General features: G+C 37.8%; 2 long non-coding RNA genes across 2 annotated transcripts; both read right to left on the bottom strand.

The window, feature by feature from the left end:
- Positions 1-45,945: 45,945 nt before the first annotated feature.
- LOC115835910 lies at positions 45,946-63,324 on the bottom strand. The gene is made up of 5 exons (XR_004030867.1): positions 63,237-63,324; positions 62,658-62,752; positions 61,016-61,090; positions 49,308-49,459; positions 45,946-46,412 (listed from the first exon to the last, which is right to left on the bottom strand). It is a non-coding gene; the product is annotated as an uncharacterized LOC115835910 (long non-coding RNA).
- Positions 63,325-64,968: 1,644 nt separating this feature from the next.
- On the bottom strand, positions 64,969-129,192 carry LOC101176567. The gene is made up of 4 exons (XR_001116093.2): positions 129,139-129,192; positions 77,262-77,355; positions 71,023-71,157; positions 64,969-65,019 (listed from the first exon to the last, which is right to left on the bottom strand). It is a non-coding gene; the product is annotated as an uncharacterized LOC101176567 (long non-coding RNA).
- Between the last annotated feature and the right edge of the window lie 10,009 nt (positions 129,193-139,201).

Raw genomic sequence — 139,201 nt, 5'->3', positions numbered from 1 at the left:
AAGGGACAAGGAAAGAATTTATAACTGCCAGTTTTCTAAAGTAAATGCAGTAAGAAAAGTGAGTTTAGAGGCCTAAAGGCAAGAAGCATGTCTAAAGTTTAGTCAAGCTGAGGGGAACTTTAAGGCCCTCTTGATGACAAGCAACCCAACAAAAGAAAATAATTGGCCCCCAAAACAAAAACAGAAAGACAAGAGGGCAAAAAGCATTCACTACTTTTAAAATTTTTAAACCAATTTTTGCAGATGCATTAAAAATTGTATCTCTAAGATAAGAACTAAAAAGTCAGCATACAATAATTGTCTCTTCTCCAAAATAATAATTATAATAATTTAAAAATTTATGAAGTCACAGAAATTTCCCAGAAAAGGGGGGGAAATGAGAAACAATATGATGGAAAATATAAATGTATTATTTCCTTCAAATCCCCAAAAGTTGTGAACATAAAGTGTGCTGAAAAGCAATACACAAAACCAAATTCCATTACTAAGAAAAACTCGGGCAGCAAAAACTTTCCGTTTGTATTATATTACCTGGCTTTTCACAGTATTTTCTACCAAAAAATAATGCAACTCATTTTTCTATGTTGAGTCAAGGAATAAGGTGGAAAGAATAGATTTTACAGACATTTGGGATAAATTTATTTTTTAAGAGGTGGGAACCACAGAGAAAAGCTTGAGCTTTATGTTAGGCATTTATATACTTCTGAATGAATTCATACTTCTGAATGAATTATTAAATAAGCACTCGGTATTTTTTGTTATACTTCACCTGTGACTTAGCCTCTAAAATAATTAGCACAATGTGGTCTGGTGAAATGAAAAAGCTAAAATTAGGCTTTAAAAAGTCATTTTTAATTAAAATGCTTTGATTACACTTTAATATATCTTTTGTGTCATGTTGCTTCACTGTTAATAGTACTTTTACTTTTGATCTCTTGATTTGGAACAAAGAAATGTAATGAAAAAATTAATTACGCTGGGCTAAAAGGTAATTACAAAATTATCAGGAATTTCTAATAAAAAATTTATGATAACTTTGCTGCTATTAGAAATCTATTCCCTTTATGTTATGTAGGTAGAAGCCAGAGATTATAACTACTTTACAATGTAAACGTGTCACCTCAGCATTGAAAATGCTATCAACAAAAATGCCAGAGTTGACAGTTATCAGAAAACTTGTCTCCCTGATAGGTCAGCCTTGGGTTCTCCAGTACTATGAATCCAGTTAGTAAGGTGGGTGTTTTTGGGGAGGGGAGCCCTTGCAGGTATTAAGAGTCTGGATAAGATGGTCAATAATACAGAGAAAAACATGAATGATGCGAGTTCATTTGGGTAGTGGAATCCAGAAGGCATCTGGACCATGAATCTAGTTAACGAGGTTGGGAATGGGGTGGTAGGGTGAGGAATTCTTACAGATATCCAAAGCCCATAAGAACCGAAGGGAAAGAAAGAATGATGATGGGTTTCCAATTAGTTTCAGGGTTCTGGGACCCACATGAACCATGGCATGGGGTTCTGCCACTAGGGACCAGGTAGCAGCACCCAGGACACCTGAAAAAAGGAATCGAGGCATAAAAACAGCACTTTCTTCCGTAAGGCAAATGCTCTTTATTCCCTGCCCAGTGCAACATGAGGTTCAAATTCTGGGCAGACTGAATTCATAAGCAGGAACAAGTAAGTCTACCAGACAAAAGTCAGTAAGTATAAGTAAGTATGCAGTAGCAGAAGCGAGAAAATTCTGTCAGGCATATTTCTCATGTGGTAGATAAAGCATTCACTCCACATGAAAATCAGGATAAAATTGTATATTCTACAAATTCACATATCTATTAGTGGAGGTTAAAACAATGTGAGCATTTTAACATATCAGGAAAACAAATAACTTGAGATAACACAATATTGAGGACAGAAAGGCAAAATCAAACATACCTTATTCAAGTGCTTTTGTGGATTAGATGTGCTGAGCTCTAAAACCGCAGGAATGATGCATCTTAATACTCTTACCAAGAAATGTAGCTTTGCTTCCTTCAGCCAAACTTGAGCAACTCTTGAGCAACTCCAGAGAGGATGGTCCTGTTAATTCTCTAGCAGATGTTTTAAGCAAGATTTAGCTTAAGTTAAAGCAATGACCAATAGACTTTATATATTTTTTAAATTAATCCTCACCTAGAAAATTGATAGAAGTTCATACCAGCCTCTGGCTTGCTAAAATTTTTACTTACTGTATCTACTTAGGTTAATAACTATTAAGTTCAAATAATATGATTTTTGTTATCTTATGTTCGATGGATTATATTTGCTACTGCTCTACTTGTACAATTTGCTAACAAGCTCCTTCCAAGGCACAGACTACACGTGGGAATCAGAAAACGCATCCACTGCAGCTCTCTTCATAATTGCTGAAATGATGACACAGAGAGGAGGAAAAAGTGGACAGTATTTCCTATCTGTCATCAATTTGAGGGAATCAAAGGCATTAATTAATCTGTAGTTTTACCCTGACTGCATGCTGGAATCGCATGCCTCATCTAAAATAAATTCATAATTTCCGGGTATGTTACCCAGACCTGGAAATTTTCCTAAAGTGTCTTGGGCAATTCTCCTGTACAGCCAGGATTGAAACCACCAGGTTAAAAGGCCATTCTTAAGATTCAGTCTTGGATTCAAATCCATGTTAATTCTCTAGTGCAGTAGTCCCCAGCCTTTTTGGCACCAGGGACTGGTTTTGTGGAAGACAATTTTTCCATGGACAGGGGCAGGAAGGGATGGTTTGGGGATTATTCAAGTGCATTACATCTAGCATGCACTTTATTATTAATACTTTGTAATATATATAATGAAACAATTATACAACTCACCATAATGTAGAATCAGTGGGAGTTCCAAGCTTGTTTTCCTGCAACTAGATGGTCCCATCTGTGGGTGATGGTAGATAGTGACAGATCATCAGGCATTAGATTCTCATAAGCAGCACGCAACCTAGTTCCTTTGCATGCACAGTTCACAATACGGTTCATACTCCTATGAAAATATAATGCCACCGCTGATCTGATAGGAGGCGGAGCTCAGGAGGTAATGTGAGTGATGGGGAGCAGCTGTAAATACAGATGAAGCTTCACTTGCTTGCCGGCTACTCACCTCCTGCTGTGCAGCCTGATTCCCAACAGGCTGTGTACCAGTCCATGGCCTGGGGCCTGGGGACCTCCTACTCTAGTGGGCAAAGGACACAATCAGAAATTTTTCAAAAGAAGACATACAAGCAGCAAAAACATATGAAAAAATGCTCAACATCACTCATCACTCATCAGAGAAACACAAATTAAAACCACAGTGAAACACCAACTTAAACCACTCAGAATGGCTACTATTAAAAAGTCAAAAAACAACAGATATTGGTGAGGTTGAGGAGAAAAGGGAATGCTTATACACTGTCAGTGAGAATGTAAATTAGTTAACCCCTACAGAAAACAGTGTGGAGATTTCTCAAAGAACTAAAAATAGACTTTCTTACAGAATTGGAAAAAACTACTTTAAAGTTCATATGGAACCAAAAAAGAGCCCGCATCGCCAAGTCAATCCTAAGCCAAAAGAACAAAGCTGGAGGCATCATGCTACCTGACTTCAAACTATACTACAAGGCTACAGTAACCAAAACAGCATGGTACTGGTACCACAACAGAGACATAGATCAATGGAACAGAAAAGAGCCCTCAGAAATGATGCCGCATATCTACAACTATCTGATCTTTGACAAACCTGACAAAAACAAGAAATGGGGAAAGGATTCCCTATTTAATAAATGGTGCTGGGAAAACTGGCTAGCCATATGTAGAAAGCTGAAACTGGATCCCTTCCTTACACCTTATACAAAAATTAATTCAAGATGGATTAAAGACTTAAATGTCAGACCTAAAACCATTAAAATCCTACAAGAAAACCTAGGCAATACCATTCAGGACATAGGCGTGGGCAAGGACTTCATGTCTAAAACACCAAAAGCAATGGCAACCAAAGCCAAAATTGACAAATGGGATCTAATTAAACTAAAGAGCTTCTGCACAGCAAAAGAAACTACCATCAGAGTGAACAGGCAACCTACAGAACGGGAGAAAATTTTTGCAACCTACTCATCTGACAAAGGTCTAATATCCAGAATCTACAATGAACTCAAACAAATTTACAAGAAAAAAACAAACAACCCCATCAAAAAGTGGGCAAAGGACATGAACAGACACTTCTCAAAAGAAGACATTTATGCAGCCAAAAAACACATGAAGAAATGCTCATCATCACTGGCCATCAGAGAAATGCAAATCAAAACCACAGTGAGATACCATCTCACACCAGTTAGAATGGCCATCATTAAAAAAGCAGGAAACAACAGGTGCTGAAGAGGATGTGGAGAAATAGGAACACTTTTACACTGTTGGTGGGACTGTAAACTAGTTCAACCATTGTGGAAGTCAGTGTGGCAATTCCTCAGGGATCCAGAACTAGAAATACCATTTGACCCAGCCATCCCATTACTGGGTATATACCCGAAGGACTATAAATCATGCTGCTATAAAGACACATGCACACGTATGTTTATTGCGGCACTATTCACAATAGCAAAGAGTTGGAACCAACCCAAATGTCCAACAACCATAGACTGGATTAAGAAAATGTGGCACATATACACCATGGAATACTATGCAGCCATAAAAAATGATGAGTTTGTGTCCTTTGTAGGGACATGGATGAAACTGGAAAACATCATTCCCAGTAAACTATCGCAAGGACAAAAAACCAAACACCGCATGTTCTCACTCATAGGTGGGAATTGAACAATGAGAACTCATGGACACAGGAAGGGGAACATCACACTCTGGGGACTGTTGTGGGGTGGGGGGAGAGGGGAGGGACAGCATTAGGAGATATACCTAATGCTAAATGACAAGTTAATGGGTACAGGAAATCAACATGGCACATGGATACCTATGTAACAAACCTGCACATTGTGCACATGTACCCTAAAACCTAAATTATAATTTAAAAATAAATAAATAAATAAATAAAAAGAACTAAAAATAGAATTACCATGTGATCCAGCAATCCCACTATGGGTGTCTACCCAAAGGAAACTAAATCATTATATTAAAAAGACCCCTGGCCAGGCACTGTGGCTCACAGCTGTAATCCCAGCACTTTGGGAAGCCAAGGCGGGTGGATCACAAGGTCAAGAGATCAACACCATTCTGGCATAGCGAAACCCCATCTCTACTAAAAATACAAAAATTAACTGGGTGTGGTGGCACATGCCTGTAGTCCCAGCTACTCAGGAGGCTTAGGCAGGAGAATCACTTGAACCTGGGAGGTGGAGGTTGCAGTGAGCTGAGATCACACCACTGCACTCCAGCCTGGCAACAGAGCAAGATTCCATCTCAATTAAAAAAAAAAAAAATAAGACCCCTGCACATGTATGTTTATTGCAGTGGTATTTATAATAGCAAAGTCACGGACTCAATCTAAGTGTCTATCAATGGATGCTGGATAAAGAAAATGTGGTACATACACTCAGTGGAATACTACTCAGCCATAAAAAGAAATCGCATCTTTTGCAGCAACATGGATGGAATTGGAGGCCATTACCTTAAGTGGAATAATTCACAAAGAGAAAGTCAAATACTGCACGTTCTCCCTTATAAGTGGGAACTAAACAATGTGTACACACATGGACATACAAGTGGAATAATACACATTGGAAACTACAAAAGGTGGGAGGGTGGGGGTGTGAGGGATGAGAAATTACCTATTGGATGTGGTGTAAACTATTCAGGTGATGGGTACACCAAAAGCCAAGACTTCACCACTACACAATATATCCATGTAGCAAAAATGCATTTGTTCCCCTAAATCTATTTTTAAAATTGTAATAATTTTTTTAATGTATTTGACCTTAAGTGAGTCACTTCACCTGCATAATTCTGTTTCTTTACCTGTAAATAATACCTACCTTTTAGGGTTGATATATGGGTTAAATGAGATTATCTATTTAGGTTCTAGAGCCTGGCACACTGTAAACTCTCAATAAATGACAGGTTTTGTTTTTAGGTGGAATCTAAAGCTCCATATTAACTATGGTATTATTAATTCACTTTTTGATGATCCTAAAGCAGTAGTATATAGTAGCAACTATTATGAAAGCAACATTGACATACATCCCCATAAATAAGTTAATGTTCTCATCTCAATTGATCTTTTTGGTGGAAATAGTTTTAGATGCTAAAGAAGTGGGCAAGAGCTTCCTGAAAAGAGGCATATTACAATATATACTTTATATATAGCAGAATTTCACTATTTAACAAAAATGAAGCAAAAGAAAACAAACTAAAAAGACCTAAAAGAATTCAGTGCTAATGCTTGCCTCCAAAAAAAGAATATTTATCACACCAGATAGCATGTTTTCAATTCTCTTTCTTAATGAGACTTTATCATCCATCTAGTTATAATGGATACAATTGCATATCTTAGAATCTACACTTTTAGATAGTTTTGACAAAATCATTAATAAATAAGAAGAAAAGGACTTTTAGACATCAATTGGCATATCAGAAGGCAAAGTAAAACTTTACATAGCTATAAGAGGCAGCAGATTCCCTTGTGCAGTAATGACAATTCAGACTATTATTTCTTTTAGCTAGATAGAGAAAATAGTGTTAGAAACAAATTTTCAGTGCCAAAAAATAAATAGCAGTCGAACATAAATTTGATTTTCTCAGCAAGGCAATTTTTACTTCTATAGAAGAGTGCGACTCGTGAATGGAGTAATGGTGAGAGCACACCTGAACAAGGGAGGGGAAGGGGTTCTTATCCCTGACACAGGTAGCCCCTACTGCTGTGTCATTCCCCTATTGGCTAGGGTTGGACCACACAGTCTAAGCTAATTCTGATTGGCTATTTTAAAGAGAGCAGAGGTACAAACTGGAGTGGCGGGGTGAGCAGTTTGGTGGAAAGGACGGTTACAGAACAGGTGACTCAGGATGACTCAGGTCAGAGCAGGTGACTGGGGTGACTCAGAATGGAGCAGGTGATAGAGGCTAGGAGGGGGTTGTTTGCTGAAACTAGGGGCAAGGAGACAAAGTGAATGAGGAAGTTAAACTTTAAAATTAAGAACAAAGAACAGGGGAGCTGAACATACTGATACATTGGTTCTTTGGAGATGATCTCAGAACTCATTGTACTTAACAATTCACAGGCTAAAACCTTTGAAGAGGAATTTATTATAGCCTATAATAATACTGTAACTCACTGGGTTGGAAGAGAAAAGTGAGCTATCAATGAATTAATGTTCAGCTCCCTTAAGAGGAATCTGCAGTTTGTCTCATATATGTTGACAGGACACAACAAAGAAACATCCTCTCTGAAATCTGTGTGTGGACAAAAGTTGTCAAATGTCTACTGGACCCCAGTCCCAGCCGATAAAACACATCATTGTACATAGGACTTTCTATCTTGCACGTTAATCTCCATTGCATTGTCTCAATCCCAAAACAAGACTGCCATATAAGAAGAGAAGGTGTTACCCATTGTATCCAGCTGACAGTGGTGACATTGTGTCAAGCTAATAATGCTTAAACTTGGAATTCTCATGAATTTCGTTTAACACTTTTGCCAAGAGAAACACCATAACATCTGTCACTGAGGAGTTAATAATCTAGGAACAATCCCAGATTTACGTTCAGAACAAATCACCCACCACCAACGTAACCCTATTTCAACCTTAAAAGGACCTACCTTCCTGTGAAACACACAGCTGTTTTCCTGTGAACTGTTGAAGTAGTCCCTTCGTATTCCACATGAGAATATTATGAAAAGATTTTGAAAACTAGCAGCCAAAGCCTTCACAGTAACTCCTTGAACCTATTTTTTAATTGATGAGTTATATTTTATATATTTTATGAGGTACAATGTGATGTTTTGATATAGGTTTACATAAGAATAATTAAATCAAGTTAATTAACATATCTATCACCTCACATACTGTTTTTTGCAGTAAGAACATTTAAAATCTACATTTTAAAACAATTTTGAAATAAACAATGCATTATTAATTACAGTCACCATGCTGTGCAATAAATCTCTAAAACATATCCCTCCTGTTTAACTGAAACTTTGTACCCTTTGAACATCTCCCCATTCCACCTACCTCCCTCCAGCCTCTGGTAAGCACCATTGTACTCTCTGCTTCTATGAATTCAACTTTTTTGGATTCCACATATAAGTGAGATCATGCAGTACTTATCTTTCTTTTTCTTTCTTTTTTTCTTTCTTCCTTTCTTCTTTTTTTCTTTTTTTTTTTTTTTGACAGAGTTTTGCTCTTGTTGCCTAGGCTAGAGTGCAGTGGTACGAGCTCAGCTCACTGCACTGCAACCACCACCTTCCAGTTTCAAGTGATCCTCCTGCCTCAGCCTCCTGCGTAGCTGGGATTACAGGCACCAGCCACCATGCCCAGTTTTTAGTAGAGACGGGGTTTCATTATGTTGGCCAGGCTGGTCTCGAACTCCTGACCTCGTGATCCGCCCACCTCAGCCTCCCAAACTGCTGGGATTACAGGCGTGAGCCACCACGCCCAGCCAGTATTTGTCTTTCTATGCCTGGCTTATTTCACTTAACCTAATGTCCTTCAGGTTCATCCATGTTGTCACAAATGCCAGAATTTTCTTCTTTTTTAAGACTGAATAGTATTAACACTGTGTATATATACCGTATTTTCTTTATCCTTTCATCCATTGGTGGATGCTTCTAATTTTGACTCCAATTCAAAGGAATACATTCTATTTCAAAGGTTTTTTTTTCATGCTATTCCATGGCTCTGGAAACGTCTGAACCAAAACACTTATCATCAATGTATTCTTCTTACTTGTCATTGTAAAAGTCCTCTTAGCATACATGGGCAAAGCTAATAGTAAGTTAATTTTAAAAGTCTGTTAAAAGAAAAAATCAAAAACATATACGTTTTAATTTTTTATTTTATCTAAAAATGTATACATTTGCCAATGTGCTTATATATAACAAAGGCTTTTTTTAATTAAAGAATGAATCTACTGGTTGAAGTCCTAAAACATCTTGTTTGCAGTAATCCATAGGCTTTAGTATTTTATTTAAATACAATGGAAATCTAAAGATTCTTACAATAATCAGAGTAGATTTTCTCTAATCTTTTGTAGTCATCTTGCCCACACATTATTTAATGATTATTTGTATTACCTTTATTATAACCTTTCCAAAGACTTGAACTTAGTCTTCATAGAAATAAGACACTCTTTTATTCACAATGTCATTAGTTTCTATAATATTTGCTTGTAATATATTATTATAGAAATATATACAACTGTCATAAATAGGTTTGGGAACCAACAACTAATTCTTGGCAAGCAGGTGCCTCATTGCAGACTTAGTAAAAAATAAGCTTCAGTTTCCTATTTTCAAAGTTATTTTACATCCCTGTTTTTAAACTACAAATAATGCTATGTTTAAATATGCTTTCAAATGTATGTAATAATAAGCTCGGACTGTAACTAAAATCAGATTGAATCAGATGTAGGTTTGTAAATGATCTGGAAACCTTTTAGGACCATTGCTAGGGGAACATTAAGCCAGCAGAACAGTGTTTAATGAGTAAGTCATATCTTTATTTTTAAATTAGCAATAATACACTAATAAGGTAAAAGAAAAGTGAAATGAAACTGCAGGGAAGCTGGTGATTGTGGTGATAAAAATCATAAGAGGATTCACACAGAACAATCTACATAACTGTTTCTTCCTCTTTCTATGTAGCAAAGGAAAAAGGGGATAAAATGAATTTTCAGGAACATAGCAGAGACCTTCCAATACAACAAATGCTAAAATACCTGAGAAAGCTCTGCCCCTGCTAGCTAACACCTAGAAGAGTGAGTGAGCTACTTGTGTCTAGAAGTGGAAAGCAGCTCCTGGCTATGGGTCCTGGAAAGACAGAAGCTAAAATCAAGACAGTTTGAGAATGAGTTTGCTCTGATCTAGATAGAAGTAGCATGACATAAATGAGAAACAGAGATGACTGGCAGAATTAGATGTTTTCTCACTAATTTTCAACCAGTGCTCACATTTCTTTAAATCTTGTATTTTAATTGCATCTCAAATTTTTTAAAGTTTATCAGGACGATGCTGGCCTCATAAAAGGTGTTTGGGAGGATTCCTTCTTTTTCAATCGATTGGAATAGTTTCAGAAGGAATGGTACCAGTTCCTCCTTGTACCTTGGGTAGAATTCGGCTGTGAATCCATCAGGTCCTGGACTCTTTTTGGTTGGTAAGCTATTGATTATTGCCACAATTTCAGATCCTGTTATTGGTCTATTCACAGATTCAACTTCTTCCTGGTTTAGACTTGGGAGGGTGTATTTGTCGAGGAATTTATCTATTTCTTCTAGATTTTCTAGTTTATTTGCGTAGAGGTGTTTGTAGTATTCTCTGATGGTAGATTGCATTTCTGTGGGATCGGTGGTGATATCCCCTTTTTCATTTTTTATTGCATCTATTTGATTCTTCTCTCTTTTCTTCTTTACTAGTCTTGCTAGCGGTCTATCAATTTTGTTGATCTTTTCAAAAAACCAGATCCTGGATTCATTAATTTTTTGAAGGGTTTTTTATTTCCTTCAGTTCTGCTCTGATTTTAGTTATTTCTAGCCTTCTGATAGCTTTTGAATATGTTTGCTCTTGCTTTTCTAGTTCTTTTAATTGTGATGTTAGGGTGTCAATTTTAGATCTTTCCTGCTTTCTCTTGTGGGCATTTAGTGCTATAAATCATCCTGATACCAAAGCCTGGCAGAGACATAACCAAAAAAGAGAATTTCAGACCAATATTCTTGATGAACATTGATGCAAAAATCCTCAATAAAATACTGGCAAACCGAATCCAGCAGCACATCAAAAAACTTATCCACCATGATCAAGTGGGCTTCATCCCTGGGATGCAAGGCTGGTTCAACATATGCAAATCAATAAATGTAATCCAGCATATAAACAGAACCAAAGACAGAAACCACATGATTATCTCAATAGATGCAGAAAAGGCCTTTGACAAAATTCAACAACCATTCATGCTAAAAACTCTCAATAAATTAGGTATTGATGGGACATATCTCAAAATAATAAGAGCTATCTATGACAAACCCACAGCCAATATCATACTGAATGGGCAAAAACCAGAAGCATTCCCTTTGAAAACTGGCACAAGACAGGTATGCCCTCTCTCACCACTCCTATTCAACATAGTGCTGGAAGTTCTGGCCAGGACAATCAGGCAGGAGAAGGAAATAAAGGGTATTCAATTAGGAAAAGAGGAAGTCAAATTGTCCCTGTTTGCAGATGACATGATTGTATATCTAGAAAACCCCATTGTCTCAGCCCAAAATCTCCTTAAGCTGATTAGCAACTTCAGCAAAGTCTCAGGATACAAAATCAATGTACAAAAATCACAAGCATTCTTGTACACCAATCACAGACAAACAGAGAGCCAAATCATGAGTGAACTCCCATTCACAATTGCTTCAAAGAGAATAAAATACCTAGGAATCCAACTTACAAGGGATGTGAAAGACCTCTTCAAGGAGAACTACAAACCATTGCTCAATGAAATAAAAGAGCATACAAACAAATGGAAGAACATTCCATGCTCATGGGTTGGAAGAATCAATATCATGAAAATGGCCATACTGCCGAAGGTAATTTATAGATTCAATGCCATCCCCATCAAGCTACCAATGACTTTCTTCACAGAATTGGAAAAAACTACTTTAAAGTTCATATGGAACCAAAAAAGAGCCCGCATCGCCAAGTCAATCCTAAGCCAAAAGAACAAAGCTGGAGGCATCACGCTACCTGACTTCAAACTATACTACAAGGCTACAGTAACCAAAACAGCATGGTACTGGTACCACAACAGAGACATAGATTAATGGAACAGAACAGAGCCCTCAGAAATAATGCCGCATATCTACAACTATCTAATCTTTGACAAACCTGAGAAAAACAAGAAATGGGGAAAGGATTCCCGATTTAATAAATGGTGCTGGGAAAACTGGCTAGCCATATGTAGAAAGCTGAAACTGGATCCCTTCCTAACACCTTATACAAAAATTAATTCCACATGGATTAAAGACTTACATGTTAGACCTAAAACCATAAAAACCCTAGAAGAAAGCCTAGGCAATACCATTCAGGACATAGGCGTGGGCAAGGACTTCATGTCTAAAACACCAAAAGCAACGGCAACAAAAGCCAAAATTGGCAAATGGGATCTAATTAAACTAAAGAGCTTCTGCACAGCAAAAGAAACTACCATCAGAGTGAACAGGCAACCTACAGAATGGGAGAAAATTTTTGCAACCTACTCATCTGACAAAGGGCTAATATCCAGAATCTACAATGAACTCAAACAAATTTACAAGAAAAAAACAAACAACCCCATCAAAAAGTGGGCGAAGGACATGAACAGACATTTCTCAAAAGAAGACATTAGTGCAGCCAAAAAACACATGAAAAAATGCTCATCATCACTGGCCATCAGAGAAATGCAAATCAAAACCACAATGAGATACCATCTCACACCAGTTAGAATGGCCATCATTAAAAAGTCAGGAAACAACAGGTGCTGGAGAGGATGTGGAGAAATAGGAACACTTTTACACTGTTGGTGGGACTGCAAACTAGTTCAACCATTGTGGAAGTCAGTGTGGTGATTCCTCAGGGATCTAGAACTAGAAATACCATTTGACCCAGCCATCCCATGACTGGGTATATACCCAAAGGACTATAAATCACGCTGCTATAAAGACACATGCATACGTATGTTTATTGCAGCGCTATTCCCAACAGCAAAGACTTGGAACCAACCCAAATGTCCAACAACGATAGACTGGATTAAGAAAATGTGGCACATTAACACCATGGAATACTATGCAGCCATAAAAATGATGAGTTCGTGTCCTTTGTAGAGACATGGATGAAACTGGAAAACATCATTCTCAGTAAACTATCGCAAGGACAAAAAACCAAACACCACATGTTCTCACTCATATGTGGGAATTGAACGATGAGAACTCATGGACACAGGAAGGGGAACATCACACTCCGGGGACTGTTGTGGGGTTGGGGGAGGAGGGAGGGACAGCATTAGGAGATATACCTAATGCTAAATGATGAGTTCATGGGTGCAGCAAAACAACATGGCACATGGATACATATGTAACAAACCTGCATGTTGTGCACATGTACCCTAAAACCTAAAGTATAATAATAAAATAAAAAATAAAAAAAATTTTAAAAATTTTTTTAAGTTTATATCAGCATGAATTAATTTTTAACAGCTTTATCGAGGTATAATTAATATACAGAAAAACCCTACTGCAAGTTTGATCAGTTTGGACCAGTTCATGCACTGGAGATACCATCACCAAAATCAAGTTATTAAATATATCCATCACCTCCCAAAATGTCCTTGTATTCTTTTATGTTTTGTTCTTGTCATTGTCTTTTGTTGTTTTTTTTGTGATAAGAATAGTCAACTTGAGATTTATCCTCTTAACAAATTACTAAGTGTCTAATACCATATTGTTACCTATGGTCACTGTGTTGTACAGAAGATTTCTAGAACTTATTCATCTTGTATAATTGAAATTTTATACCTGTTAAGCAACAATTCCCCATTCTTCCCCTCCTGACAACCCCTAGCAACCATCATCCTATTTTCAGCTTCTATGCGTTTAAGTATCTTAGATACATCATACAGGTGAAATAGATGGACCTAGAGAGAGTTATGCTAAGTGAAATAAGCCAGTCACAAAAGGACAGATATTGCATGATTCAACTTATATGAGGTATCAATTAATTATTATTTTAGATAAGAATTCTATTTTTGTAGCAAAAATCTGAGTAGAAATGTGGGCTCTTCTCTATATCACAATTGAGATTTGGGGCCTGACTCTTCAAAGCCAAATTGAGTGTTGACCATTATCCAGGCAAAAGATCATCCAGATTTCAGACAAAATCATGAAGGTGAGCAGCTTCTGGAGTTGCAAGTCAAGACAAAAACATGAAAGAACCATCAAATGGATCTTTTAGTGACTCATTAAAACTTTTACTTTCTATCCACATATTTGGAATTATCTTACAAGTCATATGATAGCAATAACAATTGTAGTGACAGAGGTTAAAATGAGGCTATTAAAGAAAAGACAAATGGAACTCGTAATTAAATACTACCAATAAAAATCATATGATCATTTAAGCGACTTTAACATAAGACATGCAGTCAGCACTTCCAGTAATAGAAGAAACATTCTTATTTTTTGAGATGGAGGGTCACGCTGTTGCCCAGGCTAGAATGTGGAGTGCAGTGAGGCAATCTCGGCTCACTGCAAGCTCCGCTTCCTGGGTTCACGCCATTCTCCTGCCTCAGCCTCCCAAGTAGCTGGGACTACAGGTGCCCGCCACCAAGCCCAGCTAATTTTTTGCATTTTTAGTAGAAACGAGGTTTCACCATGTAAGCCAGGATGGTCTCGATCTCCTGACCTCATGATCCACCCGCCTCAGCCTCCCAAAGTGCTGGGATTACAGGAGTGAGCCACCGCGCCCCGGTCCGAAACATTCTTAAACAAGCTCTTGCCATGAACTTTCTTACAGAAGTGCAAAGAAACATCTAAGAAAAGAGGTTATGAAAGTTTACTAAAAGAATTTACTAAAAAAGTAACTTTACTAAAAAAGAGATTGTGAAAGTTTGCTAAAAGAACATCAACTCTAGCTGGAAATGTAAACAGGAATCATTTGGAGATATATGCTCACATCTCCAGCATAAGGAACTGTGTTCTACCCTAAATCAACTAGGAAATTTCTTAAAGATTTGTGGGGGTTTTTTTGTTTGTTTGTTTTGTTTTGTTTTTTTGAGATGGAGTATCGTTCTGTCACCCAGGCCGCAGTGCAGTGGCGCCATCTCGGCTCACTGCAACCTCCACTTCCCAGATTCAGGCAATTCTCCTGTCTCAGCCTCCCCAGTAGCTGGGACTACAGGCACGACTAATTGTCATATTTTTAGTAGAGATGGCGTTTCACCATATTGGTTAGGCTGATCCACCCACCTCGGCCTCCCAAAGTGCTGAGATTACAGGAGTTAGCCACCATGCCCAGCCTTAAGATTTTATTAGACAAAAGAATGTCCCCATTTAGAGTAGGTTCTTTGATTCTGTTTTTTTGTCATTGTCGTTGTTTTTCAGATAGGGTCTCACTCTGTTGCCCGGGCTGGAGTGCAGTGGCGTGATCACAGCTCACTACAGCCTCAACCTCCTGAGCACAAACAATCCTGCCACTTCAGCCTCCTGAGTCACTGGGACTACAGGCATGTACCACCATGTCTGGCTCATTCTTTTTTCCTTTAGAGATGGGGGCCTCACTATGTTACCCAGCCTGATCTCACCTTCAGCGATCATCCTGCTTCCGTGTCCCAAAGTGCTGAGATTACAAGTGTGAGCCACTCCACCCAGCCCTATGCACTCTTTAATTCTAATTCTCCTAATTCTATTTGTTGGATCTAAATCGGATGCAAGTGACCATCCTTTGATATGTAGCTCTTCCAATATACCCATTTCATGCTTCTAACCACACAGACACACACAGGCACATTCATTTCATCAAATTAAATAGCTCCAGTGCTTCCTAAAGTTCTATAGCACGGCATCTTCTTCCCCAGACCCTTCCATTAACTGTCCTCAATTTGTGCATTTTTCCCTTAAACTGTGGCACTTAGGAATAAAAGCAATCAGCAAAGTGTTGCCTGACACACAGAAAAGAGAAGGATAACACCTCCCTCATTCTCTAAAGTACATTTCTATTAATTTAGCCAAAGTTGCACTAGCCTCTATAGCGATCATATCTGATTGATGATTCATATTAAATGTATTTTCAGTTAAAATCTCATTCCATTTTCAATGCTTTGTGCCATGTCTGTCCCTACTCTCATGGGATTTGAGTTCACCAGTGTAGGATTTTACTTTCATCCTTAATAAAAGTAATATTATTAGGCATAACACAATTTCCCAGTCTGATAACTTTTTCAGTGGCTCCTGATGCCACTGCTCACTTTCCTTCTAGGCTGCACATCATACAAAAAAAAAAGTGTATTTTTCGTATGTTAATTTTCTTTCTTTTTTTTTTTTTTAAACATGGTCCCACTCTGTCACCCAGGCTGGAGTGCAGTGGCTTGATCTCTGCTCATTGCAGCTTTTACCTCATAGACTCAGGTGATTCTCTGACCACAGCCTCCCAAGTAGCTGGGACTACAGGCACATGCCACCATGCTCAGCTAATCTTCTGTATTTTTTTGTAGAGACGGGGTTTCACCACATTGCCCAGGCTGGTCTCAAATTCCTGAGCTTGAGTGATCTGCCCACCTCAGCATCCCAAAGTGCTGGGATTACAGGCATGAGCCACCACACCCTGCCCATATGTGTTCATTTAAGAACATAGTAAAGAGACAAGGGACTCAGCTACCCCTTACACCAATCAAACTTTTTTCTTCTTGTTGACAGCAGTTCATTAGTAGTCATTCTATGAATGTAGAGATTTGATTATTAATCTATCTACAGCATCTAGCTTATATTTCTATAGCTAACCCACAATATATTGGAGATAACTTGCAAAGTGACTTGATGAACTCAAGATGCTACATGGACACATTTTGTTCTATTAGTGTAGCTGTCATATCAAAGAAAATAATGAGGTAAATGTATCAGTTGGTATTCATGAACCTGAAGGTAATTACCATTTTCTCTCCAGAGGAGATCAGATTACAATTAGCAGGACACTGAATACCTGAAATGAAAGAGAGAGATGGTGCTTAGGAGTTAGCGGAAAAAAAAGTAAACAGGAGCAACAGAAAGTAACCTTACCTCCTTTGCCATTCCACCACATTTTGCCCCATTTATCTGCCCACTTCCATGTAGACAGAATTCCATCCATGAAGAATGTTCTGTCCTGAGATGCTAATCAAATCCACATTTTACTTAAAAAAATTAAAATTTCTCATCAATCACCAATTTGTATGAATTGTGAAGATAAATTTCAGCAAGAATAATGTCAATATAAAAGTTTCAACTTGGCTGCTACACAAACACACACACACACGCACACACATACACTCAAGTATTTTCTTTATCTCTAAATAGAAATAATAAAAAAGTTGAGATTACTCTTTTCAGAACTTTAATCAAATAACAAGATATCTTTTTGGTAATAGAGCAACATTTATATAGTAAAAGTAATAAAGCCTTCAGTTGAGGAGTTTATCTTTCCCTTTTTAAAACTACAGCCAATAAAAATTAAATAATAAAGAAACAAACTTTAAACGGCCTATAGATAATGACACCCCTGCTAAGATGCCAGTTTAGTTTCCTGCAGTTTAAACAGCTGCCATTTGTCAGATAATTACTTATGTTATTTCCCATCTTTGCATTAAAGCAGAATGCTATATTTGCATTTTTGACCCACTTTGTTTTTGCAAGCAAAGTTGTCATATAAGAATCATTGAATAACCTATCCAATTATCTTCACTAGTTGGAAGGCATAAAAAAGTTCAAAGAAACTTACCATCATAAAAAGAGATTTGTTGCACATATGACTTAATTTTCCATCTTACCTCTGGAAAAAAAAATCACAACAACTTAACTCCTTGAACGTGGAGCGGAATAATTATCTCCATCATTCAGTCCCATCCCAGTATTCTATATTTACTTTCAGTTCACACAGCTAATCATTCTGCCCTCGGTAGTTCTCATTTTCACACCTTTTAAAAAATCTTTTGGCCTAGACTTTGGCCCAGTGGAACATCCCTCAAAGATTCACCTTGTGCACATAGAACTCGAAGAGAGACACTACGTTCATTACCTAGGATTTTAAAATCTCCAGTCACCTAACACGAACACATGCTACTATGGCCAATTTCACCTTATACTGAATCCTCTTTTGGCTATAGATTTATGTGGCCATCTTTTAGTGTGATTCTAGGCATACCGTATGTCAAAGAAAAGTTGCAATGGACAAGTTAAACAGGTGAGGAAGATTTATTCCACACCTATTGCGTTAGGGGCCAAGATTACGGCAATAAGGGAAAGAGACTGAACTCAATTCTGCAGAAACCAAAGTTGGAAGAGCTCTTAAATGCCGAGGTGAGAAAGTGGAAAAGTACAGGAGGCATTTGTGGGGAATTGGTCAATGCAATTAGGCCATCTGTGTTTGCTAATTTTTGCTTATCTAAGTTAGGCTCCTATCCCCACACAGAGCCAGAAAGATGGGGGCTCTTAGATGATTGCATTTCAAAAGGAGGACTATGCTCCTTCCCCCACCTCCTCCCACCCCCCCATCCCCCCACCCCGCCCGCCATGGCCGGGCACAGTGGCTCACGCCTGTAATCCCAGCACTTTGGGAGGCTGAGGCGGGCGGATCACGAGGTCAGGAGATGGAGACCATCCTGGCTAACACAGTGAAACCCCGTCTCTACTGAAAATACAAAAAATTAGCTGGGCGTGGTGGCGGGCGCCTGTAGTCCCAGCTACTTGGGAGGCTGAGGCAGGAGAATGGTGTGAACCGAGATGGCGCCACTGCACTCCAGCCTGGGCGACAGAGCAAGATTCTGTCTCAAAAAAAAAGAGGACCCTCAGCTCCTTCAGAAAAACAATTCTGGATTACAAAACTGGCAAGAGGCTTTTTTAAAGATTTACATTTCAAAGGAGCACAGAAACAGTTACAATTGTAAGTTTTCTAAAATGAATGAATGCTCTAAGAGAGATCTGGGGCTGCCGTCAGAAAGAAGGCTAAATTTTAGTCAGGCTAAGGTAAACTTAAAAGCCATCCAGGTCACTTGTCTCAATTAGATGTGCACAGGTGATCTTCCCTGGAGTAAATCTGAAAGGGATATCCCAATTGCCTTGACTTCATCAATACACATTGTGTACGTGTATAAATTATTACACTTACCCCAAAAATATGTACGACCATAATGTATCAATTATAAATTAAATAAATAAACAAAAATAAAAGTAAAGGGAATAGTGAGCAACAGGCAAGAAGCCAACCACGCACAGAAGGCTACCATCCATCTCAACAATCCTCCCTAAAAACACCCGGCCACCTTTACGGAATCACAGCTAACATGCCTCTTCGTGGAAATAAAGAATTGATTCCTTATTACTTTTTATTATTGCATATAATCATCAATATATCATGAAAAATAACAACATATAATCAAGTATATCATATCTTTCATCTCTTCTAAAATCACATTCTCCCCATGGGCAGAAAAATATGACTAATCAAAGTTCCATTTCCCCAGAATTTTCTGCAATTTTATAAAATTCATGCAAAAAAAGCAACAGGCCAACATCTGGCTTTTCCAGCAGGACACAGGCAGTGCTATTTGAGGCTGCCACCTGGGTGTCTGATGCTGGTCAAAAGACACTCCACGACTCATAAAGCCACACACTAGAGAAAGCTTTATATAAAAAAAGTAATATTCAGAAGATTAGTTCTGTCTGCCCTTCAACCCACTCTTATATCAGGCTTACCTCTAACCGTCCTATTTCAACCCTAGCTTTATGCCCTCCCCTTCCAGCCAGCAACTCATTTTATTGAGCTCCCAGCTGTCCATTCACCTGCTTCACTCTCCATTTCATGACTGGTCCAGCACTTTCTTGGGGCATCAGTTACCTGGCAGTATCAGACTGTTTGATACCTCTGAATTATTCTACTGCTGGAATCCTTTCATTCCTCTTCATGTAGCGCACATGAATTCACTCTTCCAAATTTGGAGCTCGAATCTCACATTTTCCATGAAGCCTTCCTGACTTTCCTTTCTGAATACATGCCCCTCCTCTCTGATCCGCAGCAATTTGATGTGCTTCTATTATTGTGTCTGTCTTAACATACTGTAATTTTAGGTTCACCTATCTTTCTCCCACTGACTGTGACTCTTAGAGAAAAAATAACATAGTGTGTTTACCATTCTATCCTTGATCCCTTAAAGGCACACAAACACCTTTTAAATTAATTGAAAATGTATTTCAAACACCCCCATATGCATTACTTAGTGAACCACCCTAACAAGGTACAAGTCAACACCGTGGGACCTATCTCCTTCTGTCTCTGGACAGTTAGACCTGTTTTTAGATCTTACTATTTTTTCTTTTCTGTATGATAATTAGTTACTTAATAAGTATAAAAAATAGTGCAATGGTTAATATGTTCTACGGAAATAATAAGCCCTGCATCACTTAAACTCATCTTTTAGAACATATATATATATATGGACCTATTAAAACTTATAATTGTAATAACCATTATAGCTAATAAGATGGTAGAAAATCAGCAATATATCAAATATAACATTTTAAATTTTATAAAAGATTGACCTGGATATTTTCCTTTCTCCATCTGATTTAGGGATTTGAACCTAGCATTTATTCTGTTTGAAGCATTATAGATTTTAGCTACTTATGAAATGTGTCATAATACTCTCTGTTATTCATTCTAAGATAGGATTTTATCAATTCTATTTGGTTTGTTACGAGAAAATGAAAGAATTAAGAAATAGAGAGGTGTTTTCCCATGTCCTTTGTGGGATAGTACATTCTATAGAATCTAAAAGTTAGAAGAAATTTCATCGAATGTCTTCTCAACGTCTTGGCCATCCAACACCCAGAGAGGTGGTCACCCAGGCCCTGTTTGAACATTTCCAGTAATGAGTGTGCCTTCCTTCATGAGGTCCTTCTGCCTGGTGCTGCACAGCTCTGATGCTTTGAAAGTTATCAATATTGAAATGAAGCCAGCCTGTGCTGACGTCCAATTTGTGCCTACTTTGTGAAGTTATCAATCATATTCCACTTCAGTCCTCTTTTTCCAGCCCAAGTTTCTACACAACATGAATTCTAGATGCCTTCCCATTTTTGTCAGTCTCTTTCTCTATGTCTTTCTGTACATTCTCTTTTTGTTTTTTGTTGTTTGGATTGGGTGGTTTAAATTTGTTTTTAATATGATTCAAGAACCACAATTTTCTTACACAATTATAAATTAAACCAAAAGCTTGTAAAACTGGCTTATAAAATTACAGGAGGATTTTAGAATAAAATTAATAGTGCATTCTAGTTCAATTCAGGGATTAAACTTGAAAAATGGATAAACTCAAGCCACATGTGATTCGTACTTTAGGATATAATTCTTTGCCTTTTCTCTGCTATAACTTCTTGCAGCCTATTCTTAATTTTTAAAAATTAAAATAGTTCTCATTTTTACACCTTTTAAAAGATATTTTAGTCTAGACTTTGGCCTGGTGGAATGTCCCTCAAAGATTCATTTGATACATGTAGAACTCAAAGGGAGAAAATATGCTTACTGCCTATGTTTCATTGCCTATGTCCTAATTTAAGAATGAAATTACCATTGGTCAATAGTAAGCTACTTATTTTTCTGTGTCAGGCACACAAGAATTTGCACCATGACCTGCTTTTAGAGATTTGTCAACCCTGCTCAACTAAATTGTCTTTTTTTCCTTTCCTTTCCTTTCCCTTTCCCTTTCTTCTTTATTTCTTTTTTCTCTTCTTTGTTAGTACTCTTAAATAATTAAAATAATTAATAGGCATTGAGAATGTCTACTACTGCTAGACAGTTTCTGATTATTAGCAAGCAAGTATAACAGTTTCCCCTCTGAAGGTCAATAGCCCCAACTGACAACTTTTTCACTCATCAAACACCTATTGACTATGTGCTGAGGACAAGCAAACCAACCTTTGTGATATTTTTGTTTATAAACTGTAGTGCTAGGGGTTTGAACTACAGAAATGTAGAGCTGGGTTAGCCAGGCAATCCAAAAAACTTTCTGGAGAAGGTGAATACCAATAGACATGTTCAAGAAAGAATTGAGACAGATAAGGACTTAGGAAAGGGGTGTTCCAGGCTGGGCAAAGCTCTTTTATGGTCCCTTGATCTTCTTGAAAAAGGAGTTTGATTTTTAGTGTAATTCAAGTCCCCTCCTGTGTGGTTCTTAGATTTCCAAAGAAATCTTTACCTACAGTCTATCAAAAAGTTAAAGGATATCAGCCCTTCTTCCCTATAGCAGACGATTTTTGACATTAATCAGAGAAATTAACCTCAATATCCACAACATTGGAAAATAACTTCTAAGTCAACTGACATTTTAAAAATAGATAATAATGAATATGTTTACTATTTATTATCTTGGATATCACAGTATCTATGCCTTATAATGTTAAATCAACAGAAAGAAATATACCCAGACTTTAATACCTTACCTTCCTGCAGCATGATGTCAAATGAGTTAAGATTTAACGGTATGTTCTTACTTTTATAGAGGATCAAATAAGGACAATGTAAATTTGAGCAATATGTCTTTAAAACGTGATCATTGAAGACTCACCTACTATACAATTTATTGGCTCACACAGAACACGTAGTCCAAAAAGGTAAACTGCCACACACAAATTTAGTTATTTTATATCTCCAGGTAAAAGGAAGTATTATGTTTCTCCCCCATAGCTATAATAAGCTAACTGCAGTAACCAACTGCAATACAGCCCAGGATGAAATTTAATTATTTGCTCTTTTTAATACATTTGGAGCTCTCTTTAATTTTTTATTTACATATGAACTTTTAATTAAAATATACTAGATATAAAGAAAAGCATACAAACTATTCATGTAGAGCTTGATGAATTATACGTAATGATTACAAAGTAAGCAAAATAAGGACCTCATAAATCAAGAGATGAAATTTGACCAGCAACTCAGCAGTCCTCCATAAGTTTCATCCCATTTACAACCACTAACATCTACCACAGTAATGTTAACCACAATAAAAAGAATTAAACATAGTATCTTCTTCCTTTCTCTTCCCCCACTTCACAATGATTATTCACTGTAATAAAAATCTGTGATATTTTAATGCATAGGATGACTTCAAATAAAAATTTCAACCCTTTGAGGAAGTGAGTTAAGATCTCTCTTGAATTCTTCAAATCCGTTGTACAATTTACTCTTTAACCTTAAATGTTGTGTCTGGGTTTCTTTTCCTCATTTTTTTTTTTTGTATTTATTTTGTTTTTTCTGGGAGGATACACAGAGAATTTGAAAAACCAAAGCAACATAAAAGGAAGGGTGAGGTTAAAGACAGGAAGACAAATACACTTTTAAGTGTGAAATATACTTCATGTCCTTCAACAATGGGAAGTTTTCTTGAAACAGGTTAATTGCATATCCTGCGGTGTTGGGTGTTACTGTTCACAAGAACAGCTTTGTCCTTAAAAGGATATGACTTGTTTCCTTGATATTTTCTTTCTGCCTTCATCATGCATTTCTGTGTAGCTTGCCAACAATAAATATTGTCTTTGTTGTAACAAAAATGTCTACACATATACGTCAGTGGATGAACCAACGTAGTTATATTTAGCTCTTTCTTTGCGCAACAAATATGATAGATTTAAATCTTAAAGAATAAAGTGATAAAGTGATACATATATTATCAAAATATATTTTAGTACAAGAACAAAATAGTTGATATATTTTTCAATAAAGTGCTGTGTTTGATTAACTTTTTCGTATGCTCTATTTTGTTTTGCATCCTTTCTTTTCTTTTGTTCTGCATTCTTTTCTTTCCTTTTGTTCAATAAATACTGAATACTTAAACTAGGTATGGTGCACTGATCTGAGTACTTTATAAGCATTATTTTATTTCTTACAACAACCTTAGGAGATATAAACTATTATCAAACATGATCACTACCACAAAATCCAGCAATCCCACCACTGGGTATATATCCAAAGGAAATGAAATCAATACGTTGAAGAATTATTGGCACCCCCGTGTTTGCCGCAGCACTGTTCACAACAGCCAAGATATGGAATCAAGCTAAGTGCCCAAAATAGGTGAACAAATAAAGAAACTGTGGTATAAATACACAATGGGATACTAGTCAGCCTTTAAAAAGAAAGAAATCCTGTCATTTTCAATAACAATGATAAGCCTGGAGGACATCATGCTACGTGAAATAAGTCAGACACAGAAAAACACAGAAAGTGCATGATCTCACTTATTTGTGTAGCCTAAAAAGTCGAAGTCACAGTAGCAGAGAGTAGAATCGTACTTACCAGGGACTGGGGTAGGCTGATTGTATCCTTTGATGTTGATCAGAGTATTCAAAATTTCAGTTAGGAGGAATAAGTTCAAGAGATATATCATACAACATTGTAACCATAGTTAATAGCAATGTATTATATACTTGGAAATTGCTAATATAATAGATTTTAAGTGTTCTTGCCACAAAAAATAAGTATGTGGAGTAATGCATATATTATGTAGCCTGACTTAGCCATTCTACAGTGTATGTATACATATTTTAAAGCACCGTGTTGTATACCATAAATATATAAAATGTTTATTTATCAATTTAAATAAATATGATCACTGAAGACTCACCTAATGTACAATTCAGTGTCTGACATAAGAACTTTTAATGTCCCCCAAATAAAAACTTCCACACACAATCTGAATATATTATTTTGCAGATAATAAGTATACAACTCATTATGTTTCTCCCCTATAGCTATCATAAACTTGCTGCGGTACCCAACTGTAGGAAAGTCCAGATTTTACAGAGACAGAGAGAGGTCCAATAACTCACCCAAGCTTATACTAGGAAGTAGTATAACTAAGATTTAACTGAAATACAGAGCCTGTGATCTTAACCACTGAGCTGTAATGTCTTTTGGGAGGTTTTACTAATAATCACATCCCCCCAATAATTTCTTCAAACAGTTTCTCATGTTTGTATATATATTTTATAGCATAATATATACATTAAACATACCAATAGTTTTGCCGATATATATTTTTGACCCAGGTTTTAATTCTGAAGTTTCAGAAATGCAAATTGTTTAATAGGAGGAGTAGTGGAAAAGCCTCAGGATATCTCCCAGAAATCTGCCACACCGCATGAAAGTTTGTTGTTGAAGACTGATTCCTATAGATGAGTAAGAAACTTTTTAAACATACAAATACCTCAAGAAGGCTTAATATGTTGATATGGTTTGGCTAGGCATCTCCACCCAAATCTCACCTTGAATCATAATAATCCCCACACGTCAAGGGTGGGACCAGGTGGAGATAACTAAATCATGGGGGCAGGTTCCCCATGATGTTCTCAAGATAGTGAGTGAGTTCTCACAAGATCTGATGGTTTTATAAGGGGCTTCCTCCCTTTGCTCAGCACTTCTCCTCCCTGCTGACATGTGAAGACGGACGTGTTTGCTTCCCATTCCACTATGATTGTAAGTTTCTTGAGGCCTTCCCAGTCCTGTGGAATGTGAATCAATTAAACCTCTTTCCTTTATCAATTACCCAGTCTCAGGCAGCTCTTTATAGCACCATAAGAACAGAATAACATATATGTTATCCATTCATTCAACAAATATTTATTGTCTGCTATTTACTAGATACCCAAAGTACTTGGGATACATCAACAAAAAATCCATCCTCTTATAGCTATAGCTTTCTGATAGAAGGAGGAAATAAGAAAAATATGGTAAATAATAAAGAAGTTACGTAAAATTTGAAAAGATGATATGTGCATTCAGAAAACGGTACAGCGGGATAAGGAGGATTTGGAGTAGTGGGGTGGGGATAGCCCACAATCTTAAATGTCAGGTTCAAGGTATTCCTATTGAGAGGACAAAGATTCGAGAAAAGAGGTAAGAAAGCTAGCCAAGGGATTTAGGGGGAAGGAGGAGTGGGTAAGGGGTTCCAGACTGAGGTAGCAGACACAGTGAAGAACTTGAGGACAGAGGATGCTTCACAGCTTTATGTGTTATAGAAGAAGCAAGAAAGCAGGCACTCAGCTGGAAAATGTTAGGGAGATCAGATCAGGTAGGAATAGAGGTCAAGATTTTGATCATATAGAGCCTTACAGAGCACGGTCAGAATATTGGTTTTTACCCTCAGTGAAGCAGGGAGCCCCTACAGGGTTTTGAGTTATGTGAACCAACATTTTGAAAAGATCTTCCTGACATCTATCTTGAAAGCAGTAACAGATGGAAGAAAGCTGAATCAGGGGATGTGACTGGGATGTTTATTGCCTAATCTAGGCAAAAAATGAAAAAATTTACGAGATGATAGTTGTTAGAAGTAGCAATAAAGAATCAGATTTGAAATATATTTTAAAGTTTCAGACAATAAGATTTCCTGATAATTGGAAGTAGGGTGGGAGAGAAAGAAGTGTCAACGAGGTACTCCAAAGTTTTTACGTAGTAATCAGAAGAGCAGAGTTGCTGTCTAAGAGATATTAACTGGGTACTTGTAATATGGGTTTGGATGGGGAAGGAGGATCAGAAGTTCAGTCTGGACATGTTAAGTTTGAGGAAATTACCATATATTCAAATGAAGATCTCCAGCCTGGAGATACACATTGGTTCTTAAGTACTGATCATTCCTACACATGTAAAGGCAAAATAATTAGGACAGATAATTTTTTTCCAACAGCTGTTGAGTAGGGTTGGCAATTTCTTTTTTTTATTATTATTATAAGTTCTAGGGTACATGTGCACAACGTGCAGGTTTGTTACATAGGTATACATGGGCCATGTTGGTTTGCTGCACCCATTAACTCATCATTTACATTAGGTATTTCTCCTAATGCTATCCCTCCCTGAGCCCCCAACCCCAAGACAGGCCCCAATGTGTGATGTTCCCTGCCCTGTGTCTAAGTGTTCTCATTGTTCAATTCCCACCTATGAGTGAGAACACGTCGTGTTTGGTTTTCTGTCCTTGTGATAGTTTGCTGAGAATGATGGCTTCCAGCTTCATCCATGTCCCTGTAAAGAACATGAACTCATCCTTTTTATGGCTGCATAGTATTCCATGGTGTATATGTGCCACATTTTCTTAATCCAGTCTATCATTGATGGACATCTGGGTTGGTTTCAAGTCTTCGAGGTTGTGACTAGTGCCGCAATAAACATGTATGTGCATGTGTCTTTATAGTAGTATGATTTAGAATCATGTGGGTATGTACCCAGTAATGGGATGGCTGGGTCAAATGGTATTTCTAGTTCTAGATCCTTGAGGAATCGCCACACTGTCTTCCACAATGGTCGAACTAGTTTACACTCCCACCAACAGTGTAAAAATGTTCCTATTTCTCCACATCCTCTCCAGCATCTGTTGTTTCCTGACTTTTCAATGATCACCATTCTAACTGGTGTGAGATGGTATCTCACGGTGGTTTTGATTTGCATTTCTCTGATGGCCAGTGATGATGAGCATTTTTTCATGTGTCTGTCCGCTGAATAAATGTCTTCTTTTGAGAAGTGTCTGTTCATAACCTTTGTACACTTTCTGATGCAGTTGTTTGTTTTTTCTTGTAAATTTGTTTGAGTTCTTTGTAGATTCTGGATATTAGCCTTTTGTCAGACGGGTAGATTGCAAAAATGTTCTCCCATTCTGTGGGTTGCCTGATGGTAGTTTCTTTTGCTGTGAAGAAGCTCTTCAGTTTAATTAGATCCCATCTGTCAATTTTGGCTTTTGTTGCCATTGCTTTTTGGTGTTTTAGTAATGAAGTCCTTGCCCATGCGTATGTCCTGAATGGTATTGCCTAGGTTTTCTTCTAGGGTTTTTATAGTTTTAGGTCTAATATTTAAGTCTTTAATCCATCTTGAATTAACTTTTGTATAAGGTGTAAGGAAGGGATCCAGTTTCAGCTTTCTACGTATGGCTAGCCAGTTTTCCCAGCACCATCTATTAAATAGGGAATCCTTTCCCCATTTCTTGTTTTTGTCAGGTTTGTCAAAGATCAGGTGGTTGTAGATGTGTGGTGTTATTTCTGAGGGCTCTGTTCTGTTCCATTGGTCTATATCTGTTTTAGTACCAGTACCATACTGTTTTGGTTACTGTAGCCTTGTAGTATAGTTTGAAGTCAGGTAGCATGATGCCTCCAGCTTTGTTCTTTTTGCTTAGGATTGTCTTGGCAATGTAGGCTCTTTTTTGGTTCCATATGAACTTTAAAGTAGTTTTTTCCAATTCTGTGAAGAAAGTCATTGGTAGCTTGATGGGGATGGCATTGAATCTATAAATTACTTTGGGAAGTATGTCCATTTTCATGATATTGATTCTTCCTATCCATGAGTATGGAATGTTCTTCCATTTGTTTGTGTCTTTTATTTTGTTGAGCAGTGGTTTGTAGTTCTTTTTGAAGAGGTCCTTCATATCCCTTGTAAGTTGGATTCCTAGGTATTTTATTCTCTTTGAAGCAATTGTGAATGAGAGTTCACTTATGATTTGGCTCTCTGTTTGTTTATTATTGGTGTATAGGAATGCTTGTGATTTTTGCACATTGATTTTGTATCCTGAGACTTTGCTGAAGTTGCTAATCAGCTTAAGGAGATTTTGGGCTGAGATGATGGGGTTTTCTAAATATACAATCATGTCATCTGCAAACAGGGACAATTTGACTTCCTCTTTTCCTAATTGAATACCCTTTATTTCTTTCTCCTGCCTGATTGTCCTGGCCAGAACTTCCAACACTATGTTGAATAGGAGTGGTGAGAGAGGGCATCCTTGTCTTGTGCCAGTTTTCGAATGCTTCCAGTTTTTGCCCATTCAGTATGATATGGGCTGTGAGTTTATCATATATAGCTCTTAGCATTTTGAGATACGTCTCATCAAAACCCAGTTTATTGAGAGCTTTTAGCATGAAGGGCTGCTGAAATTTGTAGAAGGCCTTTCCAGCATCTATTGAGGTAATCATGTGGTTTGTGGTTTTTGTATATGTGATGGATTACATTTATTGATTTGCGTATGTAGGACCAGCCTTGCATCCCAGGGATGAACCCGACTTGATCTTGTTGGATAAGCTTTTTGACATGCTGCTGGATTCAGTTTTCCAGTATTTTATTGACGATTTTCGCATTGATGTTCATCAGGGATACTGGTCTAAAATTCTTTTTTTTTTGTTGTGTCTCTGCCAGGATTTGGAATCAGGATGATGCTGGCCTCATTAAATGAGTTAAGGAGGATTTCTTCTTTTTCTATTGATTGGAATAGTTTCAGAAGGAATGGTACCAGCTCCTTTTTGTACCTCTGGTAGAATTTGGCTGTGAATCTGTCTGGTCCTGGACTTTTTTTGGTTGGCAGGATATTAATTTTTGCCTCAATTTCAGAGTCTGTTATTGTTCTATTCAGAGATTGAACTTCTTCCTGGTTTAGTCTTGGGAGGGTGTATGTGTCCAGGAATTTATCCATTTCTTCTAGATTTTCTAGTTTATTTGTGTACAGGTGTTTATAGTATTCTCTGATGGTAGTTTGTATCTCTGTGGGATTGGTGGTGATATCCCCTTTATCATTTTTATTGCATCTATTTGATGCTTCTGTCTTTTCTTATTAGTTTTGCTAGCAGTCTATCAATTTTGTTGATCCTTTCAAAAAACCAGCTCCTGGTTTCATTGATTTTTTGAAGGGTTTTTTTGCGTCTCTATCTCCTTCAGTTCTGCTCTGATCTTAGTTATTTCTTGCCTTCTGCTAGCTTTTGAATGTGTTTGCTCTTGCTTCTCTAGTTCTTTTAATTCTGATGGTAGGGTGTCAATTTTGGATCTTTCCTGATTTCTCCTCTGGGCATTTAATGCTATAAATTTCCCTCTACACACTGCTTTAAATGTGTCCCAGAGATTCTGGTACATTATGTCTTTGTTCTCATTGGTTTCCAAGAACATCTTTATTTCTGCCTTCATTTCATTATCTACCCAGTAGTCATTCAGGAGCAGGTTGTTCAGTTTCCATGTAGTTGAGCGGTTTTGAGTGAGTTTATTAATCCTGAGTTCTAGTTTGATTGCACTGTGGTCTGAGAGACAATTTGTTATAATTTCTGTTCTTTTCCAATTGCTGAGGAGTGCTTTACTTCCAACTATGTGGTCAGTTTTGGAATAAGTGCAATGTGGTGCAGAGAAGAATGCATATTCTGTTGATTTGGGGTGGAGAGTTCTGTAGATATCTATTAGGTCTGCTTGGTGCAGAGCTGAGTTCAATTCCTGGAAATCTTTGTTAACTTTCTGTCTCGTTGATCTGTCTAATGGTGACAGTGGGGTGTTAAAGTCTCCCATTATTATTGTGTGGGAGTCTAAGTCTCTTTGTAGGTCTCTAAGGACTTGCTTTATGAATCTCTGGGTGCTCCTGTATTGGGTGCATATATATTTAGGATAGTTAGCTCTTCCTGTTGAGTTGATCCCTTTACCATTATGTAATAGCCTTCTTTGTCTCTTTTTGATCTTTGTTGGTTTAAAGTCTGTTTTATCAGAGACTAGGATTGCAACCCCTGCTCTTTTTTTTGCTTTCCATTTGCTTGGTGGATCTTCCTCCATTGCTTTATTTTGAGCCTATGTGTGTCTCTGCATGTGAGATGGGTCTACTTAATACAGCACACTGATGAGTCTTGACTCTGTATCCAATTTGCCAGTCTGTGTCTTTTACTTGGGGCATTTAGCCCATTTATATTTAAGGTTAATATTGTTATGTGTGAATTTGATCCTGTCATTGTGATGTTAGTTGGTTATTTTACCCATTAGTTGATGCAGTTTCTTCCTAGCATCGATGATCTTTACAATTTGGCATGTTTTTGCAGTGCCTGGTACCAGTTGTTCTTTTCCATGATTAGTGCTTCTTTCAGGAGCTCTTGTAAGGCAGACCTGGTGCTGATAAAATCTCTCAGCCTTTGCTCGTCTGTAAAGGATTTTATTTCTCCTTCACTTATGAAGCTTAGTTTGGCTGGATATGAAATTCTGGTTTGAAAATTCTTTTCTTTAAGAATGTTGAATATTGGTCCCCACTCTCTTCAGGCTTGTAGAGTTTCTGCCGAGAGATCCGCTGTTAGTCTCATAGGCTTCCCTTTGTGGGTAGCCCGACCTTTCTCTCTGGCTGCCCTTAACATTTTTTCCTTCATTTCAACTTTGGTGAATCTGACAATTATGTGTCTTGGAGTTGCTCTTCTCGAGGAGTATCTTTGTGGTGTCCTCTGCATTTCCAATTTGAATGTTGGCCTGCCTTGCTAGGTTGGGGAAGTTCTCCTGGATAATATCCTGAAGAGTGTTTTCCAATTTGGTTCCATTCTTCCCGTCACTTTCAGGTACACCAATCAGACATAGATTTGGTCTTTTCACATAGTCCCACATTTATTGGAGGCTTTGTTCCTTTCTTTTTACTCTTTTTTTTTCTCTAAACTTCTCTTCTTGCTTCATTTCATTCATTTGATCTTCAATCCCTGATACCCTTTCTTCCACTTGATCGAATCAGCTACTGATGCTTATGCATGCATCAAGTAGTTCTTGTGCCATTGTTTTCAACTGCATCAGGTCATTTAAGGTCTTCTCTACATTGTTTATTCTAGTTAGCCATTCATCTAATCTTTTTTCAGGATTTTTAGCTTCCTTGCGATGGGTTCAAACATCCTCCTTTAGCTCAGAGAAGTTTGTTATTACCAACTTTCGGAAGACTACTTCTGTCAACTCGTCAAAGTCATTCTCTGTCCAGCTTTGTTCCATTGCTGGCGAGGAGCTGCGATCCTCTGGAGGTGAAGAGGCACTCTGGTTTTCAGAATTTTCAGCTTTTCTGCTCTGGTTTCTCCCCATCTTTGTGGTTTTATCTACCTTTGGTCTTTGATGATGCTGACCTACAGATGGGGTATTGGTGTGGATGTCCTTTTTGTTGATGTTTATGCTATTGCTTTCTGTTTGTTTTCTTTTAACAGTGAGGTCCCTCAGCCGCAGGTCTTTTGGAGTTTGCTGGAGGTCGACTCTAGACCCTGTTTGCCTAGGTTATCACCAGCGGAGGCTGCAGAACAGCAAATATTGCTGGCTGATCCTTCCTCTGGAAGCTTCATTCCAGAGGGGCCCCTGCCTGTATGAGGTGTCAGTTGGCCCCTACTGGGAGGTGTCTCCCAGTTAGGCTACACGAGGTTCAGAGATCTACTTGAGGAGGCAGTTTGTCTGTTCTCAGAGCTCAAACACCATGCTGGGAGAACCACTGCTCTTTTCAGTTCTGTCAGACAGGGATGTTTAAGTCTACAGAAGTTTCTGTTGCCTTTTGTTCAGCTACGCCCTGAACAGAGGTGGAGTCTACAGAGGCAGCAGGCCTTGTTGAGCTGCCATGGGCTCCATCCGGTTTGAGCTTCCTGGCCACTTCATTTACCTACTCAAGCCTCAGCAATGACAGATGCCCCTCCCCCTAACAGGCTGCCACCTGGCAGTTTGATCTCCAACTGCTGGGCTAGCAGTGAGCAAGGCTCTGTGGGCATGGTATCCACCAGGCCAGCTGTGGGATATAATCTCCTGGTGTCCTGTTTGCTAAGACCATTGGAAAAGCGCAGTATTTGGGCGGCGGTGTCCCGATTTTCCAAGTACCGTCTGTCATGGCTTCCCTTGGCTAAGGAAGGGAAATCCCCCAACCCCTTGCACTCCCTCAGTGAGGCAATGCCCCACCCTGCTTTGGCTCACTCTCCGTGGGCTGCATCCACTGTCCAACCAATCCCAACGAGATGAACCAGGTAGCTCAGCTGGAAATGCAGAAATCACCTGTCTTCTGCCTTGATCACTCTGGGAGCTGCAGACCAGAGCTGTTCCTGTTCGGCCATCTTGGAATGGACTGGGTTGGCAATTTCAATATAGTTTTGGTTGTGGGCAGAAAGGAAGTTAGGAAAGGAGGTATAATTTTAACCTGTTTATGGACCCTACGGCCCATCTGAGGGAAAAATGACTTTGTGTACATTTAACTCCGTCCTAAAAGGCGGAGTTATTACCACCATTATATGGTGAAAATCAAGGAGGCTCAAAGAGTAAAAAAGATATGGCAAAGTTTGTACAGTAAGAGATTTAGACAGGACTTGCAACCCTTGGCTCTGTTTCCCCAGTATGACTCCTTGCCTCCATTCAAGCACCACCAGGAAGCTGAAAGGCAAGGTGCAAGGGTTCTAAAAGAGACACACAAATGGGGAGATGAAACAATGTGTTGGGAAAATGTGCATATCTCATTAACTTGCCTAGCATCAACCTCTGAACACTGGGATAGGTGATGGACTGTAAGGTTACCTTTCTCAGTGGAGTTATATGAAAGTTATCTGTCTAAATCAGTTTAGAACATTCCTAAGTAAAGGTGGGAAAAATATCTAGATAATTTATGGAAGCTGCTTCTCAACCTATGAGTCAATGAAAACTTATTGTATAGCTTCCCCAATTTGTATTTCTAACCAGAAAACTGCCAAATCTTAAAATTCTTTTATGTAAGCATTTTTTAACAAAGAAAGTAATGCCTGTGGGAAAATCATTTTGCTTGGCTATGACCATTTTGCTTGGCATTCATATGAGCTATGAATTTCAGTGGTCACATTTTTATATACTTTCAAACTAAGTTAGTTCAGAGTTTATACTAAGATTGATATATATTTTTAAATAGTGTCATAAATTATATTTCCACATTGTTTTCTGGGAATCTGTTTTTACTGGACATAGCTTTTTTGGTCTATTATACCCTTTTAGTTGTCAATTATATTTTCTAAAATAGCAAGAAGAAAGATAGAGGTTGTTTTTTTAATTAATTGTTTTAAGAAAATAATAATTAAGACTTACTAGATAGAACCCTCATTATGTGTATATAACTGAAGAAATCAATATTCAAAATAAGAAAAAATATTGTTAAATTATGAAATTCAGTCTTGCTTATATTTCTACTGCCAAGTAAAATTATTTATTTGTAAATATTCAGACACAGTAAAACATATTGGTGTCTGGAAACTTATTATGCTTCACTTCATTGCTTTGATTTAAATATGTTTTTTAAGTTGATAGCAAAGGACTCATTAATATTTTCAAATACAAACCAAGTATAAAGGAACAAAGCACTTTTCTTCACAAAGGAGTATAAGTTGTTATTACTTTCTGTTTTTTTATTATAAAAGCTGTCAACTGGTATTCAAACAATAACATATGCAACAAGAGACTTACTATTGAAAGTGACTGTGAAACAGAAAAAAGAAACCATTTTAAAAATTGTGGCTAAGACAGGAAGGGGAACATCACACACCAGGGACTGTTGTGGGGTGGGGAGAGGGGGGAGGGATAGCATTAGGAGATATACCTAATGCTAAATGACAAGTTAATGGGTGCAGCACACCAACATGGCACATGTACACATATGTAACAAACCTGCACACTGTACACATGTACCCTAAAACTTTAAGTATAATAATAATAAAAAAAATTGTGGCTAATATACAGGAAGAAAAATAATCACTGTGAAATGGTATATAGAAAAAATCAGGTCCACCTGACCACCAGAGAGATGTCACCATATACTTGAAACTGGCTCCAGGGCTTCCTCAAATTCACATTTAGTCTGTTTCTATCTGCAAATAAATGGAAAATACAGTGAAAGAGAAAAAACACTTTTAAAAAAATAGAAAAAGCATCAGATAAAATAGAGAAATTATTCATCCAGATTCCAAATTATACAGCAAGTTTGGAAAACTCAGCTTCACAAAGATAGGACATTATCAAAAGGAGTGTAGTGAAATCTAACATTGAAATTGTGAATTAGCTTGAGCTAATAGTTTACACAGTGTCTGACAAACATTACTGTGTTTCCCTCAGCCTTTTGAAATACTCTGAAATGTTCCTATAAAATTCACTGTGATGCCATAGTTTAGGAACCCAGGTCTAGGTTAATAAGTAGTCCATCATGTTCTGGGACAAGATAAAACAAAACAAAACAAAACACAAATAATTACAGTTCAATAAGAAAAGTCCTGTGTTGCAAGAAGACAGTAATAACAGTAATGGGAAAGTTGGATCCAGTTTTATATAATATTAGATTAGATAGCATATTAAGGCCTTCTGCCTTTTCTGCAGTTCATCATCTCAAGAGGTTTATAGTCAAAGGGAATAGATGAAAAATCAATTAGAGGTAAGAAAGGAATCAACTCCTAAAATGAGGGCAAATGTATGGACAATCATTTGGTAATCTAACAATATCCAAACACCCTCTGCCTGGCCAGCAGACATATCACACCACACAAAGCAAGAAAAAAGACAAGCATTCAACTGAAAATGCCCTCCACCTCTTACCATCTCCTACATCGTCTCTTGGACACAGTGATTCTGCTGTGCCATTGACACTAGAATGGTGGCCAGCATGTAGTAGGTGCCGAATAAATGATTATATATTAAATAGAAGAGACAGAACATATGGGAATATTTAAGAAGCCACATATGTAGATTTCAACAACTGAATAAGTATTTATTTATTACATAGAAAAGGAAGCCTATAGTAAAATGCTTCACATATCCAATTGAGAAGATCAAAAGCTTTGCAGTCAAAGGAAATAAAACAAATTTATTCAATGTAAACTGCACAGATATCTTGAAGGGAAGTTGAGAATGTGAATTCTATGAGATTTTTTTTCTGTTCTGTAAGCACAATAAAATTCTTAATAGATATGAATCTAATCTACACTGACAAAGGAGGGACCAACTTTATGGGCCAAGCCACAGCCTGGTCAATGGTAGAATAAATGTACATCTGAATGAAAAGAACATTGTTTTCCTCTTCAATCCTGGAAAAAATTACAACTCTGTGCAGAAGTGGGCAGACCTGACAGCGGTTTGTCCAGTTGTGCTTCCCCAGCCACTCATTCTTACCACATAATTTAGTGATGGTTCAACTGGGGAATTATAAAACACAACTCTCCATTAGAGCAATAATAATCCATTTTCATAATCTTACCCTCAAAGTAAAACTGAGTACATAGATTTTAATTTTGCAGATAAGCAGCCCCCTGGGTATGGCTAGATCCAACTTGTTTCAGGCCAATACTGTTGTATATCTTCTCTTAAGAGAGTTTTTGCTTTTTCTTTTTCCCCCAATTTGACCACCTTTAGAAACGCTGCTTTTAATCAACCAGGAAATCATCCCAAATACAGCCTTGTTAGGTACACAGGTATGTACAACTGCTTAATGGTAACATTATTGTAATTAAGATATGAAGTTTTTCATCCATTAAGTTACTTCCCAGGGACTGGTTTTCTCCATGTTTTGCTGTCCTTCTTATCTAAGATTTCCTCTGGAATTACCGTTATGTTCATTTTGTATAATGCAGATTAATTCAATATCACCAGCCCCTACTTCCAAACTCATCTCCAAGCTCATGCTTGGCAATAACAAAATCCATCAGGGAACTCAACTGAACCAAGTGTGACATTTATATAATCAGCCAAACAAAAGGTTGGCAAAGTCCCTTCTAAAAACAATTTATATTTTAATATTAATTTCCTTTTCCAGCATTTCACAATGTCAGTACACTAACATTTTCTAAAGTCCTCATTGAATCAAATGTTAATGTTCTTTGTTAAAGAAACAATTATTCAATGACATTTGCTACAGAACAGCAAGGCTGACTTTGTTCGAGGAGACTATTGCAATACAAGTAGGGACCACTGCAGTGAGAGAAAGAGAATGAGCTCATCTTCTCATACAATATGGAGAAGTGGGAATTTATAGACAAGAAGCAGGGTGGGCATCATTGGATGAAAAATCACTAAGAGGAAACAATAGGTAAGGGGTTTTCAGGCTAAACCAACCTAACAGTCTTCTTGCTGAAGACAGGCCAGTGTGATCAGACATCACCTGGGGGGGATGGTGGAGGAGGAACGCTATCAGGTGTCTAGGGTGATCAAGTATCATGGACAGGTAAGGCTGGCTAAACCAAGTTAGCAGGATTCTTGCTAAAATTGGACAAAGGATGCAAAGATGAACACAGAAGCCCAAAATTCAAGGTTTAATTGAGAAGAGAGTTTGAAAGAGTCTACTTAGAGTTTCATCAAGGAAAGAATCTTTGTCAGTCCCTGCACTTGTTCAAGGAAAAAAAAGACACTCTTCTTTCCTTTAAATAATATAAGTCCATTTTCTCACCTTTGACCAAATCGTTCATTAACAGCCAGCTGAGTCATCTGTTGGGGACCAGTAGAGGATATTGGCTGTATGGTGTAAACATTCAGGCATTTAATGAGGAAAATTTCTGTGGAAACAAAATAAAAACAAAGATTATTAGTCAGAATGCGGGCTTTTGAGTCCTAAAGGCAGCCAGTCAAAAAGATTTCTAGATGTTGGGCTCCAAGTCTCTTCAGATGGTAGAAGGAGGACAGCAATGGTCATCTGACAAATATCCTGGCTTGCAATTGGGATGTCTTTGGTGATGACATTGGGTGTTTTGGTGAACTGCCTGAGTGGCCTACACAGCAGCAGGCATGGAGGTTGTCAGTACATGATCTGCTATGATTTTTTGGTAGTTTATGACAACTCATCTAGCCTCAGCTTGCAATACTTCAGGAAAAGGGCAGTTTTAGTTATCAGCGATGCCAAGTTAGGAGAGTGGGGGAAAAATGGAAACATTAGTTTGGAGAATTGTAACCAGATATTGGAAGAAACTAGAATAATTCAGGATATAGTCCAGTTTATACATGGATAACAAGGGAGAAAGTGAAATGAAGTTTACCAAGAGGCAGAAAATCACTCAAATGAACAGAATTATAGTCTAATACCCACAAGGGTGCATGATAATTTTCCACTGAAACAAAATTTCTAGTCACCTTCCTTTGGACCTCGTTTACAAAATAAATCTATTCTCATTAGATTAAGCCTGATCATTTGTATAAGTACAGCAAGAGTCATTGACCACATAAACCTTGAATAAGGAATTTTAGATTAGATTTTTTCAAAGCCCCTTGAGCCCAGGAAGCCAAGCCAAGAACTCACCACCAGATTTTTCTTGTGGTAACTACAGATTTCAGTGAATTCCTATGTTCTTGAGATTCCCACAATATCCTGAGGTTCCTGAGCCTGCCAAAAAGTTATCTTCTTACTTACATGTAAAACTTGGAATGCTATGAGCCAGGTACCAGGCCAGTTTTCCCAAGAGGGCTTTGTAAGCACTGGCCCCATAAAATCAATTGTTGTTTCTTAAAGCCAGATTCTATGTACATCATTTTTGGATATGACATTCCCGTCAAAGCCTTAGTAAAACAAACAATTTTTCCAATTCTATTCTGTTACAAGGAGAACAGATTCTTATTGAACTTCTGCAAATAATTATATTGCCAGGACGATAAGAATACTCATAATAGTTTACAAATTTTGGGAAGACCAGATAGGGAAAAATAATAAATGTTTTATCTCTGTTCACAAAGATATACTTTACCAAATTACTGTAAGTTATGGATAGCTTAAGAGAAAGGAGGAACAAGATTCCTTAAATCTGGAAAATAAAACATTAAATTACCAGCCATATTCCAAACAAAACCACAATCACTCTGGTTTCTGATTGAATGAACGTCAGTTCATTCAATTCCATGTAATTAATTCTTATGTGCTTGATTTGTGGTTCGCAGTTTCACAAACCTTTCTGTTTCTAAATATCTGATGAGAGTTCACATGACAAGAAAATTTGGTTATTTCTGTGACATACAACAAAAATTATAACCCCACACAACAAGATATTGACAAATTTCTATGACCTTCATACAATTTTATTACAATTAATATAATGCCTACATATGTAATATTCACCCATACAAATATAATCTAGGAAAAGCAAAAGCATCTCTTCTTTTATTTATTTGCAGAAAAGCAACATCTCCTCTTATTTGACATGCCTTTCCACAAAATTTTTAAAACAACTTCATTGAGGTATAATTGATGTACAATTAAAACTGCACATTTTTTCACCTTTTATTTTAGCGTCAGTGGGTATATGTGTGGCTTTGTTACCTGGGTACATTATGTGATGCTGAGGTTTGGAGTACGAATGAATGATCCTGTCACCCAGGTACTGAGCATCATATCCAATAGTTAGTTTTTCAACCCTTGCCCCCCTCCCATTCCCAGCTACAATAGTCCCCAGTGTCTATTATTGACATCTCTATGTCCATGAGCACTCAATGTTTAGCTCCCAGTTTTAAGTGAAAATATGCAGTATTTGTTTTTCTATTCTTGTGTTAATTTACTTAGGATAATAGCTTCCAGCTGCATCCATGTTCCTAGAAAGGACATGACTCCATTTTTCTTTATGCCTACATAGTATTCCATGGTGTATGTGTACCATATTTTCTTTATCCAATACACCATTGATGGGCACCTGAGTTGATACCTTGTCTTTGCTATTGTGAATAGTGCTGAGATGAACATTTAGGTAAAACACTTTGTTTTCTTTCAAATACTGTAATAGGCCATTCTTGCATTGCTATAAAGAAATATCTGAGACTGAGTAATTTATTGGAGAAGTGGTTTAATTGGTTCACAGTTTTGCAGGCTCTACAGGAAGCATGGCACCAGCATCTGCTTCTGGGGAGGCCTCAGGAAGCTTTTACTCATGGCAGAAGGTGAAGTAGGAGCAGATACTTCACATGGCAAAAGTAGGAGCAAGAGAGAAAGGGGCTGGGGGAGGTGTCACACACTTTTAAATGGATCTCGTGAGAACTCAGAGACAGAGGTCACTTAACAACAAGAGGATGGTCCAAGCCATTCATGAAGGATCTGCCCCTATGGACAAAACACCTCTCACCAGGCCTCACCTCCAACATTGTGGATGATATTTCAACATGAGATTTGGGTGGGGACAAATATCTAAACTCTATCTGATATTACTCAGTAATCGGAGTGTTGGGTTGAATGGCAGTTTTAAGTTCTTTGAGAAATCTTCAAACTGCTTTCCATAGTGGCTGAACTAATTTACATTCCCACCAATAGTGCAAAAGCATTCCCTTTTTTTCTGCAGCCTTGCTAGCATCTGTTATTTTTTTATTTTTAATAGTAGCCATTCAGACTGGTGTGAGATGGTGTCTCCTTGTGGACATGGTTTGCATTCCTCTGATGATTAGTGATGTGTAGCATTTTTTTTATATGTTTGATGGCTGCTTGTATGATTTCTTTAGAGAAGTTCATGTCTTTCACCCATTTTTTGATGGGGTTGTTTTTCGCTTGTTTTCTCTACATCCCTGAAACGCTTGTTATCATTTGTTTTGTTTTGCTTTGCTTTTTATAGCAGCCATCCTAACATGTGTGAGGTAATATCGCACTGTAATTTTAATTTGCATTTCCCTGATGATTATTGATATTGAGGATTTTTTCACTTTCTTTGTTGGCCATTTATGTCTTCTTTAGAGAAATGTCTATTTAATTCCTTTGTCCAGTTATTTGTCAATATAGTTTGGATATTTGTCTCCACCCAAATCTCGTGTTGAATTATAATCCCCAATGCTGGAGGTAGGTCAGGGTGGGAGGTGTTTGGGTCATTGGAGCAGATAGCTGAATGCTACCTTCACGATAGTGAGTTCTTGTGAGATCTGGTCATTTACAAGTGTGTGGCACCTCCCCCCTGACTCTCTGTTTTGCTCTTCCTCCCACCATGTGAGATGTCTGTTCCCCCTTCACCTCCTGCCATGATCAGAAGTTTCCTGAGGCCTCCCCAGAAGCAGAAGCTGCTATGCTTCCTGTACATCCTACAGAACCATGAGCCAATTAAACCTCTTTTCTTTATAAATTATCCAGTCTCAGGTGTTTCTTTATAGCAATGCAAGAACAGTCTAATACATTTGTCTTTTTGCTATTAAGTTGTAGGAGTTTTTTATACATTTTGGATATTAACCCCCTCAGATAAATAGTCTGCAAATAACTTTCTCCCATTCTGCTTACATATTTAACATGTCAAATTAACCTAATCAGTTTAATATCTCTCTTTTTACAAGGTGAAAGAACAAATCCTTTAAAATTTTTCAGGGGCCCTCTAGGAAATCTCAAAGTCTTTTCAAGAACAAGAAGATTTCATTCAGAATTTAATGTTTGGAGGTTGCCAAAAACTTCTGACAGTTTGAACACTTGATTAAATACGATTACAGATCATTGTAAAACACTACTTACCTTATTTTCAGTAATCAAGGACATAATAAATGTCAACATAAAGCACAAAAAAATGCTCTGATAAGACACAAAATCTTAGTTTCCCAGGCAGATTACTTAAAGGGGGGGAAAAAAAACCTGTTACAATTTCTTGTTAACAACCATGAATCAGAAGATTTTTAGGATTTTCTTTTCCCCTGATATGTATCCTATGGAGGCTACAGACCACCTTCTACACTGAGGAGACATCTAGCAGTTTTCTGAGTGTCTCCAAAGCCCACCTGAGTAAATAAAATATTTCATCTATTTCCAACTAGCCTTATCCTTTCAGCCTCAGGACATTGGATTTAGGGGATCCTGAGTCCCTTGGAAGCCCATGATAAGGGCAAGAGACCTTAAGTGTAAGTGATGGATATCCCAGAGTGAGAAGGAAAAGGTCTGGCAGGGGTAGACAGAGAGATGGAGGAGGTAGGGAGCTGAAGGGAGACACATCAAAGAATGCAAGTGAGCTGGAGGGAAGATAGCAGGAGCTGGTGGGAAGACCAAAAGAAGGAGGAGCGAAGGTAATGAAATGAGAGAGGTCTTAGAGGAGCTAGTCTGGGGAGACCTTATGTTTCCTAAAGAGGGAAGTTCCAAATCATCCTCAACAAAATCATGCCAACAACAAGCAGGTGACAGAGCTGGTGTCGCACTGTAACAGCAGGAGGTCAAGAAGAGGGGTTTTGGTCAGCTGAGAAGTTCTCATGGAAAAACCAGGGTTAAATACAGAGAGCAAGAAGGCCTCACAAAGAGCCAGGAAAAAATTTCCAGCCCAGTAGTCAGGGAGTAATTGCCACTCAAAGCAGAGAACCAGAAAGAAAAACTTCCAGCCCAGGGAGTCAAGGAATAATTCCCACTCAAAACAAATGAAGAAAGAAGACCTTTCAATTCAAGAGATACCTTTCAAAAGACACCAGCCCAGGCATGGTGGCTAATGCCTGTAATCTCAGCACTTTAGGATTTGGGCAGGCGGATCACCTGAGGTCAGGAGTTCAAGACCAGCCTGACCAACATGGTGAAACACCATTATCTACTAAAAATACAAAATTAGCCGGGTGTGGTGATGCATGCCTGTAATCCCAGCTACTTGGGAATCTTAGGCAGGAGAATCGCTTAAACCTCAGAGGCGGAGGTTGCAGTGAGCCGAGATCGTGCCATTGCACTTCTGCCTGGGCCACAAGAGCAAAACTCCATCTCAAAAAAAAAGAAAAAGAAAAAAGAAAAAAAGAAGCAGCAGCCTGGGACTCTAACCCAGCTTTAGAGAGTATATCAGAATCTCAAGAATCAAAATCTATCCTTACCAGCTTCAGCAGATATTTGTCCAGAGCAATGGTTCCAGAGTCTGTCTCAGCAATGGATCCCCAACAATCAGTCAGGAGTGAAGACAAAGTCTTCAAAGCCTTCTCACTTAGGTGAGAAGCAGGAAGTCAAGAAGAGGGGTTTTTGACCTCTCTTCAAAAAGATTCAAGAGCCTAATAATGAATCTAATCTTGAGTCACAGAATCATAACTGTTATAGAACAAGATTATTCATTTATCTGTTAAAGAAAGAAAAGAAGACCTTACCCACTGGGGACCATAGATATAGGTATAGAGACCACTGCAATGAGGCATTGCAGTTGGAGAGAGAGATTGAGCTCAACTCCAAATACAACGAGAAGAGTATAAATTCATATACCAGGAGCAGGGTGAGGGTCATTGGATAAAAAATCACTAAGAAAAAACATCAAGAATTAGGGGACATTTAGGCTAAGCTAACTGACTAGGTCTCTTGCTAAAGGCATGCTACAGTGATCAGACATCACCAGGGAATTGTAGAGAATGAGAAACCCAACTAAGTATCGTGAGTGGAGGACTCTGGCTAAACTGACTTGGAAAGCTTCTTGCTAAAATTGAGCAATGCAGAGACAAACACAGAAGCCCAAAAGCCATGGTCTAGTTGAGAAGAAAATTTAGAGTCTGACTAGAATTTCCTCAAGGAGAGAATCTATTACCTCTCATTCTTGTCTTTGAACCACTTTCCACATTGCCTTGTTTCTCAGTCTCCCCCGAACCTCCTTAAGGAGCCTCAAGAAACCAAACTCCTCATGCTCAAGGATTCTCATTCCCATCACTTTTCAAATTCTATCCCTGCTTTCACAAAGGAAACAAAAAGGTGAAGAGAGATGAGCAAAGGAAAAAATTATTGGTTTTTAAAAACACCAACTTGTAATCTAAGTCCTTTTTCAAGAGTGAAGAAAGTGTTGGGTTGTCTGAGCTAAAAAACCAAAACTACAATCCGATAGACTTCATGTCAGTATATGAAATTATCCTGAAATCAATTTTAATGAGAAGCTGTCAGTCTCTAAAATATCCTATATGCAATTTAATTGCCTGCTTGTTTATTTTTAATCAAGATGCACAAACAATTCCCTCTACTCCCATATTTCTGAATTAATAAAGATGCTTTTTCATCTGCTGGAAAGGTTTCACAAGACATGGCAAGTATTAAATGTGTGTGAGCTGATACTTACGAACTTGACAGAAGAGAGCTGAGTCTTTTAAAGTGAAAGAGAAATGAAATTGCCATAAGATACAAGTCCCACAAATCTTCAGTTTGTAGATAGGTGAGTTAATGGTCACTTTTGATCTCGGCTGAAGTCATCTAGTTCTTGCAATTCATTATGCAGGCAATTACCAATAGTAAGAAGTTTCTCCAGAAACACGGCAACTACTTTTTCAAGATTATCTCCAATTATAACAGCAATAGTTACCTGTCAGGAAATTACTAGTAGATGAGTGGCAACAGGAATATATTGACAAGCAGAGTTTAAAGACAAGAGAATTTTATAAAGTTCTTTCTTTGTTACATTCTTGAGGGGAAAAATCAATATACTGTGTAAAAAGAGAGAAATGAATCCGCAGCAGTGATTATGGTGCATGGCTGTTCTAACTCACATGTTACTAACCCACAGATCTATTAGTGTGATTTGAAATACCATCCACTCCCCTTGCAGGAAATGGTTTAACTATAAGGCATGAAAAACTACCTCCAAGTTCTTATGTTTTCTTTCCAATATTATACTGCCCTCCTATGGAAACAGATAGGTCTCCTACCTTTGGATGCTGAATTTTTAAAAATGTGTTTCAAGCTTATCACCAGGTATTTCAGGAAAGTAGAAGAATTTTAGAAAGTTCTAAACAAATACCATATATACAAACAATACCACTTCTGAATCCACTTGAGCTTCTAACTTAGTAGAGAATGCTATTTACATTTCTAAAAAACGTGTGGCCACTAGAGTTCTGAAACATGCCAAGACGATTACTGTTATTGAGCAAGTCTGTGTAACTAGGCTATCATCAACATAAAAAGCCTTTTAGTAAGCTTCTAATGCTTATATTGCAATGAGGTGGTTTGAAATATTATGCTCTTCCTACCAGATCAATTTCAAGGAGTGTGAAGTAGAAAGCCCATTCCAGCACTTTCAAAACAGCAATATTTGCAGTTGGAAATGTACAAGAATGCAGACAAGTACTCAAGTATGTACATCTTGTGCAGTGTTTGTGGATAAAAAATCATAATGAAAAGAGAATGAGATGAGCGCATTATAGAACATATCTGTTTTAGTTCTTGTTGTGTGATATATGCATTTATTATCATAAGCCATAAGATGCAATGAACACATCAATCACATAAGCAGCTTTCATATCACACACAAAGTGCTGCTTATGCTATAAAATAAAATAAAGCTATTAATTTCTTTGCCTCAGTCAATGAGCCAAAACCAGGAAAATGAATTGTCATTGTAAACACTTGCTAATATCACCCCTCTAATATTTATCAAGTATGTGAGGATGGCAAGTCTAAACATATGAACTCTTGATTTTCCCCACACAGCAGTTGGCCTCAGTTGATTCCCCTTCGCTGAGTTTTTTCTATCTCATAAATTCTTACATGAGAAGTTTAACTCCAAGAGAAAAAAAAAGCAGCCAAAGTCCAGTACTGCTATTTATGATGTATATAAATCTGAGTCATTTCAGCATCACTTGTTCATGCAAGATGAAAAACAAGTTCTATTGATGCCCACAAGTCTAACCTAGCTCTATTTCCCTTAGGATCCAATGAAACTCAGGCATTTTCTTGTATTATAATGACTCTATTTCCTCAATAGTAGTGCATTCATTGCTATATCTTAGAAGTCTACTAAAGTTTATGGCTCTTTCACTAAAACTGTGTTAAATTTTTGGTAAAGCATAATAAAATAGCCAACAAATTATAATTTTACCTTCTGCTCTGCATAATTATAATTACTTCCCTTAAGAATACAGAGTAGCCTTTTGTCAATTTTCTGTCATTATTTTCAAAGGAAGAGTTTTAAAATTATTAATATGAAGAGGCTAAAAATAGCAACAACAGCACTTGAATATTGAGAAATACAAATAGGTACTCAGATATCTGCGCTTAAGTCATATTTTAAGAAAGTAAGTATAGAATGCATTCAGGTATAGATTTGTATCAAAGAGGTTTAGTTAAAATTTATCTCAGGGCTTAACATTTAGCAACAATAAGGGCAGCTAACAGCTACTGAGTCGTAATACATAACAGGCTATTTCTTAGAAACTTGATATACATTACCATATTTAATCTTCAAACAACCCCCTGGGCAAATATTGTTATGGACCTACAGACAAGGAAATAAAACTTAGCAAGTTAGTTCCAAGAACAATGAGTTGCTATTATAAAGGAGCGGCAATTGCCATTATCATTCAGACTATTTTCCTGTTCAATTTCCCTGGATTCACTTCTACTCCCTAGAAAGAGGGAACCATAATAAAGTAGCAGAACCTAATATTCAAAATATCTGTGAGACACTAAAAGCATATGGACAAATTTCTCTTTAGCCTCTTTTAAAGGATTATAATCCAGTATGGGTGGGGGACACTGTTGCAGCATGGAAACTAGTGGGTGGACTATACTCCAGATATCTTCCCTCTAGGATGGAGGGAAGAGATAGGATAACATGGACAAGCATGAGTACCCCTGTGAGGGATCTGTCAGTTACCTTGACTCCAACCATCCCTATAGTCAGAATAAGAACAAAAATTTCAGGCACCAGAGGACAAATGATAGGCTTGCTTGGGAGTACAATGCTATATAATTCATAAAGGGACTCCAAGAACTCAAGGGAGGAAACTGAGGGAGTGAGGTTTCTTATGGAACAGATGAGCATAACATCAATAATATACATACTGTTTTGTGCCTTTTACTGTGATCTATGTCAGTACATACTGTTGAAAACAAAGCACGCCAACCTTTCAGCTGGAACTGCCATCTCTTTAGTAATCTGCCAAAATGACAAACAAAAAGGGAAAGAGAGGAAGCACCCATTATATGTTCTCTAAGCTTTTTAGAAAACATGGAATTGTTCCTTTGGCCACCTATATGGTAATCTACAAGAAAGGTAATATCATAAACACCAAGAGAATGGGCACTGTTCAAAAGAGAATGCCCCACAAATGTTACCATGGCAAACCTGGAAGAGTCTCTAATGTCACCCAGCATGCTGTTGGCTATGTTATAAGCAAACAAGTTAAGGAAAAGATTCTTGCCTACAGAATTGCTGTGAGTGTGCATATTAAGAATATTAAGCACTCTAAAACTTGAGATAGCTTCCTGAAAAGTGTGAAGGAAAATGACCAGAAAAAGGACACCAAAGAGAAAGCATCCTGGATTCAAGTGAGTGCCAGCCTGCTCGACCCAGGGAAGCACGCTTTGTGAGAACAAATGGAAAAGAGCCTGAGCTGCTGAAACCTAAGCCCTGTGAATTGAGAGCACAATAGGCAGTAAGAAATAAAATCATGAAACTAAAGATTTCTGAACTGTTTAAAAAACACTCAAAACTTAGTGACTTAAAACAACAGTTGTTTTATTATATTTTATGGTTTCCATGGGTCAGGGATTTGGAAATATCAGACTGAATGGTTCTGACATCGAATGAGGCGAAACAGAGTAGAGGTAAGGCTGGAGTAGCTGGGGACCAGCTGGGTACCTCTCTCTCTTCACATAGTCTTAAGCCTCCCCATGTGGCTCCACCATGTGAACTAACTTGGATTTCCTCACAGAATGGAAGCCTCAGAAATGACAGTTACATGGTAGGTAAAGAATTCTAGAGTAAATATTCCAGGAAAAAAGTAAAAGCTGCATCACCTTTTATGACCTGGCCTTAGAAGTCATGCAGGGACAACTTTGTCCCATTCCATTGGTAAAAGACAGTCACACATCCAGATTCAAGAATGCAGGATTTTGATTCCCTCTGGATGGGATAGTGGCGAGGATCTAGAAGAGCCTATGGGATGGATTGCATGCATCTTTGGAAAATACCATATGCCACAGAATTAGAGACAAGTTTTTGCTTTTTTGGAGCTGACACTCTAGTTTGGGATGGACAGGAGAAGAAAACAGACCACAATCAAATAAACTAACGAACAACATGATTTCTAATACTGAGCACTATAATAAAAAGAACAAGATAACATGAGGGTGACCAAGGCTGATTGAAAGATTACTTTGAATGGGGATGTCAGGGAAGGCCTCTCAGTGGAGACAACATTTGTCCCTGAGTGACTTTTTTTTTAAGGGACAAGAAGGAGCCAGCCAATCAAAGATTAGGATGCAAATGATTCTAGGCATAGAGAACAATAAATGCCATGACCCTTTGCTCACATTTACTATGTTTATTATGTTTATATTTTCTGGGCTGAATGCAGAGGATGAAAAACAATAAAAATCAGGAGCAAGGGTTAAGGAGAAGAGGATTATAAGAAGTGAGAGGTATAGGCCTGTGTATTACTTTGCTAGGGCTGCCATAGCAAAGTACTACACACTGAGTGATTTAAACAACACAAATTTATTTTCTCACAATTCTGGAGGCTAGAAGTCCAAGATCAAGGTATTGGCAGGGTTGGTGTTTTCTGAGGTCTCTCTCCTTGACTTGTAGATGGCTATCTTTTCACTATCTTTACATGGTCTCCCCTCCGTGTGTGTGTGTGTGTGTGTGTGTGTGTGTCCTAATTTCTTCTTTTTTTAAAGATACCAGTGGTATTGGATGAAGATCCACCCTAATGACCTTATTTTTAACGTAATTACCTTTTTAAAGGTCTACATCTTCAGTTACATGCACATCCTGAGGTACCATGGGTTAGGACTTTATTATTTTGGGGGAGACACAATTCAGCCCATGACAACATGGCATGTTGACTTGTAGACCACAGTAAGGAATATGGATTGTATTCTAAATGCAAGGAAGCCAAATTATCTGATTTGCATTTTTAAGGAAGATTCTGGCTACTTTGTAGAAAATAGATTATAGAGAGGCAAGAATGAAAGCATGAAGTCTGGTCAATAGTTTACTGCAGGAATCCACATGAGAGCTAATACAGGGTAGTTTGCCTCCCCTGTTACTTTTGCTCATACAAACCAAGAGCATTTCAAACCAAAGATACAAACCAAGTAGCATTTCTTTATAAAGATTTTAACAGTTTTCACAGAATTACTACGTTATCAAATGTGTAAAAACAAGTCTCAAGGTTGTAAAAACAAGTCTCAAGTTTATATAAACAATTGGTACTTTAATAACCATATAACTTTACACTTTCTCAGAATACCATGTTTCTACATCTTTAAGAGAAGTAGTTTAAATTAAATGATCCAAAATATTTCTTCCAGATCTAAGATTGTAGATTTGAGCCAGTTAACAAAAAAAGATAAATCTTTGAATGTCAAGTATAAAATTATTTGAGACGTAGTCTATGAACATTTTAATCAGTTTCATATCAAGTCCAGAAGTATTGGACCAAGAGTTCAGGGATAACCTTGAATTAAAGTGAATACTTTTCAAGAATCTGTAGAGATCATTACAAGCCATTGTTTCAGTCTCCAGCAAAGAGGCTTTTTACAGTTTTTAAGTTTATCATTGTTCAGCTACTGAATCTGAAATAGACCCATCAGACTCATCTCTCAACTTATCAAAGCCTGTGACCATTTTTAGACTTATTTCGTGTCCAGACCATTAAAATCATATTCACAATCACAGGCATGACAATCATGACTAGTCACTCATCTTTTAAAACCCTCTCATAAAGACAAATTGCATCTTTCCTCCCATCAGTACTTCTGTCCACTAATAGTACTGTATTCTGAGAAAGCCTGACCATTTTCAGATGACTACACTCACCCTTACCTTTACAATTTTTCCATTTCTGATTTCACCAGCCAACAAAATTGAAACTTCAGTAAGAGAGGCTGATCAAATGCAATTAATGGTGGTAAAAGCTGAAGACTCCTTGTCATTAATTTCCCTGGCTTAAAGAAATCCTCAGGCCCAGTTAATAGCTGTAAGACGAGGAAAAGCGAAAAATGATCAACTAACTCCCTTCTCCCCATATTTATCAGTAGTCCCAAAGCCAGAGTACAGGGACATAAATCATATTATCACACAGATGTGTCCTAGGATAGGAACCTATCTCACATACTTAGTCCACGTCTGTGGAAAGAAGACTTGGCTAACTAAACAACCCCCTCCACAAGAAAAAAAATGCCACTTGTCATTTATCCCTTCATGTCAAAACCCATTTACTTTGCCATTAGGTAAAGTGAAAAATAAGCCTTTTCGTTTGTCTGTTATTGACTCAGTTGTTTGCACTGGATTTCCTCACTACTGTCCTGCACCATCAGGCAATGTCGTGCTTCCTGGAGGGCTACAGCCCAGGAAATGTTATTGCTCTATGAATAACCTTGATTCCTAGTCAGAATTTCTGCCCTGCCTCCTCTTCCAATCTGTGCAACTGTACTAATCTCCTGAGATGAACCTCTTAGGTCCTAGAGCAAGTTCTAAGGATCCAGCACCCTGCCTCCTGTTCTCTGAGCCCTAATATTTGCTTGTAGCTCTGTGGCATTAGAGATTATCTCCCAAGATGAAAAAGAGTCCTTGAAATAAATGGCAGAGTAAAGAAGAGGAAATTCTTTAGCCAAAATTCTCCACAACACCCCACAATGTTCTTGTCCCACGTCTCTCAAAATTTCCAATCTTTTTTTAACCAGAGATTCACCCTCACTCCAATGATAGTGACATTTGAAATGGACAATGTAAAAGAAAGAGGAGTCCAGCCGTTTCCACATCACATATACACATAAGAATAGGATACTATTACCTACCCTTCCCCTATATTTTCCAATTTCTAGTATGATAGACATTTTCACAATTATTCATACTTTAAGTAGTAGCTTTATGTGGCTTCCAACCACTTTCCTCATTCCTTTTTCTACTACATATCTTCCATGCTCTTCTTCCAGGGCAGGTTGAAATGTCAACACAGGACCAATAGTTCTCAAGTCCTTTAAGTATCTGTGTCCAGAAAACTCAAGAGTCATACTTCTTATGTATTATAAAGCAACTGGTAATTCATTTTAACAGTGAATGAGAATATGATGAGGACAAGGAGACTATCATTTACTGAGTGCTTGCAACATGCAAAAAAAAAAAAACAAACTGGGATCGGTATTTTATCACATTATCTCATTTAATCCTCAAATAATTCTATGAAGTAGGGATTCCTTCATCCTCATTTTACAAATGAGAAGAATAAGATTTAGAGGAACTAAGGAACTTGCTCAAGTTTGCATAACTAATAAGGAGCAGAAATGAATAATTAAACTTGGGTACCTTGGTTGCAAATTTTGTACCCTAAAGCAGCACTTATGAAATAATGGAGAGCATACATTAATACTTTAGAAGTACCCAAGCAAAACTTTTTTGACTGCATTTTCTTGTCTCAGTATTCTATCTGCCTGTCAGTATCGGTGTATGATCCTTATTAAGCCTCAGCCTGAAGGAGCTAAGATTAACGAAATCCAGCCTCCTCCAGACAGGAAAAAGGCATCCTAAATATAGGACATCACTGAGATAAGAAGAGTCATTAGTAAGTTCTTTTCTTAATATAAGTTTGCTGAATACATGAATGAGTGAACTGAATGAAATTGATTGGGGTTCTCTGAAACAGTTAATGCACATAATGAAAAATATGCTTAGAATCAAAGAAAAATATTATCTTTCTCAAATCTATACTTTCCCTACATAGCTTATTTTCCTCTTCTCAAAATAGCTAGGAAAACCTTTTCTTACCCAAGGCAGGGAGAGAGCGAGCAGTGAACTGTGACCTGTTGGCACTCCTTTTACCTCCCTTGATGTTTGAGAGTCTCGCCTGTTCATGCTTTAGAATTGATTCTTCAGATATTGCACAGAGCATCATGTATGCCATGAAGAGATGTTTTACCACTGGAGTTCAATAAAAAGTTGCAAATAATGGTGTAACGTGATCTCTTTTGCGGAAAGACCTGCCTCGCCAAAGTAAGGGAGTGATTTGGATATTAAAAAGGGTGAAAACAGAAAGGCCCTATCTGACCTGTGTTCCTCCAGAAATTGAGCCAGAGATTAGGGATTGTGTGCAGAGTTTATTTGGGAAAATGATCCCAGGGAACAGAAATAAACCCACTGGGCAAAGTGAAACAGGAAAAGAGGGAAAACCAATCTAAGAAATCATCATTGGGTAGTTTACCACTTCGTGCTACTGGGACTTTAATGCTCCTGGATGCTCTCTAAGGGAATGGGTAGCTTCCCTAGAAGGGAGTTAATTCATTTGCACGTCTAATGTTGTTCATGAACCAACACAGGTTGACATGACTCCTGTAGGAATTCCAAACAGCAGCAATAAGGAAGTCCCAGGATAGAAAACAAGAGATATGTGGTACAGTTCAGTTGAAGAGCTATCAGGCTACACCTGCAGGCACCTAGTTGCCACATCAATGATAGGAGAAAACATTTGGGCAGAGAGGATATAAAATGAGTGTTTAAAAATGGCCAATCTTTAGCTAGAGTCAAGGTGAGAAAAAAGGAAAACAATGGTCAATAGGACCCGCCCATTGTACTGCTTGGATTTGCTTGAGCCCTACATTAAGTCCAGTTCATCACAGAGTCATTAAGTTGACATGTTCACAATCTACAAAAGATAAGAAGATACAAAAAATAAAATTAAAAGGAATAAGAAGGCTTAGTTGTTCAGTTCCTGGTGCTTCAAGATGATATCATACCTGCCACCCATTCTACATTTTGTCACCCTCAGCAGGCACATTATATTTTTTGTTTTAATTTTTAATTTTTGTGGGTACATAGTAGGCATATATATTTATGAGTTACATGAGATATTTTGATACAGGTATGCAATACATAACACATCAGGGTAAATGAGGTATCCATCAATTCAAGCATTTATCCTTTGTGCTACTAACAATCCAGTTATACTCTTTTAGTTATTTTTAAATGTATAATTAAATTACGTTTTGCTATAGTCAGTCTGTTGTGCTAGCAAATACTAGGTCTTACTCATTCTAATTGTTTTTGTACCCATTAACCATCTCCATCTCCATGTACCCCTCCCACTACTCTTCCCAGCCCCTGATCACCATCCTTTTACTCTCTATATCCATGAGTTCAATTGTTTTCATTTTTAGCTCCCATAAATAAATGAGAACATGCACAAATTGTCTTTCTGTGCCTGGCTTATTTCGCTTAACATAATGACCTCCAGTTCCATTCAAGTTGTTGCAAATGACAGGATCTCATTCTTTTTGTAGCTGAATAGTACTCTGTTATGTATATGTACCACATTTTCTTTATCCATTCATCTGTTGATGGACACAGATTGCTCCCAAATCTTGGTAATTGTGAATAGTGTTACAATAAACATGATAGTGCAGATATCTCTTTGGTATACTGATTTCTTTTTTGTGGGGTACATACCTCGCAGTGGGACTGCTGGATCATATGTTAGCTCTAGTTTTGGCTTTTTGAGGTACCTCCAAAATGTTCTCCATAGTGGTTTTACTAACTTACATTCCTACCAAGACGGAAAGGAAAGTTTCCCTTTTACCATATCCTCACCAGCATTTGTTGTTGCCTATCTTTTCGATAAAAGCTATTTTAACTGGGGTGAGATGATATCTCATTGTAGTTTTGATGTACATTTCTCTGATGTCCAATGTTGAGTGCCTCTTCATATATCTGTTTGCCAACTGTAGGTCTTTCTTGAGAAATGTCTATTCAGATCTTTTGCCCATTTTAAAATTAGATTATTAAATTTTTTCCTATAGAGTTGTTTGAGCTCCTTATATATTCTGGTTATTAATCCCTTGTCAGATGGGTAGTTTGGAAATATTTTTTCCCATTCTGTGGGTTGTGTCTTCACTTTGTTGATTGTTTCCTTTGCTGTGCAGAAGCTTTTTAACTTGATGTGATCCCGTTTGTCCATTTTTTCTTTGGTTGCCTGTGCTTGTCAGGTATTACTCAAGAAATCTTTGCCCACACCAGTGTCCTGGGGAGTTGTCCCAATATTTTCTTTTAGTAATTTCATAGTTCAAGGTCTTATATTTAGTTCTTTCATCCATTTGATTTGATTTTTTATATGACAAGAGATAGGGGTCTGGTTCTATTCTTTTGCATATAAATATCCAGTTTTCCCAGAATCATTTATTGAAGAAATTGTCCTTTCCCCAATGTATGTTCTTAGCACTTTTGTCAAAATGAGTTCACTGTAGACATATGGATTTATATCTGGGTTCTCTATTTGGTTCCATGGGTCTATGTGTCTGTTTTTATGCCAGCACCATGTCATTTTGGTTACTTATAGCTCTGTAGTATAATTTGAAGTCAGGTAATATAATTCCTCCAGTTTTCTTCTTTCTGCTTAAGATAACTTTGGCTATTCTGGGTCTTTTATGGTTCCATATAAAATGTAGGATTGTTTTTTCTATTTCTGTGAAGAATGTCATTGATATTTTGATAGGGATTGCAATGAATCTGTAGATTGCTTTGGGTAGTATAGACATTTTAAAAATATTGATGTTTCTAATCCATAAACATGGAGTATATTTCCATTTTTTGGTGTCCTCTTCAACTTATTCCATGAATGTTTTATTGTTTTCATTATAGAGATCTTTCACTTCTTGGATTATTTCCTAGGTATTTTATTTTATTTGTACCTATTGTAAATGGGATTACTTTTTTCTTTTTCAGATCATTTGCTGTTGGCATATAGAAATGCTACTGATTTTGTATGTTAATTTTGTGTTCTGCAACTTTATTGAACTTATCAGTTCTAACAGTTTTTTGGTGGAGTCTATGGGCTTTGCCAAATATAAGACCATATCATCTGCAAACAAGGATAATTTCACTTATTCCTTTCCAATTTATGTGCCTTTATTTCTCTCTCTTGTCTGATGCTCTAGCTAGAACTTCCAATACTATTGAATAACAGTGGTGAAACTGGGCATCCTTGTCGTGTTCCAGATCTTAAAGGAAAGGCTTCAGTTTTTCCCCATTTAGAATGATACATAGCTTTAGGTCTGTCATAAATAGCTTTTATTATGTTGAGTTATGTTCCTTCTACACCCAGTTTCTTGAGGGTTTATATCATGCAGGGATGTCGAATTTTATCAAATGCTTTATCAGTATCAATAGAAATAATCATATGGTTTGTGTCCTTTGTTTTGTTGATATGATGTATCACATTGACTGATTTGCATATGTTGAACCATCCTTACATCCCTGGGATAAATCCTACTTGATCATGATGAATGATCTTTTCAATGTGTTGTTGAAATTTATTTGCTCATATTTTGTTGGGATTTTTGTATCAATATTCATCAGTGATATTGGCCTATAGTTTTCCTTTTTCTCAATGTGTCTTTGTCTGGTTTTGGTACCAGGGTAAAACTGGCCTCACAGAATGCATTTGGAAATACTCCCTCCTCCTCTATTTTCTTTTAATAGTTTGAGTAGGATTGTTATTAGTTCTTCTTTAAATGTTTGGTAGAATTCAGGAGTGAAGACATCAGGTCCCAGGCTTGTATTTGCCAGGAGACATTTTATTATGACTTCAATCTCAGTACTTTGGTTTTGGTCTGCTCAGAATTTGAATTTCTTCATGCTTCACTCATGGTAGGTTTTATGTATCTAGAAATTTGGCCGTTTCATCTAGATTTCCCAATTTATTTGCATATAGTTGCTCATAGTAGCCACTAATCATACTTTGAATTTCTGTGGTATTAGTGTAATGTCTCTCTTTTTTCATCTCTAATTTTATTTATTTGGGTCTTCTCTCTTTTTTTTAGTCTGGTTAAAGGTTTGTCAATTTTATCTTTTCAAAAAAACAACTTTTATTGATCTTTTGTTTCCTTTGTTTCATTTTTATTTATCTCTGCTCTGATCTTTATTATTTTTTCTATTAATTTTGGGTTTGGTTTGCTCTTGCTTTTCTAATTCTGTAAGAGGCATAATTATGTTATTTATTTGATGTTTTTCTTGTTTTTTTATATAGGTGCTTATAGCTATAAACTTCTCTCTTAGTGCTGCTTTCACTGTATCCCATAGGTTTTGTTATGTCATGTTTCCATTATCATCTGTTTTAATAAATGTTTCTGTTTTATCTTAATCTCCTCATTGACCCACTTGTCATTCAGGGCATATTTTAAAGTTCCATGTGTTTGTATAGTTTCCCAAATTCCTCTTGTTACTGATTTATAGTTTTATGCCATTATGGTCAGAGAAGGGGCTTGATATAATTTCAATTTTTTTGAATGTTTTAAGACTTGTTTTGTGACCTAATATATTGTCTATCCTTGAAAAGTATCCACGTTTTGAGGAGAAGAATGTGTATTCTGCAGCCATTGGATAGAATGTTCTATAAATATCTATTAGGTCCACTTGGTCTATAGTGCTGATTAAGTCCAATGTTTTTTTGTTGATTTACTGCCTGGAATATCTGGCTAATCCTGAAAGTAGGGTGTTGAAGTTTCCAGCTATTATTGTATTGGGGTCTCTTTATCTCTAATAACATTTGCCTTATATGCCTGACTGCTCCCATGTTGGATTCATATGTATTTAAAATGGCTATATCCTCTGTTTTTTAGATCTTGTAGGCGTGTTTTATTGTTTTTTATTCTTTCTTCTTTTGTCTCCTCTGATTGTGTATTTTCAAACGATCTGTCTTTAAGCTCACTAATTCTTTCTTCTGCTTGATCCATTCTGCTATTAGGAGACTCTGATGCATTATTCAGTATGTCCATTGCATCTTTCTACTCCAGAATTTCTACTTGATTCTTTTTAATTATTTCAATCTCTTTGTTAAATTTATCTGATAGAATTTTGAATTTCTTCTCTGTGTCATCTTGAATTGCTTTGAGTTTACCCAAAATAGCTATTTTGAATTCTCTGTCTGAAAAGTCACACATCTCTGTTTCTTGAGGACTGGTCCCTGGTGCCTTATTTAGTTCATTTGGTGAAATTTTGTTTTTCTGGATGGTCTTGAGGTTTGTAAATATTTTTTACTGTTTTGGCATTGAAAAGTTAGGTATTTATTTTAGTCTTAGTAGTTTGGGCTTGCTCGTACCTGTCCTTCTTGAGAAGACTTTCCAAACGACTTGGGTCTTATGATGTAAGTTGTATCTGCATTTGGACTTGGATGTTGTGATCTAAGTTGTATCTACATTAGGATGCACCCCAACCCCAGTAATGCCGTTGTTCTTGCAGACTCATAGAGGCCCCACCTTGGTGGTCTTGGATAAGATATAAAAGAATTCTCTGGATTACCAGGGAGAAACTCTTGTTCTCCTCTCTTACTTTCTCCCAAACAAACGGAGTGTCTCTATCTCTGCCAGCACTTTAAGGAGCTGAAGCCCACAATGACTTTATTCTTGAGTAAAGCAGCTGCAATTACTCATATACAATTATCACTGTGTATGAAGCCACAAAAAAGAAACCCACCAGTGAATCCTCTAGTAGCTAAAGAAAATCCATTTTGCTCTCATTGTGTGGCAGTCAACTCCAGATCACCATGATAATCAGGATCAATTTCTTCTGTCTTTATCTCAGCTGACAGTTACAAATTCAGGCTTAGTGAAACCCTTATTGCCATCACAAAACACTATTTGCAGCTTCAGGTTCTGTGAAACCACCACAGTTATCAGAATTTCCAATTCATCAGAGTTTAAAATTGTAGGAGCACAGATGATAAATTCTGAAATTGTGTCACTGGAAGTGATGATTGGAAGGCCAAAAGCCACATTATCCCTTAGGTTCTGCACACAGAACCACATATCAGCAACATAACAAAACGGAAGATTGCATTTCCAACACTATATGGGGTTGTCTTTGACCTGGCACCTTAATTAAGCCCTTAACAGATTATTCCATCATTTTAGTAATTAAGATTTATGTGCTTTGTATCCATTCACATGGTCCATTCACCAGCCTCTGCTCTAAACTTTCTTAAATATTATCTTCCAGTTTAGTTATTTCAAGACCTTTGACAAAGCAATCAAACAATTTGCTAATGTTCTGGCATCTGTGATATCCCTATCTCTAGCCATTTCTTCCTGCACACAACCAAGCGAACTTCTTGCAGCTCAGTTCCCTGGGGGTATTTCACTTTACTACTGTCTTTCAAAGTTAGTTGTGTGTGTTGCCAGATTGGCCCTTGTAGATTTTTAGCTACCACCAACATATCGATGCAAGCAATCTATAAACTAGACTTTTCTACCACTGGTTGATCATAGGGAACCCTGCATGAGACCACAGGTGACAGTTGCAGGACAGGAATTGGCACAACAGAAATAGGTGACATGGAGTCCAGGCCACTTGTCATGCAACTTCCTATGCCTTCAGAACCTGTTTGCATTCAGTCTTTAATGTAACATTTGCACTGAACAAAGTGCTCTTGAATGCCGAATCTCATGATGCAATGGGTTTGAACTATCAACATGATTAGCAACTCAGTTTCATATTCATTTGATGTTCCATGGTCAAGCAGTCAATCTACTAAGGCCCAGCAGGATGTCAAGGGCAGCTTTTTAAATATCAAGTAGTCATTCTTTGCTGTAGAAGGTATGGTCTTGCTCCAGAACCTTAAGGGACTATGTTGCGACTCATCATACAACATCCTTATCCATTATGATCACTTCTAACACTATTTGTTCTGTTAGATTACACATCTGGGATTGCTGGGCAACTTTTAACCTAACCTAGATGGGCTGCAGAGCCTCTCTTGCTCTGAGCCACAAAGCTAGTGTCACTCTGAACTATCCAATAAAAGAGTAAGAATATTGTTCCCGAGCACAGCATATGCTACCTTCAGAATTCAAACAAACCCATCAAACATTGTGCCTCTTCTTAGTGACAGTAAATGCAAGATGCAACAAATTTTCCTTTACTTTAGAGGGAATGTCCAAACACACCAAAGATATCTACATACCTAAGAAAGTCACCCCTTGGACTGAATCCTAAATTCTTATAGGGTTTATCTCCCAGACTCTAGAATGCATGGGTGTTACTAATGTACCCACAGTACTTTTTATTTGTTGCTCAGCAAATCCAATTTGTGTATATTAATATAGCAAAATATCATGACCTTTCACAGAATTTTTTAATGATCAAGATCCCTGAAGATTATATTGCAGTGGAATTTGGGGGCAAGACAGTGAATATGTACTGCTGTTTTTCCTATGTAAACACAAGATACTTTTTTTTTTTTTTTTGAGATGAAGTCTCACTCTGTCACCCAAGCTGGAGTACAGTGGCACAACCTCGGCTCACTGCAGCCTCCTCCTCCTCCTGGATTCAAGCAATTCTCCTGCCTCAGTGTCTTGAGTAGCGGGATTACAGGTGCCTGCCACCACACCCGGCTAATTTTTGTATTTTTAGTAGAGACAGGGTTTTGGCTGATCTCGAACTCCTGACCTCAGGTGATCCACCCACCTCAGCCTCCCAAAGTGCTAGGATTACAGGTGTGAGCCACTACGCCCAGCCACAAGATGCTTTTGACTCTCTTAATTATAAGGATTGAGAAAAATGTCTTCATCAGATGCACTGCCAAGTACTATAGTCTATAATGATTTGTTATAGTAAAGATTCTACAATGAGCACAACACTTGGAATTAGGGCTACTACATTTACAGTCAGCCATTGTCATATGTCACATCTGTTTGGTTTTTGCAAAGACCAATAAATAAACTGAGCAAGAACACAATAGGAACCTTCTGAGGAACTATGTAAAATGTGCTTTAGAACAATCCACTCAAGTCAAGACGAGGTTAATATCTATGTTAACATCGATGTGGATTGGTCAATGGTTACAGAGAGAGTGTTAATGGTCTCACACTTCAAGGTTTGTACATTCATCAGAATGGGTGAATATGCTCTCACAGAATCCTAAATAGCAGTAGCAGAGAGGATCTAGGGTAGGTATGCGATACAACTGAGGTGCAACAGATGCTTACAACTAGAGGCCACAATAGTTGGAGCACAAAGGTGGCTCAAGAAAATGTGAGATCAGGCCTAAAAAATACATTAGTCATTTGGCAGACGGTTGCAATATTTTAGGCATAACTCCATAAAGGTCTGAACTAAGGAGGTACTGATGGCACTATGATGAAAAGGGGATAGTTTCAGTAGATACTTATGAGGAAGCCATCAAGGAGGTAAAATAAAAAGTGACCAACATATTGTTTCTTACATTTTTGACCTCAGACTGTAAGATGCCCTGTAACAAAATGATTCCTTAGAAAACATCAAGTTGAGAAATGTTGGTTTATACACAAGCAGTCCTCTTTTCTGTAAGAGTTTTGTTCTAAAATGCAAATTCCTGTATCTAGATATCGTCTATGCTAATGACCACCAGACATCAGAGAGAAAAGTCCATGTGGCAGCGTTTAAATCTAAGCCAATTTAATATAGACAATTCTGATATTTTTATTTTACTACATTGTTTTAAAATGTTAATTAGTTGAAACAGCATTCAAATCAATGATTAAGTAGCCCTTTGAATACAAAAGAAAATCAAATTAACTTATGGCTGACTATAAAGTAGATGAAAGCTAGCACCAGGGTAGTCTCCTAATTCATGAAGATATTTCATAGCCAGGAAGTGTTTAGGTCTGGAATTCTTTGAATTGGGGATATTTTTAAAATCTTCCCCTTCTTTACATTGCTGGTGAGAATGTAAAATGGTACAGCCAATGTGGAAAATAATTTTGTGATTCCTCAATAAATTAAACATGGAATTAGCATAAGATCCAGCAATTTCACTCCCAGGTATATATACACAAAATAATTAAAACAGGTGTTCTGGCAAAAAATTCAACATGAATTTTCACAGCATCCTTAGTACCAATAGCCAACACATGGAAACTACCCAAATGTTTCTCATGGATGAATGGATAGACTGTGATATATCCATAGAATGGGAATGAAGTACTGATAGATACTACAACTAGATGAGCTTTGAAAATATTATGCTAAGGAAAAGAAGCTAGCCACAAAAAAACATATAATATATATATATATATTACAGAATATATATAAATAACATGTTATATATGCATAATATATATATCTACTTATATGAAATGTTCAGAATAGGTAAAAACATAGAGAATGAATTTCAACTGGTGGTTACTTGAGGCTGGGAGGGTAAAAGTATAGAAGGATTGCTCTAAAAAGTACAGGGCTACTGTTTGTAGTAATAAAAAATGATCTAAACTGACTGTGGTGATAGTTGTACATACCTGTGAAAATACTTAAAATGTATTGAGTTGTATGTTTTCTTTTTTTAAAAAAAGAATTGTACAAATTTAGGGGGCACAAGTGCAGTTTTGTTACATGGATATATTGCACAGTGGCAATGTCTAGGCTTTTAGTGTTACCATCACCCAAATGGTGTACACCATACCCATTAAGTAATTTCTCATCCCTCACCCGTCTCTATTACCCCAACTCTTCTGGGTCTCCTATGATTATTGTTCCACAAGTTATGTCTATATCATTATTTGGCTCTTACTTACGTGAGAACACATATTTGGCTTTCTGATTCTGAGTTGTTTCACTTGAGATGATGGCCTCCAGTTCCATCCATGTTTCTGCAAAAGACATGATTTCATTTTTTATGGCTGAATAGTATTCCGTTGTGTGTGTATATATAGTGTGAAATATATATTGTGAGATATATATCATAATTTCTTTACTCATTCATCTGTTGATGGACAGAGGTTGATTTCATATCTTCAGTATTGTGAATAGTGCTGCTATAAACACACAAGTGCAGGTATCTTTTTTATATAATGATTTCTTTTCCTTTGAGTATATGTCCAGTCATGGGATTACTGAATCAAATACTAGTTGTACTTTTAGTTCTTTGATAAATATCCAAACTACTTTCCATAGAGGTAGCTCTAATTTACAATCCCACCAGTAGGAGGACGCAAAGGAAAGCATTCCATTTTCTCTGTATCCTCACCAACATCTGTTCTTTTTTTTTTTTTTTTTGTCTTTTTAATAATACTCATTCTGACTGGTGTTAGATATCTCATTGTGGTTTTAATTTGCATTTATCTAATAATTAGCATTTTTTCATATGCTTGTTGACCATATGTATGTTTTCTTTTGCAAAATGTCTATGTATGTTCTTTATCCACTGTTTAATGAGATTATTTGGGTTTTTTTGTTTGTACTGAGTTGTGTGAGTTCAAATGAGTGAATTGTATGACGTGATTATATCTCAATAAAGCTGTTTAAACTTTTTTTAAAAAGTCTTCTCCTTCTTTTTAAAAATATACATCTATCTACATTTATTTTTCAAGAATGGTTTTGCTGAACATAAAATCCATCCCTCAGATTTCCTTTCGAGGCCCCAAAAGGATTCCTAAGCACATTTTGGCTGCATAATAGCAGCATAAATTAATGATGAATGGACACCGTTTTTCACACTAGAAAAGGAGTGAAAGAACACTTCAAAATGTTAAACTAGGTCATAAACAACATCGGAAAAAGAAACTTTGGTTGTGCAGTTGTGAAAATTAGAAGCTGTTTCTTGTGTGTAGTAGGGAAGAATTGAGCCAAGGGATGCAGTAGCTTGTTTTAACAATGTTCTAAGAAAGTTTACTTTACTCCCTAGTCAACTGTGAACCTATTTCTTACAAGAGGGTTGGAAGCAAACTTTCTGAATAACCTTCAAGTGTTCTTAACAATTTCCATCAAATCCAACAAACTTAAGTCGCTGGAGATACTGACAGAAAGAGACTCAAAAGTCCTAAGCAATTCTCTGAGAAACTGTAGAAATCATAAGTAATCAGAATCTAGTCGTCTTTCCCAAACCACTAGTGATTTATAACAGTTTTATCAGGCTTTCTATACTAAAGCCAGCTATCATTTCAACTCTTGAAGAAATACTGCTACAACACAATAATAATAGCTTTTTAGTAAATTGTAGGATACAAGTTGACCTTCTACAAAAGAATTGAGAGGAAGAAGGGAGGACTGCATGCTTCAGGACATGGTTTCTGTATTCTATTTCATGTCAAGTGCCAATTATTTTTCATTCCAAAAAGGCACAGAGAAAGCAAATACTTCTATTTTATTTTTTTCCACTAGCTTTCCTAATAATTACAAAGGAAAAGACACAATAGTAACAACATGAATATTGCTTACCTATTATAATTACAATATTCCCAAACACATTTAATAACCTCTTCGTTTTCTCTTCAAATATTCATTGTGGAGATACGATATTCTAAGTACAATTTCTATGATCAAGACAAAGGACATAACATTAAAAATTGCAAAAGGAAAAATGCATGCCTTCAAATTTAAAACATAAAGATATTGTGATGTAGATGTTGCCCCATAGGTGATAAGCCAATTCCTGCATAAGCTAATTATTCCAGTTTACCATGCCTACAGTTAGGCTACCAAATAAGACCACTTGATATTTTGTACTCTAGCCAATTAGCCATATTTTTCTCAGATAACTAAATCTAAGGACATTAACACATAATTCATTCAAGAATGTCTTTTTTAAAAGGAAAACAAGCCATTTTTGTTTAACTAAACACTAATTTCTAATATGAAGCTAAGTGAATTTAAGAAGATATACTATCCTAGGAAAGAAAAGATAAATATGAAAGTCTTTCTGTTCACTCAGACTTTTAGCTGAGGACCCAAAACTCATAAACATAAGTATCTCTACATTCTAAAGAGAGCTACCAAACCTGTAGCAGTAAGACTTACCAAAATGTAACAGAAGAGTTCCTTTGTTTGGGTTCCCGCAGAAAAGAGGGTCTGAGGAAAGTATTTGTATTCAGCTAGTTCATGTAGCAGTCTGTCCCAGAAAACAAGAGTGAAGAAACAGGAAAATTAAGACAGGGAAGGTGCAAAGCCAATTCATGGGGCGTTAGTGAGGCTGCTGCCGTGGGCAACAAGGGCTCCCTTCTGCAGGAACCTCTGAGGAACATAGAATGCCCCACAGGATTGCGTACCCGGAAGAGAGAAGTCTGGGGCATTTGTCTACAGGTTTGTCCACTGGTTGAGGGTTGCTTGGAATATTAACTGCACTGCACTTTGGGACTCGACCTACGAGGGGCCAAGGGGACTCTTGCTATTTACAGAAGGTCCTAAGACAGAGAAATGGAGAGATTTATAGTAGATGCTTGAGGTGGAATGATATCCACATACTTAATTCTGTCCATCACAGCCATGGCTGGAATTTGGGAAAAAAAAATGAAGCAAAGGAATGAGATACAGGGTACCAAAAATGCAACAGACTGAATGTTTCTGTCCCCACAAAACTCATATGTTCAAATCCTAACTCTCAATGTGATGATATTAAAAGGTGGGACCTTTGGGAAATAATCAGGTCATGAGGATGAAGACCTCATAAATGGGACTGGTGTCCTAAGGGACACCAGAGAACTTTCTAGCCCTCTTTATACCATGTGAGGATACAAGAAAGAAAATAGATCATTTGCAAATTGGAAGAGGACTCTCACCATAATCTGGCCATGCTGACACCCTTATCTTGGACTTGCCAGCCTCCAGAACTGTGGAGAATACATTTCTGTTATTTATTAGCCACTGAGTCTTCTGCTATAGCAGCCTGAACTAAGATAAAAAAAAAAAAGTGTTTGTTACATAGATCCACCCCCCTCCTACCCTTCTTCATAAGAAACATTTGAAATGTTTGAAACTGATCAGAAAGAATAATGCTTTGAAGCAAAAAAAAATTTAACACATTGTGGCATTTCTCTTATTATTCTTGTAAGAGAGAGTATAGGGTTGCTTTTCAGCTGCCAAGGCAAGTAAGGAAGCTTTAAAAAAAAGAACTCTTCTAAGTGCCTGGAGATGTTTGCAAGAGAAGAGCCTTGCATCTCACCAGGCATCTTTCTCCCTACCTGAAAGAAATGCTAAGGCCTGCCTCTGCTGCTAACAGAATAGAAAACCAGAGTTTCTACGAGATCTTAACATGTCTCCTTACACTTGCCATCTTCTTATTTGGAAATTCTGAAGATAGCAGGCTAGCTGGAGCTATTCACATGCACAGAGCAAAGAGAAGAGAATGCAGTTATGAGATCAAAGTGCCCCTCTGCCATATAATGCAGCAAGGTTATATGAGCTTCCTTTGGCCATACAGACACTTTGCATGATCAGCTAGAATGGTCTTCAAAGGATATTGCCCAAGAGAGCTGCCTGCAGGATGAGGGACCACAGCAGAAAGGGGCCATGTGGGATATATCACTGAAAGGCAACAGTGAAAGGGAGTCAGAAGAGGTCAAAGAGTGCATTTTCTTGGTCACTATGGCAGATGACCAGTTGTCCCCACAAAATTATTTTCCCTTCTTGCTGGACATGTGACTGTCAAGCTTCAGATTATATTTCCCAGCCTCCTCCCATGAAAAGAAACCACATGACTAAGTTATCATCATTGCAATGGTAACAGAAGTAATGGGTGCAACTTCTGCTTCACCTGCTAAAATGAAGTTGCTTGTCCTGGATTTACCTCTTTCCTCTTCTGTCTCTGAAAAACAGACATGTTCATGACAGCTTTTTGGTTATGCAAACCAGGTTAACACCTTAGGGGTTGGTGGAAGAATGAGATGGAAGGAACTCACGTCCCTAAATGACCTTTTGAGGCAAAGCTGGACTATCAAGTGAGAGAGTAATAAATCCCTATTTAAGCAAATGTTCATCTTTTTTTTATTATTGCTCCATGAAAAAGAATAAATAAACTCAAGGTTAATCCTATTAATTTTTTATTTTAATTTGATTATGTTTCTAACAAGAGAGATTAAATCCAAAGAAATTAGACCTTATTGGATGTTAGAAGGCCACAAACCATTGTAATAGCTACGATGCTTTTCATTCCCCCTTTGCCAATAACCAGTTTTCACTACCATTAAGGATGCATGATTTAAGCTATTGTGTGTTTGTTCTCTTTGTTAGAGCAGCCTAATCTTTGCCCTCCCTTACACAGTGAGGAAGCTAAGAAGAGTGGAAATTTCTTTTGCATCCCCCTAGGGGCCCACTATTACAGCCATGAGAGAAGGCTGGCCATAAGAAAAGTCACTTGAAAATTAAGAAAGAGCTAGAAACACAAGACAAAGCACCAGGTAAGTAAAATGGGCTTTGCCACATTGTCCCTCATCTTTTCCTCCTCAATCCCTGCTCCTCAACCCTGCTTGGAGAAGCCAGAGACAAAGGGCAGAGGAGAGAGGATATAAAAACAGGAGCTTATGGAAGTGGACTAGATCTTACTTTGCTTAGGTGAGAGAGATGGGTAGAGGAGCTTAAGAAAACAAAGTTCTAATTTAGACTAGACTGGACATTTTAAAATTTATAAAGGTATTTAAAGCTATGGGTTTCATACAAGATGTCACCCAGAAATGACAGTGAGACACCCACAAAAGCAGTAAAGGCAGAAAAATAAACCTGTTTCCAAATTGTACTCTACCAAATTCAGTACACCCGATTAACCTAGTTAATCGATATCCAGTAAGTAAAGCATATACACTGCAAATGTTCAAGAACAAATGATATTTCTCCCATTCATCCCTAGCTGTTATCAAACCTGGCTAAACTAATTGTGACAGCTTTTATCCTATTTGAGGTTCAATATTTTACTTCTCTTCATAGATACCTGCTAGAACTCTGAAGTCTGTTCACGGACCCCAATTATTTAATATGCCAATTATGATTTTGCAACTACTAAAAGAATTTAGAATCTTTTGCAACAGGGGTTGTTCTATTTTTCTAGCCAGAGATTGTCGCTCCATATTTACTAATGAGCTTTTCTAGAAATAACAGAAAATGCTTAGGATCTCTACTTTTTTTATCTACTGAAATACAAACATCTCAGGGTGATAGCAGGATTATGGGCAGCATCATTTAATAATAACAGTTTTTCAAAGTTATTTATTTATTTATTTATTTTATTTTTGAGACGGAATTTCGCTCTTGTTGCCCAGGCTGGAGTGCAATGGCACTATCTCGGCTTGCAGAAACCTCTGCCTCCCAGGTTCAAGCAGTTCTCCTGCCTCAGCCTCCCGAGTAGCTGGGATTACAGGCCTGCATCACCAAGCCCAGCCAATTTTTTGTATTTTTAGTAGAGACGGGGTTTCTCCATGTTGAGGCTGGTCTTGAACTCCTGACCTCAGGTGATCTGCCCACCTCAGCCTCCCAAAGTGCTGGGATTACATGCATGAGCCACCGCGCCCGGCAATTTCTTTATTTTTATAAAGTTTTTTTATTTTTATAAAGCTTTGGCACAAAAATTGTTGTGACATGTTTCCTAATTGCAGAGGGAGAGAGTGTTGCTTTTTAAAGTACATTTTTAAAGGAAGAACTTTTTAAAAATCTACAAAGTTATTTCTTACAAATGCCATTAGTCACAGAATTTAATGTGTTTTTCTCCAATTAGTTATTTTACACTAAAATGTAATAATATTATTCTTCCTCTGGAGAGTACAGATGTTAAGGGATAGTAGCATGAAACATTTAAAGAAAGCTGTCTTGGAAGGCTGAGGCAGGAGAATTGCTTGAGGCCAGGAGTACAAGACTAGCTGAGTAAATAGCAAGACGCTGTCTCTACAAAATTAAAAATTAGCCAGGCATGGTGGCACGCAACTGTAGTCCTGGCTACTTGGGAGGCTGTGGCAAGAGGATTACTTGAGCCCAGAAGTTTGAGGCTACAATGAGCTATGATCGCACCACTGCACTTCAGCCTGGGTGACAGAGTGGGGCCCTGTATCAAAATGCTGCTTTGTCTCTTTATCCCACCCCAGCTCTTATGAGCCTAAAAATCTGTCTAAGCATAAAATGTGTCCAGCTTTAAATAAGAGAGATGGAGAGCAAGGAGAATCTTTATACATCTGTCTATATAACTATATTGATAGATACAAATACAGATCTTAAAGAAGTCAAAACATCCAGCTCAAAAATGTCATCTACGAAAATACTTAAGTCTCAGAAACTCATAAACCCAAAAAGATAAACAAACAAATAAAAAGACTTATTTACTTCTAATTCACCAAGCGCTGACATCCTCTTTAATCCTCATCTCAAAACCTTCCACACCTTGAATGTTGCCTCTCTCTGTCCCAAGATGAGATAAACATCCTCCTATCTCCTCTATCTTTCCTATCCCATGTTATGAAGTCCTGTCTCTGTAGTGGCTCATTTTTCTGCTCCACACAGCCTTCCCTAGTTTCCCTAGTTTGGTTGCCTTTGATGCTTTCTCCAAGGATTCCTCTGAGAGAGCCACATGTACCAGGTCAACAAACTAAGCAAGACAGTAGCCTATGCACTCATCAAGGGAGAGAACAAAGTCTTATTCAACCCTCTATTCCATTTCCCCAGCATAGCAAGTACTAGTTGAAATTGTTTTTATTTTGTTTTGCTTTGTTCTTGCATTAACTGAGTCACTGGATGAAGAGAAAGAAAAGGAAATGTATCTCCTCCTAATGACGTTATCACAGCATAGGTCGTAGATGTTTATTGTCAGGAAGTCAGGCACCTGGTGGGGAAGTTAAACTGTTTTCCTCCCCTCAGCACCCTCAGCCTGCCTATTACCTGGTTATTAGTCATTTGATTTGCCTCAGTGGCTGATGAGGACAGAGGCTGAGCAGTCCTCAACCACCTACTCCTTGCTTGTTAGATGCCACATGCATCTATCTCTGCTTGACTAGATGCCACCAAGAAGCTATCTTGAGTCACTAGACAGACCCACCATTTCCAAACTAACAGCCATCCAAAAGCTTTCACTTAGATGAATGGAGTAATTTATAAGCAAGATAGGAAAGACAGAAAGAAAGATGGCATAAAGAGTGCTGCTTCAGCCCTTTCAATAAGGTCCAGCTTGTACACCAACAGCCAGTCTTGTCAAGTGCTCACTCTGCTTACGCAGAGAAGCTGTTACCCTGTCATCGAAAGCGCTGGAGGTTTTTTTTTTTTTTTTTTTTTTTTTTGGCACATCACCATTCATTATCAGGAATAAAAATCAGCTTCTTATTTGAAGCTCTTTTTTGGTCATGGCCCATTGGCCATGATTGATGTCACTTTAAGTAATGCAGCTAAAACTGCTCAACCCCAGAAAGCCTCATACATAGGAAGTGCTTGCTCTAGTTAAGATAAAATCCAGAGGAGCAGAAACTGTACAGGGTAACAGGTGTCTTCAAACTTCCCCTTACCACCTTTCTTATATATAAAGACACAAGAGCCTATTCTCAAGCCACAGTTACTTACAAGTCATTACACAAATGTCCAAGAATCCAGAATTGTATCCTTATACAACCTAAATATTTCATAATACTGTTGACATTGATTCACCTCTTAAGATCATACCTTGGACAAGGATATGTGAGTTATTTTCACTGTAAATAATAAATACATCATTTTATATTTCATTTGTCATACCTCCCATTAAATCATTTCTTAAAAAGAAATCCAACAGCATCATTTCTTTTTTTAATGTTGTTCCAATTATTCTTAAAATAATTAGAATATGGCTTACTGTATTCTTTTAGTAATCAATATTTCTTTTCGGCAAAACATTATGTGATTTTTTTAATAAGATAATAGCTTCCATTACAACCAAATGACTATTTCTCTCAACATACTTGAACTTCATATGAAGATGGAACCAATGAAAGGAGGAATGCTCTCGGCGATTTATTAACATTTAGTCAGTTAGATTTCACTTACAAGAAGGGCACCTGGCATCTTCCATTAGTTCTATTACCACAATTGCAAGGGCTAGGATAATAGCGGCATATAGGAGGGAAAAAACTAAAAGAGGGATTTACTTTTAAAGTAGCTCAAGATGCATGAAGTAAACAATTTTTAAAACCCATAAATAGACAGCTAGCTAATAGTTATTACATTCAATAATTTAGCATGATATGCATGACGATTTTGACCTCCAAAATAATTTAGCGCCTTGAGCTGAGATTAAATGCAGAACATTAATTTTTCCCTCTGGTTGTCAAGCCAACCAAGAGACCCGTCAAATCCATTTAAATAAAGCCTGCATCATGTAATAATATTAAAGGGAATAAAATATTAATATGGGCCTGTGGTAGAACATTGGCCAACAGAGCTGCATGCAGTGAGGTGCCTTTAATTTATTACCCTGACAATCTGTCTTGCACTAAAACTAGGCGTTAAAGCACCATCTAATAATTATTTTTTTGAGCTAGAAGATGGGTCCATTTAAGAAAGGTCACAGTTCCTTCCACTGCACAGAATTTTTAGTATCTCCAAGCAAAAGAAGTCAGGAGTGCCATTTTAATTGTATGAACTTGAAGAGATAACAAAGTACAAATGCCCGAAATCCATTGTAATGAAAATGAAATTTTCAAAGAAAAAGGTAGACACTAACTCACTATGTGAGGCTTGATGAGCTTTCCCCCGTAGTAAAAGTCCATGTAAATCAATATATTATTTACATGCCACATACACCAACCTTCATCGGTGCTCTTCTCCCAAACACATTCTGATTTTTATCTCTGAATACCATTTTTCTGGATCATTTTCCAATGGGTTTGCTAAGTTTTAAGTACATATTCTTAAATACTTCATCCTTATTCTAAAGATAATTTCCCTGCAAGAACCACACTTATTCCATATAAAAAATCTCAAACTGATGAGTAGGGAGGTTATAGATGGAGACAAACAGTGGGAGAAACATGCGCAACGCATGCTTTGTTGTATTCAAGTGGTTGCTTTATTGACATGAATACTCAGTAGTAATTCATTTTACTAAATGAGAAATTTGTATAGCTTCTTTAAAATACGTTTGGTTTACAACTTATTTTAAACGTGCCAAACATACTCTTTAATGCTAATCGTGTTATTTTTCCAGATACATCACACACACAAAAAAAAAAAAAAAGCCGGAGGGCTGCCTTCTCGCTCCCCCATGGTCATCCACCACACAGAGCAGTAGATCTTCCTTTAAGCTGAGCTTCCACTAACTTCAAAGAATCTTCTCTGTAGGAGAACAAGGCATAAGACACAGGAGGAAACAGAAATCTGACCACAGGAAAAGAACCTTTAAAAATTCTAACCAAAGCACAGAATTCTCCAAACGAGGGAATTGCTCGTCAACAATCAGGTCTGGCGTGAAATCACAAATGTTAGAATGAAGTCAGACAGCTCACCTTCATGTGGAGAGGAAAGACAGCACAGTGATGACACAAAATCTCACAGCAACCACAGTGACAGGAGTTGAGGAAACTGCAGATTTCCCAGGCTGACCTATAGTTACTTGATAAAATGCAATGGGCACCATTCCAATGTCTCAAAGGATGGCTATAATCTTTCAGAGCGTGGAAGGCCACTTGTTTCAGAGAGTCAAAGGGTCAGCCAAGTTCCTTATTTCTAAATGTATTGTGTTTATTAAAGTTTTAATTTCTACAAAATAAGCTTCCTGAATTAACTAATTTGAGCTGCATCTATAATAAAGCTTGTTAATTAAATTTGAGGAAAGCTCAGTGTTTACTTCATATCCACTTCTAATACGGACCTGGAACTCAGGAGACGTCATCATCACATCGTTTCTACAGCCTCTTATCTCATTGGCTAAGTGATCACATGCCAATCATCGCTGTGAGGTATTTTTCTTCTTTATCAGATCCCCATCTTAGAGGGCACAATTAACCTGGGAGAAAAGACAAACTTGTATTAAGTTTATATTATTTGCCCAGATGAAAGCAGAAAACTATAGAGTAATGCAAAAGGTGTCTCTGTCTCTGAAGGGCCATTATAAATTCATCTTCTAGAACAAAGGCAGACACACAAAGGTTTGTATGCGACTGTCTTCCTGGGCTGGCATACTATAGAATTGCCAAGGCAAATGTTTGTTCCCTTATAGTACAGCTTTCCTTATAAACTTCCAGGCAGTGCTCATGATAAATAGGCTCATAAATTATTAATAAATAATCTAGGCTTAGAAGGTCCTAAGGGAAATTATATAAAAATATCTGACTGTAGGCCAGACGCGATGGCTCATGCCTGTAATCCCAGCACTTTGGGAGGCCAAGGCGGGTGGATCACCTGAGGTCAGGAGTTTGAGACCAGCCTGGCTAACATGGTGAAACCCCATTTCTCCTAGAAAAAAAAAAAAAAACAAAAAAAGAAATATCTGATTGCTTGGGATGCTTTTCATCCCAAAGACTTTTCCATCAATCTGTAAGTACATATTAAGAACCTACCACTGTTCTTTTTACTGTAAAGATACAGGGTAGCATGCATAATCCTGTATTCAGAGACCTTATAATCCAAAGTGGTGGAAGGGGTAGGGTTGTCAGTGAAAATACAGGAAACTCAGTTAAATTTGAATTTCAAATAAACAATGAATAGGTTGTTTTTTTTGTTTTTGTTTTTTTTTTTTTTTTTTTTTGAGATGGAGTCTCGCCCTGTCTCCCAGGCTGGAATGCAGTGGCACGATCTTGGCTCACTGCAACCTCTGCCTCCTGGGTTCAAGCAATTCTCCTGCCTCAGCCTCCCAAGTAGCTGGGATTACAGTCACATGCCACCATGCCTGGCTAATTTTTTATATTTTTAGTAGAGATGGGGTTTCACTGTGTTAGCCAGGATGGTCCTGATCTCCTGGACCTCATGATACACCCGCCTCGGCCTCCCAAAATGCTGGGATTGCAGGCGTGAGCCACCATGCCCAGCCAACAATGAATAGGTTTTTTCTTTTTAACTTTTGGGAAGTATTTGGATATACCTCTATGTCTCAAATATTGCTTGGAACATTCTTATGCTAAAAATTATGTTATCTCAAAATTCAAAGTTAACTGGGCATTCTGTATTTTCACTAATACTTAAATTATTAATTTTTACGTTTTTAAAAATTTAAATTTTTATTTATGTAAAATCTGACAATCCTAGGAGGGGGGCAATGATAGGAAAAGAAAAAGATGGGAAAAGCTACTGACTTATGGTAGGGAAGCAGGAATAATACCATTTATGGGATGCCTACCTGTGCCAAGAACTGAACTTAAACTTGTCAAAGAATTGTGACACATGTGTGTGTAAATGTGCTTAATCAAGACTTAATAAACACTCAAATAAATCATTTTAAAATAATAAAGCAGTAATATGGGTGAACTATATATGACTATATTAAATAATTATGTTTGTGTAAGAGTTAAAGAAATAGGAAAGAAACATGAAATGTGGCTTGACAGTAAAGATGGGTTTATTTTAGATAAAACATGAGAGGGGCTTCTGGCTGATTTCGGTCAGGAGCACTTTCTCTTACAGACTAAGACTATATATTGGTTTTAGGGTGATGGGGTTTATTACAAGCATGGAATGTTTCTGTGTGAGGGAGAAGTTTTATAGCAGGGTTGGAATGTCTCTGGGAGGAGGGGAGGTTATCTTGGGGCTGATGACATCTTTCTAGCCAGAGGAGTGTTATCTTGAGGTTGGCATCTTCCTGGCTGGAGGGGGGTTATCTCAGGGCTAGCATGTCTCTGGTCGGGGAGGAGCTTGGAATGTTTTTGGTTGGAGATGTTATTTGTGGTTTACGTTTGTGCTGCCCTTAACCATTAGGCTGATGCCCTTTGGATTTAGGCGTGTTTTTGTTTTTTGTTTTTTTTTTATTAAGGTAAACTTCAGAATGAGGAAGCCCCTCATTGTCCAAGATGGTGATGTTCTTGCTCTGTAATCCCAGCACTTTGGGAGGCCAAGGTGGGCAGATCACAAGGTCAGGAGATCTAGACCATCCTGGCTAACGTGGCGAAACCCCGTCTCTACTAAAAATACAAAAATTAGCCAGGCATAGTGGCAGGTGCCTGTAGTCCCAGCTACTCGGGAGGCTGAGGCAGGAGAATGGCGTGAACCTGGGAGGCGGAGCTTGCAGTGAGCCAAGATTGTGCCACTGCACTCCAGCCTGGGCAACAGAGCGAGACTTCATCTCAAAAAAAAAAAAAAAAGTTAAGTTATCATATATCAAATGGTAGTGTAACAGACATAATCTTGCTTAATCATTAAAAATTCCTCCTCACTAATATACGTAAACATTTTTCACCAGGATAATAGAGTCCCTTTAAAAATAGCACTTCATCTTTGAAAACTAGTGTTTGGCAAAAAAAAAAAAAAAAGCACGTATCCATATATAGATGATAGAAAGATGGATAGATAAATGATAGACAGATATTTTCTAGCAGCACACATGAACAGGTAATAGTGGAGGACTTGAGGAAAGGGTATGGAGAATTGGAGGACTGGGGGTTGTGGGGAGCTGAATGGGAGGAATGAAGGTCAGCTTCATGGACACATGACCTGTGAGGTCACATAGGACCCAGAGCTTAGAAGGGCTCCACTTGGCTTAATGTTCTACTGCCATAATCTTAACATTCTTAATAATTGTTGAGCAAAAGCCTCTGTATTTTTATTGCACCTGGCCCAACCAACTATGTAGCTGGTCCTGGGAGGGATTTTCTGGGCTTTCTAGAAAACACAGCCTTAGTCAAAAGTGTATGTGCTCCCATTTTATTGACGAGTGTGACTCCAGAGACACAGGAGTGAGTGGAAAAGGAATCCCAAATTAGGGATAGAAAGAAGAGGAGAAAACACAGGGGAAGTAGAACAGAACTGGCCTTTATTTGACAGCAATTGCAACTGATGCCTTGATCTCCCAGGATGTTTTCTAAGAGGCCAGCTAAGTACCTCATTTCACGTGTATCTGTTTATTGGTGATTGGAAAAGGAAATAATTTATCCTCAGCTTCTTCCTCTTCTCCGTCTTCCATTGGTCAAAATCCACCATGAGCTGTTAACGCCCCCTTTTTCCAAGGTGAGTCAGCAATTTCTCCAAGCAACAACTGGAAAGGCCAAAGCCTTACAGGACCAGTCTGGCTGGGGCATAGCTACAGCATCTTTCTCACCAGGCAGCATAGCACAGAAGGCTTCTCATCTGTAGCTGCAGCTGGGAACAGTACCACCATTCCTAAGACACCTCAGCTAGGAAGCCAGGCTAGAACACGAGTCTGAAATGGTCCAGGAACTGGGTCCCAGACAAATTCACGTGTCTATCAACTGTAGAATAAATATATTGTGATATTTTCCTGTGATGAACTAGTATAAAGTGAAGAAAATTACTCCTATAGTTCTTCTCAATGCAGATATAGCTCATAAATATGATGTGGAATAAAAGAAGCCTGACACAAAACAATGCCTTTTGCATAATCCTTTATAGAAAGCTCAAAAAAAACAGACAAAAATCAAGTATAATTTTTAGGAATCCATGGTGAAATGGAAAAGCTATAAGAGAAAGAAAGTAATGATGATAAAAAGCTAGACAGTGGCTCACTTGGAGAGAAGGAAAATGATAGTAATTGGAAGAGGGTCCCAGGGGCACTTCTGGGTCTGGCCATGTTCTATTTCTGTGGTGTCCTTCAAGCAAAGTGAAGAAGGTGAAGTAGAGGAATCAACTGTATCAGATGTTGTGGAAAGATGAAATAAGATATGGCCTGAAAAATAAATGTTAGATTTGACACCAGAAAGGTCAATGGTTATCTTGGATTGACTGGAGTGAAGTCACAAGAGAAGATGAGGAAGAACTAGGAAACAGCTAGTATAGAAATTTCTCTTAAGAAGTTTAGTTGTAAAGGAAAGGATAACAATGGGGCTGTACCTGGAGAGGATAATTGGGTGCCTGGGGAGTTGTTTGTTTTTTATAAAGCGTGAGGTGAGAAATGTAAGTCTGCTTCTATGTACTTGTGGGAATGATCTAATAGAAACTGTCTGCTAGACAGATGAGAAAGATGCTGTAGCTATGCCTTGGCCAGACTGGTCCTGTAAGGCTTTGGCCTTTCCAGTTGTTGCTTAGAAACTGATGAAACAGAAGGCAAGGGCAGATTGCTAAGGCAATGTCTTTGAATAAGCTAGAGATGACATGATTTTGTGCACATGGAAAGGGATAGGAGGGACATGGTCACTTCATACAAAGTTCAGAAGAGAAGGTGATCTGTAAGTGCCCCAACACAGATGGGTAGGGATCTGTGGTCATAAGATGTTGTAGAAATTCTCTCCTGATTTTAAAAATAAAAACTGAAAGTGAGAAAGGGAAAAAACATGTTAGAGTTTTGAAAACAGAAAATGCATGAGGCCGGGCATGGTGGTTCACGCCTGTAATCCCAGCACTTTGGGAGGCCCAGTTGGGCAAATCACTTGAGGTCAGGAGTTCGAGACCAGCCTGGGCAACATAGTGAAACTCGGTCTCTACTAAAAAATACAGAAATTAGCCAGGCATAGTGATACATGCCTGTAATCCCAGATACTTGGGAGGCTGAGGCATGAGAATCACTTAAACCTGGGAGGCGGAGGTTGCAGTGAGCTGAGATCGTGCCACTGCTCTCCAGCCTGGGTGACACAGCAAGGCTCTGTCTCAAAACAAAAAAAAAAAAAAAAAAAAAAAAGAAAGAAAAAAAAGAAAAGAAAAGGCATGAAACAGTTATCTAGGACAGAGCAGAAGAATTAAAGTACTAAGGAAAAATAATATAATTGTCAACAGCACTAAGGGCCCACTTGAGATTAGTGATCATGACTTTATTTATTTTTCCTTTTTCTTTTTTTTCTTTTTATAATTTTTTTTTTAGAGATGGGATCTCACTATGTTGCCCAGGCTGATCTCAAACTCCTGGGCTCAAGGGATCCTCTTGCCTTGGCCTCCCAAAATGTTGGGATTACAGGAATGAGTCACTGTGCCTGGCCATGAGCATGACTTTAAACACAGCGTGACTGTGTGTTTCTCCCACAATGAACAGATACTAGCACAAGTGGGCAGAAAGTAAAGAAAGGGCTTTCTTGAAAAGTAGAAAGCTGTTCAGCATGAGAGACTCCTTTCTAGGACATTTCTAATTTAGGAATAAAATTTGGCTTAAGAAAGATTAAAAACAAGACAGAAAACTATTACCTACGCTAATAAAAATCAGATCAATAAAAATCTACACCTTGAAGCTGATAATTTTATAAGTAATGTAATTTAATAATATTCAAATATTATTTTACGATAGTTCCCAGTAGAACTAAAAGTATCTAGGGAAAAATTCTGGGATCTAAGATTATAGACTATCAGTTCTTTTATTGATTTAATTGATGATTTACTGCATTTAAGGAAATAATGGGTTTTTTCCCATAAGTAAAACAGAAGACTAGTAAATTTGCTCTTATTTAGGTGAATAGGTAAGCAAATTAAGAATAGTTAACATTTTGCTATTGTCTGGGATATTATTACAATGGCTGCATTTGACAAAAAATATATATGATTAATAACAGTAGTACATGTTTGATGATAGTAAATATTTTAATAAATTTCAGTAATTGCCATAGTTATTAAAGGCAGTCAATTTTTTTTTTTTTTTTTTTTTTTTTGAGACGGAGTCTCACCCTGTCACCCAGGCTGGAGTGCAGTGGCATGATCTTGGCTCACTGCAACCTCCACCCCCCAGGGTTCAGGCGATTCTTGTGCCTCAGCCTCCCAAGTAGCTGAGACTACAGGCACACACTACCACATCTGGATAATTTTTTGTATTTTTAGTAAGACAGGGTTTTGCCATGTTGCCCAGGCTGGTCTCAAACTCCTGGCCTCAAGTGATGCACCTGCCTTGGCCTCCCAAAGTGCTGGGATTACAGGCATGAGCCACCATGCCTGGCCAAATTTAGTCAATTTTTTAAATACTGGAAGTCTTACTTTTTCTTCATAGAAAATGATTTCCAGTTTTCTAAACTAGAAATCGTAGTATCTTACCTTACATAACATGTTTTCCAAAATCTTGGTGTAGTTGCTCTCCTGCTTGTATGTAAAAAGCGCCACATTCAACATGAGAGAATAGTCCGTGCTCCTGAAAAGAACATGCAATTTGGATCAAATTTTCTAGTTTTAATTTTCTTAAAAACTACCAGATATGTTTAATTTCCTTGAAAATGTTTATATGGTAAGCAAAATGAAGACTTTTTTGTATTTACATGTTACTTTTACTAAGATTTTTATTTAGTCCAGAAACATTGAGATAATGAATATTTTCTTTCAAACTTCTCATATAATAATTATATTGTATTTTATATTTCTTCCTCAATAGAAATATAAAACACTTCATTTCAGCAATCATTTTAGTAATCCTGATTTAGGTATTGAGAGTCTGTTTTTTAAGAGCCCACTTAGAAATTTGTTAAGATTCTCAAACTGCATTGCATTTATTAAAGTTTATAGCACCCAGCATCGAACATTTTGCTATATTATTATAGTAATATTAAAACTGTTTTGGGTGTGCACACGCATGTGTGTGTGTGTGGGGGGGGTTCTTCAAAGAAGGATAAAACACAGTTACAGGCTGAAATATCTTATAGATAATTGTGTACTTCCCCATCAGAGAAAGGATAAAACAAGCATAACTATATGTATTTGCTGTAAGAGTTGCAGGGATGGTTCATTTCACTGAGGAGGAATATTTTTATCAAAAGTCACATTCCAAAAGGGTGTTTATGTAAAATATAGGAAAATTTTAAAATACATTAATTCATTCAAAAAGCACTGAAATTCCCATTTTAAGACTTGTTTGATAACAATGCTGAGAAAAGAAAGATAATTGGAATCTAGAGCACAATTACATTTTTAAGTTAAAATACAATAGATTTATGTTCCCAGTAAATAATGGCAAGAGAGTTAAAAATGAACTTTCATTTAATGAATACATTTGGTTTTACACAATTCCCTATTTTGAATTCATTTTTTTGCCTTGTACTATAAAGCTTAATATAAAGTCATAGCTCAGTCTTTTGAGTTAAGATTTTTTTTTAAATAAAGAAAAAGTAAATGGCCTCAAATTTACCAGCAGCAAGCAAACAAGAGAAGGGAAGTAGCTTCGTGCTGTAAATGTCAAGCAATGGAAACAGAACACAAGCCAGAAATTCAGACTTGTTCGTATTTTAAAATATATGTATAAACTTTGCATTACATTTGGCATGTTTGGGGTGGTGCTACATAATCAAATACCTCAAAATGTTATAGCAAGTGCTGTGAATATTCACGATATGTATGATAAATAAATACCATGGAATCCAACAAGACACCCAACAGTTTCTTATTCTCCAAAAACCTTACTAAAGAAAAAAGGTAGGTTGAAGAAATTCTAAGAATGCTGCTAATGTCCTCCAACTTAGAGAGAGGGTGACTGAGAGCTGAGTAGGAAGACACAGGAAGATGTTCGATACTAGAGGTCCTGGAGGATCTGGAGGATCCTGGAGGATCACACCCCTGGAGGATCTCAGAAAGACAAAAACAGATACTGGAACTTACCATCTTCAGATGGAGAAAATAGATAATATCAATGGAAATAGGCCCTAGTAGGAGACATTTGTAGGATTTCAGTGAGAAAGCCAAACCCAAATTGTCCAGAACAAGGGTTATAATTCTTTAATCCTTGAACCCTCAGGCTTCAGAAAAGCAGATAGAACAGACAACCAAGCCGTCAAAATGTAGCACCTAAATTAACAAATCAAACAATTCTCCAAAACAAAGGAACTATAGCAAAGAGAATTTACCCATACTGTGTCATAACAGAAACTTCCAGATAAAGCACTCTGTTAACCAATAACCGAATGAAAATGCATGCCATGGAAACAATGGCAACAGACTACAGTTGAAAAAAAAATTAGCTAGTGAATAACATATGAAGAATCCATCATCAAGAAGACATAACCCAAAGAACAGAACTTATTTCCCACAAGTACTTCACAGTATAAAAGAATTTAAAAGAAAATGAATTCAATAAAAGAACTCAAAGACAAGATGATGAAACAAATTAGGGAAACTGAAGTGCTAAAGGGAAAAAAATGAGAAACAAAAAATTCTATTATTATAGACCTAATACATACATTAGAAACAGGAGGAAACAAGTTAAAAATTGAAATTACAGCATGGAAAATGTCTTAAAACATGTATAAATGCAGAGAGAAAAAGACAAAAAGCTTAAAGCAAATGAAAAGAAATTGATAAATATAAATAGCAGATAAATGACATCTATCAATCATTGAAAAATAGGAAAGAAAAGGTATATGGAGAAAGAATACAAAAGTATTTCTTTAAATTTTGAATAAAACTAAATAAAAAATTTAAAATATATCTTCTAATATGAAAGCTGTTGCAGAATAAGCAAGCCAGGTATATTCTCATTAAGTTACTAAATTTTAAAGATGAAGTTAGAATTGTTGAAGCATCCAGGCAGAAAAAGCAAATCAACATTAAAAGAGAAAGAAAAAAACATTTGGCTTCAGACTTGGCTTTTTGAACAGTAACACTCCAAATCCGAAAGTAATGGAAAATATTCACAAAACTCTCAGGGGGAAAAAAGCATGGCTTTATATTGTAATAATGATCCAATAATTACTCCAATAGAAAAGCAATGGGCAAGTACAGATGCGGTGGCTCACACCTGTAATCCCAGCACTTTGGGAGGCCAAGACGGGCAAATCACTTGAGGTCAGGAGCTCGAGATCAGCCTGGCCGATGTGGTGAAACCCCGTCCCTACATACAAAAATTTACTGGGCATGGTGGTACATGCCTGTAATCCCAGCTACTTGGGAGGCTGAGGCAGGACAATCGCTTGAACCAGGGAGGTGGAGGTTGCAGTGAACTGATATCATGCTGCTGCACTCCAGCCTGGGCAACAGAGCTAGACTCTGTCTCAAGAAAAGAAAAAGAGAAAAGAAAAGTAATGAGCAGACATTCCCAAGCATGTAAAACCACTGGGTCTTCTTGAACAAACAATTGAAAAATTGATGAACAAGAGAAAATCCAAGTACACAATTTGAAAATGAAGAAGCTTCCTTAAAAAGATTAAGAATTAGCATTAACTATAAAACATATAAATTAAATAGAATGCTTGGAACATGACAGATCTAAAATATAGTTTAAATGTTCTAAAAATTTCTAATATAGTAAAAATAACCTAAATCAAAATCCGGAGGCTCAAGAAAGAGAGACGGGACAAAGGATCACTTTGTTAATCGCTTTAGCTTTCATAATGTATCAGTCTATATTATCAATTTAACTATGTTGTATAATTGAAAAAAGATTCATACTTCATGATTTTCTAATCTTTTTATTAACTTAGAATAGTGTTAGAGACTAATACTTCTGGCAAAGAAATCTTTATATCTTTATCCTTTATCTGAAATCTATTAATTCCAGAAATTTCACTTTAACTCTTTTTATTTAATGTACAATTGAACAGATTTTACTTTAAAAGAACATGATTCCAATGTTATTAAGTATTTCTGTCTCATGCATGAAATACATATATACACATTCGGGAGACAAATGGAGAGAGAAAGATTCATTTTTCTGCCTGTATATATATTTAGTAAGATTTCTGAAATGACTTCTAATGTTAAAATTTCAATTAGTTTGAGTTTTGGAGATTTCTTTCTACTTTCTACCATGAACCTGTCTGCTTTGCTTAAATGTTTTATAATGACCTTACATTCATTTTACATGAATAAGAGTACCTGCTTTACATTTTTAAAATTAAAATGAACTAAGTTGGTCCTCGGTCAATATTCTGACCAATACATGAAGAAAAATATTACTAATTATCTAGAAGGATTCTTCTACATCCAATAGTTATAATAAATTTGGGCTGAGTTTTTCTTAAATCATTGTCATGCTTCTTGTAAGTAATGTTATGTACTGGTTACTTTGATGACCAAGAATAAGGCACATGGTTCTTTGTGCTGGAATCAGATTTTTCTCTGCAAAAATCCAGTGAGAATTCTCTTATCAATATAAGGAAATTGAACCCATTGTTAGCATTTGTACCAACAGGCTACCATTCATTGAGCATCAATTTTGGGTTTGCCTGCATAACATGTCAATGAGCTTGATGTTTTAGATCTTCATTATTGATTATTTCAAAACTACTGAAAATGTAATATTGTCATTCTCAAATTTTAAAATGAGTAAAAATCAGACTTAGAAAAGTCTAAGGTAACACAGATAATAAATGGTGAAACCAAGATTCAAAACCAAGATTTGCCATAATAATGATCTTCAGCTAGAATTTTGCAAACTTCATGCCTGTATGGCTCTGTAGTATAACAAGTTTGCCAAATACAACCTCTGTTCTTTGGACATTAGTAGCCTTGCAACCCTATTTCTTGTTACTGCCGGTGACACCCATTGTCAGAACAGATCTATTGTAGTCTCCACTTCTTCCGGCTACTAAACCCTTATTCAAATCATTGTGTAGTGAATTGATTACCAAAGCATAAGTCATGTACCCACATCCTATTCATAAGGAAATGTATTGCTAGCATTTTCAGCCTCTTTATTAGATGTGAAATCTAAAAATTGCCTAATATATTCTTCTTTAGCCTCCCTTACTTACATTTTTTAATAGTATGTTTCCAAAGTGGTGCTACAGAGCAACTGGAAAAGGATGATTCTTTCAATAAATCATTCTAGGTTATATCTAGATACAGATATGTGAAAAAATGAACTTAATCTCTACCTCATGACACACACACACACACACACACACACAAACAAATGATTCCAGGTGATTGTAAGTTGAAATTTGAGAACTAAAACAATAAATTTCTAGAAGAAAGAAGAATATTTTTATGTTCCTGGAGTAGGCAGATATTATTTAAATGAGACCCCAAAACTACTAGTCACAGAGCAAAGGACCAATAAAATACACTACTTTAAAATTTAGAATTTTGTTCATGAAAAGACATTATTAAGCCACAGAGTATAAAAAGTATAAGAGGTATAGTAAGCCACATTATATACTTTGCATATGAGCCCCTTGTTCCACAAATGTGTTCAACAAGGGATTCATATGCAAAATATATAATTAATTCCTAACAATCAAAAAGTAAAAGACAAACATGCTAATAGAAAATAGACAAAGGATCTCACAACAGTCAGAATGGCTATTATTAAAAAGTCAAAAAATCACAGATGCTGGCAACATTGCAGAGAAAAGGGAACACTTATATACTGTTGGTGAGACAGTAAATTAGTTCAACCATTGTGGAAATCAGTGTGGCAATTCCTCAAAAACCTAAAAACAGAACTACAATTCAACCCAGTAATCCCATTACTGAGTATATACCCAAAGGAATATAAATTGTTCTACCATAAAGACACATGCACACATATGTTCATTGCAGCACTATTCACAATAGCAAAGACATATAATCAACCTAAATGCTCATCAATGGCAGATGAGATTAAAAACTGTGGTACATATACACCATGGAATACTATGCAGCCATAAAAAAGAACAAGATCATGTCTTTTGCAGGAACATGGATGAAGCCGGAGGCCATTAATTTTAGCAAACTAACACAGGAACAGAAAACCAAATACTGCATGTCCTCACTTATAAGTGGGAGCTAAATGATGAGAACACATGGACACATAGAGGAGAACAACACATACTGGGGCCTACTTGAGGTAGAGGGTGGGAGGAAGGAGAGGATCTGAAAAAAATAACTATTGGATACTAGGGTTAGAACCTGGGTGATGAAATAATCTGTACAACAAACCTCCATTACACAAGTACACCTATGTAACAAACCTGCATATGTACCCCTGAACCCAAAATAAAAGTTTAAAAAACAAAGAAAATAAATAAATAAAATGAGCCAAAGACCTAAATAGTCATTTCACTAAAACACATATCCAAATGACCCATAAACAAAAAACACTCAGTCACATTAGCATGATGGAAATGCAAATTTTTTTAAAAATGGTAACATACCACTACACACCCAGCAGACTGGCTAAAAATAAAAAGACTAATAATATCAAGTGTTGACGTGAATGTCAAGCAACCAGAACTCTCATCCATTGCTGATGACAATATAAATTTATAAAATCTTTTTGGAAATCCAGTCAGAAGTATCTAGTGCTGGCTAAGCTGAATATATGCATATTCCATTACCCAGCAATTCTAATCTAACACATACCCAACGGAAATATGTGTGTGCATGCGCATGCACATGCTCATCAAAAGAAAGATATAGAATTGTGCACAGGAGGACCGTTTTATAATAAACAAACCTGAAAACAACCCAAACTTCATCCACAGGAGAAAAGAGAAACAAGCTGTGATATATTCATCCGATAGGAGACTATTCAGCAAAACTATCACTATACCACAACCGGCACAAATGAGCCCCCCAAGCATAATGTTAAGCAAAGGAAATCAGACACAGAAAAGTGTATGTAACCTGATGCCATTCACATACAGTTCCAAACAGGCAAACTAATCAATGGTGTCAGAAGACAGAATAGGGAGCGCTTGGGGGGGAGGTTAGTTTGTATCTTTTAGGGCAACAGTCCAGCTTCTTTTTAAAATTTTTTTAACTTTTAATTTTTGTGGGTACATAGTAGGTCTACATATTTACGGGTTATATGAGATATTTTGATACAGGCGTGCAATGCATAATAATCCCATCATGTTAAATGGGGTATCCATCCCCTCAACTATTGATCCTTTGTGTTCCGAACAATCCAATTGTACTTTTAGTTATTTTTAAATGTACAGTTAAATTATTTTTGACTATAGTCATCCTGTCACACCAGCAAACACTAGGTCTTAAGGGTTTCTCTCCTAACTTGTAGGCCTTAATGGGCCTACCAGTTACCTTAATTACAGATACCTTAATAGGCCTTGCCATCACCTTTGAATCCCATGAGCATTGTCCTCTTGCCCTACTTCTTTGATGTAAAGTGAGTTCTTTGGTCAGAGACATGTTTGAAATAACTTAATCCAAAGTCCATGTCAGTTATGATTCCTTCAGCTGCAATTAACAGACAACCCAACAAGAATGTGGCATTAACAGAAAGGACATTTATTATCTCATTTAACAAAAAGGCGCTAAGTTTGTTACAGAATTGGTTAATTCGACAACTCACAAAGCTCTTAAGTTGTTTTTTTAGTTGCCTTCATGGTCAAAAACCACAGTCACATTCAGAAAAGGAAAGTTCTTTATCCTTAAGAATAAGGAAAATTCACCTCTCCAGAGACTTCCTCCCTCATTTTGTTAGCTAGAATTTGGTCTCCTATTTATAATAAAATGTAATATAATGGTTTAATTTTTGTGGGTACATAGTAGGTGTACTATGAGCTAGCTTGCCTAGATCCCACTTCTATCACTTCCTGAATATGTGGAGGTTTCTTCTTCTCCCTGGGAATCAGTTTTCTCATCTGTAAAATGTGTATAATAATGGTTTCTGGATCATAGAATTAACTGAATTAAAACATGAAAAGCACTTAGACTCATGCCAGGCATCTAAGAATCACAGAGGAAATGTTCACCAATATTTTTATCATCATTACCATCATCATTTTTATTATTATTCCCAAATCATTCTTTGGCAAGGAAAATAGAATCACCATGTTAGTTAAAGAACCCTATCCTAGGAGTGTGGGACATCCAGTCTCGTCTAAGAACATGGCAGCTGATACCTGCACAAATCTTGGCACCAATCATAAAAGAGGTTACAGATGGTACAGCCCTATTATCATTTGCATGGTCACAACTTCAAAAGCAATCATACTACACTACCTGTATCCATTATTCAGTTAAATGTCTAATGTAAAAAAGTTAATTGTTCTTCAACGTTAGAAGAGAGAGGTTAATATTAATAAAGCCTTAGGACAAAATGTCTGACAAACACACACACAGCATATAACATAATATCATACACTCGAGGAATGTGAAGTCAATAATCAGACTATTGACCAGGCAAAAAACTCTGACCTCATTTTCCACCCCCATCATTGACAGAATTTTTTGTTTTGAGTAGCATCATCCCCACATTTCCAGGCTCTAATGAAATAGTTTCTAGCACACTATGAACCTGTGCATCTCTTGCCCAAAAATTTATCTCCAGTTTCATTGGACCATCTGTTAAAGAAGTACAGTATTTGTTGTCTTATTGTCTTCCCTTACCTGATAGTCATCAGTAAGAAAATAATAGTTTTCTTTCCCAAAACAGTGGTTTCGAGAGAGAAAATTATTGATAGGACAAATATTTACACTGCCTGAGGTCATGTTTATGCAGTACGTAACAATAGGCTGATAAATGATCTAGTGTTTTGGGTCACTTTCAAGATTCAGTTGGATCATTGTGAAATTGAAGTAAGGATTGTGGTTTCACACACGGCAAAAGTCAATGAAAAATTCAATTCATTGATAATGCAGAGAAATAGACATAAGTCCACATGGGTCTGTTTCTGTGTTCTCTTCCTTACTTCTGTAGAGAGGATGTGCTGTATCTCTTAATGACTTAATTGAGGCAAAATGTCAATAAAAATAATCACATATATCAATAACAATGCACTAAGATTATGCTCTTCCTATGTGTCAATCCCTGTTTTAATTGCTTTATATCGTGTCACTTAAATCCAGTCAGCAAATTGTGAAGTAGATATTCCTATCAGCCCATTTTACAGACATATCAGAGCAAAATACAGTGATTTGCACATAATCACTCAGCAAGTTAGGGACAGTACTAGAGTTTAGAGCCCAGGACTTTCCTCCACTCTCAACCATGCCCCCAAAAATGAGAAAGGCTACAGTGGTGTAAACTGGATTTGTTTACTGTGCAGTCCAGTCCCAACCTCATGCTGAAGACATACGGTTTTGAGGCTTTAATATTATTATATTGACGGTGACTCTTTACTAAGACAGATTTTATGCACCACTGATCCACAACATTTCTAGACTAAAAATTGTAATATTGTTAAAGAAAGTATCATTTTCAAACAACTGTCCATTTTCTTGAGTTTGCATAATAGACTTAGACCAAACTATTTATATGATAACAGCTATTAGTCCTTGTTCAAAATGATGTTGTCCACATATTTGATTAAGATGAAATGTTTTCTACATGGCATTTTCAACTCAGACGGAATATCCTATCTCTGAACATCGAACCTGAGATTACCTTTTACATCACACTTCTAACAATGACCTCAAATCTTATGCTTTAAAAATATTTTTCCATTATTTGTCTCAAAACATGTAATAATGATTAGAGAACGTTTACCAGTTAGGTGCCAACAAATACCTGTTGAGAGACTACTTTTGGCTAAACACTGTACTAGGCACTGGGGAAAGAATAAGTAAAAAAGAAAAGTCCTTGTCCTCATGGAGCTTGTATTCTGATAGGAAATACAGACTAATAAAAGAAGTAAACAAATAAATGAATCAATTAGATATCATAAGTGCTGCCATGATCATGATTGGGGTCAATAGGGAGATGAGAAAAATAGGTTGCATGGTCAGAAAACACCATTCTGACAAAAATAATATTAGATGAGAAGACATTGGCCATGTTCAAAGCAAGAGAGAGTTCTAAGGAGAAGAAGATCCCGGGCAGAAGAGACGGGCTTATTTTTAAAGACGACCAGTGTGTTTGGAATGTGGCAGGAGAGCACAAGGATGAGCATAATTGAGCTAATGATAGCAATAGATATCATTACTCTAATTTGACTTGTCTTCACTCTTCTCATTATTCTATTTATCCATGTTCTGCTGTCCTGAACTGCTGATATGAGTCAGTCACTATGCTCCAGTTCTCTGTCCAGGGGCTAAACTATAAATGCCATTCCTCATGAGACATGCATTGCAAATTCACTATACATAAAGCAATGTGTCAGCCACTCAAGACACAAAGGTAAGCATGATTTTGCACCAGCCCTTGCAGAGGTCAAGTGGCATATGCAGACTAAAAAAGCCAATAAACACAGACTTAGGTGATGAGCATTTACGGCACACATGATCACTCAGAGAAAGGCTGTAAAAGCATGGAACACTAACTCAGGAGGCTCATCTTCCTTTCTGAGCTGTGCATCTGGGGCATCTTCCATGTCTTTCCCTTTAATATCCCTCTGACCTAACTTAGGAGCACTAGTTGGATCTGCCTGCAACTTCCAACTCATTTTCCAAAGAGAAATCTGTCAGTGTGCACACTGCTTGCCTTTAGTGTGATCTCTGATAGGGCTGAAAATCTTTCTAAACAAATCTTGGCATCTCATACTCTCAGTTTCAGCAAGTTAATCATTCTTCCATAAGATGCTGTTTCCTGGGATTCAGTGAGCTGACATTGCTTCATGTTAATTTATTCAAGGCTGAACAGTTACATTGATTAGACAACTCAACAGCACCAGGTCGTGATGCTTGCGGAGTTGCTCTCTTTGAATTTCAATGCAGTTAAATGACAGAGAAGTGAGGCTGGTATGCCTCTGCCCTCACCTTTGTGAAAGTTCAATAGACTTTTTTAAGGTTCTTGTTAGGAATGGATGTTGTTTCTATGTAATACTCTGAAGCGGATCCTCTTAATAAATTGCAGTAGTACCAAAGCTTAGGTGGAACAAGCTGATCATGCAGAGCAATGTAGACCCTTTCAGGGTAAGAGTTCTGTATATCATGAAGAGTATTCCACTGAAAGTAGCATTTTGAAGAATGCTGGTGGTGTGATGCATACCTAGGAACTGACACAGGAAAAGTGCTACAGTGAATGACTGCTATTTCTGCATGAGCTGCAGAGTGATAGAATGCACTGAAGCAAACTATAGAACAGGGCATAGTACAGAGGAGCTGAAGAAGATGACAAGGTTATTGATTAGCAAACAGCCCACCTTGCCACACTGTTTAAGCAGTGACCACCTTTCAAACTCTTCATTATTTAAACCTCAGATTATACCTCAAGACAGTTTTGTTTGCTGCTTATGTACACCTTTGAAGACCACAGAGAACTTCAAAATACCACTCCAGAGAAATTCACTAGGACTTCTGGCTCAGACGGATTTTCATAGAACAGAAAAGATGTCCAAGAAGATGCCTAAAGAAGAAATGATTAGGACTCTAATATCTAATGTTCTATTTCCAATAGTTGCTTGCAGTAATTTTTGCTGTTATTCCTTTCCATTACTCAGACCTTCTTTAAAAATCTTCTGTTATCATCAGTTTCGGTTAGTGATGCACTAGAGAAATAAAGGAAGTAAGAAATTGGTCTTTATTGCATAGCAAAGGGATAACAGACTTTCTAATCACCAGATATCATGAGAATTCCATCACAAGATAGCACTAGCTGCTAAACCATCAGAAACCACCCCCATGATCCAAATACCTCCCACCAGGTTTCACTATCAATACTGGGGATTACAATTCAAAATGTGATTTGGGCAGGGACAAAAATCCAAGCCATATCATTCTACCCCATATTGTCCCAAATCTCACGTCCTTCTCATATTTCAAAACACATTCACGCCTTCCCAACAATTCCCCAAAGTCTTAACTCATTCCAGCATGAACTCAGAAGTCCAAGTCCAAAGTCTCATCTGAGACAAGGCAAGTTACTTTCACCTATGAGCCTCTAAAATCAAAAACAAGTTCATTACTTCCAAGATACAATGGGGGTACAGGCACTAGGGAAATGGTTCCATTCCAAAAGGGGGAAATTGGCCAAAATGAAGAGGTTACAGGCCCCATGAAAGTCCAAAACCCAGCAGGGCAGCCATTAAATCTCAAAGCTACAAAATAATCTCCTTTGACTCCATGTCTCACTTCCAGGCAGCACTGATCCAACGAGTTGGCTCTCAAGGCCTTGGGCAGCTCCACCCCCGTGACTCTGCAGGTTACAGCCCCTGCGGCTGCTTTCATGGGCTGGCATTGAGTGCCTGTGGCTTTTCCAGGCTCACAGTGCAAGCTGTGTGTGGATCTACCATTCTGGGGTCTGGAGGAATGGTCCTCTTCTCACAGCTCCACTAGGCAATGCCCCAGTAGAATCTCTGTGTGGGAGTCCAACCCCACATTTTCCCTTTGCACTGGCCTAGTAGAGGTTCTCTATGAGGGTTCTTCCCCACTGCAGCAGACTTCTAACTGGACATCTAGGCATTTCCACATATCCTCTGAAGTCTAGGTGGATGCTCCCAAAGCTTAACTCTTTCCCTCTGTGCATGCGCAGGCTTAACACCATGTGGAAGCTACTAAGGCTTAAGGCTTGCACCCTCTGAAGCAATGGCCAGAGCTGCACCTTGACCCCTTTCGCCATGGCTGGAGTGGGAGCAGCTGGGAAGCAGGATAACATGTCCCAAGGCTGCACACAGCAGCAGGGCCCTGGGCCTGGCCCATGAAACCATTTTTCCCTCATAGGTTTCCAGGCTTGTGATGAGAGGGGCTGCCATGAAGGTCTCTAAAATGTCTTGGAGACATATTCCCCATTGTCTTGGCTATTAAACTTCAGCTCCTCTTTGTTTATGCAAATTTCTGCAGCTTTCTTAAATTTCTCCCCAGAAAATGGGTTTTTCTTTCCTACAATATAGCCAGGCTGCAAATTTTCCAAATTTATATGCTTTGCTTCCCTTTTAAATATAAGTTCCAGTTTCACATAATCTCTTTGCTCACAAATGTAATCATATGCTGTTAGAAGCAGCCAGGACACTTCTTGAGCACTTTGCTGCTTAGAAATCTCTTCTTCCAGATACCCTAAATCATCTCTCTCAAGTTCAAAGTTCCACAGATCTTAGAGCAGGAGGACAATGCTGCCAGTCTCTTTGTTAAAACATGGCAAGAGTGACCTTTACTCCAATAAGTTCCTCATCTCCATCTGAGACCACCTCAGCCCAGACTTCATTGTCCATATCACTATCAGCATTTTGGTCACAATCATTTAGCAAGTCTCTATGAAGTTCCAAAATTTTCCACATCTTCCTTTCTTCTTCTGAGCCCTCCAAACTGTTCCAACCTCTGTCCATTACCCAGTTTCAAAGTTGCTTCCACATTTTCAGGTATTTTATAACAATGCCTCACTTCTCTGGTTCCACTTTTCTGTATTAGCTCATTCTTGCATTGCTAAAAAGAACTACTTGAGGCTGGGTAATTTGTAAAGAAGAGACATTTAATGGGCTAATGGTTCTGCAGGCTGTAGAGGAAGCATGACTGGGAAGGCCTCAGGAAACTTACAGTTATGGTGGAAGCGCTGAGAAAGAAAATACATCTTCAGATGGCCAGCAGGAGAGAGAGAGACAGAGACAGAGAGCATGTACTTGCAAAGAGGAGGTGCTACACACTTCCAAGCAACCAGATCTTGTGAGAACTCCATCACAAAATAGCAGTAGGGCAATGGTGCTAAACCATTAGAAACCACCGCCATAATCTAATTACCTCCCACCAGGCTCCACTTCCAACACTGGGGATTACAATTCAACATGAGATTTGGGTGGAAGCACAAATCAAAACCGTATCAAACAGTTTGCAGACAGGAAACTCAGAGAATTCATTAGAAGAGGAGATCATCAAACAATGCCAAGAAAATGGAAACTCCCAGCAATACTGGGAGATAATAAGAATCACCAAATTTTCTACAATGCAAAGGGTAGAGGCTTAACCATTCTATCAGATACTAAAGGAAAGAGGACTCAAGAAAGTTGAAGGATGTGGAGTCACTCAGGTTACAGATGATTGGTTTATCTAAATGCATTGGGTGCAAATTTCATTCCATATATTAAAGCAATTATTTTCTTTTATAACAACATAGTTTCTGTTGCAAACTTTGACTTTGTGGTGGAAAGTTAATATAACTGATTTCCAGGATGCATATGAGTTTCCAGTGAATATGGAATACCTGTGAAACAGAGGAATACCTCCTCCTGGTCTTGTTCATCCTGTTTCCATGTTGGCTGCCAAAGAGGAAGGCCTATTCTCTCCTGGTCTCTTTCATGGTTCAAGGAGGAAACTAAATCCTGTCGCAGTGGCCCCTTCTATCTGGTTCATTAGAGTTGCTTAATTTAGTGCCTTCTGCAAATGTACCACCACTTCCTTCCCCGCATTGGAATACGGAGGACCTCTGTAAGGCCAACATATGATGCAGTGCTAAGTGTTCCATGTCTCTGGGTAATTCTGGTGTGCAGAGGGCTTCCTTTCCCCAACCCTGCAGTGGGAGAAAAGGATGCAAACAGGAACCTTACTCCTATATCATCAACTTTCCCTTTGGGCCTGAGATTTTTACAACATAAAAGTCAATACCTTTGAGACCCAAAAGCTTTTCTTTGCTGTTCTGTAGAATCATAAACTCTTCTGAGGCAAGGATTGACAATTGGTTGAAAAGACAGAAGGATAGGAGGGAGAACCACAAGAAAAGTGGAAATATTCATATTTTTTAAAAGTCATGTCCCTTTACATAAGGAAATGTTTTTGTTTTTTGGTTTTGGTTTTGGTTTTTTTGGGGGGGGGTAAAAGACAAAGGGTTTATAAGATCCAAAGAGAAACCAGAGTATGAGGAAATGTTATTGGCTGTTCATTAAGCAATTAGTTTGTCCCACAATAAAGGCGCTATCCCGTCATTCCTTGCAAGACTCTTGCTTCTTCCTCGTGACTGTAGAAAGCATGCTAACAGTTCACAGTCTGCTCGTTTAATTGTTCCTGAGTCCCAACCCACTCCCTGAGTCTATAAAATCTACCTTCCTGGAACATTCAGTCTTTCAAGCTCTTAACGAGTAGTAAGTAAACATAGTGATTCCTGAATAGGCTTAATTTAAAACGAAATTAGTTGGCTAGTTTTAGCATTCATTTATTTATCCAGATATTGATTACCTACATTCTGCAATGTGCTAAGGAAACAACACTGAAAAAAACAAACAAACAAAGCCCTGTATATACATTCCAGGGACAGAAACAGAAAATATACAAATGAACAAGTTAACCTCCCTACCCAATCACCCTTACCCTTCTAATCCACTAGGGGAATTTTCAATTAACACTAGAGTCCCCTATATTTTAATTAAGCTGATTTTAACTAATAAAAACAAGTTCATGTATGTTCCTGACAGCAACATGACAAGTATTTCCTCGCCTCTCTTAGCATCTTCACCTTCTGCAATCTATTTGCTTCTCACTTCACATAATGGCCTTGGGATGGCATTGCAGGAATTGCAGCAATCTCCAAAAGAGAGTATCTGTCCCAAAGTTATAGGGCTAGCTGTCTTTTTAAGAAAGGCACGTCTTTCAACTGACTCCTAACTCTTTTAAGTAATAAAATTCCTGATAATAAAAATGCCTTTTTCCCATTTCTCAAAACTACATGTTAACAAAAGGTCACAAGCTGGCTCCAGTTCCCTCTGTACTTTGCAAGGTAATATAGTTCTGAAAAGAAAAGCTTAATGTAAAGGTCAAGATACAAAATCTATTTTTCCTGACTATAAAGTATTGAATACTTCCTGAGATTCATGAGCCATGCTTTAGTAGCCTGGATAATACCAACATTCCTTTAAACTAATGAGAATTTTTAAGTATGAGAAAATATGTGAGAAAATAAAACAAAACGAACTACACAAAAGTGTACTAAAGGCTGTATCGATTCAAGTCTCTGAAATTGACTTATGTCCAACACCTCGTTTCGTAAACACACTCATACATGAAACCAAATACACTTTACGTGGCTTTCTGTAATAAAGGTAATTTAAATAAAATTTTGTTAAGATTTTTCCAACAAAGGTGACTCTAAATTTGAATGAATTGAATTCTAGTATCAAAAATGAATTATAGTTTAAAGTCAGAATATGTTTCCCATAAGAAAACACATTCCTGGGGAATTGAGATGAAAATGTTTAACAAGACCACAGAAAGATCACACAGCCCTGGGAACTCTGTTTCAAAAAACCACAGATTAGCTCTCTGGCTGCCCACATCCACTCTTGGGCATCATGAAACTTGAATAATTCTGCCCGTTCTAAATGAGGGCTCCCTCAGCCAGTGACGTCACTCACCTAAAAGCCTTACTATTGCCTGGAAATCTCCTGGTTCCCCTTCCCAATATCTATTACTTTAAATGGAATTCTGACAAAACAGAATTCTTCCCATTTTCTCTTTTGTCAGGATATTTCAATAGCTCATAGAGCTGGTTACACATTCCTTTAATCAATCATTATTATTTATCACTCAATAAACACTTTTCTCCTTTTGTAAATTCTTTAATTAAAAATTAAAGATATTTTGTTTTCTTCACGTGTAAATTAATCATGCAAAAGCATGGCAAGCAGCCTAAGAAGTTTCATCTTTCTTAACTTTACCATTTGGGGGGAAATTGTGACAAAGAAGGAACAAAGAGTAGTGTGATTTATGGAAACATGAAATAAGGACAATAAAACTGCTCTAGACAGATAGGAAACTTTCTCTCTAGGAAACGGAGCCATCTCCTATGAAGTGCCTTGCTTACAAATGTAATTTCACAGGTTAGGGGTGTGCGAGATGGGGAGGTGGGAGGTGGGTTTGGTTCTTTTTGTTTGTTTTACAAATATTGGAATGCTCTAAGACTCCTCCTCCTCAATTCTCACAACCTCTAAAAAATACTGAAAAAGCTAATAACTGTTCTAAATAAATTTTCAGTGCCACAAAGAAATAGCACTCGAACATAAATTTAATTTTCTCAACAAGGCAATTTTTACTTCTATAGACGGGTATGACTCATGAATGGAGAAATGGCGAGAGCGCACCTGAACAAGAGAGGGGAAGGGGTTCTTATCCCTAACACAGGTAGCCCCTACTGCTGTGTCATTCCCCTATTGGCTAGGGTTGGACCACACAGTCTAAGCTAATCCCGACTGGCTATTTTAAAGAGAGCATGGGTACAAGTCAGAGTGGCGGGGTGAGTAGTTTGGTGGGAACAATAGTCACAGAACAGGTGACTCAGGATGACTGAGGTCAGAGCAAGTGACCAGGCATGAAGGTGATAGAGGCAAGAAGGGGGTTGTTTACTGAAACTAGAGGCAAGAGGGTGAAGAGAACCAGGAAGTTAAACTTTAAAATAGAGAACAGAGAATAAGAGAGCTGAATATACTGACATACTGATTCTTTGAAGAGAAACTTGGAGTTCACTATATTTAACATAACATTTTTAAGTAGATATCCGTTGCTTACTTTTAGCTCTATAGAGTAGAATAAAATGAATATAATGAACCTTCTTTTTAAATTATACATTATATATAAACATACATATCAACTATGTAAAAAATAGCCATTTATCATAGAACCTAAATAAGTAAAAAACAATTATACAAATTTATTTTTCTACCCACCTAATTGAAAGTCAAAAAATAAATATCTGTTTTATTTCTTATTAAAAATTAGGATTCATCCAAGCCATTAGATAAAGCGTTGTTTGGCAATTTGATATCTGCATGTTAAAATAATCAAATATATACTGTAGCTGACAGCTTCAATAATAATAAATCTAGATTTTTGTTGTTGTTGTTGTTACATCCATGGGAGAAGAATTTATTCACTTATGTATCCTCAGTAGCAAAATTTGAAAAAAATAAGATGCCTAGCACTTAGTAGAGCAAAATAAATACTAGTTTAGTGAATAAATTTGTACTCTGAATTTAAGCACTTTGGTCCTTTCCTAAGATTTGCCCAAAGCAGAACGCAATATGGTCAATCTTTAACCATCTCTGCTACCAACTTTGTAACCAAGTCTCAGCACTGCAAATATTTCCAAACTGTATCTAAATTGCAGGACACTTTATTCTAGTTTGCTAGAGTTGGTGTTTAAATAGAAAAAAAAAACAGCTCCTTTCTGGATTATTAATTATTTTAGGAATATAGAATTTCAATTTCAACTTGCCCATGGTAGAGGGATAAGAAAAGATCATAGAGCTAAATAATAATTTACAGAAATAAATCGCTTCCTTCTGGGTTAATTGTATGAATCTTGACACACATTTCCTAGGAGAGCTAGAATTGGAAAAAGTAAACAGAGTAACCTAGCTGGACATGGAGACTGAAAGATTCCCATTTACTCTGTATATATGTGAGGTACCAAAAATAACAAACTCATTCAGAGGCTTTCATTTTGCAGAAAAGGAGAGAGGAAAGATTGAAAGAGAGGCAGGAAGGAAAATATTCATTGTTTTCTCAATGTTTTCATGATTGCTATGACCAATAACTGTATGTGGTGATAGCCTGAATATTGCATGAGCCTGGTGGTTGGGTCCTACACACAGTAGGTATAATAATCAATATAACTTGTTTTGATTCATTGATACATGGAGTCATTAAGCTTCTATGAACTCCAAAAAATTCATGAGAAAGCAGAAGACTGAAGTAATTTTAACTTATGGAAGTATGAGTTTAAAAATTCACTAATATAAGATGGCCAAATAGGAACAGCTCCAGTCTACAGCTCCCAGCGTCAGTGACACAGAAGACAGGTGATTTCTGCATTTTCAACTGAGGTACCGGGTTCATCACACTGGGGATTGATGAACATCAGGTGCAGGACAGTGGGTGCAGTGCACCGAGCATGAGCCAAAGCAGGGCGAAGCATCACCTCACCCGGGAAGTGCAAGGGGTCAAGGAATTCCCTTTCCTAGCCAAGGAAAGGGGTGACAGATGGCACCTGGAAAATCGGGTCACTCCCACCCTAATACTGTGCTTTTCCAATGGTCTTAGCAAATGGCACACCATGTGATTGTATCCTGCACCTGACTTGGAGGGTCCTATGCCCACGGAGCCTCACTCATTGCTAGCACAGCAGTCTGAGATCAAACTGCAAGGCAGCAGCGAGCCTGGAGGACGGGCACCTGCCATTGCTGAGGCTTGAATAGGTAAACAAAGCCACCAGACAGGAAGCTTGAACTGGGTGGAGCCCACCGCAGATCAAGGAAGCCTGCCTGCCTCTGTAGACTCCACTTCGGGGGGCAGGGCATAACCAAACAAAAGGCAGCAGAAACCTCTGCAGACTTAAAAGTCTGCCCTAAAAGAGCTCCTGAAGGAAGCACTAACCATAGAAAGGAACAACCGGCACCCGCCACTGCAAAAACATGCCAAATTGTAAAGACTGTCGATGCTAGGAAGAAACTACATCAACTAACGAGCAAAATAACCAGCTAACATCACAATGACAGGATCAAATTCACACATAACAATATTAACCTTAAATGTAAATGGGCTAAATGCTCCAATTAAAAGACAGACTGGCAAATTGGATAAAGAGTCAAGACCCATCAGCGTGCTGTATTCAGGAAACCCATCTCACGTGCAGAGACACACATAGGCTTAAAATAAAGGGATGGAGGAAGATCTACCAAGCAAATGGAAAACAAAAAAAGGCAGGGGTTGCAATCCTACTCTCTGATAAAACAGACTTTAAACCAACAAAGATCAACAGAGACAAAGAAGACCATTACATAATGGTAAAGGGATCAATTCAACAAGAAGAGCTAACTATCCTAAATATACATGCACCCAATACAGGAGCACCCAGATTCATAAAGCAAGTCCTTAGAGACCTAAAAAGAGACTTAGACTCTCACACAATAATAATGGGAGACTTGGTCGGTGGGTGGAGCCAAGATGGCTGAATAGGAACAGCTCCGGTCTCCAGCTCCCAGCCCCAGCGACACAGAAGACGGGTGATTTATGCATTTCTGCTTGAGGTACCGGTTTCATCTCACTAGGGAGTGACTAACAGTGGGTACAGGACAGTCGGTGAAGCGCACTGTGCGTGAGCTGAAGCAGGGCGAGGCATTGCCTCACTCGGGAAGCGCAAGGGTTCAGGGAGTTCCCTTTCCTAGTCAAAGAAAGGGGAAACAGACGGCACCTGGAATATCGGGTCAGTCCCATCCTAATACTGCGCTTTTCCAACAGGCCTGGAAAACGGCACACTAGGAGATTGTGTCCCGCACCTGGCTCGGAGGGTCCTATGCCCACGGAGTCTCGCTGATTGCTAGCACAGCAGTCTGAGATCAAGCTGCAAGGTGGCAGCGAGGCTGGGGGAGGGGCGCCTGCCATTGCCGAGGCTTGCTTAGGTAAACAAAGCAGCCAGGAAGCTCGAACTGGGTGGAGCCCACCACAGCTCAAGGAGGCCTGCCTGCCTCTGTAGGCTCCACCTCTGGGGGCAGGGCACAGACAAACAAAAACTCAGCAAGAAACTCCACAGACTTAAATGTCCCTGTCTGACAGCTTTGAAGAGAGTAGTGGTTCTCCCAGCACGCAGCTGGAGATCTGAGAATGGACAGACTGCCTCCTAAAGAGGGTCCCTCACCCCTGAGCAGCCTAACTGGGGGGCACCGCCCCAGTAGGGACAGACTGACACCTCATTCAGCCGGGTACTCCTCTGAGACAAAACTTTCAGAGGAACTATCAGACAGCTCAATTTGTGGTCTCACGAAAATCCGCTGTTCTGCAGCCACCGCTGCTGACACCCAGCCAAACAGGGTCTGGAGTGGACCTCTAGTAAACTCCAACAGACCTGCAGCTGAGGGTCCTGTCTGGTAGAAGGAAAACTAACAAACAGAAAGGACATCCACACCAAAAACCCATCTGTACATCACCATCATCAAAGACAAAAAGTAGATAAAACCACAAAGATGGGGAAAAAACAGAACACAAAAACTGGAAACTCTAAAAAACAGAGCACCTCTCCTCCTCCAAAGGAACGCAGTTCCTCACCAGCAACGGAACAAAGCTGGATGGAGGATGACTTTGACAAGTTGAGAGAAGAAGGCTTCAGACGATCAAACTACTCTGAGCTATGGGAGGAAATTCAAAACAATAGCAAAGAAGTTAAAAACTTTGAAAAAAAATTAGAAGAATGGATAACTAGAATAACCAATGGAGAGAAGGGCTTAAAGGAGCTGATGGAGCTGAAAGCCAAGTTTCGAGAACTACGTGAAGATTGCAGAAGCCTCAGTAGCAGATGCGATCAACTGGAAGAAAGGGTATTGCTGATGGAAGATGAAATGAATGAAATGAAGAGAGAAGGGAAGTTTAGAGAAAAAAGAATAAAAAGAAATGAACAAAGCCTCCAAGAAATTTGGGACTATGTGAAAAGACCAAACCTACGTCTGATTGGTGTACCTGAAAATGATGGGGAGAATGGAACCAAGTTGGAAAACACTCTGCAAGATATTATCCAGGAGAACTTCCCCAATCTAGCAAAGCAGGCTGGCATTCAGATTCAGGAAATACAGAGAATGCCACAAAGATACTCCTCGAGAAGAGCAACTCCAAGACACATAATTGTCAGATTCACCAAAGTTGAAATGAAAGAAAAAATGTTAAGGGCAGCCAGAGAGAAAGGTCGGGTTACCCACAAAGGGAAGCCCATCAGACTAACAGCTGATCTCTCAGCAGAAACTCTACAAGCCAGAAGAGAGTGGGGGCCGATATTCAACATTCTTAAAGAAAAGAATTTTCAACCCAGAATTTCCTACCCCGCCAAACTAAGCTTCATAAGTGAAGGAGAAATAAAATACTTTACAGACAAGCAAATGCTGAGTGATTTTGTCACCACCAGGCCTGCCCTAAAAGAGCTCCTGAAGGAAGCACTAAACACGGAAAGGAACAACCGGTACCAGCCACTGCAAAAACACGCCAAATTTTAAAGACCATCGAGGCTAGGAAGAAACTATAGCAACTAACGAGCAAAATAACCAACTAACATCATAATGACAGGATCAGATTCACACATAACATATTAACATTTAATGTAAATGGGCTAAATGCTCCAATCAAAAGACACAGACTGGCAAACTGGATAAGGAGTCAGGACCCATCAGTGTGCTGTATTCAGGAAACCCATCTCACGTGCAGAGACACACATAGACTCAAAATAAAGGGATGGAGGAAGATCTATCAAGCAACTGGAAAGCAAAAAAAGGCAGGGGTTGCAATCCTAGTCTCTGATAAAATAGACTTTAAACCAACAAAGATCAAAAGAGACAAAGAAGGCCATTACATAATGGTAAAGGGATCAATTCAACAAGAAGAGCTAACTATCCTAAATATATATGCACCCAACACAGGAGCACCCAGATTCATAAAGCAAGTCCTCAGTGACCTACAAAGGGACTTAAACTCCCACACAATATAATAGGAGATTTTAACACCCCACTGTCAACATTAGACAGATCAATGAGACAGAAAGTTAGCAAGGATATCCAGGAATTGAACTCAGCTCTACATAAAGTGGACCTAATAGACATCTACAGAACTCTCCACCCCAGGTCAACAGAATATACATTTTTTTCAGCACCACACCACACCTATTCCAAAATTGACCACATAGTTGGAAGTAAAGCTCTCCTCAGCAAATGTAAAAGAACAGAAATTATAACAAACTGTCTTTCAGACCACAGTGCAATCAAACTAGAACTCAGGATTAAGAAACTCACTCAAAACCGCTCAACTACATGGAAACTGAACAACCTGCTCCTGAATGACTATTGGGTACATAATGAAATGAAGGCAGAAATAAAGATGTTCTCTGAAACCAACGAGAACAAAGACACAACATACCAGAATCTCTGGGACACGTTCAAAGCAGTGTGTAGAGGGAAATTTATAGCACTACATGCCCACAAGAGAAAGCAGGAAAGATCCAAAATTGACACCCTAACATCACAATTAAAAGAACTAGAAAAGCAAGACCGAACACATTCAAAAGCTAGCAGAAGGCTAGAAATAACTAAAATCAGAGCAGAACTGAAGGAAATAGAGACACAAAAAACCCTTCAAAAAATTAATGAATCCAGGAGCTGGTTTTTTGAAAAGATCAACAAAATTGATAGACCGCTAGCAAGACTAATAAAGAAGAAAAGAGAGAAGAATCAAATAGATGCAATAAAAAACGAAAAAGGGGATATCACCACCGATCCCACAGAAATACAATCTACCATCAGAGAATACTACAAACACCTTTATGCAAATAAACTAGAAAATCTAGAAGAAATGGATAAATTCCTCGACAAATACACCCTCCCAAGACTAAACCAGGAAGAAGTTGAATCTCTGAATAGACCAATAACAGGTTCTGAAATTGTGGCAACAATCAATAGCTTACCAACCAAAAAGAGTCCAGGACCTGATGGATTCACAGCTGAATTCTACCAGAGGTACAAGGAGGAACTGGTACCATTCCTTCTGAAACTATTCCAATCGATAGAAAAAGAGGGAATCCTCCCTAACACATTTTACGAAGCCAGCATCGTCCTGATACCAAAGCCTGGCAGAGACATAACCAAAAAAGAGAATTTCAGACCAATATCCTTGATGAACATTGATGCAAAAATCCTCAATAAAATACTGGCAAACTGAATCCAGCAGCACATCAAAAAGCTTATCCACCATGATCAAGTGGGCTTCATCCCTGGGATGCAAGGCTGGTTCAACATACGCAAATCAATAAATGTAATCCAGCATATAAACAGAACCAAAGACAAAAACCACATGATTATCTCAATAGATGCAGAAAAGGCCTTTGACAAAATTCAACAACCCTTCATGCTAAAAACTCTCAATAAATTAGGTATTGATGGAACGTATCTCAAAATAATAAGAGCTATCTACGACAAACCCACAGCCAATATCATACTGAATGGGCAAAAACTGGAAGCATTCCCTCTGAAAACTGGCACAAGACAGGGATGCCCTCTCTCACCGCTCCTATTCAACATAGTGCTGGAAGTTCTAGCCAGAGCAATCAGGCAGGAGAAGGAAATAAAGGGTATTCAATTAGGAAAAGAGGAAGTCAAATTGTCCCTGTTTGCAGATGACATGATTGTATATCTAGAAAACCCCATTGTCTCAGCCCAAAACCTCCTTAAGCTGATTAGCAACTTCAGCAAAGTCTCAGGATACAAAATTAATGTACAAAAATCACAAGCATTCTTGTACACCAATCACAGACAAACAGACAGCCAAATCATGAGTGAACTCCCATTCACAATTGCTTCAAAGAGAATAAAATACCTAGGAATCCAACTTACAAGGGATGTGAAGGACCTCTTCAAGGAGAACTACAAACCACTGCTCAATGAAATAAAAGAGGATACAAACAAATGGAAGAACATTCCATGCTCATGGGTTGGAAGAATCAATATCGTGAAAATGCCCATACTGCCCAAAGTAATTTATAGATTCAATGCGATCCCCATCAAGCTACCACTGACTTTCTTCACAGAATTGGAAAAAACTACTTTAAAGTTCATATGGAACCAAAAAAGAGCCCGCATCACCAAGTCAATCCTAAGCCAAAAGAACAAAGCTGGAGGCATCACGCTACCTGACTTCAAACTATACTACAAGGCTACAGTAACCAAAACAGCATGGTACTGGTACCACAACAGAGACATAGCTCAATGGAACAGAACAGAGTCCTCAGAAATGATGCCGCATATCTACAACTATCTGATCTTTGACAAACCTGACAAAAACAAGAAATGGGGAAAGGATTCCCTATTTAATAAATGGTGCTGGGAAAACTGGCTAGCCATATGTAGAAAGCTGAAACTGGATCCCTTCCTTACACCTTATACAAAAATTAATTCCACATGGATTAAAGACTTATATGTTAGACCTAAAACCATAAAACCCTAGAAGAAAACCTAGGCAATACCATTCAGGACATAGGCGTGGGCAAGGACTTCATGTCTAAAACACCAAAAGCAATGGCAACCAAAGCCAAAATTGACAAATGGATCTATTAAACTAAAGAGTTCTGCACAGCAAAAGAAACTACCATCAGAGTGAACAGGCAACCTACAGAATGGGAGGAAATTTTTGCAACCTACTCATCTGACAAAGGGCTAATATCAGAATCTACAATGAACTCAAACAAATTTACAAGAAAAAAACAAACAACCCATCAAAAATGGGCAAGGACATGAACAGACACTTCTCAAAAGAAGACATTTATGCAGCCAAAAAACACACGAAAAAATGCTCATCATCACTGGCATCAGAGAAATGCAAATCAAAACCACAATGAGATACCATCTCACACCAGTTAGAATGGCCATCATTAAAAATCAGGAAACAACAGGTGCTGGAGAGGATGTGGAGAAATAGGAACACTTTTACACTGTTGGTGGGACTGTAAACTAGTTCAACCATTGTGGAAGTCAGTGTGGCGATTCCTCAGGGATCTAGAACTAGAAATACCATTTGACCCAACCATCCCATTACTGGGTATATACCCGAAGGACTATAAATCATGCTGCTATAAAGACACTGCACACGTATGTTTATTGCGGCACTATTCACAATAGCAAAGATTGGAACCAACCCAAATGTCCAACAACGATAGACTGGATTAAGAAAATGTGGCACATATACACCATGGAATACTATGCAGCCATAAAAACGATGAGTTCGTGTCCTTTGTAGGGACATGGATGAAACTGGAAAACATCATTCTCAGTAAACTACCAAGGACAAAAAACCAAACACCGCATGTTCTCACTCATAGGTGGGAATTGAACAATGAGAACTCATGGACACAGGAAGGGGAACATCACACTCCGGGGACTGTTGTGGGGTGGGGGGTGGGGGAGGGGGGAGGGACAGCATTAGGAGATACACCTAATGCTAAATGACGAGTTAATGGGTGCAGGAAATCAACACGGCACATGGATACATATGTAACAAACCTGCACATTGTGCACATGTACCCTAAAACCCTAAAGTATAATAAAAAAAAAAGGAAAAAAAAAATAAAAAAATAAAAAATAAAATAAAAATTAAAAAAAATAAAAAAAATAAAAAATAATGGGAGACTTTAACACCCCACTGTCAACATTAGACAGATCAACGAGACAGAAAGTTAACAAGAATACCCAGGAATTGAACTCAGCTCTGCACCAAGCAGACCTAATAGACATCTACAGAACTCTCCACCCCAAATCAACAGAATATACATTCTTTTCAGCACCACACCATACCTATTCCAAAACTGACCACATAGTTGGAAGTAAAGCACACCTCAGCAAATGTGAAAGAATAGAAATTATAACAAACTGTCTCTCAGACCACAGTGCAATCAAACTAGAACTCAGGATTAAGAAACTCACTCAAAACTGCTCAACTACATGGAAACTGCACAACCTGCTCCTGAATGACTACTGGGTACATAACGAAATGAAGGCAGAAATAAAGATGTTCCTTGAAACCAACGAGAACAAAGACACAACATACCAGAATCTCTGGGACACATTCAAAGTAGTCTGTAGCGGGAAATTTATAGCAGTAGAGGGAAATTTATAGCACTAAATGCCCACAAGAGAAAGCAGGAAAGATCTAAAATTGACACCCTAACATCACAATAAAAAGAACTAGAAAAGCAAGAGCAAACATATTCAAAAGCTAGCAGAAGGCAAGAAATAACTAAGATCAGAGCAGAACTGAAGGAAACAGAGACACAAAAAACCCTTCAAAAAATCAGTGAATCCAGGAGCTGGTTTTTTGTAAAGATCAACAAAATTGATAGACAGCTAGCAAAACTAATAAAGAAGACAGAAGAATCAAATAGATGCAATAAAAAATGATAAAGGGGATATCACCACCGATCCCACAGAAATACAATCTACCATCAGAGAATACTACAAACACCTCTATGCAAATAAACTAGAAAATCTAGAAGAAACGGATAAATTCCTCGACAAATACACCCTCCCAAGACTAAACCAGGAAGAAGTTGAATCTTTGAATAGACCAATAACAGGCTCTGAAATTGTGGCAATAATCAATAGCTTACCAACCAAAAAGAGTCCAGGACCTGATGGATTCACAGCCGAATTCTACCAGAGGTACAAGGAGGAACTGGTACCATTCCTTCTGAAACTATTCCAATCGATAGAAAAAGAGGGAATCCTCCCTAACACATTTTATGAGGCCAGCATCGTCCTGATACCAAAGCCTGGCAGAGACTTAACCAAAAAAGAGAATTTCAGACCAATATCCTTGATGAACATTGATGCAAAAATCCTCAATAAAATACTGGCAAACCGAAACCAGCAGCACATCAAAAAGCTTATACACCATGATCAAGTGGGCTTCATCCCTGGGATGCAAGGCTGGTTCAACATATGCAAATCAACAAATGTAATCCAGCATATAAACAGAACCAAAGACAGAAACCACATGATTATCCCAATAGATGCAGAAAAGGCCTTTGACAAAATCCAACAACTCTTCATGCTAAAGACTCTCAATAAATTAGGTATTGATGGGACGTATCTCAAAATAATAAGAGCTATCTATGACAAACCCACAGCCAATATCATACTGAATGGGCAAAAACTGGAAGCATTCCCTTTGAAAACTGGCACAAGACAGGGATGCCCTCTCTCACCACTCCTATTCAACATAGTGCTGGAAGTTCTGGCCAGGGCAATCAGGCAGGAGAAGGAAATAAAGGGTATTCAATTAGGAAAAGAGGAAGTCAATTAGGAAAAGAGGAAGTCAAATTGTCCCTGTTTGCAGATGACATGATTGTATATCTAGAAAATCCCATTGTCTCAGCCCAAAATCTCCTTAAGCTGATTAGCAACTTCAGCAAAGTCTCAGGATACAAAATCAATGTACAAAAATCACAAGCATTCTTGTACACCAATCACAGACAAACAGAGAGCCAAATCATGAGTGAACTCCCATTCACAATTGCTTCAAAGAGAATAAAATACCTAGGAATCCAACTTACAAGGGATGTGAAGGACCTCTTCAAGGAGAACTACAAACCACTGCTCAATGAAATAAAAGAGGATACAAACAAATGGAAGAACATTCCATGCTCATGGGTTGGAAGAATCAATATCGTGAAAATGGCCATACTGCCCAAGGTAATTTATAGATTCAATGCCATCCCCATCAAGCTACCACTGACTTTCTTCACAGAATTGGAAAAAACTACTTTAAAGTTCATATGGAACCAAAAAAGAGCCCGCATCACCAAGTCAATCCTAAGCCAAAAGAACAAAGCTGGAGGCATCACGCTACCTGACTTCAAACTATACTACAAGGCTACAGTAACCAAAACAGCATGGTACTGGTACCACAACAGAGACATAGATCAATGGAACAGAACAGAGTCCTCAGAAATGATGCCGCATATCTACAACTATCTGATCTTTGACAAACCTGACAAAAACAAGAAATGGGGAAAGGATTCCCTATTTAATAAATGGTGCTGGGAAAACTGGCTAGCCATATGTAGAAAGCTGAAATTGCATCCCTTCCTTACACCTTATACAAAAATTAATTCCACATGGATTAAAGACTTACATGTTAGACCTAAAACCATAAAAACCCTAGAAGAAAACCTAGGCAATACCATTCAGGACATAGGCGTGGGCAAGGACTTCATGTCTAAAACACCAAAAGCAATGGCAACCAAAGCCAAAATTGACAAATGGGATCTAATTAAACTAAAGAGGTTCTGCACAGCAAAAGAAACTACCATCAGAGTGAACAGGCAACGTACAGAATGGGAGGAAATTTTTGCAACCTACTCATCTGACAAAGGGCTAATATCAAGAATCTACAATGAACTCAAACAAATTTACAAGAAAAAAACAAACAACCCCATCAAAAAGTGGGCAAAGGACATGAACAGACACTTCTCAAAAGAAGACATTTATGCAGCCAAAAAACACACGAAAAAATGCTCATCATCACTGGACATCAGAGAAATGCAAATCAAAACCACAATGAGATACCATCTCACACCAGTTAGAATGGCCATCATTAAAAAGTCAGGAAACAACAGGTGCTGGAGAGGATGTGGAGAAATAGGAACACTTTTACACTGTTGGTGGGACTGTAAACTAGTTCAACCATTGTAGAAGTCAGTGTGGCGATTCCTCAGGGATCTAGAACTAGAAATACCATTTGACCCAGCCATCCCATTACTGGGTATATATCCAAAGGATTATAAATCATGCTGCTATAAAGACACATGCACACATATGTTTATTGCAGCACTATTCACAATAGCAAAGACTTGGAACCAACCCAAATGTCCATCAAGGATAGACTGGATTAAGAAAATGTGGCACATATACACCATGGAATACTATGCAGCCATAAAAACGGATGAGTTCATGTCCTTTGTAGGGACATGGATGAAGCTGGAAACCATCGTTCTCAGCAAACTATCGCAAAGGCAAAAAACCAAACACCGCCTGTTCTCACTCAAAGGTGGGAATTGAACAATGAGAACATACGGTCACAGGAAGGGGAACATCACACACCGGAGCCTGTTGTGCGTTGGGGGGAGTGGGGAGGGATAGCATTAGGAGATATACCTACTGTTAAATGACGAGTTAATGGGTGCAGCACACCAACATGGCACATGTATACATATGCAACAAACCTGCACGTTGTGCACATGTACCCTAAAACTTAAAGTATAATAAAAAATAATTTAAAGTTAAAAAAAATTCACTAATATATCAGTCCAGGTACTTCCGTGAAGCAGATATTAAACCCAAATGGTTCCAAGTTTTTTAATAATGAAAGTAACCTTTCAATAAATTTTCCCTGAAAGTATGTATTTTGTCAACAGATATGAAAAATAACAATTATTATTTTTATAAAAGACAAATTTATGGAAGTTTTCATTCTAATATTTCACAAACATATTGTTACTTAAATTACCTTAGCCAAAAAACAGTTGCTTAGATACCATGTTATCTAAGGTGTTTAAATGTGTTTCACTCATTTAGAGAACTGATTTCTATGCTCTTTGAAATTTTTTAAGAGAAAAGAAGAGTATTACAGCAATAAAAGAACTGACAGACCAAAGTAATTATTGCTTTCAAAAAGGTTACAAAAGTGCAGCTGATTATGAAAAGAAGAAAATATTATATCAGAAAAACAACAAAGACTAGATACTGTTTATTGCTTCTTTGAATGGGCAAAAAGAGTCTAAAAAATGAATGAATTGGGGATATGTTTTTAAAAATCAGTAAATCTATCACTATTTTTACGTGAATACATGTATACATGTACTTATTGTATAATGAAGGCTTGACTTTTGATATAATTATGTATGATAACAACAAAAGTGCAATAAATAGGGAAAATAAACACACCCTTTGAGTGAGACATATTGTTATGTACTACATGAAGGGTAAATACATTGAAGAATATTCAACCATTCTTTTTAGGTGAGGAGGTGATCACCACAATAGTGCCATAAAATAGATAATGTTATTTCCCCCATGTTAAAATAAGGATATTTTTATGTTATACTTTTAAATAACTTGGCAGTTAGAATATCTTTTAAAGGTGGTTTTTCTAAAAGTAATATTTTAAGTCTACTAAACTAGGACAATCACAGAATATTATTGGTTTGTTTAATTAATTTTTACCCCTTCCCAAAAATAATTTGGAACAACATGTAAACTAATGGCTTAAAAAGGTTTATAAATTGCAATAGTATTTCAGAACCATAGAAATAAAATGTAAGGGGGGAGGGACAGCATTAGGAGATATACCTAATGCTAAATGATGAGTTAATGGGTGCAGCAAAACAACATGGCACATGGATACATATGTAACAAACCTGCACATTGTGCACATGTACCCTAAAACCTAAAGTATAATAATAAAAAATAATAATAATAAAAGAAAATCCTAGACTGTCATTCCAAGTGACTGTACCATCGTCTGTTCTCACCAGCAGTAAATGAAAATTTCTGTTTCTGTTCGTCCTTGCCAGCATTTGGTATTGCCAGTGTTCTGGATTGTGGCCATTTCAATAAATGTGTAGTGGAAAAAAAAAAAAGAAATAAAATGTAAGTCTGTAAATAATACTGAGTTCTTATAACCTGAAAGAAAGAAGCTTAGCAACGAATTCCTCAGGAGAGACAAGTTTTTTACCTGTAACCAAATTCTAAAGGAATGGCTCATGTGAGGATTTATACAAAGTACCTTAAATAATGTAATAGAGGGTGTCGGAGTAAATGAAGGAGCAAATTTCATATGCCTCTTTCCTGTTGCGACCTCCATAAAAACTGCGAACATACCATCATGCTGCAGCTCAGGGAGGGGAGCTACAAAGGGCAAAGCTAATAACTAGGTACATTGCTTTTCAGCCATCAAATCCGACTCAAGGACACCACTGAAAGCACACTGAAGATGAGATGTCAATTACTGTCCCAACGTGGCTTTTTCTAATAGACGCTTCTTTCAAAGGGGCATTTTAAAAGGTCTGAAATAGGGCAATTTGGGTTCACACTCTCAGATGGCATCCTAGTAAATTTCTCCATTGGGCTCAAGGGCAGACCTGCATGCTGTAGATACCATAAGAAGCTTAACCAGTACTTTTGCCCTGAGGGTACCCATCCCATCCCTGCATAGGACATTAAGCAAGGGTGAACCAGCAGGAAAGCCAGAATTTTCTTTAGGTACTAGCTTTTGATTTACACTTTAAGAAATTTTACTTAGGACAAGAATAGAAACCCATGCTTGCAAGAACTAGCAATGCAATTTTGGTTCAACAAAATGCTTCATTTTCACAATTTCTTTATATTCAAAAACACGAAGCTTAATAAAAATGTTTATAGTCACAAAATTAATAATGAAATTGTTCCTGTATTATTTAGAGGATTATGGTTAGGGTTAAGTTTAGAAAAAAAGAATTAGGGTTTTTCCAAGGGAAAAAGGATAGAGATTAGGATTATTTTAAGGTCATATTCCAGTTTATTTTATTTCTAATTTTATGTCTAAGATTTCTATCCTGTTATGAATAAGCCATATAATTTCCAACTCTATACTAAGGGGTTCACAAGCATATAGGAGTTTACAAATTCAGACAAAAGGAGATTGGAATTTAGATAATTTAGATATATGATATTACCTCTTCATTTCATCTTCTGCATCCTTGAGTAGAAATCAAAAATTTCAACTCAATTGCATAGATTTTACAGGTTGTAAAAGGATGAAGATAGCAAAATAAGACTGAAATTCCCAAGCAGCTAAAGGCTCATATTATAGACTTAGCTACTGACCAATCAAAGACCATCAAAGGAAGTTAACAGCAGCTTCTAAAAACTAGGGATAAGTCAGTGAAGACGTGGCAGCAGCTCCAGTGCCATTGAGCAAGATTTTCTTCTGCAACAAGGCTGTTCTGTCTTATCTGATGCTCCTCAACTACATATAACTGCATTTACTTACTTCAGCAAAATCTTCCAAATATTCAGAAACTCTTTTCTTCTACTTGTCTTTCAAGTAAATAAATAAACTGGAGTCAAAATAAGCTGGATGAAACTACTATGGGTTGCCTGACATTTTTACCATGGCAAGTAACTGCTAAGCTGAACATTCATAACCATGTGACTTAATCAGAAACTAAGTTTATTCTTTATCCCACTGCTCTTTAAACTCACTCTGTGCACCAGTTCTTTCCCTGCCACTGCATGAATTCTCTGATAAAGTCCTAACTTCTTCAATCACTATTCAATACTCAAAAACCTCCATTTACCTTCAATCGTAAGAATAGTAATAAATGCATACAACTTAGTCCAATGTTTTTCAAAGCGTGAATTTTACCTAACGTGAAAGCACCTCGCCTCTCCTAGGTTAGACAAGCTCAGAAGGTTGTAATGGGGTGTATTTCAGCTTCTCTTCTGTTTCCCCACCTCACTGCCTCTTCTCCCAGATGATTTTCTAGCTCTGACATGGGTCCCTCCAGGCGTGGAGAAGATAAAGGAAGAAAAGTCAAGGTCAGCCCCAGTACAATCTGGAGCGGGTTTTTCCTGGCATTTGCAGATGTCTCCAGCCACCTCTCGCTGGGAGGGATGACCAAAACCGACTCCTTTCCATGGATGGCTTGTGTGGGTGCTTCGGTCTCGCCGGAGAACAACCAAGGAGGCTTATCTAGACAGCAGCAACAGATTTTTCTCAGATAGGCTGCTCATGTGTGGTGCTTCCAGCTCTATTGCAGAGACCTCTTGGACAGAATTTGAATGGCCCCAGAACAGCTCTCTCCTTTGGAGCTCACCTCTCCTCTAGCCCACAAGGAACACTCCAATGCATGCTCGCCCCCACCACTGGCACCCAATTCATCTGCCTTGGAAGCATCAGAGCCAGGGCCTCTCCCTTTGGAGTCCTCAGATGTATACCTAGCTTCTCTGATTTCCCTGAAAGCTGACTTATCCCCCATCTCAGTGCTTCAGGAAGGCTGGTTGGTGCTCTTTCTCTGATCCTCCAGCGCCCTCTACTGGGCCTTCACTTACCCACCATCTTCGCAATCAGGTAAGACGCCTTCATTCACAGCATTCATAGTGGCTGTTTTCCTGATCGAACCCTCACTGATACATTCTCATGTAGGTGGCGCTGCAGGAATAAATCTGTTAGTTCCTGTAACTTGTCCCTGAGGCTAACTGGAAAAGAAGTTAGGTTCCACAAAGAATGAAACAACAGACACTGAGGTCTACTTGAGGGGTGAGGGTTGGGGGAGGGAGAAGAGCAGAAAATATAGTATTAGGTACTGAGCTTAATAGCTGGGTGATGTAATAATCTGCACAACAAACCCTCGTGACACAAGTGTAACCATGTAACAAACCTTCACATGTACCCCCAAACCTGAAATAATTTTTTAAGTGAGGTTCCCTATAATGTGTCCCTTAACTATACAAAAATAAAGATCGATGGGCATCTAAGCTTTCAGCCATGGCATCAACAGTAAGGCACAGTTCCAGTGGCATCTCTTCTGACGTATCTGAAGTACATAATTGGAATGCCATGTGCTAGCTCCATTATCTCTTCTGGGCAAGGGAAAATATCCTCGATGTATTTTGCAGAGTTCAGTAAATCTATCAGGATAGGAGTCTTCCTGGGAAGTAGCTCCAGTTACCTCTGCAAAGGCTAACTGAATCCCTTCCGAAAGCAGCTGGTTTTCACTGAAAGATCTCCTCCAGGGTGCCTGATGACTTGGTGCATCCTATTAATCCAAGATATAGACTTGTGCATGATGGGTAAATGTATCCAATACTACAAATTTATCTTCTAGATACCAACTATCGGATTCCAATTCTTTCCACCAACTCCAGAGCTCTCAGGATAAGCTGGCCATTTCACTAGACTTAGGAAGCACACAGCTCACATTTGAAATGGCATCTTCTGCCATTTGGGGCCAAAAAGAGTGTTATTCTCCATCACCAAGGGAAAGAGATTAAATATTTCCTGCAGCATGCTCTGAGGGCCACCTGCATCACCACCGTCTGCAGTGATTAATGAGTATTAAGCACTCTATGCCCACCTCAAATAGACAGAATGAGAATTTCTAGGGATTGGATGCAGGAAACTACCTATTGAAGAAACACTCCAGGTAATCCTCTTGCACAACCACATTTCAGAATCCTGAGGTAGATAATCAGAGAAGTAAACACCAGAGGAATTACACTGTTTAACCTCACTTTTCTTCAAACCTTTGTTCCTGAGTTCTTTGCCAGATGGCCTCACACTCTCCCTTTTTACATTCAAGGCTGAACTTAACAATGAAAAGCAAAGGTACTGATGACAGAACCATGAGAAAGAGGAGATAGAAAAGAGGTACAAAGAAGGATGAGAGAGATAATATTCCTGCCTACAATATGGAGCATTAAAGGATGCCATTTACAGGTGTTGAAACAATACAAAGATATAAGCATATCATTTACAGCTACCAAGGTCATCTTAAAGGTCTAAAGTAACAAATAAAAGTACATTTGGCAAGGGCAGCAACAATCTTAAGCAAGCTAAATCTATAGCACAATTTTTTAACCGCAGATATGTACTATTTTCTAAAAGTGTTTATATATCCTTTTCAAAATAAATTTTACTACCCATACTGATAGGCAATAAATTCTAATATTTGCTGTGGCCTGATAGTGATTCTTCCTCCCTGAAGGTCTAAGGGGTTGGTTCTGAGCCAATCAGAAACCTCCTCTGAACACTCTGGGAGATTATTTTCTCTTTAGGTCTAGAATGCTTTGACATGTCTGCAGCATTCTTCTGCTGTCAAAAATGGAAGGGATGAGGAAAATTAAATTTTTTAAAGTAGCTGAAAAGGAACTCTGTTCTCACAGAGCCGTGACACTACCCAGGTAAGACCATTCAACATCCCTCTGCTAACCGCAGCCCAGAACATAACAGTTAAATCATTTCATGCCCAATATAGCAGTTGTATGTCCCTGGAGCTAGCACTGATAGGGTTGAAGGCAAGACCCGGCCATTGATCATCAGCTGTTATTTCCACTGGATTATTTCCAGTGTTGCCAATGATACATACATTATAGGAGCTCTATCCCTGAGAAGCCATGTGTGAAAGAATGACAATTCCTTTAATTTTAATGTAAAATGGAAAGAATGTAGAAGAGGAAACATTCATTGAATTATGATAGTATGCTCAGTATTTCAGTATTTTAAATTACTTTATTTCATTTGATTCTCACCCTGGAAGTAGATATTATTAATTACAACCAATTTAATCTTTTGGGGACACTGATTTTCAGGAAAATTAAGTAGCTTGACCAAGACTCATTTAGAAAGCAGTGAATTCAGCCTTAAGTTGCCTAAAAATCTAGTGAGAGCTGGTGGCTACTGGTAGACATGCTGTGGGACTCTTCCACACCACTGAATTTTTTCAAGGATTATGTGGTATATAATGAATGTTAAGGTCCCTAGTACAGTGCTTGGACACAGTCAAAATTCAGCAAATGTTAGTTTCTTTCTTTAAAATGAAGGCCTCTAGCCAGTCTTGTAGTATTAAGCAAGAAGGAATGATTTATTTACATCTCCAACTTCAACTTCAGATTCTTTGAGGATATTGATGTATCCATCATGGTATCCATAAAGCTTAGAATAGTACATGTGGCACATATACACCATGGAATACTATGCAGCCATAAAAAATGATGAGTTCATGTCCTTTGTAGGGACATGGATGAAAATGGAAAACATCATTCTCAGTAAACTATCGCAAGGACAAAAAACCAAACACTGCATGTTCTCACTCATAGGTGGGAATTGAACAATGAGAACTCATGGACACAGGAAGGGGAACATCACACTCCGGGGACTGTTGTGGGGTGGGGGGAGGGGGGAGGGACAGCATTAGGAGATACACCTAATGCTAAGTGACGAGTTAATGGGTGCAGCAAACCAACATGGCACATGGATACATATGTAACAATCCTGCACATTGTGCACATGTACCCTAAAACCTAAAGTATAATAAAAATAAAAAAGAAACAGAAAAAAAAAAAGAATAGTACATGTGCCAGATGACCTGCTGAGTATTAAATGGTTAAGCAACAAGACTGAAAAAAAAAAAACAGAATTAAAGATTCAGTTCCTCATTCAAAATGAAAGAAAAAAAGACTGGAAAGTCTAGAAAACAGCAAAAGCAACCCAGCTAGACATCTTGACATAACCAGCTGATGTACTCATGCTAACACTGCCTGGCCAAAGTGCTGCATCAAAATGAAAATCACTGCTTTCCTCTTTCTTTAACCAAGTGTATTAGATCCTTTGCTTTACTACAAGGGAATACTGGAGGCCGAGTAATTTACAAAGAAAAGAAGCTTATTTAAAGCTCACAGTTCTGTAGGCTTAGAAGAAGCATGGAGGCAGCATCTGCTTCTGGTGGGGCCTCAGGAAGCTTTTGCTCATAGCAGAAGGCAATGGGAGCTGGCATATCAAAAGGTGAGGGAGGGAGCAAGGAAGACAGAAGGTGTCAGACTCTTTCTAACAACCAGCTCTTGGGTGAACTAACAGAGTGAAAACTCACTCATCACTACAGGGGAGCAAGCCATTTATGAGAGATCCACCCCCATAACCCAAACACTTCCCACCAAGCCCCACCTGCAACATTGAGAATGAAATTTCAACAGGAGATTTGGAGGGGACAAATATCCAAACCATGCCACCAAATTAGTATGCCACAGAAATCCCAGCCTCTTTCTCCTCCTTTCTCTGGTGCCTGATCACACATACTTTACCTCCCAACCCCTGGTCCTACGCGATGCCTCCATCTACTGGCATCAAGTCTAAATCCCACACCTAACAGGGTAGTTTGCAGTGTGAAGTGTGCAATAGCCAGGGCACTTGTACATAACTGGTGAATTCCCAAGTCTTTGTAACCATTGGGGTCACTATGATAATAGACATCAATAGTGTTTTCAAATATCAAGGGATATTTGGACTTGTAGTTTTAGATGCTTAAATAAGGATTCTGCCTGACATATGTCTCTAACTCCATGTTTAGCTCTATAACCTCTTCATCAAGGACTCTAGTAGGTGACTATAAAAGCCCGATAAACTTACCGATCTGTCTACTCTGTAGCTCTGGTTAATTTACAATTCATATGCACAAATCTACCTCTTCTTCACACACATTCTATGGCCCACATACATGAGTGCATACACAAAACTACAAATGAGTGTGGTTGGTCAGGGAGGGAGGGAAGAAATATCAAAACATATGAAATCTAAGATTACTAGCAAAAAATCAGTAACTGTGAATACAGTGTTCACACTCCAGTGAAGATTGCTTCTGCCTCTCGGTCTTTAATCAGATAAGAAATTCTTCACTTCAGTTTTCTACAAGTTTCAGTCAGCTGTTTCTGATGCATTTTTTACACTGAAAATTAATCCAAAGTCTCTGCTATGGATCAACAAATTCCATTATAGCCAGCAGCATCTGGCTATTGATTTATTATGTATTCTCACTTGTAATATACCTCAGGTTCTTTCTAAAAACCTCATGAGATCTACCTTTGTCCCATATGGCTAAGTAATAGAATTGAATCCATGGTGGTCACGGCAGAATCCAGGTGCAGCTTTCCTTGTCATTTTCAAAAAGCTCAGGTATTCCTTCCAGATTTCAACTTTCTTTTGAACTTGGATGTCTGTTTTGCCTGGTTTGCTCTTCAGCAAGTTGTCATTTCTTGTGCTTTAATGCAAACCTTGCAAAATGCCAACTTAGCTGGACTTTTTATTGACTACATTTGAACAGAGGTCTATTTTACTACTGAGTCGACTGGCTCAATTTGTCTTCATGACAGCAAGTTAAATAAGAGCCGTATTTTATATAGAAAAAAGGTTTTTTTAATAAAAAAATGAGTAATGTTAAATTTTAAAAGGATTGGAGGAAACAGGTCCACTGTTTCTGTGAATTATAAATAATGGGCACTTCACTCTTGATATCAGGGAATACTTAAGTGTTTGAAGAACACCCACGCTACTCTCCAAGGTGGGTTGTACAATTGAAGTTGTAGATCTATTGGACCATATCATCTACTCCCTCACAGGACAAGATTTCTTTAAGTAACATGTCTGATTGGTTTGCACTATCAGGATATTCATGCTCAAATCGATTCTATAACTTTCCTTGAAAAAATGACAATACAGACATCATAATATCATTTTCCCTTAATTTTCATATGACATATATTATAAAGTCCATTCTGGTTTTATAACAAAATGATATTGACTGGGCAGCTTAAACAATAGGCATTCATTTATCACAGTTCTGAAAGCTAAGAAGTCCAAAATCAAGGTGCCAGCAGATTTGGTACCTGGGGTGGGACCACTTCCTGAATTACAGATGACCATCTTCTCACTGTGTTCTCACAGGATGGAAGGAGCGAGGGAGCCCTTTGGGATCTCTTTGATAAGGGCACTAATCTCATCACAGGGTTTGCCCTCATGACCTAATCACCTCCCAGCAGCCCCACCTCCTAATACCATCACATTGGGGGTTAGGATTTCAACCAATGAACTTAGAACACAAACGTTCAGCACATACAGCATATTTACAAATAAATCATCTCACAAATGATCTGATCTAAATATCTGCATAACCTCCATTCTTGACCTCCCACTTATTTTCTTATGACATAGAATATAATTTTCTCATTATTGAATAATTTAAAAAATTACTTGCCTCCGTATGAGAAGAAACACTTTGATTAAGGAAGAAAAAGAAGACACATGGAGAGAAAGGAAATTGATCCCTTAGCCTCAACCAATCAAAGCTCCACCGTCAGGGGCTGGCAAGACAGACCCATCAAGTCTCTGTGTGTTTTGTCTATTTTAATGTGATTTATGTTCATAAGCAAGACAACCCTTCTCCTCAAAATTAGAATGAAAAAGAGGAAGAAGAATAGCTCCATTTTACAAAACCACTCATTGTCCTGCTTCCATTCTAGTTGTTCTCAACCTGGGACCTATGGATAGAATTTACAGGGCCCATGAAAGTGAACTGAAAAAGAATCCATCTTTTGTTTTTAATCTCTAGTGAAAATTTGGCATTTCATTAAATTATAAATATAGGAAAATAGTACCAGTGGTATCTGTCATTTTGTCACAAATAGCATAGATATTTTCATACCACAATATGGTTTTCACAGGTATATCAAAATAATATTTATACTCATCTCTAATTTGAAATCATGGTAGTTATTAAACCCCTTTGGAGATTGCATGGGATTTTTCTAACAATGCTTATGCAAGATAGCTGGCCAACTACTGGGTAATTCTTCCTCTCAGTTATTCAGTTAACAGTGAAATCATGGACTTTCTTACTGGTGACCCAGACAATGACTTTGTTTTCCAGTGTTCCCCATGCACAATTGTTTCTTGACCAAACTTGGAAAAAGATGAAAACTCAAATGTTAAAGTTTTACAAATCTCTACTGTTCAAATTTCAATTCTTAATCCTCTATAGGACTGTACAACTTGTTAAACATGAATCGAGCAGAGTCAACAAATGGTTAGCCTTCACACTGACAAATATTTATAAGATCATACTTAACTTGTCTATATTTTAAATGATTTACCTTGTCATTTAAGATATTAACACAAAGTACATAGATTACTATATCACAAATTTGTTTAATGTTTTGGTAAAAGTTTTTAATCTACTTGATTTCCTTTTCAGTATCTCTGTATTTTATTTTATACATAGAGATACATGTTATCTCTATTTTATTTTCTGCATTTTAAAATATTATCCTGCAAAGAGACTCATAGGTTTCACCAGACTTTCAGAAAGTATCTATCTGTATCAGGTTCCTATTGCTGCTGTAAACATTTACCATAAACATAGTGGTTTAAAACCACACAAATTTATCTAACAGATCTGGAGGGGGTCAGAAGCCCAAAGTGGGTATCACGAGGCTAAAATCACTGTATAGGCAGGCTGCACACCTTCTGGAGGCTGTGGGGGAGAATCTGTTTCCTTGTCTCTTCCAGCTTCTAGAGGATGACCACATTTCTTGGTTCATATCTACCAGTCAGCAGTCACATCACTCTGATACCCATTTCCATCATCATATCTCCCTCTCTCACCCTCCAGCTTCCCTCTTTCACTTAGAAGGAAATGTGTAATTAAACTAGGCCCATCTGGATAATCAAGATGCTCTTAATCATGTCTACAAAGTTCCCTTTGCATGTAAGGTAACACATTTACAAATTCCAGAAGTCAGCACATGGACATCTTTCGAAAGCTATTATATTATGTTGCCTGTCACAATGTCCACAGCACACACGTGCACACCCACTCACCCACCCACTCACACACACACACACACACACACAGAACCTCTGTTCAATTTACTACCACTTTTCTGATATTACAAAATTATCAAGAGCATCTTCCACAACTCTTTAATTTTGTTAGAAATCTTATTTAGCTGATAACTACTCTTGAGATTCACAACCATGAATCTCTACAGAATAGGGTAACATTGTCATCACAAAATCTGTAACATAAGAAGTCAAAAACTCAATAGAAAACTATCACATACACAAGTCTAAGAAGTTGAGAAATCTAAAATGTGTACTAAGTTGGTACAATGTATTGAATAAAGCAAAATGATTTCAAGGAAAACATCCCTCTTATATCCCTTAGAGGAATCAGTCTAAGAGCTTCAGTGAACAAATCAAGAAGTCTTTTTTTTCCACCAATAAGAAAATACCTAAACAATCTGTCCTGAAATAGAGGTCAAAGCTGATTGATAAAAAGTAGTTCTAGAAGTTACGTTTTATTCCCATTTCTCTCCATTTGCCATGCCATGTTGGAAGATTTATGTGATGGTCATCTTACACACAGATTCTCACACTCTCTCCTTTGCCAAATAAATATTGATAAATTTATTTTATATTCTTAGGTGTTTAGGAACCTAAAACAAAATGTGCAACTACAGTATGAAGGGCTTATAACTGTCTGATCAATTTAAGCTATTTCTCAGTTTCTTATCACATACCTAGTCTCTTCTCCCTACCGAAGGAAAAAATAGGATGTCATTGATCCTCTGAAAGCCTGCCTGAGTTGAAGGCATCAAACAGTGCTTTCTGTTTCTTTAACATTGAACTGATGGTCTCTACTGTCTGATTCTACGATGTGTTTAAAACTGTAAGAAGCCTCACATCCTATTGAAGATTAGTGGTGACTACTTTCAAATAATTAACATTAACATAAATAATGCTAACCATGTAATCTGTTGACATAATTTTTAAATTCTAAAATATTCTATTTATATGAAGTTGTTCATAATTTTGCATTTTAATAATTATAATAAAAAACTTACTGTTATATATGTACCTATACATATATATACACAGATATATAATATATACATGTCCTATCAAAAAGTTACATCTAAAAGGAGAGAATGAACTGGCAGAAATGCCTCTGCATATATATGGTGATAATGCTATGGTTGAGGCAGGCAAAGTTTTCAGATAATTTTCACTTTGCTGCACTTTTATTACAAAGCTGCTGCAGAATTCATTTTACTCTAGAATAAAAATCACATTACTATTCTCAAAATAATTTAGTGGAAAAAAATCTCCAGATATTCTTAAACACTTTTGTAGAATCATAGTTTTTTAATCAAATGTGAAGCTTTCTAGAATCCAATGGACTTTAATAACGTGTTTTTGTCTGTTCCCTCATTTACATACAAATTCTTTTCTCCTACTTAAATGCCATCGAGTTATCTTAAATTAGCGATGAGGTGAGAAAATAGGAAAAAGTGGAGTATTCTAGGAGATACAATAATTATTGCTTTTGCAATTCAGTAGAGATAATTGTCTTTGGTGCTGTGCTATTTAAGAAGGAAGCTTGGAAGGGGCACTTCATCTACTTGTCTGTGTGCACGTGAATGCTATCACCATCTCAGGCACTTCTTTGGTAATTCCCTCCTGATAGCTTTCCACAGTTGAATCATATCATGATTATTACTTTGGATCATCTTGCTCCACCAGTTAAATATGTGAAATTATATAAGTTTGTTGATTTGTTTGCTTGTATCATTCCTTACTACGAGAAAATTTAAAGGACATTCGAGCTAGTATGGTTTGATGTGAGTCAGGAAACCTGAGTCCTGGTCTCATGTGAATGACTAACAATACTAACCAGTTGTGGGACTTAAGTGAATCATTACCTCACTGCCTCAATGACCTCTCTAGGTCCCTGCCATCCCCCACCTCCCACCCCACACCATGCTCCAGGATTCTTGGAAACCATGATATATATAGATATATATATCGATATATATAGATATATATATCTATATATATAGAGAGAGAGAGAAATAGATAGATAGATAGATAGATAGATAGATAGATAGATAGATTTTATTGTTGATTCTAATTATCAGGCATATTGTTTCTCAAATATTTTAATAAATCTTAAAAGTTAGAGTTAAGAAGCTGAGAGATTTTCAAGGAGACAATGCTTTTGTTTAAGGTGCATTAAAAATGTAGAGAAAGATGGGAAGTGCAATTATATTAACAGCTGGCCCCGGATTTCCTCATTGGAGGTAAACGTGCCAGGAGACATTGTTTTAGGTGAAACTGAGCTGTAGTAGATAAGAAAATAAATTTGCCAGACGTTGCAGGGAGGGAGAGGATTGGGTAGAAAGTGGTAAAAAAAAAAGAATGATGTGTGCAGTCAGAAAAGAGTCAAAGAGCAATAAATCCAGTGTGAGCACTCCACAAGTCATGTGTAGCAGACCCATGAACAGCACAGCTTTGAACTGCATGAGTCAACTTATGCATGGATTTTTTTCAGAAAAAAATTACAATGAGTGTGCCTGCCTCTCCTGCCTCCCCTTCCATGTCTTCCACCTCTTCTGCCTCTAATATCCCTGAGAAAGCAAGACCAGCCCCTTCTCCTCCATACTCAATATAAAAACAATAAAGATGAAGACATTTGCAATTATCCACTTCCACTTAATGAATAGTTAATATATTTTCTCTTCCTTATGATTTTCTTAATAACATTTTCTTCTGTCTAACTTATTGTAAGATTACAGTAAATAATACATATCACATACAAAATATGAGTTAATTGACTATGTTATCAGTAAAGCTTCTGTGAAATTCATTCTTAGTTCACAGGCCATTCAAAGACAGGCAATAGGCCAGATTTAGCCTGCAGGTAATGGTCATAATTTGCCAATCCCTGCTCTAGAGCGGAGTGAAAGACAGAACAAACAAAGCAGCATTTATCTCAGTGATGAGAAAGTGACCCCAGACATTCAGCAACTGGAGGGAGAATTCTGGACTGTCACTAGCTGGGGAAGCAAGGTTTGATCAAGTTTAATCAGATCCCTAGGAAGTAGCTAGGCCCCAAAAGACACTTAGATTCTAGGTAGAAGTCTGCAAATAAATCAGAATAATTTTGGCAAGTGTGAGCCAAGAAAAAAAAATAGAGAAATGGAATTGTCTCACTGAACACAAGTATAAGACAGTATGGAATAAATCTCTACATTTGCAGAAGAGACCCTCAGTGCTTAAGAGTTAAGATGACAAAAGCCTTGAAGGATAAGTCAAATTTGAAATGTCATAAGGAAAAGGACTCCAGAAAACAGAAACTGCGAGAGTGAGGGTTAAAAGGCAAGAACAAGCTAGATGTGCTGTGGATTGCCACACAGAAACTAGGCTATGAGAAAGGAGAGAAAGTGGTGGCCACTTCCGGCCCCTGGAGATCCAGGGCTCTCAACCCCCATGTAGGAGCAGAAGGCAGGCATGTCCCTCCCTGAGCCCCCAGCCACTTTCAGGGAGTGCTGAGACACAGAACCCACCCTGAGCCGAGAGCCTAGGGAAAGGCTGGAGGTCTTACCCACCAAAGTTACGAAACTCCAGCAGAAGGAGATGCCCAGGAGAAGACAGGCCTATGTCAAAAGCTATTGTTGGCAACAAAATGGGAAAGCACTGAAATATATGGTATTGGCTGAAATGACTGACTTCTAGAAGGAAGTCAGTGCTTTTTTCTCCCCCTGCTGCTCACCTCCTTTACCTCCAAGGAAGAAGAGAAGGGTCCCTAGTAGTCAAAGTGAACAAAAACAGAGGGTCTTTAAAGACACAATTAGGGCATTATAAAAGGTGATGGATAACCTAACAATAAAAAGCAAATACGAAGCTCTGAGTGAGTAGTCTTGTGGCCTCTTTGGCACCTCCACATAACTTTGAATGGCCTCTGTGTGGCCGGTGCAGGGACAGAAGCCAGGGCTGTTTTTTGCGGGGGAGGAGCCCCTGGCTGGCAATACCTAACAGGACTTTTCATGAGTTTATCTTTCCATGCCCTTTTTCATCTACAGAGTGATATGACCATGTAGCATCATGTTTAGAGACCCTGTCCCCATCAGTAGTTGAGACTTCAATGAGAAGGCAAGAGGGGCCCTCCCAGCTCATGCAAGGTTCACTTGCCAGGGCACGGGAGGTATTTCTCCAAAACCCTGCCTTGTCATGAGGAGAAGTCCTTAGCCAGAGTGTCCTCTCAGCACTTCCTCTCCTTTAGGGGCCTATGGGAATCGCTGAGCTATAATCAAACGACTGATGGAGAATTCAGGCATTCAGAATCAAAATTCAATTAGTTTTCATGAGAAATACATCAAGTCCATGCTGGAGATCAGAGTAGCATTCTGAGGCCTGAGCCAGGCAGGGGGTCTGGACAGGGGCAGAGACACAGCCACAAGCTCAGCAGCAGCCCAGAGACACAGCAGTCACAGTCGCTACAGGAGGAGTACTAATCTGAAGTATGCAGAAACAGAGTTTATGCTCTTCAAAAGAGGGTATGTCCAGCCGGGCATAGTGGCTTATGCCTGTAATCCCAGTGCTGTGGGAGGTCAAGGCAGGAGGATTGCTTGAGCCCAGGAGTGAGCCATGATTAGGCCACTGCATTTCAGCCTGGGCAAGAGAGTGACACACTGTCTCTAAATAAAAGGGGGCGGGGGAAGGGAGTGGATACTTCCCTTTTAAAAGATCCAACAGATAATCTTGCTGCTATACCCTAAGGCCTGGAGAAGAAAGAAAAAATTCCCATATTGGTACTCAGAAAACAGTCCAAATCTGTTTCCATGATGCGCCTTAGGGAGATATCTCTCTAGATACCTCCAAGAACGAAACAGCATCTGTCTTGGCACCAGTTAGCATAAAAATAACCAGGACTATCAATTCTTCTTCCCTAGATCATAAACTTATCATTAGTTGAAGAGAGGGAGCAGTTTTTGCCCACCTGGGATTCCATAATTAGACATAGTCTAGGAGGTTTTATACTTTTCTCAGAGGCAGCCATGGGGATGAAGAGAAATGACAGACTGACAAGGGACAGCGTTCTGCTGGCATCTGCCATCCCAGTGCGCTGAAATGTTTAGAATGCAAACTGGGCTTCACTGAACATGGCTCCCACAAGCACAGCTCCTTCCCTACTCATGCAGAGGTGTATCCTGAGGTGGTCATAGATAGAAGAGAATGTGACAGCCCTGGCTAATATTCCGGAAAGAAAAATACCGAACAGGGTTTATACTCAGTGAGAGAGACTGTCAGTTTTCAGGCTTCCCTACTATTTTATGTGACATTTGACTTGGAATAGAAAAGAAAATGCAAAAGGAGAAGTCACTGAGAGTCTTCTCAATGTTTGATTCACCCACCAGACACAACAAAGAGCAATCAATAGGTGTTCGTACCTTTTGTCTGCCAGTTTGGATATGCTACGTGCTGTTCACAGACTGAAAAGATAGCACATGAGTTTAACAATGTGTCCTTCTGAACAGCTCTGAAAGTCATTGGTTCCAAGCTATACTAAGGAATTATGATGTTTCCTGAAACCAGTTTAATGTAGTTTTTGTCTCTGAAAATATCTTGTAGATAATCACTATTCGATGACCACTCATTTCCTCATCCATATTCAGCATGTATAAATTACATACATTTCCTCTGTTGGATGTAAACTTCCTAACACATACATACACATGAACACACACACAAAGATCCAGTTCCTTTCTTCAGGGAGCTTACAAGTGGCTGATGATTAATCAGAGTCATATAAAATCGGTTATCATTTCCAAAGTTATTTTTCAGTCAAATCCCTTAAAAGCTCATTTTAGACACAAAAATTCTTTTTCAGAAAAAAAGGAACATTGGCAATTTCTAAAACACAAAGAGATAATATACAAACAACATAAGGTAGCCAAAACACAGCACAAGTTATTAAACCTTTGCTATACCTGTCTCATTACCACCACTGAAAACCTTCAGACTGGTCAATTTGGGCTACAATGTGATTAGACTGAAAACCATGATAAAGCCAAACTTTTCTCCCAGATCGCTTTATTTAAAAAATCATAATTCCAAGAACATGTTTTTACTCACTAACAAAGAACTGGTTTAATTTGTAATTTAACATTGTTATTTTCACCACATTCTCTGTTTTAGAAAGGCTACCTGTTTTGTTGAAACTAACCTTATTCCTAATATTGCATAACTGAATATTTCTTTTTAGTTTTAATATATTGCTATAGCGTTCAACAAAACAGTAAAATTAACTTTTGTTCAAGACCTGTGATAAAGTCTGAACATCTTGCAGAAACTGTTAATCATAGTATTTAAAAAAAGCTAGGATTAGGGAGATTGAAAATAAGAGATCAAGAATACTTGGCCATTGTGTTGAAAACCCAATCTCCTCTCAGTCTGCAAATTTATCTTCTAAATTAGAAAGAAAATCATAATAATACAACTATTTAAGGTTAACATTTCTTTTCTTTGGAGTAATTGGTAGAGAAATGGGAAGAAGAAATGGGGTGGGGAGTAAATGACACATTATTTCATTCAGTATTTATTCAGTGTAATGTCTGTGCCAGCCACTAAAGGCTGGAAACACAGGAGTGCACAAAACCTAGACCTGCCCTCCAAGGACTGACTGTGCTCATGCTGAGAAAACATTTCCTACAAGTAGATGACTGACAATTCTATGCCTTTCATCCCCGACCTCAATCCTAAATTCTGCCTACTAGCTGGACCTTAATTAACAGAAAAATGTCTCATCAGTCCTTCAAACTCCACATATTCAAACCTCAACATTTTCTCAAAAAAACCTATTTCCTCATGTGCTGCAGACCTCGCATAACAAAGCCATCATTTCTGCCCCCACAAGCTAGAAAACTCTGAGCTAGCTTCAGCTCTTCCTGTTTTCTCTCTTACCTCTGTGACATGCCAAGTCCTTCCTTACCTACTACAGAAGTTGCTCTTCTTATCCCCCTTGCAGCCCCTTCCCTAATTTAAGTCCTCATTATCTTGGTGATGAGCTAACAAAAATATTCAGTTCTTGTTCCAGTTTTCCTCTTGCTCCATAAGTCCTTCACCCTAAGACAGCTTTCTTCCAAAAACATAAGAAGAGATGGTCATGTCTCATTATCCTGTTTGAAAACTTCAAGTCTACAAGATATTGCCAAACTGTTATGAGTGGCATTTGAGCCCCTTACGATCAGGTGGGGCTTAACATTAGAGTCTACTGCACCATATGCATCCACAGGCCCCATGCCACGCTGAAATACAGCCTGTTCTTCCAGAAACAACCTAGATGTTCATATTTCCAAGCCTTTCACTGGCTCTCATGCTGAGAATTGCTTTCTTAGTTACAGCCACTCCCCAAACTGCCCAAGTCTAAAATCTCCAGTTGGAAGCCAAAAAAGTAAAGACTTGTGGAAAAAAAAAAAAAAAGTGGGTAGACATGGTATGGTCAGTTATTGGCAAAGTTTATCACCAACTGACAAATCTCAGTGTGCAGAGGCATCAAAATCTGAAAGGGCAAATCCAAGTGCAAAGCTGGCAAATTTAAACAAGAAGAAAGGCTTGCTTCCTACACCAGGTCTTTAAAATGGTCATGGACAGTGATTCTTGATTTGGTTCTTCTTTGCAGAATCCAGTACCCAGTTCCCATGGGTTTGCCTGTAGGCACAGACCTTTATAAAGCTAAAGCCTGACAGAACATAACAATACAACCCATTCATAGCAGGTGATCATTAGGAAATGTCACTTGCTTAGAAAATAAGAAACCACTTCTCTTAGGTTGACTAGCAGGTTGGTTTCAAATGTTTTTGGTAGCATTTGTTTCATAATATTCTCTCTTTGGCAGACTTTCCTAACTCTAAGACTTTTTTAAGTGAAAAAAAAAAAATTACTGCCATGCCAGGAAAACCTAAAAACAGCATATGCAGTTTTACATAACCAGGCTTGTACTAGCATGTCAGGTCATCTTAATCCCTCAGTGAGTAAGCACTAGGTGAACTACTGAGATATATCCATTCATTATAGTCTCATTTCTTAAACGTCCATGGCATCTGTAACCAAGAGCCAATTACCAATGTAGGTCATTAATCATCAGTGTTGCTTATTGCCAAGAACTGGAGTGAAGCTGCCTACATTGCTTTAGTTAAATTTCTCTACAAAATGCCACATAATGAATAGTTAGTCTTTTAAGAGCAGGCCATTCTTGTGTAGGCTCTGAATTAACTGCACATTAAGCTTCATAAAAAGGTTTTTTTCCCAAAAAAAAAGGGACATTTCAAGTAGTTTATTTATAACATTCTTAAGTTTTAGCAATAGAGCATGAATTCAGATATAATATTTTTATCTGTCATAAAATCTACATTAGACAATTAAAACCATTCACAGTTTTTACTATATCAAGAGATCTATTAAGGAAGTTTTTTGAAAAGGCCAATGTGAATTAATAAATACAGGCTGTAATATGGCTAATGAGCTTATATCTGAGGCCTAATCACTATAAAGCATGTTTTTTTCCAAAATAAATAGAACTTTCCAGATGGAGGAATGGTTTTCGTTTTAAGAAAACTATGTTTAGTCAAATTATCCAGGCTTATAATACTTTCATAGAGCCCCAGAAGACTGAGAAGCACTGAAAAAGGGATGATATTTGTTCTAAATGAGCGTTACAGAATTAGGAAAATGAATTTTATCCGCTAATGGGTAGAAATCATATAAGATAGTCTGGCTCAGAAATGAAAGAATGCTCTGATAATCAGATGTCCTAAGAAGGAATGCAGTACTTTGGGAAAGAGAAAAAGCAAAACCAAGGAAATGGAAGGAGGCTGGAGTTTGAGTAGATGAATCCATCAAAAGTTCTCAGTGCAGAAAGTAATGGCTTTTAAGAAAGCAAGGACTTAAACATTATTCCAAATCTTAACCAAGCCTGCTATACACAGAGCTGTGGGGAGTGAAGGATTCAAGCACGCCCAACAGAGCAACATGATGCAGAAAAAGGACAGTATGCACAGAAGGCAGAATGCAGAATGCAAACAAAAACTGCAGAGGAAATCAGGATTTAGGGCTTTTGAAAACTAATAAGAAGGCCGTGCATGGTGGTTCACGCCTGTAATCCCAGCACTTTGGGAGGCCAAGGCAGGTGGATCACAAGGTCAAGAGATCGAGACCATCCTGGCCAACATGGTGAAACTCCGTCTCTACCAAAAATACAAAAATTAGCTGGGAATGGCAGCGGGCGCCTGTAGTCCCAGCTACTCAGAGGCTCAGGCAGGAAAATCGCTTGAACCCGAGAGGCAGAGGTTGCAGTGAGCCGAGATCACACCACTGTACTCCAGCCTGGCGACAGGGTGAGGTTCAGTCTCAAAAAATAATAATAGTAATAAAGAAAGAAAAATAAAAAGGTATTTAAGTTCCCCCAGGAACTTACAAGGGGCATTAGGAGCTAAACACAAAATGAGGGACTTAGTCCATTTTTCTTTGAATTTCAGATCACAGTATAATAAGCACAGAAGACTTGGGTTACCATTCATCTATCCAAAATTTATTGAGTACCTACTATGTGACAGCCACTATTCCAGGGTTTGAAGATAAGGGAAAGCAATGGGCCAGTGTGGCTGAAGCAGAGTGAGTGGGGAATATGAGGAAATGAGAAAAGAGAGCTAACATGAACAGAATGTAAGGGCTGGTTGGCCACTGGAAGGGCCATGACTGGAACCCTGAGTAAGATGGAAAACAATCGCAGCGTTTTGAGTGGAGGGGTAACATGATCTGACTTAACATTTTAACAGACCTCTGTCTAAGGTGTTAAAAAAAGAATCTAACAGGAGCAAGGAGGGAAACAGGAAGACCAGTGTGAAGACCAGTAGAGTCATCCAGCAGAGAGATGGTGGCCATGACATGGATGCTCACAGAGAAGGTAGTGAGAAGTGATGGAGTATGAATATATTCTGAAGGTAAAGGTGACAACATTTGCTGACAAACTGTATGTGAGGTGCAAGAGAAAAAGAAGGTCCAAGGAAGATTCCAAGGGTTTCAGCTGCACATCTGTAAAAATAGAAATCAATTCTGATTTCCAAATCAGAGATATTTTTACCCTGCCTTTAAACTCCAGAGAGAGACAGAAAAAATGTTTGAGTGGCCACATTAGAATATGCAAGGTTTTTGGCCACATTAAGCCTGTTTCCTTCTCCATTCTTACCCTGAAACAAAAAGAAAGGCACTTTGAGCCTGCTAAAATTATGCCTCAACAGTTTTTAATATAATTTGAACTGCAAATAGTAACACTTCGAGCATGTTCTCATTCAGTGTAACTAACTTAGTGCTATGGTTTAAGTGTGTTCACCAAAGTTTATGTGTTGGAGTCTTGATCCCCAGTGCAACAGTGTTGGGAAGTTGGACACTTTAAAGGTAATTAACTCATGAGGGTAGAGCCCTTATGACTGGATTCATGCTGTTATTGAAGGAGTAGGTTCCTGATAAAAGGATGAGTTCAGCCCTCTCTGTTGCACATGCTCTGTTGCCCTTCCACCTTCCACCATGGGATGATGCAGCAAGAAAGCCCTCACCAGATGCCACACCCTCGACCTTAGACTTCCCAGCTGTAAGAAATAAGTCTCTGTTCTTTATAAATATCTGTCTTGGATACTCACTTATAGCAGCACAAAAATGGATAAATACCCTTAGCTTGTTTTGATTTTAAATAACTTTTGAACACATTTTCATTATTTGCAGTTCTCTCATTAAGAGAAAAACTGCCTTTATTTTAAAATAGTCTGGTATATGGAATACTATGCAGTCATATAAAAGAATGAATCATATCCTTTGCAGCAACATAGATGCAGCTGGAAGCCATTATCCTAAGCAAATTAATACAGGAACAGAAAACCAAATATCACATGTTCTCACTCATAAGTAAGAGCTAAACATTGAGTACTCATAGACATAAAAGTAAGAACAATAGACACTGGGGACTACTAGAGGTGGGAGGGGGAGGGAGGGCAGGTGTTGAAAAACTAACTGTTGCATACTCTGCTTACTATCTGGGTGACAGGATCAATCGTACACCAAACCTCAGCCTCATACAATATACCCAAGTAACAAACCTGCACATGTACCCTCTGAATCTAAAATACAAGCTGAAATTACAAAACGTAAATAAATAATAAAAAGCAAATGTGTGACATAACTTTAAAAAAACAGTCTGTATACATTTACGAGTTCCTTGGACTATGATTAACATGGTTCTGAAAATATGTCCATATACCTGAGTCTTCATTAATCCTGCAGTAGGTCCATATACCTGAGTCTTCATTAATCCTGCAAGGGAGAAAGAAAGAGAGGAGAAAATTGGAAATAGGCGATTACAACTAGTTTGGGCCATGAAAGGCCACCCAAGACATACCAGTCTCTGGGCCTGCTTTCCAATTTACAAACTTAAAAACATATCACAGGATATGGTGATATGAGGAAATGTCTTACTCACTTTTTAAATAAAACCATTTAATGAAAGTACTTAGACATTACCGATGTTTGGGGTATATTTTTACTAAGCAATGAAAGTAAAATGTAGTCAGACAAAAAAGTTGTGATTGCTTGCCAGTTTCAACCTAACAAACTCTAGGACTTACTTCCTTTTCAAAATATATGGCCATTTTAGCCACTGCTAAATCCAACAGCTCCAAGATGACTGTCTACAGAATCACACACTGCTGTGCTTATTCCCTTCCTCATGAGGAGGTGTGAAGGTTCCCAACCATGCAGAGACTTCAGTGATGTGATGCCAGCTCCAGCCCCAATTTCATGTGCTAGAGGAAGATAGGACTGAACTAAACTTTATTAGTGATAAACTTTATTAGTGATCTTGTTTCTATTATCTAATTTCTGTATTCCTTTCACCACTGTTGCACAAAAAAAAAATGCTTATATTTACTTTCCACATTACTCTTAAACTTTCTTGGCTCATAGACCTTTCAGGCAGTTTGTGGAAGTCTGAGTCCTCAAAAATCATGTTTTAAAATTTATTAGTGTAAAATGCATAATTACAGAGGAAATTGATCATACGGAACTGCAGTTCTCTCTGCACTCCTCTTGGTGGTCCATGGACAAAGAAATGGGTTCACAAGGATTTCTTGTTAGTAATCATGGAAATCCATTTCAAATTACTTATATTTTAACTCTCAGTTTTATCTTAAATAATCTTGCAGGAAATCAGAATGTTCATCAGAGAATTTACATGAGATGAGAATTAATACAATTTGACATGCTCATGAGGGGGCAGTTACATTATTTGATGCCCCCTGACAACCCAAACCACAGACAGTTCCCGTCGACCACCTGCAACAAGTTCATAATCCACAAGTCCAGCTCACCGACCCTGAGGTGAGTACAAGGCACACTACTGCCTGCATCCAGTCCATCGTTCTTGACTGCTTTTTTCTAGCCACACACTTATGCTCACATAGTAATATAATTTGGAATATCAATAGTATGGCCAACGGAATTACAGGAGCTTCTGAGGCATTTTTACTATGCAGTAGGGCCCAGGGCCTCCAGGGGTTTTATAAGTTTGAATGTAGAATGGCCTGGAACATAGTAGAAGTGCAATAATTATTTTTTAATGACAAATGATGAATGTATAACCTTTTACATCAAAGAAGACATTTACAAATTTTACTTTAATATACAACAACCTGTACTCTCTATTGAACTGGCTCAAACACCCTACTGTTATAGTTACTGGGTTACTGGTACTTTTTTTTTTTTTTGAGTTGGAGTCTGGAGTGCAGTGGCTCTATCTCAGCTCACTGCAACCTCCACCCCCCGGGTTCAATCAATTCTCCTGCCTCAGCCTCCCAATTAGCTGGGACTACAGGCGCGTGCCACCACACCCAGCTAATTTTTTGTATTTTTAGTAGAGACAGGATTTCACGTTAGTCAGGATGGTCTCAATCTCCTGACCTCATGATCTGCCCGCCTCGGCCTCCCAAAGTACTGGGATTACAGGCGTGAGCCACTGAGCCTGGCCAATTGCTGGTACTTTTAAAAAAATCAGATCTAGATCTAGGTCCTTACCTGATCTGTATGTACCATTTCTCATTAATTTTTTTTTTAAAGAATATGACAGCCTGTCTGCAGCTTCCAAGACAAAAGAAGTTTCAAATTTCTGGTTGGTATCACAGTGTCTAATAAAATACAAAAAGATTTCAAATTTCCGGGATTGGTATGTTTATACATTCTTAATTTCCTTTAGCTTTGTAGTCTGTCAGAGATAAGCAGAAGAAAGGGAAGAGAAAGATCTCCAATAGAGGAATAAAAATACAACAGAAATTAGGATTCTCCTCTGCAGTGAGTATTACCCATGTAATTAAAAGAAGAAACAAGAAATACCTTCTTTTAGGTAAATTATGAGCATGAAGAAAGAGTTATTTTTCATGGATCACCCAAACTGGATGTGATCCATAATTATGGATTCTAACATGAACCTGTGTACTACATAAACCTAACCTAAAATGCTGCTATTTAATAGGTTGGTTTTTAAAAATTCATTTAAAAACCCCAGTTCTATCTCTTGAGATGGTTTTTAAGTGCTCTTTAATTAGAGGCAGGAAGGTAATTTAAATTTTAGATATAAATAATTATTATTAAATTCCCTTCCAAAGTATAAGTCTATGGCATTCTGCTTTGCTTTTAAAATAAACATAACTGATGAATTCAAGTAGATTTTATTAGATCTTCCTTGAAATAGAAAAAAAATGGTTTTTTAAGATTTTTAAATTTCCAAAATTCTAAAAAGAAAAAGTATTATAGAATTGCAGTTGGAATTCAGTTGAGGATTATTTTCTATTAATTCAAGGATATAGATTTTAATAAATACCAATTTGCCCCTTCAAAATATACTGATTAACACATATTATTAACAGTCTACTTTTTGTGTTAGATGCTTTTGGTTACAAATAATGGAAAATACTACCCAGAGTGCTTTAAACACAGGATATTTATTGTGTTTAACAAAAGGCTGGAAGAGGCTGTCTCATGGTTGCTCCATAATGACCTGGGGACCCACATTCAAACTCAGGCTCAGCTTTTCATACTCAGTTTTGTCTGTCAGTTGGCTACTGCAGCACCAGGCCTCAAGTTCTCACATAACAAAGTCCAACACCAATAATCTCTTCCTCCAACCCCTCTGTCTTTTCAAGGTGAAAAACCTCTCCTAGAAGCCCCAGAGGTCTCCCCGCTACATGTCATTGGCCATAACTGAATTTCACATTTCAAAATCAGTCATGGCAATGGAAAATGAGATTGCCACAATGGTACAAAAGCAGTCAGGACTAATCCCCTGGCCCTGGGTACTCTGTGACTCAAATATCCTCAGGATTCTATGGGCAAGGAAAGAGTAAGGAAACCCAGCAGCTTCTGCTGTGCATAACATGTGCAAAGTATTATATACATACTTTTAAACCTTTTTTAAAAAAGTGATGCATATACTTAAACTTATAAATGAAGAAACAGGCTTTAAGAAACCCCATAATTTGCCAAGGTCGCACTGTTCCTGTGCAGCCAAGTCTGAACTGAGGCTTGCCTGGTTCCGCAGCCTCCCTCTGAGCCATGCACTCACTGACTCTGCCATACCTAGAAGAAAACAATGAGCCAGGCTACTGAGGCTTTCAAGCCACTGATCTCAGGCTCTGTTTGCCGAGATAATGATGAGAGTTTCGAACATATTTTCTTAGGAAAAGATGCTCATGTGTATCTTCGGTATATCCTCCAAAAACAAGTATGTTTGGGTTCGAAGACAAACTTTCCCTCAAGCTGAGATGACAGGGACCATCAGTCCCACAGAAGAAAAAATATTACCCCTTCTAGTCTCTTCATAAACGAGTGCCGAGACCAGCATAGGTCATATGTCATAGGTGGCATCTTTTTGATGATTTGAGAGCCTCATAATTGTTTATTGACTCATACCCAGCTTCACTTCACTTCTGCTTTAGGAGAAACTATTTTTTCTATAATTTAGTGGTAAATGATTTTGGAATAATGAGAACTTCGAGGGAGGAAAGAGGAAGTTATATGAAGCGAGGCAAATAATTGAAGATGTTCATAATGCTAGTCATTTTTCTCCAGAAATAGCACCTGCTGAATTCCCTGTCTGGTTTTTTCTCAGGTAGAAAAAAATAATAAAAAATAAAGCTCTGTGTTGTCTTAAGATATTGATGCTTAGGTAGTAAGTGGCAGAGCAGCTGCTACTCTCATAAAATTCGACAGTAGCAAAATTTAATGTTTTCGACAAGCTGCTAATTATATTTTCTGTTGATATAGTCTTACTAAAATTTCCTATTCTTTGTCTTATTTTATATTTGCAATCTGTCATCATGAAAACATATATATATACTTTTTTATACTTTTTATACATAAAGTATATACTTTTTTATATATAAAGTATATACTTTTTTATATATAAAGTATACTTTTTTATATATAAACTTTATATATGTATACTTTATATATAGTATGTATATACTGTTTGCATATATAAATATATATACTAATAATATATATACAAGTACATATAATTACATATAAATTATATATAAAATATATAAGTATATAGACAGAGATGTACTTTTATATGTACAGATATATATACACCCATCTTTCTAAGCTTTTAATACATTGTTTTAAAGTAAATGTTTACTTTAAAAACACTTTCAATCCCAAATGCATTTAATGAAACTATAATTATATTGATAAGTGAGTAGAAGCAAAAAAGAAATAGCCCTTCGGGGTCATATTACCAGCATTGCTTTTAACTGGCCAATTGCTATGAATTTTAGTAATAGCTCTTTATTTTGTTTTTCCTTGTTTATTTTGTTTTTCCTTGTTTTTTAAATGGAACTTGAAAAACTCTTTATATGTAACAAACCTGCACGTTGTGCACATGTACCCTAAAACTTAAAGTATAATTTTAAAAAATGGTGTGTTTTGGGATTGGTGTCACAAGAAGAGAGCAAAGGAAATGTGTTATATATATTTTACTTTAAATAGCCACAGTTCACCTATCCCTTTACCTCTGATTTTTGCCTGCAAAAATATAAAATCAGCTTCAAGAGATAGAGTTAAGAATGGGATGAGCTTCAAGTGTTTCTGGGAAATAAGGAAAGAACTGAGCAATCTGCAACCTGAAATTACGCAAAATACGAATTCAGTTGGTCTGTAATGTATGTGCTCCATGCTCCTTCCAATATCTTCCAAGAAAGCCTTTTGGAGTGGGTGTTTCATGTTGGATGTGGTAGCTAAGCAAATGTTTCAATTCTTCCTAATTTTATATTTGTATTTGTGCCTATTAGTTTAGAAATGTGCCTTTAAATGCTTTAAATAGTGCTGATCATTAATTATAGGTAGGTGTGAAAAAAATAAGTATAAGTGCTCTGAACATTTAAAATATCCCTTCAAACATTTATAATAAGCACAGTTATACTTGGCCCATATAAATGCCTTACCTTTTAGGGCTTGATAGTTTAGAGTACAGGGCCAAGTGCAGTGGCTCACACCTGTAAGCCTAGCACTTTGGGAAGCCGAGGTGGGTCGATCACAAGGTCAGGAGTTCAAGACCAGCCTGGCCAAGATGCTGAAACTCTGTCTCTACTACAAATACAAAAATTAGCCGGTTGTGGTGGCACACACCTGTAATCCCAGCTACTCAGGAGGCTGAGGCAGGAGAATCTCTTGAACCCGGGCAGCAAAGATTGCAGTGAGCCGAGATTGCGCCACTGCACTCCAGCCTGGGTAACAGAGCAAGACTCCATCTCAAAATAAATAAACAAATAAATAGTTCACAGAGTACTGTATGCTGCATAGCTCATTTTTTATCACATATCCCCATCTCCTTAGGTACACAGGTGGATAATTATTCCTGTTCCACAGGTGAAGGCGGGGTTCCAGGATACAAAGTAATGTCCCATGGATTGTGGGGGAGCTCAGAAAAAAAATGGGTCTTGTACCTAAAGTTAGACATTTCAGCTATTTTACTGGGTATACGGTTACAAAAATTGCTGGCAAAATGTCTTAAGAGAAATACAGATAAAAAATTGAATAGCCTCATTCTGGTTTGTTCATACATAAGACCTACAAAAGGCAGCTTCAAAAGGCAGCAAAAAAGCTTTCTTCAGTGTGTGCATGATACTGCTGCCAAACCCCTGATGCGGTTGGTATTCAGAGAACTTCAGCACTAAGACCAGTCCCTTCCTTTAATGGTGCTGTTCTTCTCTCCTGCTGATATTTTTAGTTTTATTTTTTCAATATCTTAACATCTTTATCAAAAACCTGTTACCATTTTCTATATCTAGAAATGCAAAGTGAAAGAGTATATTAGCATTAACTTGGCCAAATTCTTATTGCTGCCAACGAAAAGCCTGTTATATACTGGCTGGTTTAAATGTAGACTATGCAAATTATTCACAATGTAGAAAGCATGATTATTGCTTTTCATAGTCTTATTTTAATGATGAGGACTTTCTTGTACCTCTTCATGGTTTTTAACTATGTATTAATATACACCAACTTTTCCATATGGATGGTTATATACTTTGAAAATCAGCTGAACATTGCCCTGATTCACAGGAGTTGTTAATATAATATTTTGACATTGTTTTAAAAACAAACTAGGAAAAAATAGCTTGGCAGTTCTTCAAAATATTGAACATAGGTTTACCATATGACCCAACAATTTCACTTCCAAATATATACCCATGAGAAATTAAGATATATGTGCAGTGCACACAAAAACTTTCACATGATATTTATAACAGCACTATTCATAATAGCCAAAAAATGAAAACAGCCTATATGATTTTCAACTCATTAACAGATTAACAAAATGTGGAGTGTTTGTACAATAAAATACTATTTGGCAATTAAAAAAATGAAATACATATTATCATTTTAACATGGAAGTATTACATTATGCCAAGTGAAAGAAGCTACTCAAAAAAGACCACATATCAAATGATTCCATTTGTATGAAATGTCCAGAATAGGAAAATCCATCAGGACAGACAGTAGACCAGTGCTTGCCTAGGACGAGGGTGGAGGCAGGCCTTTAGGGGTGAATAGGAAGTGACTGCTAGAGGGGAAAGGTTTTCTTTTGGGAGTTTTGACATGTTCTAAAATGTGGTGATAACTCCACAACTCTGTGAATAGGTTTGTACTAGTTCGTTCTCGCATTGCTATAATGAAGTACCTGAGACTGGGTAATTTATGAAGAAAATAGGTTTAATTGACTCACAGTTCCACAGGCTGTGCAGGAAGCATGGCTGAAGAGGTCTCAAGAAACTGACAATCATGGTGGAAGGCAAAGGGGAAGCAAGCACATCCTACATGACTGGAGCAGGAGGAAGAGACCAAAGGGGGATGTGTTACACACTTTTAACCAACCAGATCTCGTGAGAACTCACTCACTATCAGGAGAGCAGCAAAGGGGAATCGGCCCCCATGATCCAGTCACCTCCCACCAGGCCCCTCCTCTAACACTGATGACTACAATTTGACATGAGATTTGAGTGGGGATACAAATCCAAACAACAGCAACACTAAAAAACAGCCCAGTTCTCAACATATTAAATGGGTGAATTATCTCAATAAAGATGTAAAAACAAAGTACCTAGTACACTTCTCTCAGGCTTTCTAATTTGATATTCAGGATTGGCTTAGTCAAAAGACCTACATTCAGATCCTGGCTGACTGAGCAGTGTGTAGGCAATCACTTATCTTTCTGCTGTTACTGTTGCCGCTTCCTTCTTTTACACAAAGCAAGGTTTCCACTAGCTGATTTAAGATCAGTTCTAACTCTATGAACTAGGATTATTTGGATCTCTTCTTTTATGATACCCTACATTGTTTTAACCTGAATTGACTCTCCCTTAGCTAAAAGAGCCAGACAAACTCCATCTTGGCTCCTTCACTTGCAGGCCCTCCTTCCTCAACGACTTAATTTGTGCAAGCTGATTCCCAGCACATTCAAGAATGCAATTAAACTGATAAGTTACTGTGGCAAGCTTTATCCACAGTTCCCAGGAATTCGCCCAGTTAATAGCACCCAGAGCCCCCGTGTTTGTATCTGGTTGATAACGCCCAAAGCCCCGTGTCTATCACCTTGTGATAGATCTAAAGCCCCTGCACCTGAAACTGTTTGCTTTCCTGTAACCATTTATCCTTTTAACTTTCTGCCTGCTTTACTTCTGTAAGATTGTTTTAACTAGACTCCCCCACTCCCCTTTCTAAATCAAAGTATAGAAGAAAATCTAGCCCCTTCTTCGGGGCCAAGAGAATTTTGAGCGCTAGCTGTCTCTTGGTCGCTGGCTAATAAAGGAATCCTGAATTCATCTCAAAGTGTGGCGTTTCTCTATAACTCGCTTGGTTACAACACTTTCATAAAGGCAGAATAAGAAAAACGCTGTGTAATTACACATTACTTTGCCTGCCTTTTACTCGGATTCTCAGACACTGTGAGTGAAGGATATGCTATTGCTAAGGGCAGCTTTCCAGCTGAGAAAAGCTTGAGCTCACGTTAATCAACTGGCTCAGAGTCCAGATGTGTGTTCATCAACAGGCTTGCAAAATACTCAAAAGCTTCACGTTTTTAAAATCTACTGTAATATATACCTGATTACTCCTTATCTTAATGTCAGCAGACCTTAAAGAATCTATAGACTTATGGAACTCGAGTTGGAAATATTTGTCCTGTTCTATAATATCTTTATTCCCTAGACTGCAGATTCTATACTTTTTTGTATATTTGCTAAAATATAAAACCCATTGTCAATTAGGTAAATGAATATTTCATTTGAGATGTCACATGCTCATTCTGATTATTTAAAAGGTGAAGGGAAAACATGTACCCCGGTTGTGTGTTTCAGCTCATTGTAAGTTAGCAGTTTCCTTAGTTCCCTGCTCCCACCTTCATCCCATCCTCTTGTTCCAAAGCAAAAAGAAGTCTAGAAACTGACCAGAAACAGAAAGGATGTGTTATTTGAGTACCGGTTTAGTTACCCCTACTCCTACCACCACCACACACAAACACACACAAATCATTAAAATAAGACACAGTCTATGTGTAGCAATCTGAAAGGTATACAAATGCATTCATGATACTAATATTTGTAAATGCTCATAGCAGTCATTTATCTTAATACACATGAGACACGACTCTACAGGTGAAAAGGCTAGATAAGGCCATGTATACTTTCTCTAATCTTCTACAAGGAATGTACTCATTCACTTTTGAGAAAGGAAAACAGGACCAATAGAGAAAGAACCTGCCTTTTTGAGGCTCTGAAATCATATCACAAGTCTCTCTTTAAATTCTTCATTCTCCAGGTGCCCATAACCTGAAACACAAAGTATGCACAGGGAGCCCTTGAGATACTGTCCTATAGTACACATCTCACCCGAAAGCAAAGCAAGACCAAGCTACTGAAGCTCAAGTCTCCAGGATACATCCATTTCGATATATAAAATGAAAATATAAGCAGGGTAACACAGTGATATCAAAGGAGTGGTTTGATTTTCATCCCATCTTATAAGTATGCTCTAACTCATTGCTACAAGGGGTCATATCTCAAGGAGGCAAAGTGATGACTGATAATTTTCTATATTTAAAACTTTACTGTCAAGAAGATGCACAGGTGTGCCTGTGGTAAATCATGGAACAAGACTGAAAATGAGCATGACACACCCTTTCTGCCACACACAATAAAGATTCCTTTCCTCAAGCTGCAGGAGTCATTGTTTGCAAAGCTCCTCAAGGCAAGCTGGGAAGCATGTTTGGAAAACAAAGGACTTTTTAATTGCTGCTGACATGAATGAACTCTCTGAAACAACAGCTGTGTCTTCAGATTACATTACAAGGCATGTGAGCAGGATGCAAAGCATCCTCATAAAAAGACAAAGCCAAAGAAGTCTTTTATTGCTTCTGAAAAAAATTCCCAAAGCTGGGATGCTTAATTTCAATTACCGCAGGATGCAGCAATCATATGTTTACAGAAGAAAATTGAGAAACAACCTTTGTATTTGCAGTGGCTGATAAGAAACAAAATCCAGGTAGACAGTTTGGGTAAGAGTTGGAAATCAGTCAGCAAGGTTATACTTGTATATAGCCTAAACGTTGGTTAGTGGCAATGACATCTGGCTATTAAAATATTGTCCCAAGGTATTATTTCCTTTCTGTCCTTCTAGTCACAGAATGTTTGCTACTGGGTATAAATTATGGACAAAGGAGCTCATTTAGAGAAATATTGACCTAGTTATACTTTAAAAGTTTATTACTACCCTGA

The sequence above is a fragment of the Nomascus leucogenys genome, chromosome 7b, assembly GCF_006542625.1.
Source record: "Nomascus leucogenys isolate Asia chromosome 7b, Asia_NLE_v1, whole genome shotgun sequence".
NCBI classification, from domain to species: Eukaryota; Metazoa; Chordata; class Mammalia; order Primates; family Hylobatidae; genus Nomascus; species Nomascus leucogenys.
Note: the sequence above shows the minus strand (reverse complement) of the source record. Positions and strands in the feature narration are given on the sequence as shown.